General features: G+C 45.0%; 5 protein-coding genes and 2 non-coding genes across 23 annotated transcripts in view; 6 read left to right on the top strand and 1 right to left on the bottom strand.

Annotated features, from left to right (window-relative positions):
* Positions 1-8132, top strand: part of Klhl33 (kelch-like family member 33) — a 10294-nt gene extending 2162 nt beyond the window's left edge. Inside the window, exons 1-4 of the mRNA XM_002728195.7 lie at positions 1-717; positions 4053-4977; positions 5067-5234; positions 5413-8132. The exon at positions 1-717 is cut by the window's left edge and continues 2162 nt beyond it. Of these exons, the coding sequence (XP_002728241.3) occupies positions 1-717; positions 4053-4977; positions 5067-5234; positions 5413-5965 (2363 nt within the window). The 3' untranslated portion in view covers positions 5966-8132. The remainder of the gene's footprint in view (positions 718-4052; positions 4978-5066; positions 5235-5412) is intronic.
* A 12399-nt stretch (positions 8133-20531) lies between these two features.
* Tep1 (telomerase associated protein 1) lies at positions 20532-68176 on the top strand. 4 transcript variants are annotated; one of them, NM_022591.2, is given in 55 exon segments: positions 20532-20705; positions 22572-23162; positions 24490-24681; positions 25325-25459; positions 27313-27474; positions 28540-28701; positions 28982-29059; positions 30325-30449; positions 30642-30799; positions 34241-34350; positions 35340-35430; positions 35616-35802; positions 37693-37861; positions 38317-38475; positions 39402-39479; positions 40723-40853; positions 41329-41388; positions 43328-43486; positions 44429-44605; positions 44881-45001; positions 45788-45912; positions 46153-46266; positions 46360-46477; positions 46606-46800; positions 46897-47072; positions 47151-47307; positions 47437-47616; positions 48043-48135; positions 49677-49809; positions 49963-50113; positions 50341-50474; positions 50617-50705; positions 50976-51090; positions 52082-52322; positions 52496-52613; positions 53421-53545; positions 53653-53752; positions 53939-54094; positions 54217-54429; positions 54621-54774; positions 54879-55091; positions 56586-56746; positions 57509-57622; positions 59322-59429; positions 60758-60890; positions 61072-61148; positions 61229-61358; positions 61782-61918; positions 62059-62183; positions 64834-64977; positions 65128-65224; positions 67108-67213; positions 67320-67528; positions 67633-67737; positions 67948-68176. In NM_022591.2, coding segments are annotated over 54 exon segments (7890 nt in total). In that variant the 5' UTR covers positions 20532-20705; positions 22572-22595; the 3' UTR covers positions 68071-68176.
* Positions 68177-69711: 1535 nt separating this feature from the next.
* Positions 69712-92883, bottom strand: Parp2 (poly (ADP-ribose) polymerase 2). 8 transcript variants are annotated; one of them, XM_063274097.1, is made up of 18 exons: positions 92830-92883; positions 84983-85130; positions 79873-79983; positions 78396-78533; positions 78038-78108; positions 76910-76960; positions 75029-75125; positions 74588-74663; positions 73916-74018; positions 73116-73266; positions 72770-72908; positions 71910-71973; positions 71695-71829; positions 71342-71469; positions 71092-71191; positions 70448-70546; positions 70099-70223; positions 69712-69979 (listed from the first exon to the last, which is right to left on the bottom strand). In XM_063274097.1, exons 3-18 carry the CDS (start codon positions 79910-79912, stop codon positions 69820-69822), a joined length of 1677 nt encoding a protein of 558 aa, XP_063130167.1. In that variant the 5' UTR covers positions 79913-79983; positions 84983-85130; positions 92830-92883; the 3' UTR covers positions 69712-69819. The 8 variants fall into 8 exon arrangements, 7 of the variants coding, with proteins under 7 accessions (XP_063130167.1, XP_063130168.1, XP_006251918.1 ...); XM_063274098.1 differs by lacking the exons at positions 84983-85130; positions 92830-92883 and having other exon boundaries at positions 78405-78533; positions 79873-80023; XM_006251856.5 differs by lacking the exons at positions 79873-79983; positions 84983-85130; positions 92830-92883 and adding an exon at positions 77172-77330 and having other exon boundaries at positions 78396-78443.
* On the top strand, positions 80117-80373 carry Rpph1 (ribonuclease P RNA component H1). Its single transcript, NR_002703.1, is given in 1 exon segment — positions 80117-80373.
* Positions 83438-99143, top strand: Ccnb1ip1 (cyclin B1 interacting protein 1). Of its 4 annotated transcripts, none has more exons than XM_039093585.2 (7): positions 83438-83473; positions 85582-85755; positions 88428-88500; positions 89567-89702; positions 94547-94681; positions 96570-96903; positions 98396-99143. In XM_039093585.2, exons 4-7 carry the CDS (start codon positions 89700-89702, stop codon positions 98593-98595), a joined length of 672 nt encoding a protein of 223 aa, XP_038949513.1. In that variant the 5' UTR covers positions 83438-83473; positions 85582-85755; positions 88428-88500; positions 89567-89699; the 3' UTR covers positions 98596-99143. The 4 variants fall into 4 exon arrangements, with proteins under 4 accessions (XP_038949513.1, XP_038949511.1, NP_001020312.1 ...); XM_039093583.2 differs by having other exon boundaries at positions 89567-92977; positions 94547-94863; NM_001025141.1 differs by having other exon boundaries at positions 83465-83473; positions 94547-94863.
* LOC120097276 (small nucleolar RNA SNORD126) lies at positions 88637-88713 on the top strand. The gene has a single exon (XR_005494496.1). It is a non-coding gene; the product is annotated as a small nucleolar RNA SNORD126 (small nucleolar RNA).
* Positions 99144-103335: 4192 nt separating the features above from the next.
* On the top strand, positions 103336-120992 carry Ttc5 (tetratricopeptide repeat domain 5). 4 transcript variants are annotated; one of them, NM_001013131.1, is made up of 10 exons: positions 103393-103459; positions 107193-107325; positions 110872-111083; positions 111369-111519; positions 113488-113579; positions 114997-115053; positions 115662-115808; positions 115969-116183; positions 118542-118686; positions 120278-120988. In NM_001013131.1, the coding sequence occupies exons 1-10, from the start codon at positions 103409-103411 to the stop codon at positions 120395-120397; spliced, it is 1323 nt and encodes a 440-aa protein (NP_001013149.1). In that variant the 5' UTR covers positions 103393-103408; the 3' UTR covers positions 120398-120988. The 4 variants fall into 4 exon arrangements, 3 of the variants coding, with proteins under 3 accessions (XP_038949199.1, NP_001013149.1, XP_063130289.1); XM_063274219.1 differs by lacking the exons at positions 103393-103459; positions 107193-107325; positions 113488-113579 and having other exon boundaries at positions 110871-111083; positions 120278-120992; XR_010057812.1 differs by lacking the exons at positions 113488-113579; positions 115969-116183; positions 118542-118686; positions 120278-120988 and having other exon boundaries at positions 103336-103459; positions 115662-115794.
* The last annotated feature ends 19432 nt before the right edge of the window (positions 120993-140424 follow it).

Genomic DNA, 140424 nt, shown 5'->3' with positions numbered 1-140424 from the left:
ACTTGGAGCATGTCTCCCTTCCTATCCAGAAAGACAATCTCGAATCGCCTGTGCCTGCCCGAAGAACCTCCTCCCGGTCTCCCTCTTCCGATGAGGATCCCGGCTTGCTTTCCTTCTCCCTGGCAGAGCGTAACCCACCCAGCCCCTTGGTTTCAGGAAACCTTCCCTTTCCAGCTTCAGCCCCAGAGAAAGGGAAGAAACAGGATGACAGCGAGGACTCAGCGGAGCCTGAGATGCTGTGCAGCGTGGAGCACCCCTGCCAGTTCTTCGCTGAAGCACAGAGACTGCGGGAACAGAAGTTGTTGCTGGATGAAGAGGTGACAGTAAGGGGACAGGTATATGGGGTACATCGGGTGATCTTGGCTGCAATTAGCAGACTCTTCCGAGGCAGGCTGCTGGAAGGCGGAGGACAGCAGCCTGGCTTCAGCCTCGATGTGACCCCGAGGGGCTGGGAGGCTGCGCTGACCTTTGCCTATGAGGGGGTGCTGGGCCCCGCCCCACAGGACGAAGTGCTGGCTGCTGCAAAGGCGCTGGGAGCTCCCCGGGTGAAGATCGCAGCCCAGCTGAGGCCAGAAGGGCTGGGCAAAGCCAGGGAAGATGAAAAGAAGCTCACCCAGGCAGAGGAGCTGAGGGAGAATCTACACAGCATTGAGCGCCTCTATCGAGAGGGCATCGGGTGCGACTTGGAGCTGGAGGCAGAGGGCTACCGCCTGCAGGGTGAGGGTCTGTGAGGCAACTACCAAGAATGCATGTCTCTGGGTTTTGTTTGTTTTGCGGTGCTAGGGATGGAACCTAAGACCTTATTTCCACTCTATCACGGAGCCACACCCCCTAGCCCTGCAAAATAGTTTTGTATCATTGCTCCAGCGAGAATGTCCTTTTTGGACACTTTCCAGCGCCACCAAGAAATGCACATGCGCAGTTGAATTGTTTTCCTAAAGCCTGGACAGATTTGAACTGATGGTTCAGGCACTTTTTTTTGTCCCCTGCCCAGTAGCTAGAATTTCCAGCCAGATGGCTAGGGCTTAGAGTACAGTCCGTGGCAGCAAAACAAGGAGAAAGAGACTGACTCAAACAAATTAGCTAGAGCCTCTTGGCATCTACTCAGCAAAGGGCAGCAGAGGCAAGCAGTACCAGTCTCCCAGTGTGTCCTTTCTCCTAGGTGTGTTTGACTCTGGCAGCAGACTCCAGTCTACTTCCTCTGTATAGTTGTTCCCCATTCAGTTATACCAAGATATGTCTCACCTGGGAGATGGGGTCTGTCTGAGACACAACAAAGCTCAAAGTTGCAGCATATGTGCTTAGAGATTACCTAGTTCGGGGCTAATAATTTTCAAGTGAAGAAACCAAGCAATGTGCAGTGGCTCCTGTCTGTAATTCCAGCACTAAGGAGACTGAACAAGAGGACTGCCACGAGTTCGAGGCCAGCCTGTGCTACATAGACCAGCCTGTGCTACATAGACCAGCCTGTGCTACATAGACCAGCCTGTGCTACATAGGCCAGTGTGGACTACATTGTGAGTTTCCTATCTCACAAACCAAAGTGAAAAAGGAAAGAAAAAAGAAATCTAGTAGTGCCTGGTGGCCTATGCCTGTAACACTTAGGAGGCTGAGAAAGGAGGGTTGGCACGAGTTCAAGGCCAGCCTAGGCTGACTCCAAAGCTTGCCCAGCAGTCACACTAATTAGTGCTTAGTGAGGGTATGCTAAAGGAACGCCATCCCTAAAGATTTTCTACTTTTCCTGTAGCACTAGCAAGAAGGTGATGTTTAACACTTCAGAATAGCTACGACATTCTCACTGAGGAATGAATTTAAACATATTCATTCATATCGCTGTGTGGGAGCCCATCACTTTAATCTTAGGCTCCAGTGATGAGTCAGGGGGAGATCCCAAGTGGCTGTGAGCTTTTTACAATCGAGTCTCAGATTAAAAATGTTGGTTGGTGATAGGAAAGCTGAGCTGGTTTTCCCAGAATGCAGGTTTTTCCCAGACAACATAGAAGCGGAAGCTGTAACTGACATTGGCTATTTGAGAAGCACCAGACCACAACGACTGCTTATATACAAAAAAAAAAAAAAAAAGAGGAAACATTATTAGTACCCCCTTGACAGGTACACAGTCCACAGCTGGTCCAAAGAGCATAGAATTTATACAAATCATGGGGAACATGGAGGCCTAAGGTTTTCTGAGATAGTTATTAGCAGAGGGTTCCTCTTTCTATAGTGAAACACTTCTAACACAGAGCAAAAATTACCACAAGCATTCGTCATAGGGCTTAACAATTAACGTGCTACCATGTCCATTTCCTCTCCTTATTTCTAGTTGGCATCTTATTGAGGGATACGTGTTTTAAAACAAAGGAGAGGCTAGAGAGATGACTTGTGGTTCAAAGCTCTATCCAGTCTTCCAGAGGACACACGTTCAGTTCTCATCAACCATACCGGACACATCACAACCATCCGGCCTTCTTGGGAACCCACACTCCTATCCACACATACACACACACATAAACATAATTGAAATAATAAAAATATCTTTTGAAAGAATATTTGAGGGCTGAAAGATGGCTCAGTGGTTAAGAGCACTGGCTGCTCTTCCAGAGGACCTGAATTCAAATTCAAATCCCAGCAACCACATGGTGGCTCACAACCATCTGTAGTGGGATCTGACCTGACGCCCTCGCTGGTGTGTCTGAAGACAGCATTAGTGTACTCACATATATAAAATAAATAAAATCTTTTAAAAATTTTATTTTAAGAAAGGATATTTGAGCTTTTGCATATATATATAATTTTGATGAAGAGTCTCACTGAGTTCCCCAGGTTAGTCTTGAATGCATTCTGCAGCCCAGGCAGGCTTTGACCTTACTACCCTCTTGCATTAGCCTCTAGGTAACTAGGGTTACAAAACCTTAGACACAAAGCACAACCCTATTTTTAAAAACTCACCTACACTTAAAATTTATTACATTTAATTATTCATGTGTGTGTAGAGAGTGTGTGTATGTGAACAGCAGGACATTATAGCACGCCTGTGCTTGTGTGCAGTCAAAGGACAGCTTGCTGGAAGCGGCCCTCGCCTTCCACTACGTGGGTCCCGCAGTCAGACAATTTCCCTACCCACTGAGCCATCTGCCCCGTTTGCTTCTTTTTTCTTTTCTTTTCTTTTTTGATTTATTTTATGTATACATGAGTGCCTGCATGTAAGCCATGCACCACATGTGTGCCTGGTGCCTACCGAGGCTAGAAGAGGATGTCCAATCCCCCTGGAACTGGGCCTACAGGTGATTGTAAGCTGCCAGGTGAGTGCTAGAAACCAAAATCGTGGTCTTGGCAAGAACAGCGAATATGCCACTGTGGCCGGCATGGGTAGAGCCATCTGACAGGATGGCCGATGCTCTGACTCGTGAATCTACGAGTGGAAAACCCTTACTTTGTAAACACAATGCAGCGATGCCTCTGTAAGCTGCACTTTGCTCAATTCCGTTTATTTTATGACCTCCATTAGCATATGCTCTCTGTGGGATTTTTCTCAACTTGATTCACTAAGACTGTCTTTCTAACTGACATGAACCTACAACACTAGCGTCCTCCAGACATGAACAGGAGAATAATACTGGGTACTTGAAAATGTCAAAATTAAGTCTGAGGATGGTAGCTCGTGTCAGTGAGTTCCAGGCTAGCCAACGCTACATTGTGAGATCCTGTCTCCAAAAAACAGAGAAAGGAGAAAGAGAGAAAGGTGTTAGAGCAGAGAGTCCCTAGGTCACTATTTAGAATCATAATCCAAGGAGGGCAGGGAGGGGTCTGAAAGCTGCTCTTTGCTTGTTTATCTGTTGTGGTACCAGGGGTGGAATCCGGGCTTTGCACACACTAGACAGGTGCTATACCACAAGACTACGTTCCCCGAATTCCATGCTGCGAGCGTTCTATGCTATTCCAATGTGTACCGCGGCTTGCCCTATGACGGGTGACGGGATCCAAGCTGTGAGTTAGGACTGTAGTTAGCTGTCTTGCAAGTCTTGGTTTCCTCTGCTTCCTCTCTACTGCAGTGCACCGAGTAGCCCTGGCCTGTGGCAGTGAGTTCTTTGGGGCCATGCTTCTGAGTGGGATGAGGGAATCCCAGGGCACAAAGGTGTCTCTGCGTACCATCTCTTCCCAAGACCTGAGACTCCTCGTTTCTTTCGCCTACACTGGAGTTGTGCGAGAAAGATGGCCAGGATTGCTAAGAGCTGCCCAGGCTGCTTTGCAATACCAAAGCTCTTCCTGCCTGGATTTATGTCAGAGAGCCTTGGCACAAAGCCTCTGCCCTGCCCTCTGCCTAGCGTTGTTCCCTATGATTGAAGCCCCTGGCTTGGAGAAAGTCTGGAAGAAGGCCCATCATTACCTCCTCACTCACCTCCCTGCTGTGGCTTCGTGCCCTGCCTTCCCGTCATTGCCGGTCACATGCCTGGCTGAGCTCCTGGATAGCGATGAACTCCACGTACAAGAAGAGTTTGAGGCTTTCGCAGCTGCACGGTGTTGGCTGGCTGCCAACCCTGAGACCCAGGAGTCAGAGGCCAAGGCCCTGCTGCGATGTGTCCGCTTCGGCCGCATGTCTACCAGAGAGCTGCGAAAGGTGCGGGCGGCTGGGCTCCCCGAACCCCTGCAGCCTGATCTGCTGTACCAGCTGATGGTGGAGGCCGAAGTTCCAGGTCAAGAGAGGTGGAGGGAGCCTGACCAAGCCTTGGTGGTGATTGGTGGGGATGGGCTTAGACCTGATATGGACCGAAGAAAGCCATCTTGCAAAGTGTGGTGGGCTCGGGCTTTTCACTGTGGCATGGGTCTGGTACGAACTGTGGAGTGGTGCCGGCTGCCTAATTTGCCTGCCCCAGGGCGCTTCCGGCACGGAGCTGCGAGTCTAACAGGAGGTGAACTCTATGTGTGCGGGGGACAGGATTTCTACAGCCCCACCAACACCCTGGCTTCAACTCTCAGGTATCTGTAGCAGGCAAGAGAAATTGCTAATGTAGCCAGCCACAGACTCCCAGAGTCACCCTCTTCATCTCTTGTCCCGTTGTGTCCAGGTGGAGTTCCAGTCAAGAAGACTGGGAGGAGATGGCACCTTTGTGCCAGGCTCGGAGCTTCTTCCCTTTGGTGGTATTTGATGGACAGCTTTACGTCCTGGGTGGACGAGACAACGGTGTTGCCCTTAATTCTGTCGAGACCTATAACCCTGAACTCAATGTCTGGAGGTAAGCAGGCAAAGGGACAACGAGGAGAAACTAGATTTGGAGTTGGGCGTGGTGGCACACACCTAGAGCTGCTACGTTGGGAGCCTCGGCTACCTATTCAGATTTGGCTCAAAACGAAATAGACTGAAATAAAGTTGAGCGTCCTGGTTGCCTGATCGCATGTTCTGTTCTCCCTTAGGCCAGCGCCTGCTCTGCCAGCCCCGTGCTTTGCCCACGCAGCTGCAATCCTTGAGGACCGGTTGTATGTAAGCGGTGGCTGCAGTGGGACTGGACAGTACCTGGACTCACTGATACACTACGACCCCAAACTTAAGAAGCCTGGGACACTTCTGAGCCCAATGGGAGTTGCCCGGGCTAGCCATGTGATGGCCGCACTGGGTGGAAAGTTGTATGTGGCAGGTGGAATAGGTGACACTGGGGACCTACTAAGCTTTGAGGCCTATGAGCCAAAGACTGATAGCTGGACTCACCTGGCATCCTTGCCCTCCCCGCACGTGGGGGCTGCGGGGGCTGTGCTACAGGGGGAGCTACTGGTGCTAGGGGGCTACAGCCACCGTACTTATGCCATCTCCCACCTTGTTCATGCCTACTGCCCTGGTCTGGACCGCTGGCTGTGCCTGGGAACTCTGCCAAGGCCTCGGGCCGAGATGCCTGCCTGCGTCTTGACATTGTCCAGTGTGCAGCACAGAGCTTTGGTTCCCACTCAGCACCAAAACAAACCCGCTGGGTGACCAAGGATCGGCAGGGTGCGAGGGAGTAAGGAATAAGCAACGTCACCACAAAAGGACAGGAGTTATGAGAGGATAAGGTCTGACTTGCTTGTTTACTTTCTAAAATTACTATTATTAGGAAGGTCCTTCCTATTGTAGCTCAGGCTGGCCTTGAACTTGATATGTAGCCGGGGCTGGCTTCAAACTCAAAGTCTCCTGAATGCTAGGATTGCATGCACTACCCAACCTTGATTGAAAGGCATGACGATGATGGTGATGATGATGATGGTGATGATCAACAGGGTCTCTTGTATCCCACGCTGGCTTAAAACTCCCGATGTAGTCAAGGAGGACCCTGAGCTCCTGATCCTTCTGCCTCCACCTTGAAAGAGCTGGGATCACAGGCTTATAGCATCATCCCTGATTTGTGCTGGTGATCAAACTCAGAACTGCCTGCACCCAAAGTAGGTATTCTGCCTACTTATCTCTATCCTTAACCTTAAAAGAAGGCTTTATTTTTTTTGTTTACTTGTTTTGTTTTTCATTGCTTAATATTTATTTTATGGATATGGGTGTTTTACTTGCATATATGTTATCTGGTGCCTGCAGAGGCCAGAAGAGGATCCTCTGGAACCGGAGTTACAGATGGTTGTGAGCAACAGTGTGGGTGCTTGGAACTGAACCCTAGGCCTAGGGGAGAGGAAGCCACTAAGCCATCTCTGCAGCCCCTTATTTTGTGATTTGAGGCAGTTTCATTATGTAGTGCAGGAGAGAAGGCTTTGTTCTTGACGGCATTTTACTCCACGCTGGATCTTGAAGCTCATAAACTGTTTTTGTATATGATCTCTACTAAGAAAAGGGTGCTTCTGGAACTCCTGGGAAGTGGCCTTGGAGAAAAGATTGATGGGTAAATACTTGGGTACCAGAGGCAACCAGGAAGAACTCCACAAGAATTAAAGAAGAATTTTTGGTGAAAAAAGTATAGTTAGCTGGGAGCTAAAAGTGGAGCTCATTGGTTGAGTATCTACTTGGCATGCATAAGGTTCTAGTTCTATACTCTCTGAAATACAAAAAAGTTAAAAACAAAACAAACAAACAAACAAAACCCCCAAACTTCAGTAGTCAAAATCTAGGGGCCAGGAAAACACTGGGACAATTTGGAAATTGATAGAGGAGTTTGGAGGGAACCAAATAGTCCTCCCTTCTTAGCAAACAGACCTTCCTTTCTGGGCAGACAGTCCTCCCTTTCTTGGCACTTGGCATTTTATCCTCCTGCCTTCAGGATAGCTACATTCTCCTAATGATATTCTTTCTTGGCAGTCTGTAGGCCCTGCCTTGGCTCTTGTGGAGTCTTTTGGGTCCCACTTGAGACAGAAATCCCCATTAGGTTTAGACATGGCGGGGAATCCTGGCACTTGAAGGGTGGGAGCAGGAGGGCCAGGACTTGAAACTGTTTCAAGTAAACCAAACCAAACCCAACAGAACAAACAGACACCAAATCTCCCATTTCGCACAGCTCAGGGACTGGAAGCCAGGCAGGTCTACCAGGGTGAGGTGGGAGTACTCAAGGGGTCCGGGAGGAGAAAGACCAAGGCCAAGCAGAGAGCATCTGTGGTAGAACGTGGAAAGAATGAGGTTGAGGAGGAGGAAGCATCCACTCAAATGTCGTTCCTTCCCTTTGGATGAACTCAAGAACCAGGACTAGAAAAGGGACACTGTCTGAGGTCCCATGGGATCAAGATGAAGGGAAAACATGGCAGGAGTGAAAGAAAGATAAAGGAAAGCAAGTGGGATGGAAGTTTCTTCTCGTCAACCTCTTCCCCTTCACATTAGTTTGAACCTGTTTCCCTCTATTCTTTGTTTAGGTTTTTGTTTATTTGTTGTTGTTTTACACACAAGGTCTCCTGTACCCTAGGCTGGCCTCAAACTCCTCGTGTAGCTGAGGGCGTCCTTGAACTTATGATCCTCCTGCTTCCAACACCAGAGTCCTGGGACTACAGGCATGGTCCACCATGTTGGGCTAAATGTCTTTTTTAAAGATAGGCAAGGAATACAGTTGAAAATTAGCAACAGAAAAAAAAAAAACAAGATTGAAAAAGAAAAGGAAGAAGGAAATTGGGGGGGTGTGCTTTTTGTTTGTGATTTGTTTATAAAGATGAGCTTAAATAAAGGTTTCATATGGACAAAATCATTCTTGTCTGACTGTCTCTCCTATGAACAGCATTCATAAAGTCCCTGTAATTTGGCTTCTATACGATCATTCTCTGAAACTCCTCTCCATTCATTGTTACTTCACCAAGGAGCCAAGCATGGCCATTCCCATTACCCCATCTTTCTTCAGGGTCTGACTGGGAACTGAGTCTCCTCCTAAAACTGTCTCTTCTCCTGGCTCCAGAGGCAGCCGAACCTCCTAGGTGAGCTTTCCATCCTTCTCTAGTCCAGAGAGCCGAGATCCTTCCCCAAGGGTGTGTGGTTTTGTCCCAGGTGAAGCTGTCATAAAGGTTTGAAAACCATGCTCCCAACACTGCCGGTAAGGGCATGACTTTTCTGGACAGAACACAGCTGCTGCTCAAATAAACTCACATGGCCTCTCACTGTATGCACAAGGTCAAGCCAGACAAAAACTCCAGCAAAAGGAGGGAGGGTCTCACAAGGTAACGCCCCAGGCTGGGTAGCTATCAACTGATAGATGCTGGGGATGGGAGAATGAAGCCTTTTTTCCCCACTGCATTTGTCTGTCTGTTTGTCTGTCCTTCCATCCATCCATCTTTCTATCATCTATCTATGCATATATGCATATGCATATGTATATGTATGTGTATGTACAAGTGCAATTATCGCAACACTTGTATGAAGGTCAGAGGACAACTTGCAGAATCAATTTTTTCCTTCTTTTATGTGGGTCCCAGAGATCACTCTCAGGCTTGGTGGCAAGCCCCCTTATCCACTGAGCCATCTTGCTGGCCCACTTTTTTTTAATTAAAATTTATTTATTATTATGAGGTGTGTGTGTGTGTGTGTGTGTGTGTGTGTGTGTGTGTGCACGTGCACATGCACATGTGTGTGTGTTTTGTATAAATGTGGGCACTCATGGACCATGGTGCATATTCTATATTGCATCTATTACTATAAAACACTGACCAAAATCAACTTGGGAAGGAAGTTTTACCTTAGAAGTTACAGCCCAACAGTGAAGGGCAGGAGCTTGAGGCAGGAACTGGGAGACAGGAACTGAAACAAGGACTGTGGAGGAATGCTGCCAACTGGCTTGCTCTCCAAGGCTTGCTCAGCCTGCTGTCTTGTAAAACCTAAGACCATCTGCTTAGGGGTGTCTCTGCCCATAGTGACAGGGCCCTCCCACATCAGCCATCAATCAAGAAGATACCCATACAGACATGCCCATAGGCCAGTGTAATAGAGGTAAATCCTCAACTGAGGCTCTTCTTCCCAGGTAATGCCACTTTGTGTCAAGTTGACAAAATATAGGCAGCACAGTGTATATGAGAGGTCAGAGGAGAACTCTGGGGAAATAGTTCTCTTCTTCCACAGGGGTTCCAGAGAACTTAGGCCCTCAAGCTACCACAGCGAGTGAGAGCTTGTAAGTACTAAGCTGTCTTGCCAGCCCGAAATCCATTCTTTATAAAGGGAAAAAAATAAAGGTAGGTTCAACACCTGTGGAGTTTAGGAAGCCAAGAGGAATGGTTTTCTGAGTACAGTCTTGGGGCAATATCACTGTGTAAGGACTGAAAGCCTGGCTCACAGTCTTTGAGACTGAAGACAGGACAATCCTAATTACTTTCTGGTGAGCATCGACTGTGTTCTAAGTCCTGGCTAATCTCTGGGATCAAAGGGCTGTAGATAATCAGCGTAAGTTTATTACGGTTCCCGATAACTCTTTAAGGTATGCGTTTGTAGGTTCACTTACATACACACATGGGTCCATCTCTGAAGGATGCTCATGTAATATTACTGTAGTCGACTCAGAATGGAGTGACCCGTGCTCCTCCTAGAATAATGAAGGCGATGACGTCTTGGAAGCCTGTTGAAGTAGACTCACAAAGCTGACGTGAGTCCCAATTCAGTTGCTGCTTTGGTAGCTGTGAATCAGTCATTCAGTCAGTTTCTATGCTAATGTCCTAATCCATAATACTGGCTTATACTATAATTGCCTATATATAAACACCACAGTGCTACCACAGTTCCAAATATGGAGGCATATTTGAAAAGGTGGCCTCCATGGGCCACAGATCAAGTTCTCAGGCCATGTCCTTTTAGACCAACAATGCTAAGCAGAGTGGGGAGTACGTTGTGGCAGGCCTCATATTCCAGCTTATTGGTACTCTGAGGTGAGGTAGAGCTGTAAGTTCACATGGACTCCAACTGGGTCTGAAGTACTTAGGGGGTAAGGATTCACCAACTACGCTGGTTTGAGTAGTTTGGCCCCATAGGGTCATGTATTTGAAAGTTTGGCCTATGGGGTGTGGCATAATTAGGAGGTGCAGCCTTGTTGGGGTAGGTGTGGCCTTGTTGGAGGAAGTGTGTCACTGTGGGGGTGGACTTTGAGGTCTTCTATGCTTAAGCTCCTCCCGGCATGGAATTCTGCTGTCTCCGGGTCAAATGTAGAACTCTCTGTTCCATGCCCGCCTGGTGCTGCCATGGGTCCCACTGTGATGACACCGGACTAAACCTCTGAAAGTTAGACAGCCCCAATTAAATGGTTTCCTTCATAAAAGCTGCCTTGGTCATGGTGCCTCCTCACCGCAATGAAACTCTAAGATGTAGAGAAAAGAGGAAGTAGGGTGAGGCTGTGAAATCTCAAAGCCTGGTCCCTGCGACATAGCTCTTCCTACACCTCTTAAACCTCCCTAAACAGTGACAACAGGGGACGAAGTTCAGATACCTATGAGCCTGCGGGGCTATTCCTCATCCAAGCCACCACAGTGAGGAAAAAAAAAGAATGTTGTAGAAGTAATAGAAGATACCACCCAGGCCTGACCTTTAACAGAAAGTAAATAAAAGAAAACCCAAAAACCAAACCCATGGGTCAGAATACAGAGGCTTTGAAAAATGTTGTCCCACTGTAAGAAGCCATAATAATCAGGGAGCATTCCAAATCTGAACTGCTTGAATTGGAATGTATTTATCTGTTTGTTTGTTTATTGGAGGGGGAGAGGCTATGAGACGTGGGGCCAGATTGGACCAGTTCGAGGGCTGTGAAAGTGGAAAAACTGAGGAAAACAAGTATCCATACGTTCTTCAGGTAGAGCTTGCATAACCTGAAGCATATGGCGGGCTTAATAGAGCTGAGTTCATAGGATAATTGAACAAGAACTTGAGCTGAACATGGTGATGCACAGGTGGAGACAAGATGACAACTTACAGGAGACAGTTCTCGCTTTCAACCTTATTAAAGGAGGGATGGGAGAACTTAGGCCAATCAGGAGAGCAGGAATATGCCCTATCAAGAGGGGCTGCCCCTTGCTTCTGAATTTGGTCTCTGCCATGATCCCAATTACTACAAATTATTAATAGCTAGAGAAAAAGAGCTTACCAAGGGAGAATACTGTCGGTGGGACAAATCAGGGAGAAAGAGAGGGAGTCAGGAAGGGATGGGGCAGGGAGCCTACCAAGAAACCCACCCATGGGGGCTAGAGAGATGGCTTAGCAGCTAAGAGCACTAGATGCTCTTCCAGAGGTTCTGAGTTCAATTTTTAGCAACCACATGGTGGCTCATAACTATCTGTAATGGGATCTAATGCCCTCTTCTGGTGTGTCTGAAGACAGCGACAGTGTACTCATGTATATATAAAATGAATCTTGGGCTGGAGAGATGGCTCAGTGGTTAAGAGCACTGACTGCTCTTCCAGAGGACCTGAGTTCAAATCCCAGTAACCACATGGTGGCTCACAACCATCTGTGATGGGATCTGATGCCCTCTTCTGGTGTGTCTGAAGACAGCGACAGTGCACTCATACTCATAAAACCAATAAATAATTAAAAAAAATAAAATAAAATGAATCTTTATACATATATATGTATATACATATATATAATCATATCTATGACCTTACACAAAGCTCAAGTCCAAGTGGATCAGACACCTAAACATAAAAACCAAATACACTGAATCGAATAGAAGAGAAACTGGGAAAGAGCCTTAAACTTGTTGGCACAGGGGGAAATTTCCTGAACAGAACTCCAATGGCTCAGGCTCTAAGATCAACAATTGATATATAGGACCTCATGAAACTGAAAAGCAATGTAAGGCAAATGTCACAGTTGATAGGACAAATCAGCAACCTACAGATTGGGAAAAAACCTTTACTAACCCCACATCTGATATTAATATCCAACATATATAAAGAGCTCAAGAAATTAACCTCCAAACCCTCCAAATAACCCAATTTTAAAAATGGGGTACAGAGCTAAACAGAGAATGCACAACAGAAGAATCTTGAATGGCTGAGAAGCACTTAAAGTAATGTTCAAAGTCCTTAGTCATCAGGGAAATGCAAATCAAAACGACCCTGAGATTCTACTTTACACTGATCGGAATGGCTAAGATAAGGTGACCACAGATGCTCACGAGGATGTGGAGAAAGTCCACTCCTCCATTGCTGGTGGGATTGCAAACTGGTACAACCACTCTGAAAATGAATCTCGTGTTTCCTCAGAAAATTGGAAATAGATCTACCTAAAGACCCAGCTCTACCAGTCTTGGGCATATACCCAAAAGATGCTCCACCACACCACAGGGACATGTGCTCCACTATGTTCATAGTGGCCTTATCTGTAATAGCCAGAAGTTGGAAACACCTCAAATGTCCCTCAACTAAAGAACAAATACAGAAAATGTTGTTCATTTACACAATGGGATACTTTTCAGCTATTAAGAACGAGGACATCATAAATTTTGCAGGCAAATGGATGGGACTAGAAAATATCATCCTGACTAAGGTAATCCAGGCTCAAAAGGACATGCATGTTATGTACTTACTAATAAGTGGATATTAAGCAAAAAGTACAGAATACCTAGGATACAACACACAGACCATAAGAACTTAAGCAGAAAGGCCCAAGTGAGGAGGCTCCAATCCCACTTAGAAGGGGAAATAATCACAGGAGGCAGAGGGAGGAAGGGATCTGAGTGGGAGAAGGGGATGCTGGAGGGGGAACAGGATCAGGTATGGGGTGGGAGCCAGGAGAGAAGACCAGAAGGCCAGCAGAATGGATATGCAGCCTTGAGGGGTGGGAGGTGGGGGAATCCTCTAGAGAGTACCAGAGACCTGAGAGGTGAGAGACTCTCAAGACTCAGTGGGGTGACCATAGCCAATATGACCAACAATTGGGGGAGGGAACTTGAAGATTCCACCTCTGGTAGATAGACAGGGCCTCAAGTGGAGGCGAGGGGTTACCAGCCCACAGTCAAAATTTCTGACCTAGAATTATTCCTGTCTAAAAGAACTGCAGGGGGAAAAAATGGAAAAGAGACTGAAGGAAAGGCGGTCCAATGACCAACTTAGGATCCGTCTCATGGGGTTTGGGGGGCTGCCTGACACTATTACTGATGCTATGATGTGCCTCCAGATAGCCTATCATGGCTGTCCTCTAAGAGGATCAACAAGCAGCTGACTGAGACAGAGGCAGATACTTACACCTAACCATGGGACTGAAGTTGAGGACCTGTCTAAATTAGGGTTTTACTGCTATGAAGAGACACCACGACTAAGGCAACTCTTAAAAAGAACAACATTTAACTGGGGCTGGCTTACAGGTTCAGAGGTTCAGTAAGTTATCATCAAGGCAGGAGCATGGCAGTGTCCAGGCAGGTATGATGCAGGAGCTGAGAGTTCTACATCTTCATCTGGAGGCTGATAGGAGACTAGCTTCTAGGTAGATAGGACTAGGGTTTCAAAGCCCACACCCACAGTGACACACCTACTCCAACAACACCTCCTAATAGTGTCGCTCCCTGGGCCAAGCATATAAAAACCATTATATGTCCCCTATCATTGAATTAGGGGAAGGACTGAAGAAGCTGAAGGGGAGGGTGGGTGACCCCATAGGAAGACCAGCAGTCTCAACTAATCCAGACCGCTGGGAGCTCCCAGAGACTGAGCTACCAACCAGGCAGCATACATGGGCTGATCCAAGGCCCATGTATATAGCAGAGGTCTGCCTGGTCTGGCCTCAGTGGGAGAAGCGCCTAATCCTTAAGAGACTTGAGGCCCCAGGGAGGGTGGAGGGCTGGTGGTGGGGAGCACCTTCTCTAAGACACGGGGAGGAGAAATGGGACGAGGAACTGTGGGAGAAAGGACTAGGAGGGGAGGCAAGGACTAGATTGTAATATATATATATTAGCTTTGAGGCCCTTCCCATCTCCTTGATGGGAGCTGTTTCTGTTATTTTATGTTACTTTTTTTGAGATTATAATATAATTACATCATTTCTCCCTTCCTTTCCTCCGTCCGAACCCTTTCATATACCCACCCCTCCCATTGCTCTCTTATATTTTTGGTTGTGAGCCTAGCCTTTAACGGCTGAGCCATCTCTCCAGCCCTCCCATTGCTCTCTTTCAGATTCATGGCCTCTTTAAAATAAAACTTGGTTGTTATTACACACACACATATATGTATGTATGCGTATCTATGTATGCATATATATGTATAATAAATGCAGAAATATATTCCTAAATGTGTAAATGCAACTGGCTCAGTCTGTATTTTATATATATATATATATATATATATATATATATATATATATATATATATATGTTTTCAATGCTGACCATTTGCTGTGTTCTTCCTGGGGAAGACTGTTTGTCCCAATCCCAGCATCGTAGTTGTTGGTGTAGGGGAAAGCCTCCTTGGCTTTCCCCAATCCATGTTAACATGGCTATTGGTGGCATCTTTGTTCAGGTCATGCTTGGGCAGCCATAGTGGCGACACTTCATGGGTATAGCCTCTGACATTTCTAGGAGACACAATCTCATAGCAAATTCCTCGATCCCCTGGGTCTTACAATTTTCCCATTCTCTCTTCCACTATGACCCCTGAGCCTTAGTTGCAGGAGGCGTTTGTAAATGTATCTGTTGGGGCTGGGGTCCACAACTGCAATTGATTTGATTGGTTGCAGTCTTCTGCTATTGGTCTGTGTCTGTTGCCAAGAGACGTTTCCTTGACGAGGGGTGAAGTCTACACTTGCCTGTGGGTGTAAGAGAAAATACTTAGAGTGTCCTGAGGGACTGTGCTGGATAGTTTATGTCAACTTGACACAAGCTAAAGTATCCGAGAGGCAGATCCTCGATGGAGAAAATACCTCCATAATATCGGGCTGTAGGCAAGGATGTAGGGTATTTTTTAAAATTCATAATTGATGTTTGAGGGCCCAGTCCATTGTGGGTGGTGCCTTTCCTGGGGTAGTGGTCCTGGGTTCTATAAAAAAGCAGGCTGTGCAAGCCACATGGAGCAAGCCGGTAAGCAAGCAGCATCCCTCCATGGTCTCTGCATCAGCTCCTGCCTCCAGGTTCCTGCCCTGCTTGAGTTCCTGTCCTGACTTCCGTGAACTCTGAACAGTGTTGTGGACGCTTAAGTCGAATTAAACCTTTCCTCCCTGGCTTGCTTTTGGTCGTGGTGTTTCATTGAAGTAATAGAAACCTTAATGAAGACAGGGATCATGATGACTTAGTAACAGGCAGTATGTCTGTCTGTTTTAATAGGTTAGCCTTTTTGTCTTTCCGTTTGCTGCCCAACATCTCCCACCTGTCACTTGCATTTCCATGGTGTCTGCTACTGCTCTTCCTTCCAGCGTTCTGCATACTGTCTTTTCCCAGAGGCCCAACCAATCCTTTGTTACCCACAGAACAAACTCAGCTGACTCCCTAACCTGCTCCCTCTTTCCCCCAGTCCACACTTAACAATATCGGTTCTGAGGCTCAAACTCAGGGTGTCAGTCTTGGCAGCAAGTGACTTCACCCTCTGAGCCACTCGGATTTTAATATATGCAAAGAACTTGTTACTAGAGAGAAATAGTGCAAATTAATGGAATGTCACAACACCTATGTTTCTAAAAAAAAAAAAAAAAATCTAAGCGACATCAGTAGTCCATTGGTAGAAATAGAGAAATTCTCATAAATATCAGGGGATGGCACAGGCAAGCATAGTTGGAAGAATGAAAGCTTATTGTAAGCCAAAGTGTTTAATGTCTTCTCTGTTAAAATCTGATAAAGCACAGCTTTCACATAGTCACTATATGAACAGGGTTATAATTTAGCTACTGTTTCTTCCAGGTAAAGATTTTAAGATTATATGTAAGCCTGATTTTTTTTTTATAAATATAAGTAACAGAACCATGTGCAGAGTGGGTTTTTTTTTTAAAGTAACGTTGACGGTTGTTGACCAGGGGTGTTTTCACTGGCTGATTCCCTTGTAAGCGTCTTCCCAGAGCTCTGTCCTTCCCTGTTCAAAGTCTATCTTCTCCAGGATATTGCTGGGAACTCCCTAAGCCCAGCACACTGCGTATCCTTGCAGTTTGTGTGTTGTATCACCACCCTTTGCCCTTGACAAGGTTTGTTGAATCAAAGTGGAGGAGGACATTGAGTGGGATAGCAAACTGAGGGCAGCAAGCAATTTTAATAGATGAAAGGGTCTTATCGAAAGGACTTCCGGGGCCTGCCAGATGGCTCTGCTGGTAAAAGCATGCTGCTAAGTCTGACAATGGAATTTGATCCCTGGAACCTTCCTTGTAGAAGGAGAAAGGCAACTCTCCAAGTTATCTGACCTCCGCATGTGTGCTACGAGTGTGCATGTATGTGTGCATACACGCAAAGTAAAAATGTAATAAGAATGTTTAAAAGGCTTCCAAAGATTGAAGGGATGGGGTAACTGCCAACTTAGAGGCAAGTCAGTGTAGATATTACCCTTGTCCGATGGCCACTGGAGCTCAATGTCACTCAACAACTGTTGGGGTGGGGTTAATAGAGAGAGGAAAGTGTGGTGGGGAAGAAGAGATCTTACGGGAAGGGTGGAGAAGGAAAGAAAGAAAGGCGATGGACTGACATAAAAGTAGAAGGGGAACTATTGGGGGAAAAGAGTGGAAAAAGAGGGGGACAGAGAGTCAGGCGGTGGGGGAAAGGGTAAATGAGCATAAAGTATAATGACACGTGCATACGAAAATGTCATAGGTATAAGGGGAGGAGTGGGGTGGATATAATCAATATACCCTGTATGAAATTATCTAAGAATAACAATATTTACAAAAGAAAATGTCATAACTAAGTCCATTACTTTGCACGTTAATAAAAAACAATGAATTTTAGAGGCTGGAGATATGGCTCAGTGGTTAAGAGTATGCACTGCACTTCCAGCAAACCTGTGTTCAACCCCCAGCACTTATGCCAAGTGACTCATAACCACTTGTAACTCCAGTTCCAGGGATTCAATTCTTCTACACTACCCCTCGGAGGAGGGCACTCCTGCACCTGCATGCTCGCACACGCGCGTGCACACACAAACACGCACGTACACACACACACACACACACACACAGATGTTTAAAATAAATGCGAAAAAATTAGAAATGAGTGGTTCTCTAAGCACTTGGAGATAAAAAAAATATGAGATTTTAGAACTAAACAAATTCAAGGTGGTCTCTTCAACTCTGAATAGTTACTTGATTTGACAAAAACTTCCAATGCAACCATGATTTTCAGCTAAAGAAAGAATGCTTCAATTCAAAGAAGGCGCTGCTTGAAGTAGGGCATAAGGAAGCAAGTGTGGGCAATGAGCACTTAGCACCTCCAATTAAAACGCGGGCTGAGAGGGCTGGAGGGAGGGCTCAGTGGTTAAGAGCCTTCAGAGGTCCTGAGTTCAATTCCCAGCAACCACAAAGAGCTCATAACCATCTGTAATGGGATCTGATGCCCTCATTTGGCACACAGGTGTACATACAAATAGAGAATCATATACATAAAATCAATCAATCTTAAAAGGAAAGACAAGCTGAGTTTGGACTTACTAACCATCTTTTTAAAAAAAAAAAAACTTACTTATTCTATATAAGTACACTGTCACTGCCTTCAGACACACCAGAAGAAGGCATCAGATCCCATTACAGATGGTTGTGAGCCACCATGTGGTCACTGGGAATTGAACTCTGGACCTCTGGAAGAGCAGTCAGTGCTCTTAACCACTGCGCCATCTCTCCAGCCTTCTGGCTTTTTATTTTTTGAAATAAGATCTCATCATGTAGCCCCAGGTGGCCTGGAGTTTGGTCTCAAACACACAGGGATTCTCTTGCTGCCTAACTGCTTGGACTATGGGCATATAATTATGCCTGTCAAGTTTTTAATGTATATGCTTATAATTCAGGCTGGACAGTGTACTCCTTATTACACTCGTTAAACAAAAATCACGGGAAGCCATTGTTTTGGATTAGGTTTCTACACTGTGGCTCAACCGGAGGTGGGGGCGGGGACTAAAACTGAGAGCTGGCATGGTAGAGCAGGCCTCTAATCCCATGGCATTGGGAATACAGAGGCAGGACTATATTCCCACTTCAAGTTCAAGGCCAGCCTAGTCTACATATTGAGTTCCAGGCCAACTTTGGGACTTTGTAGTAAGACTTTATCTCAAATGCCAAACCAACTGACCAACCAAACAAATAAGGAAAAAAAAAAAAAACAGACACATTAAAGTTTCACAGCACTGAGCTGCTCGCCTGAACTGAGAAATCGGATCCCAGGGATGGTGGACACAGGTCACACAACCCAGTTTCAGTTGCGGTGGCAGGGAAGATTCCTTTGCTTTAACCTTATATAAAAGTCACTAAAATCACTTGGTGTTAACTAATTGTCTTTCTATTGTTAACTCTCCCTGCTCAGCAGCTGTAAGGAAAGTCACTGAAATGCCCAACCTGCCTTCTGTTCTCTTCTCTCCGCCTCCTTCAGCCTTCCTGTCTATAAAACTATTGTTTCCTGCTTAGCCTATGGGAATGCGTATTTTCTGAAGTGTTGCTCAATTCGAGAATGACCTATCACTAAGATTGCAGAGCACTTCCACAGTGAGGAGCATTTTTGTACTTACAACTTTGAATGATTCTGCCCAGTCATTCATGCATATTAAAAATCCACCGGGCTGCGTGACAGTGGAATGAAGTTTAATCCCAGCACGCGGGAGGCAGAGTCAGACGGATCTCTAAATTCAAGGCCAGCCTCCAGTGAGTGGCTACAGAGTGAGTTCCAGGATAGCCAGGGCTACACAGAGAAATCCTGTCTCAGAACAACAACAATAACCCACTAAAATTACTGTTTATCTTTAGGGGGTTTTCATAATTAATTAATTAATTTTTATTTTATTTTATGGAGGCAAATGCTCCCTAAGGAATCTCGTTGGAACTTGAGGCCATTCTGCTTCAGTTTGTAAAATCCCTGGAATTATAAGGTTATACTTACTATCTGGCTAGTAGTACTTTACATATAAAACAGACCTCTACCCCCCTCCACTTCGTGTTTATGAGTATTTTGCCTTTATGTTCATACCAGTTGCTCTTGGAGGTTAGAAGAAAGCATCATGAGTAATTAGAATTACCAATGGTCATGAGGCATGGTGTGGGTGCTGGGTGCCGAAACTCTGTCTTCTGCAAAAACAAGTTCTCTTCATTTCTGAGCCATTAGAGGTCAGCCTGGTCTACATAGTGAGCTGTAGGCCAGCTGGGGTTATAGAGATAGACCTTGTCTAAAAATGAGAGAGCCCAAACCCCCAAAATCAAAATTTAAAAAATGTTATTGCTGGGCATGGTAGTGGTGGTACATGCCTTTAATCCCAGAACTCGGGAGGCAGAGGCAGGAGTATCTCTGTGAGTCAGAAGCCAGCCTGGTCTACACAGTGAGTTCCAGGACATCTAGGACTACTTAGAGAGTCCCTGTCTGAAAAAGAAAGAAAATTTTAAGGAAAGGTATGGTTTAGTATCTCAGATAGTTTGTCGCAGTAAAATAACGTAATGATGACTCAAATACCATGGGCAGAGTTAACTCTATGAACTCCCTACCGGAGTCTTCTAAGTGCTGGGATTATGTTGTGCCACCATTCCAAATGGTATTTTCAGAGGTTACAGTCAACAATCTCTTGTCCCTTTTGCTTTAGCGTGTGGCAAAGCACTTCATGGATGGGGTGAGGTGGGATTGAGTTGGGTGGCGAACACTGTCAGAGGAAAGTGTTCACTTCCATGGTGGATGATAGGGAGCAAAAGGGAGAGAGGGGACCTGACTTTCAAAGTCCTGTCAAGGGCACACTCTCAGCAATCTCTCTTTCTAAAGGTTACCACCTCTCAACAGCTGCCCCAGGCTGGCATGATTTTTAGCACGTAAGACTCTGGGTTATTTTCAAGATACATATACCATCAGAAATGACTGTATTGGGTGGAAATACAGCTCAGTTAGTAAAGTTGGCCTAGCCCGGAGTATGAATCCCTAAATCGTTCAAATCAAACCGGGTGTGGTCAGCACAACCCTGCAATCCTGGCGTTCGCGATTACTCTGCCCTTGGCAGTCGCTCCCTCAGCTCCGCCCAGGTCTACCCCGCCCCCCAGCTCCGCCCCTCCCCTTGCCCAGCCTCGCCCCTTCGCCTCTCTAGGGTGTTGGTTTCCTTTCAGTTCTCTTTCTTCAACCTATCCACTGGCTGACCTAGGCCGGTTTCTGCTCCTTGTTGCGGAGAACCAACGCGCCCCTCACTGTGCACAGCTTTTCCAGTCCCGAGCGCAGGTAGAGCCCTGGCCGAGACCTGTGTGACTGGACTCCGGGAAGGGCCTCAGGGCGAGCGCGGTGCCACTGCCTAGTCCTTCCGGGCGGCTGGCAGGGAGGTGGGGTGGCCTTGGTGGGGCGGAGGGATAGAGGCTCAGAGAGAATGGGTTCCTTTTGCCTTAAGTGCTCCTAGAGGGAGGGAGTGACCGTAGCAAATGTGGGGTGTTGTGATCACTTTTAGCAACAGAAACTCACTTGACTGTCACGTTTAACAGTGATGGACACTAAGTTGCCAACATGGCAGGCCCTCACGACTTCCTAAGGAAAGAATAGCGTCTGAAATGTGGCCCCAGGTGAGAGGTCAAAGAAAAGGGACAGGAGGTAGAAGTGGTGGCTGATATACATACTAGTATATGCACAGAATGCCAGTATAAAACTACCAATACCAGTTATCTCCGGAACTTGGGGAAAGAACTTCTAAGCTTTCAGAAGTTCATCAGAATCTCCATAAACTCCAAAGCGTGGGGGAGGGGCCGGGGGGGAATTACAAGTCTTTATTTTTTTGTTAACTTAAAATTTTATTTGAGAACTTGTTTTTCACTCTTGGATTATGCCAGATGTGGCCGTATATGCCTTACCCCTGTAGAGGCGGTGCAGGTGTTTTCTCTGTGAATCTGTTCTAGGTCAGCAGGTCAGCCAGACTTTTTTAGTGAGATCTTGCTAAATAAATAAATAAATAAATAAATAAATAAATAAATAAATAAATAAATGAATAAATAAATAAGATAGATAAATAAATAAGATAAATAAATAAGATAAATAAATAAGATAAATAAATAAGATAAATAAATAAGATAAATAAATAAAATATTGGATTAATCCTGATATTCCTTATTACTCACTGTGTGTACATGTGTGTACATCTTTGTGTGTGCAAGAATATGTGCATATGGGGATACATATACAGGTATGTGGAGGCTAGAGGGCGACATCAGGTACCTTTATTCTCTTGCTTCCCATGTTACTTTTGGCAGGCTGGTTGGCCAGCTTGCTGTAAGAACCGCTGCCTCCCAGTGTTGGGATTCTAGTCATAGGCTACTGAGCCTTACTTTCGTCTCAATGCTTTCTTTATCAACGGACCTATCTTTCTAGCTCCCCACCCTTTTTTGGGCAAAGTCTCCAATATTCCAGGGTGACTTTGATCTTTGAATTTGCTATGTAACCAAGGATGACCTTGAACTCCTAACCCTCCTGCCTCCTCAAGCGCTGGGAGTGCTGCCCTCTCTGCTTTTTTTTTTTTTTTTTTTTTTCCTTCTTATAGTTCAGGAACAGGAACAGGAGGGGAATAGCAAGATACATTCTCTTTTGAGAAAGAGAGTGTCAATGTAGCTCAGATGGACCTGGAATTTGCTATGTAGCCCAGGCTGGCCTCCATGTTCTTACGGTTTCCTCTTCGACTGTGATTCCAGACAGGTCACCGCTATGCCATGCCAGGCTTTCTTTCCCTCTAAACTTTTGCCTTCCCTTTTCCACCTGTTCCCTTAGAATTATGCCTGGGTAAATCAAAAAAGGGGGGCAGCAAGACGGTTAAGAGTGATTGCTGCACAATCCCGACCACCCAAGTTCAATCCCCAGATCCCACTGTCAGGGGAAGAGCGCCAACTCCCAAGGGTTGTCCTCCAGCCTCACACATGCTGTGACACAAATGCCCAAACTTACAGACACACTTCTCTCTCCCTCTCTCAACACACACACACACACACACACACTAATAATAGTAATAACAATAACAATTTTAAAACCGTTCTTTGCGTAATACTGGCACAAACAGAAGAATATGGAGTTGATATGTTTCTAATGCATCTCATTACCTGTTTTCTCTTCTAGGCACATAGAGATTGTGCTGCCGCTATGGAGAAACTCTGTGGTTATGTGCCTGTCCACCCAGACATCCTCTCCTTGAAGAATCGGTGCCTGACCATGCTCTCTGACATCCAACCCCTGGAGAAAATACATGGACAGAGATCTGTCAACCCAGACATCCTGTCCTTGGAGAACCGGTGCCTGACCTTGCTCCCTGATCTCCAGCCCATGGAGAAAATACATGGACAGAGATCTGTCCACCCAGACATCCTCTCCTCAGAGAACCGGTGTCTGACCTTGCTCCCTGACCTCCAGTCCCTGGAGAAGCTATGTGGACATATGTCTAGTCACCCAGACGTCCTCTCTTTGGAGAACCGATGTCTTGCTACCCTCCCGACTGTAAAGAGAACTGTTTCGAGTGGCCCCTTGCTCCAGTGTCTTCACAGATCTCATACGGCACAAGCTGATCTGCGTGACCCGAACTTTCGCAACTGCCTGTTCCCTGAGCCTCCTACCATAGAGGCTCCATGTTTCTTGAAGGAACTAGACCTTCCAACTGGACCCAGGGCCCTGAAATCCATGTCTGCTACAGCTCGAGTTCAGGAAGTAGCTTTGGTATTTGCTTTTGGATACTTGACACTAGCTTTTTGCTATATGTTCTTTTTTTTCTTTTAATTAATTAATTTATTTTATGTTGTGAGTACACCATCGCTGTCTTCAGACACACCAGAAAGGGGCATCAGATCCCATTACAGATGACTGTGAGCCACCATGTGGTTGCCAGGAATCGAACTCAGGACCTCTGGAAGAGCAGTCAGTGCTCTTAACCACTGAGCCATCTCTCCAACCTTTGCTATATGTTCTTAGTAGATTTATTTCAGTACCTTAGTTTCCACCTCTGATGATCTGTGTCTAGGGACCTTCTGTTCTTGGCATTTTTGGTATCGGCCCTTTGGTTCGTTTTGGATAGTTCTAGGAATTGAACCCAGAGGAATGCACGTGGTAGGTAGGCACTCTATCGCTGAGCCTCTCACGACCCTTTCTGAGGTACTCTTTACCTTAGGGCTGTTTCCATGCTCATCTTTATTCTTATCAATATCTAGAGATTCTGGGTAATAGATCTCAAAAGTAGTCCTTGCCTCCAGAAAGCCTCTGATCGAGAGGAAATCCAGAATGGCTATTACAACAGAGTTAGCTGGGCGCCTTCGAGGTCAGACATGCAGAATATCTAGTGTATCTGAGCTCACTTCCTTGCAAGCTCATGCACTTACACATGTCCATGTAAGCACATTTAGTACATAGATCAGAATTAGCGACAGGACCACATTTCCTCGGTGGATACTTGGGGAGAAGTTAACCCAGACCTTATCGTATCTCTGCTAACTATAAAGCATGTAGCCTTAGGCAAAGCTAGTTTCTCTCTGGAGCTTTAATTTCCTCATCTTTCAAATCAAGCCAGTGAAAAACGTGCTTCACAAGGTTCTGGTCCACTGCTGTTACCCTGCTGTAGTTAGCAGTTTGTAGATTCACACATACATTATTCCATCGAATCTTTCAACAGTCCTATCAGGTAGGTAATAGTGAATGAAGAAGCTTGGGGCTTCTGGGGAGTCGATCTGGGGCTTGGCATTCTTCTGACTCAGAAAGCATCATAATGCGTGAGACGCCTTGGACTCCCAGACTTGCACTCATGAGATGGTCAGGGGTTGGGGATTACAGAGCATCTGGGCAAAAACTCAGAAGCCCGGATAGAGCAAGGCCATTCGAGAAAGAGTACCAAGCTAGAGACAGGATGGACTGAAGGCGATTAGTGTAGGGGTGAAGGGAGAGGGTTTATTACTTCAGAGATGTGGACCTTTCATATCTCTAGGACATACTTTCCAACCCCGCTGTTGGAGGCCGTGTGTACATGGTGCGGGTTTATAACTGTCACTGTTTGTAGGGTCAGCGGTGCGTCTCAGAAGGAAAGGAATTGCAGGAAGAAAAAGAAAGCGCAGAAGTCCCGATGCCTTTGTACAGTCTAAGCTTGGGGGGAGAAGAAGAAGAAGTGGTGGGGGCACCGGTCCTAAAACTCACATCTGGAGACTCTGACTCTCACCCTGAAACCACTGACCAGATCCTGCAGGAGAAGAAGGTAGGACTTACAGAGTTGGGAGGTTGATGGTGGAAGGAAGGGGAAGCATGGAGACCAGAATCAGGGCTTCTCCCCAGGTGGAAGGTGGCAGAGGGACATGATCCTGTTCTTGTTTCTTACTTCCTAATTGACTTGTTCAACTTCTCAGTTAGATAGACATCTTCCTGAACCTGGGTCCATGCTTTCTATGCCTTTTTATTTATTTATTTATGCCCATGAATATCTGCCTACATTTGTAGATAAGCGCTGTCTGTGTGTGTGTTGTGCTTGTGGAGGTCAGGAAGGATGTCAGACCCTTCTGGGCATGGTGGCACATGACTTGTAGTTCAGGTACTTGGTAGGCAGAGGCAGGTGGATCTCTGGGAGTTCGAAGCCAACCTGCTCTATAATAGTGAGTTCTAGGTAGGGCTACAAACTGAGATTTTTCCTGCCCCGCCCCCTGCAAATGTTCTGTCCTCTGGAGCTGGACTTAAAGGAGATCATGAAGCAATGTGGGCACTAGGAACTAAACTTGGGTCCTCTGCAAGAGCAGCAAGTGCTCTTAACCACTGAGGCATCTCCCCAGCAACTCTGTCCTTGGCTGTACAAGTTGGTCTGTGTAGATCCGCATTTACTCCTTCCTTCTACGTTTCCCAATTCGTAGATGGCTCTCTTGACCTTGCTGTGCTCAGCTATGGCCTCAAGTGTGAATGTGAAAGATGCCTCCGATCCTACCCGGGCATCTATCCATGAAGTCTGCAGTGCGCTGGCCCCCTTGGAACCTGAGTTCATCCTTAAGGTAGAAAGAAGTGGGGAGAAGAGGGAGATATTAATGTAGTTATGGTATGAGGAGCTGGTTATTGGCGCCCTGTGGGGTGGAAGGAACACTTGCTCAAGAAGGGAGAAAGACATCTGGGTGAGTCTGGGGCCTAGTCCCTGGGGTTGTGTGGAGTGGAGAAAGGGGAGATGGGGAAGGTATACTAGGGTTGGTTTGCACAAGCTAAAAGCACAACACTAGGCTGTGGGAGTCTTGTTAACATGATTAAACTTGGATCTGGTCCCATGGGTAAGTAAAACTCTTCCCCAGATACCATGTATGGCGTAGATAAATAATGCCTGCTTCAGAAGCAGACAAGAAACATGTTCTAGTTTCATTCTGTGTCTTCGATAACCAGAGGCAACTTAGGAGAGGAAAGAGGACTTTTTTGTTGTTGCTTACACTTCCAGGTCACAATCCCTCGCTGAGAGAGGTTAGTGCAGGAACTTGAGGTAGTAAGCATGGCAGAACCACCGCTTGCTAACTCACACAGCCTCATGTTTAGCTTTCTTCTTTCCTTGCTTATTTTTCTTTTTTAATTTTTACTTCTATTTAACCTAATGAAACTATGTATGGCATATATATACAGATCAAAGGATTGTCACAAAATTGACACAGTTGTTTAATCTGGCTAGTGAGTTCCAGAATCAGAACATTGCTACAGTCTCTCCCAGAACCTACTTTAGGCCCCGTCCCTGTCACTTCCTCCTTCAGCAAAACAGCCACCACCCTCTGAGAAGTTGACCGGGAAGGAAAAAAAGCAGCCCTCATTAGGTCCTCCTTGTTCAGAGGGAGGAAGGGGTGGGGACAATTAGGCTACTGACTTCAAACACCAATTCTCAATGTCATATATATATATTTTTTTTTCTCTATGACATTTATTATATATGTAACATTATAACATTCATTCACAATGTTACACACAGCTGAAGTTCACTGTTGTGCTAAGTCTGTATGCCACAGCCTATGTATGCTACAGTTTAACATTGAATTGTTTGTACCTCTAGGCCATCACAAATAATGTTGTCATGAACATATATGCTATTTCAGCGCACTCATACAGGCAGCTTTATTATATTTCTTTTGTACCAGGATTGAAAATTTCAGATACCGATCAACCATTATTGAAAAGTATTTGTACCAGTTCCAACTCTTTAACCAGCTTCATTATTCAGTACAGGATGACCTGCCTAGAGATGTGCCACCCTCGATGGGTCAAATAATGAAGACGGTCTCCTCCCAGACATGCCCACTGGCCAATCTGATCTAGCGAGTCGCTTCCTTGTGGTTTCCCTCTCAGATGACTCTAGGCTGTCAAGTTGACTTAACTAACTTCACAAGGGGAAAATGTTTTCTGTGAAGCTTTGGAAGGTGACAGGTTTAATCAGCAATTGAACCCTTGATAAACTTAAAAAAAAAAAAAGCTAATAGTACTTAATGTTACCAAGTAATAATCTGGATACCGAGTATCTTTTTCTTAATATAATTTAGTGTAATTTTAAGGCTCAGAGTTACTAAAAGGATTTCACAAACTGCCTTCAAGAAGATCATAACTAGTTACCAGCTTGTTATTTCTCTCCCTTTTACAACATGGCCAGGTTGCAATCAGTAAGTTTTTGGTAGATGCCGGTATGAGGGCTCTTCCAAAGAAGGCCAGGCCTGGCGGATGTAGATGGTCAGGAGATTAAGTGATGCTGCCTGCACCTTATCTTTGCAGGTATTGGGTCATTCTCAGAAATTATTTTATCAGGCAGATTCAATAAGCAAGATAGTTTAGGGCGTGAAGCTATGGGATCAGTGACCAACATGCCAATCTCTTCTACCCTCTCTCCTAGGCATCTTTGTATGCTAGGCAGCAGCTTAACCTCCGGGACATAGCCAATATAGTGTTGGCCGTGGCTGCCCTCTTGCCAGCCTGCCGCCCCCATGTACGACGGTATTACTCTGCCATTGTTCACCTGCCTTCAGACTGGATCCAGGTAGCCGAGTTCTACCAGGTATGGTACTTAGCACCCTGCACTGAGAACTTTCCCTTTTCTCCTTTTGTTCATAGAGGACATTTCAGACCTGTTAGCCTTCCTTCAGTGTTCCTGCATCGTTCCCTTGCACTCCTGCAAGTGCCCAGAGAGGAAACATTTTCTCTGTAAGAGCTGAGCGGACTAATGAGATGAGGGCTGGATCAAAGTCTGAGAAAAAGTTGGCTTATTCTAAACCTTATTTTTAATTAATTATTTTATTTATTGTCATCCCAACTGTTGTTGCCCTCCCCTTGACTTTATTTTTTTTATTTTTTTATATATTTCTTTTTTTTAAATTTTTTCTTGGATATTTGATGTATTTGCATTTCAAATGTTATTCCCTTTCCCCCTCTCCCATACCTGTTCCCCCTGCTTCTATGAGGATGCTCCCACTCCCACACACTCCCACCTCAACACCCTGGCATTCCCCTACATTGGGGAAATGAGCCTTCAGAGAACCAAGGACTTCTCCTATTGATGCCAGACAATGTCATCCTCTGCCACATATGTGGCTGGAGCCATGGGTCCCCCTATGTGTACTCTTTGGTTGGTGGTTTAGTCCCTGGGAGCTCTGGTGGGGTCTGGTTGGTTGATATTGTTGTTCTTCCTATGGGGTTGCAAACCCCTCAGACTTTCTTTAGTAATAATGATGTGCTTAGAGAAGACTGCTGACTGCCTTGTATACAGAAATGTCATTTTGGACATGGGATTAGGAAATCGTTCCCTGTTCTTGTTCCCATGTAACTCTAGGATCTCTGTGTGTATGCGTGCACATGCGTGTGTGTGCATGTATGTGTGTCTCTGTGTGTGTGTGTCTGTGTGTGTGTCTGTGTGTGTGTGTCTGTGTGTGTGTCTGTGTGTGTGTCTGTGTGTATGTCTGTGTGTGTCTGTGTGTGTATGTGTATGTGTCTCTGTGTGTGTGTGTTGTGTATGAGAGAGAGAGAGAGAGAGAGAGAGAGAGAGAGAGAGAGAGAGAGAGTGTGTGTGTATTGGGGGTGGTAGTTGAGTCTCACTTCTTCTGATCTCTTTTTTTTTTCTCAACAGAGCCTGGCAGAAGGGGATGAGAAGAAGTTGGTGCCCCTGCCTGCCTGCCTCCGTGCTGCCATGACTGACAAATTTGCCCAGTTTGATGAGTACCAGCTAGCGAAGTACAACCCACGGAAACACCGATCCAAGACACGCTCCCGCCAGCCACCCCGCCCTCAAGTCAGTCTTTGCCTCAGCCCTGGGAGTTCATGCCCCCTTTTCTCTGGGGAGGGAGGGAGAGGAACATGCTGAGCATGGGAGCCCCTACACAAGAGTAACTGACATGTTCATAAACCAGAGAGCAAAGGAGCCGGAGAGGCCCAGATAACTTGTGTGGAGCTCAGGGCCAGAAAGAACAGGGCCACCTCTCTTCCTGTTCACGGCAGAGATAGTCTTGCAGGGTTACCTGAATGGGCAACTTCCGTTTCCCTGTTTGAAATGTTTTCTCCTATCTCTGTAGAGGACAAAACCTCCATTTTCAGAGAGTGGGAAATGTTTTCCAAAGAGCGTTTGGCCCCTTAAAAACGAACAGATTTCGGTGAGTTCCTTGATTGGGAGGTGTTTGTATGTATGTATGTATGTATGTATGTATGTATGTATGTATGTATGTATGTATGCATTATCTCTTCTAAACGTGAATTTAGAAATAGAACCCCATCAACTTTAAAAACTCCAACAGCCAGTGTAGTAAACACTTTCTTGTCTCAGTTGTGATTGTGTGGTTTGGTTCAGAGAATAAAGGGAACTTTTTCTCCTCTGGTGTTCTTGGCTTTATAGTTTTTATACAGGTAACATATACAGTTAGATATGTGATTTTAAAAATGTCAAAAAAACATTTCCACTTCATACAAAGTTTTTAAATTTTTATTTATCTGTTCTGTGTGTATGAGCGTGTCATCTCTGGGTGTGTCTGTGTACATGTATGCTCTCTCGGAGCCCAGAAGATTGCATCAGATCCTCTGGGATTAGAGTTACAAGACATTGTGAGTCACCAGGAGGATGCTTGGAGTTGAAATGGGACCTCTGGAAGAGCAGCCAGTGTTCTTGACCACTGAGCCATCTCTCCAGCCCCTTGTAGAACGTTTTCGAAACAGATGCCACCACAGTGGAGGCTTATGATATAGATAATACTTGCCTCCTTTTCCCTCTCTGAGAGACTAAGGATGTTCTCTGTTGTCATTGCCGCCTTGTTCTTCATAAGCCAGTCACTCACTCTGTAGTTACTCTGAAAGGTCAGTTTTGTATGAGTGAAGCACAAGAGCTCTCAGAAAGCGCTTGTTGGGGCTGGGGATTTAGCTCAGTGGTAGAGCGCTTGCCTAGGAAGCACAAGGCCCTGGGTTCGGTCCCCAGCTCCGAAAAAAAGAACAACAAAAAAAAAAGAACACTGCTCGATACTGTAAAAGAAAGCGCTTGTCGTCTTCCTCCCTTCTTTTTTTCTTTTGGAGCTGTAAAAGCTACAATTGTTTGTTCCTTTTTCTGTTTTGAGATGGTCTACAATGTAGCCCGTGCTGCCTTGCACTCTCTGGATCTGTTGAGGAGTTCTTAGCCTCTCAAATTGCTGCGACTGTAGGAGTGTTGTTACTGCAGCCTTTAGCTCCATCTGTGTCCGGAGCTTCCACAGGGTTTTCCTGGATGTTTCTATTCTTTGTCGGCATCTGTTTTAGAGAATGAAATTACCTCAGGGGTATATGGTCATTTTATGCTTTACTTCCTGATACAGGATGGTAGGGTTATGTCTTTATTTCTCATACCTGGTGATCGTGGCTGAAATGAACCCTGTGGTACTTGGGGCTGTTTCCACAGTTCGAAGCAGCTTATAATGCAGTGTCAGAGAAGAAAAGGCTACCAAGGTTCACTCTGAAGAAGTTGGTAGAGCAACTGCATATCCATGAGCCTGCGCAGCATGTCCAGGCCCTGCTGGGCTACAGGTGAGACACAGTATCTCAAATGTATCCCATTGACTAGATCATTCTGGTTCATTCATGGCTCCAGTCCTGGTCGTTCTCAATCCCAGCAGTCTGAGGTTAGTCAGACAGTGATGTGGACATGACAGGCTGACTTTGGCTCTTTCCAAATTTGTGTAAGCTTTGAACTGATAGGTACTTTCTTCCCTCTCTCAGGTACCCATCCACCCTAGAGCTCTTTTCTCGGAGTCATCTCCCTGGGCCATGGGACTCTAGCAGGGCTGGGCAACGGATGAAGCTCCAAAGGCCAGAGACCTGGGAGCGGGAGCTGAGCTTACGTGGAAACAGAGCTTCTGTGTGGGAGGAACTCATAGGTAGGTGGCCTCGACCGTCACGTTCCTTTCCTGCCTTTCCCCTTCCCGCGCCTGTATTTTAGATCCCACCTTAAAGATTTCCACAAAAATGGTGCAGTTGTTTTGCAATTTAATTTATATAACCAAAGAAGATTGCATTTTTGAGGTTTGCCATTTACCATACTGCTGTGGACCGTGGGATTTGCTTAAATAGTGTTGATATCATAGGTTGATTATGATTCCAGATCTGTGTAGGAGAGACACAAATCTTCAGAAACACAGGGTAGAAAAGTGCTCTCTTTCCTGTTTGTGCCTGTGTCAGCACAGCTGTAATATATTGCAATAGAGTGGGATTAGATCTTGAGATGGCAGGACCTCTACAAAAATTCTGAAAATTTTAATCATTTCCCTCTACTGGTAAAGGAAGAAATTCACTCTGGGGACGACCAAATTACCTTCAGTGTTTTCTTCCTCCCTTGGTTGTTGTGGGTTGTTTTTTTGTTTTTTTGTTTTTTGTTTGTTTTGTTTTTTTTAACTATGGAAAGCTCTTTCATGCTTTTTTTCTTTAAATATTTAAATTTTATTTTTAATTGTGTATGTGAGTCCAGGTGCCCTCAGAGACCAGAGGTGGGCATTGAATACCCTGGAGCTTGGGTTATAGGCTAACTGTAGGTGTTGGGAATCGAACTTAGTAACACTGTAAAAGCTGTACTCTTTCTTGATTGTTAATTTATTCTCATCAGCCCGTTTTGAAAGGTGGAGAGATGACGTAGCAGTTAAGACACTTGTTCTTCAAGAGAACCTGGGTTTGAGTCCCAGCACGCATGTGGTCAATCACAGCCATTTGTAATTCCAGTCTTAGAATAATTCATGCTCTCTCCTGATCTCCACAGAACCAGGCATGCGTATGATTCACAGACACACATGCAGGCAAAGCACTCAAACACATTAAAAAAAACTAATGAATAATCTTAAAAAAAAATGGAAAGCGTTGTTCTCTCTTTTATACCCCTTTCCTTTTGCCTCATCTTTTGTCTTTGGAAATTCAAACTTATTTCTTTCTTTGTTGAAATTTATGTAACATTAGACCTTGGTGAATGTGGTGGTTTGAATATGCTTGGCCCAGGGAGTGGCACTACTAGGAGGTGTGGCCTTGTTGAAGTAGGTGGGCCTTGTTGAAGTAGGTGTGGCCTTGTTGGAGGAAGCAAGTGTGTTACTATGGGCTTTGAGACCCTCCTCCTAGCTGCCTGGAATACAATCTGTTCCTGGCTTCCTTTGCATGAAGACATAGAACTCTCAGCTCCTCCAGCACCATGCCTGCCTGCACGCTGCCATGCTTCCTGCCTTGATGATAATGGACTGAACCTCTGAACCTGTAAGCCAGCCCCAATTAAATGTTGTCCTTTTGTAAGAGTTGCCTTATAGAAGAAAGCATTTAATTGTGGACATGGACTTGCTTATAGTTTCAGAGGTTTAGTCCATTATTACCGTAGAGGGAAGCATGGTGCTGGAGCAATAGCTGAGAATTATATCCTGAGAGAGAGAAAGAGAGGGAGAGGGAGAGGAGAGACTGGGCCTGACATGGGCTTTTGAAAACCTCAAAGCCCACCCCCCAGTGACACACTGCCTCCAACAAGGCCACACCTACTCCAACAAGGCCACACCCCCAATCTTTATAATCTTTTCAAACACTGTGCAAATATATGAGCCTACAGGGCCATTCTTATTCAAACCACCTCAAAGGGAGTTTTGCTTATGTATATGTCTGTGTACCAAATTTGTGCTTGTTGCCTGAAAATGCCAGAAGAGGGTATTGGATCCCCTAGGACTGGAGTTACAGAGGGTTGTGAGCACCATGTGGTTTGGGGGAATTGAACCCAAGTTCTCTGGAAGAGCATCCAGTGCTGTTAACTGCTGAAGCATCTCTCTAGCCCCTCCCCACTTTAGTTTCGAGATGGAGTTTCTTTATACTGCCCAAGCTGTTCTTAAACTTAACTATTCTCCTTCTTCTGAGGCTGGAGGCATGCACCTAGCCCAAAAGGTACTTACCTTCTTTTTCTTCCTCTCTCTTTACCTCCCCTTTTGAGAATGCCTACCTGTGTAATCCAGGGTCCTCTCAACTCCTAGTCCTTCTGCTTCAGGCTCCCTAGTGCTAAAATTATGCTTCTGTGTGTGGTCACCTAGAGTGCACAGGACACTGACGGAGCTGGGTGTGCTGTCACCCACCTACAATCCCACTGACTTAGCTCCACAGCCAAACACCTGATTCCCCGTTTTGTTTCTGAATCTTTTAAAATATTTTTTTTATTTTTTTGAGAGTAAAATATAATTACACAGTTTTCCCTTTTCCCTTTCCTCCCTCCAACTTTTCCCATGTTGTTTGCTGTCTCTCGGGTTCATGGACCTCTGTTATAGTCCTAAATATATAAATACAATCTGCTCAGTCTGTATAAAAAAGTTACTTGTATGCACAGGATTTCAAGGCTGAGCACTTGGTATTGAGTAACCAATCTGGGGATTCAGAGGAGAAGCTACAACCTCCACTTTACTAAACCAGATTAAGTATTTATCACTATATACCCACTGAAAAGTATAGAGCTCACTGCTCTTTCTTTTAAAAAAAAATGTTACACTTGAGGCTAGAGAGGCAAGTCAGCAGTCAAGAGCACATGTACTGCTCTTGTAGAGGACCCGAGTTCAAATCCAAGCACGCACACCAGGCGACTCATAACCACCTATAACTCTAGCTCCAGGCATACGTCTTCTAGACTCTGTGAGCACTTGCAAACAGGTGGTGTGTATTCTCTCTCTCTCTCTCTCTCTCTCTCTCTCTCTCTCTCTCTCTCACACACACACACACACACACACACACACACATATACACGCAGATGAATACAAATAATTTTCAAAAGAAGAACATCTGGGCAGTGGTGCAGCACACATGCCTTTAATCCCAGCACTTAAGAGGCAGAGGCCAGTGTGGCCTGCAGAGTGAGTTCTAGGACAGCCAGAACTACACAGAGAAGCCCTTTCTCAAAAAAAATCTAAAAGTTATACTTATTTATTTGTGTGTGTGTGGGTTGTGTGTGTGAAGGGTCAAAGGGCAACTTGCAGTAGTCAGTTCTCTCCTTCCATCAAGTGGGTGGGAAAGAAGAGTACATTGTGCCAGTTGAACCAGCAATTAGAGCCAACAGATATGACATAAGTTGTTACTGAAACAGCTATCGGTATACATTGTTATATGTTATAAGTTGTTATTGAAACAGCTCTGGTACACATTATTATATGTTTTTACTCTCTGGTTCAGGCCAATCCTTGCTTCATTTTTCTGGATCTTTAACACATTTTGACTAGAGCAGATTGCATTCTCCCATTTGAGCTTCTGTGTGGCTCTGTGCTTTCTGCTGTGGGGTGCAACTTTGTATCACTCACTTGATTTATCCTGTTCCCCCTTGACCGAAGACAATGGGAAACTCCCCTTCATGGCCATGCTCCGGAACCTGTGTAACCTGCTGCGGACTGGGATCAGTGCCCACCACCATGAACTCGTTCTCCAGAGACTCCAGCATGAGGTAAGTGTGATCACTGGGGGATGTTTGGCTTGACTGGAGAATGCATACCCAGAGGCCAAGCTTTCCCACATGGCTGAGGCGGTCATGGCTACCAGTGGGATGTAAGAGGTATGGAAACTTACATATGTTGGGAAGGACAGCTCTCCAGGCTTAGTCGATCCTCCAGAGATTACAACAAAGAGTAATAATTTTAATGTTTACTTTGTGAGCTCAAAAACACACAGAGAGATCCCCATCTATGAATTAACTCACTTCAGGAGCAGTGTAAGAAAAAAGAAACAGGGCTCGGTGGCTGGAGAGATGGCTTCTTTTTTTTTTTTTTTTTTTTTCTTTTCTTCGGAGCTGGGGACCAAACCCAGGGCATTGTGCTTGCTAGGCAAGCGCTCTACCACTGAGCTAAATCCCCAACCCGAGAGATGGCTTCTGAAGTTGGTAAGGGCACCGGCTACTCTTCCAGAAGACTTGGATTGATTCCCAGCACCAACATGGCTGCTCACGTCCATCTAAAACTCAGTTTCCAGAGGATCTGGCGCCCTCTTCTGTCCTCCATAGTACCAGGCATACATGTGGTGCACATGCATACCTGCAGGCAAAACGCTCACAACACATAAAATATCTTTCATTTAAAAAAATAAATAGGGGTTGGGGATTTAGCTCAGTGGTAGAGCGCTTGCCTAGGAAGCGCAAGGCCCTGGTTCGGTCCCCAGCTCCGAAAAAAAAAGAACCAAAAAATAAATAAATAAATAAATAAAATAAAATAAAATAATAAAAAATAAATAAAAAGAGAAATGGGGCTCGTGTGAATTCCTCTTTTACGACCTCTTTCATACCTTTCTTCCCCTCCCTCTTCCTCTTCTTCTTGAGATCTGTTTTTCTCTCCTCACCTTCCTGCAAGCCTGGTAGAGTTACTGCATCATTGTCCTGGTTCTGTAGCCCCCTGGCTCCTCCTCTCCCCTCCTCCTCTGTTCACCATCCTTCTTGTTTTTCAGAAATCTGTGATTCACAGTCGGCAGTTTCCATTCAGATTCCTTAATGCTCACGACTCTCTCGATAGACTCGAGGCTCAGCTCAGAAGTAAAGGTATTCTTTCTCCTCTGCTTCCCGTTTGCCCCTCGTGTGTAAATGAGATATTCTCAGCCTCTCGCCCTGCAGGCTTAGGGTGTGGTGTAATCAGTAGCCAGACACTTACTAGTCCTAAGGGTAGGGGTTTAACGTACTAAGTGAATACACGTCGTCCGACTTGCTATTTTCCTATCACCACGCAGCATCGCCCTTCCCTTCCAATACAACATTGATGAAGCGGATAATGATTAGAAACTCAAAAAAAATCAAGAGACCTGCCAACCCGAGGTACCTGTGCACCCTGACGCAGCGGCAGCTTCGGGCGGCAATGGCTATCCCGGTGATGTATGAGCATCTCAAGCGGGAGAAACTGAGGCTGCACAAGGCCAGGTATGTGCTTGCTAGCTGGGGAAGAAATAGGACAAAGGAACTGAAGGCTGACGCTAAGGAGCCGTCTGGGAACCAGCCATTCATTATCCTCTCAGATACACTTGTCAGTCACTCAGTGCTGCAGACTTTTGGTTTCCTGTCACTTTTACACCAAAACCCAGTCGTTAGCACTTATACTTACCATTGTCCTATGGAAACTATGAAACCTAAACTTCTCCAGCTTCCACTTTGTTGCTTGAGATTGTTCCGTTGGTCCCGATGGAGTCAGGAAATGTATGTAGCCTCCCTTGTTGCATGCCAAGTTATAAGTGGGCGTGAAGCACCTAATGTGGGTTGTGGGGAGTGGGAGGCTTGAACTTGGTTCCTCTGCAAGAGCACATTCTTACTCACTGAGCCATCTCTGTAGCCTGAACTGGAGTCTCTTGCTGTCACCTAAGTTGGCCTTGTATAGCCCAGGCTGGTTTCCCATGTGAGATCATCTAGCCTCAGATACCTCAGTACCAAGATTATAGCTATGTGCCACCATGCTCAACCTAATCTCGTTAGTGTAGTTGATGGCTTATGCCTCGATGGTTTTTGGCTTGGTTTGCATTGTTGGCATTCAGAGAACGAATTTCCTGTCATTCTGTTGTATTTATTAGCTGGAAATCTAAAAAGTGTTTCCTTCATCAGCTACAATTATTGGGAGGTGGAGGTCCGAGGATCAGGAATGTGAAGGCAACCAGGTCTATGTGAGACCTTATCTCAAAAATAAGTCCCCTCACCCCCATCCTGTGGCTGGAGTTCAGGGTTAAGAACACTGGATGCAAATCCCAGCCCTCAGAGCTCAGGGAACCCTACAGAAGAGGAGACAGGAAGACAACAAAAGCCACAGGGGATGGAGGACGCCGAGAAAACGAGGCCTCTAATTCAGTGTGGTCAAAGTTCATACGAACTCGCAGAGGCTGAGGTCACGTGCCCAGTGCCCCCATGGGTGTGTCCCAGGTCCTCTGTGTATCTATTATGGCTTCCAGCTTAGCGTCTGTGCGACTCCTGCGTTTGTGAACAAGTGGGTCATTGATTCTTGAACCTTCTCTCGGGCTCTTTCCCTTCTCTTCGCTTGTCTTCTTCAACTTTGGTGTGACCATCCATGTATTATCTTATATTTTGATTTGTTATATTTTATTATCTCTCAGAGGCTTGCTCTTTTTTAATAGACAGAGAGAGAGTAGTGGATCTGGATCGGAGAGAAGGTGGAGAGGAACTGGGAAGAATAGAGGGAACGAATCTGTAATCAGGATGTATTTTGTGAGAAAACAACCTGTATCTAATAACAGGAAAACAGCAAAACCGCCACCTATAACAACAACAAACCCATCAAAAAAAGTTAAAAAACAAACACTGGCTGCTTTTCAGAAAATCTGGGTTTGAATCCCACTCACCATGCGGTAGCTCACAGCTGTCTTTAACCCCGGTCTCAGGGGATCCAACACCATCTTCTGGCCTCTGCAGGCACTGCACGTGGGTGGCACACCGCTACACACGTAGGCAAAACGCACACCCATACAAAATAATAAAATGATTTTGAAAAGTGAATACCCCCTAATGAACTTGTGTCCGCTAAGCCATGCCTCTTAGAGCAAATCTAGATGAGCATGGCAGGCGCTCTCAGCGCTGGCTTTGCTAGGGACACCCGCTTGCCTGCCATGGTCTGTGTAAGAGTCCTTCGGTGTGGAGAAAAGTAAAATTTCTCTCCCAGCAGTGGAGGTGGGCTGTGGGAGGATGGGATAGTGCGTAGGGAGGGAGAGAGAGGGTTTAGTATTGAAGCGGCATGTTTTGTCTTCCCGTCTGGTTCAGAGTCACAGACGGACGAGCTTCTGAGTCCCGTGTCTCTGTCTTCTCTTGCTGCAGACAGTGGACCTGTGACCTTGAGTTGCTGGAGCGGTATCGCCAGGCCCTGGAAACGGCCGTGAACATCTCTGTAAAGCACAACCTACCCCCGCTGCCAGGCCGAACCCTCTTGGTCTATCTCACAGATGCAAATGCCAACAGACTTTGTCCCAAGAGTCACTTGCAAGGGGTAAAGGAAAAAAAATACATCTTCCAAGGGGCTGGCAGGATGTTGGGTCTTGAGAGGGTGTTGTTACCCTCTGGATCTCTGGGAACCGCACAAACAGAAAAAAATGGTGTGGGCTTGCTTCTAAATGCTATCCTGGAACAGTTTTAGTCAGTCTCGCTTATGGATCGTAATACAAGCATTTCAAGCTTGACTAGCTAATTATGATCTCTGAATTTCTGTCACAAGTATGTCTCGCACCCACCTTACTGCGCACCAGTATTGACTTGGGCAGGGATTCTGCCGTCTTCCTGCCCCCCACCTCCACCCAAGTCACTTCTTCCAGAGAACGGCTGAAGACGACCCCTCCTGAGAGACCCAGAGTCTTTATTTCCCCAAACCAGGCATTTGGCCTCTAGAACTGGAGAGGCGGAGGTGGGTTCTAAAGTCTTTTTCCCGACCATGCTCTGCTCTGTCAGCCTCCCCTGAACTATGTGCTGCTGTTGATCGGGATGATGATGGCTCGGGCGGAGCAGACGACAGTTTGGCTGTGTGGGACAGGAACTGTGAAGACACCAGTACTTACAGCCGACGAAGGTATCCTGAAGACTGCCATCAAACTTCAGGCTCAAGTCCAGGTCAGAAACACGTCCCTGCTATCCAGAAATATATAAATGACAGAAGGCTGGGCTCATCTCGCTGAATAATAGTAATAGTAAGAGTGCACACCTTCAATTCCAGCACAGGGGAGCAGAAGAAATGCAAGTTTGAGGTTAACCTGGGGTACATAGTGCTCCCTCCCTCCCTCTCTCATTAAGCCAGGTGGCACATAACTTTAATCCCAGCACTTGAGTAGCAGAGGCAGGCAGATCCCTTTGAGTTCAGTGTCAGCCTTATGTACATAGTGAGTTCCAGACCAGTCAGGACTATGTAGGGAAACACTCTCTCAAGAAAGGAAAAGGGGGGGGGGGGGAGGCACAGATGTATTTAACTTTGAAGATTTCTCAAACAAATGGACACTTGCTTTCTTTATTGGTTATATTAGTCCTTTGTTGCCGTAGTGAAATACTGGAGGCCAGTTAACGTCGTAAAGGAAAGATGTTTCTCTTGCTCACAGTTCTTGAGGCTAGAGGGTACGGCTGACTCTGGTAACACACATGGAAGACAACAATTACTATTAAGTCCTGGGGTTGGGGATTTAGCTCAGTGGTAGAGCGCTTGCCTAGCAAGCGCAAGGTCCTGGGTTCGGTCCCCAGCTCCGGAAAAAAGAAAAAAAAAAAAAAGATTACGTCCTGAACCAAGGGAGAAAGTGATGGTTCAGGTTCAGGTTTTTACAACTTACGTTTGCAGGGACGCAGAGACACCTTAGAGTCTTCCCAGAGTGCTTCTAGAATACCCTAAAGTCATCTCGATGGGTCTCACCTATCAATACCATGGACCAGCTAAGCCCCCTCTCTTTACCTCACAGTGGGATCAAATTTCAACCCAGGAGCCAATGCTCTGCATCCAGAGCCGGGCACTGACACCTCAGAACAACCTTGTAATCCAAGTTTCTTTCCTTCAGGAGTTAGAAGAAAATGATGAGTGGCCCCTGGAAACTTTTGAGAAGTACCTGCTATCTCTGGCTGTGCGAAGGACCCCTGTGAGTCCTACTCCGTTCCTAGGAAACCCCTCCTAGCATTTCCCGGACAACCTGCTCTTGTCTGTTGTCTCCTGTAGCTGAGGCTAGCCTTCCATATCTGGTTCTCCTGCCTTCCACCTCCCAAGTGCTGACTCACAGATGTGGGATATGTGCCTCGTTGCCTCTTATTTCTTGACCTTTCTAAACAATCCGTCATACTTTGCGGGGTTCTGTCAGTTCACTGCTTAGTGTAGTCCCTCGGACAGGGCGCTCCGAAATCTTTAATGATGAATGGAAAATGGGAGTGTTGTTTCATAATGGTTGCTAGTGCCCGGGGTATAAATTGTTCCGCCGTGGCAGCCTTCAAGCTACCGGCATTGTGCCATTGACTATAGAGCTGTGCAGAGATACTCAGAAGCTTGTCCATTGCATTGTATTTCCACAGTACTGGGGTGGAAAGATTCTCAGGGTTAGATCATAGTGCAACGAAGTAAGATAATTAGAAGACGATATACTTGGAGAACGTATTACCAGTGTCTTAAATATGGTAGAAATACTGTAGCATTGAGAACTGAAGTCAGGACAAGTGCTCCACCCTGAACTACACCCATAAGCCCTTTATTTATCAAACCGAATGTTTAAAATGGCCAGGGAGAGAATTTACTTAACTGAGCATGCCCAAGGTCCACACCAATAAATATAAAATAGCCACCCTTAAGAACTAGCCCACAGCCAGGCATGGTGACACACTCCTTTAATCCCAGCAGAAATAGGAGGTAAGGTGATCTCTGTGAGTTCAAGGCCAGTCTGGTTTACATAATGAGGTCCAGAACAACCAGAACTACACAGAGAACCTGTCTCCAAAAACAAACAACAAACAAACAAACAAACAAACACCAACAAAGTCACAAAACGAGCTTTCTTCTCTCACGAGCATGAATGAGCTGTACAACACTTCCCCTCACTTCCCCAACACTTCCCCCGGAGCTGAGGACTGAACCCAGGGCCTTGTGCTTGCTAGGCAAGTGCTCTACCACTGAGCTAAATCCCCAACCCTTCTTTTCTTCCCATCCTGCTGTCCCTGATTCTTTGATGCCACCCTAAGTTGGGGTGTAGGGGCATCCCTTCTAACCATTCTTCGAGCTGCACTTTCCTTTCCCCTCAGAGTTCTAACCCCGCAATCCTTAGACACATCGATGCTCTGGGCCCATCCGTGTCTATTTTAGCCTCGATCCCTGGTCTCAGCCTTCTCTTCATCTTACAGATTGACAGGGTCATCCTGTTCGGCCAAAGGATGGATACGGAGCTGCTGAATGTAGCCAAACAGATTATCTGGCAGCATGTGAATTCCAAGTGCCTCTTCGTCAGTGTCCTCCTACGGAAAATGCAGTACATGTGAGAATGCTGATTGTTCTTGTCCAGGGTCTGAAGTCAGTGACCCATATTTCCTGTCTGCTCCTGCCAAAGTCTCCATTGGTTCATGCTCTTGTCTCTTGCCTTCTTGCTTTATTAATTCTACTGAATTTAAGTTTCCAGGACCTCCTTTGAAGTCTTTTTGCCCCTGTGTGCTGTTAGATAATGGACCTAGAGTTTTGCTCCTTCTAGACAAGCATCCTATCACAATAATTCTATTCAGACAAGATTGGGTGCACTCAGGGTAATACGGCTATTGATCACAAAACCATTATACAGAGGTGAGGTGTATATCTTAAAGTGTTGGGGAGAAGAGTCTATGTATGTAGCCTTGGCTGGCTTTGAACTTGCTATCTTCCTGTCTTCCAGGGCAGGTGCTGGGATTGCAGGTGTAAGCCACCACACCTGTCTCCAGGCATGGATTTTGGTGCTTAGTGACTGCTTCTTCCTTTGCCAGGTCACCAAATTTGAATCCCAATGATGTGACGCTCTCGGGCTGCACTGACGGGATCCTGAAGTGAGTACACAGTGGGCATCAGAGGGGGATGGAAGCTACATTAGGATGAGCTTAAGGGGTTCTCTATGCCTGTTAGTTTATTTATTTTTCAAAATACGATGGTTTATTTTCTTGCACAGACATCTAGGCTTATCGGCAACCCAGTGTGATAGTCGTAATGTTTGATCCCTCTCAATGGCCTCTACCTGCTGGCTAAAGATGGTGCCTCAGCTCTGTGTTATATCCATCCAAGTTTATGCTCTATCCAATAAGTAAGAGGAAAAGTGGGCTGGAGCAGTGGATCATCACTTAAGAGTACATACTGCTCTTGCAGAGGTCATGGATCTGGTGCCCAGTGCCCATGCCAGGTGGCTCCCAACTACCTGTAATTCCATCCAGCTCCTACGGGATCCAGCAACCTTGTGCAACTCCAGGAGATTTGATGCAAGTGCAGACACTGCACTTGGGCACACAAACCCACAGACATACACGCAGGCACATAATTAATTTTTGAAAAGGAGATCTTTCCAATCTTTCATTGAGTTATTATTTGCAATGATTACATATAATTTTTCCTCGGGATCTTTTTTTTTTTTTTTTTTTCCGGAGCTGGGGACTGAACCCAGGGCCTTGCGCTTGCTAGGCAAGTGCTCTACCACTGAGCTAAATCCCTAACCCCTTACATATAATTTTTAATTCACCGCCTTATTTATTTCCTTATATTTTCTAGCTTTTGAAATTAAGTTATAATTACATCATTTCCCCCTTCTTTTCCTCTCTCCAACCCCTCCTGTGGTTTCTTCCTCTTGCTTCCTCTCATATATATAGTCTCCTTTTCTCTGTTACTATTATACACACACACACACACACACACACACACACACACATACACACACACACACAAGACTATAACTGGCTCAGTTCATTTGGTGTTACTTGAATGTGAATGATTTCAGGGCTGAGCACTGGTATTGGATAACAAAGTTAGGGCCCTCATCCCTGGGGAAGACTTTCTTCCACCTTCAGCATCCCTTAGCTGCCTATGGTTCTTTGTTTAGAGTGGGACCCAGTGAGCCTCCCAGTGGTGTACTTGTTCAGGTTTTGCTTAGGCAGCCACACGGAGACATAGCAGATCTCTCTGAGTTTGAGGTCAGCTTGGCCTACATAGTGAGCTCCAGGCTAGCCAAGAGACTTTGTTTCGAGAGAGAGGGAGAGGGGAGAGATATAAAGAAATGATATTACTTTTATTTTATGTGTAGGGGTGTTTTGCCTGCATGTGTGTATATGCCTGATGGACAAGGCCAGAAGGGGGCGTTAGATTCCATAGAACTGGCATTACAAACAGATGTGAGCATCTATGTGGGCATGTGATGTGGGTGGTGGGAACCTTCCTCTGGAAGAGCTGCCCGTGCTTTCTAACCTCCGTGTTTGTTTCCTCTCCTCGTTTTCTTTGGATGTCACTCACACTCTTTAACTTGTATTAGGAAGCCTCAAGCAATAGGGAGTCACTGTAGCTGATCACCCAGGACAGGGATGGTCTTGACCTGTAACTTTGGCTCAGCCCAGTTTTCTAACAGGGATCTAAGCTCACCGTGCACAGTGAGTGGGAGGGGCTGGGGCTGGTGACATCATTCATCCCTAGTGTTCTGTAGTCTTATTTTCCAGTATACTTTCCTGGCTTATGGTTATCTTTTTAGTTTGGCTTAGTTTTTTTTGTTTGTTTGTTTGTTTGTTTTTTTTTTGAAATGGGGTCTCAGTATATAGCCTGGGCTCACCTCGACTTGTGATTCCCCCAGCTCAGGTTGAGAATGTGAACATGACGTGCCAGGTCTGCTCTATGGCTGTCTTCCTAAGGGGAGCCACTGGACCTGGCAGGCATGTCTTTGCTGTCTGCTTCTCTTGGGACACCTTCCTGCCTCTGATCGCTAATATTCTGTTTTCATCACGCTTTTTTTGTCAGGTTCATTGCGGAGCATGGAGCCTCTCGTCTTCTGGAACATGTGGGCCAACTAGATAAGATATTCAAGATCCCTCCACCCCCAGGAAAGACAAAGGTCTCACCTCTCCGGCCGCTGGAGGAGAACAACCCTGGTCCCTTCGTTCCTATTTCCCAGCATGGGTCAGTCTAGGCTGTGTGACTTTGTGAACTGGGAGGGTTGCCATGAGAACCTGGAGAAATCCCGTGACTGCCATTCCGGCTGCTACGGGGGCGTTTGCGTTTGTTCTCTTTACTGAGGTTTTCTTTTTTTTTTTTTTTTATTTGGAGCTGGGGACTGAACCCAGGGCCTTGCGCTTGCTAGGCAAGCGCCCTACCACTGAGCTAAATCCCCAACCCCCATACTGAGGTTTTCTTTCCCCAGGCAGGGGCTTCCTGGAAACTGTCAGACTGTGTACCTACCCCTTGCTTTACCAGAGGAAAAAATGTTTGAATGTAGGGAGGGCAACAGGTTCCATGTCGATATAGCCAGGGCTTAGGCAAAAGGTTTAGAGCACAGGCTCTGGCTTTTCACACGGGGTTTGCCAAATGATAGCTTGGTTGTTTTAATGTCTTTTTTTTTTTTAAAGATGTATTTATTTTATTTATGTGAGTACTCTGTCACTGTCTTCAGACACACCAGAAGAGGGCATCAGATCCCATTACAGATGGTTGTGAGCCACCATGTGGTTGCTGGGAATTGAACTCAGGACCTCTGGAAGAGCAGTCAGTGCTCTTAACCATTGAGCCATCTCTCTAGCCCCTGTTTTAATGCCTTAAAGATAGAGCTAAGAATAAGGTTAAAGTTTGCCTCAAAGTATCAATCTCACTGATCGAATCATAACTTTTTAATAGTGATTTTTCTGAAGAAAGAGGCACATAAGAAATGGCAAGTGGGGCTCAAGCTTCAGGTTTCTGCAATTGGTCCCACAGCTAGAATACAATCCAGAGGCCTGTAGGACACCCTTCTGCTGTCTGCCATAGGGTTTACACCCAGTGAGTGCAGAAGGGTCATTGCACCTGTAACTGTGCGCTTGAAGCTGACCCTGACCGCTAGCCTGAGCTCGACCCTCCACTTACCCCCAGATGGCGCAACATCCGGCTTTTCATTTCGTCCACTTTCCGAGACATGCATGGGGAACGAGACTTGCTGATGCGATCTGTTCTGCCAGCGCTGCAGGCCCGAGCGTTCCCCCACCGCATCAGCCTTCACGCCATTGACCTGCGCTGGGGAATCACGGAGGAAGAGACCCGCAGGAACAGGTGCAGGGCCAAGGGGCAGAGGGGCTGGTCGGGGGCGGGGGTGGTGGTGGTGGTGGTGGTGGAGCGGACTGAGTGGAGGAACTCAAGGGACCAGGATTGGGACTGCAGGAACAAATGAGAGTGAGGGCGGGCTTTACTTTTCAGATACCTACAGGAACTTTATCTTCATTTTGCCCAGCGTGGTTCAGGGGCCCGCCCCCTCTGTATTTGTGCTTGTGTTGTTTGAAACTGCCCCCACCCAGTGACTCCTTCCCATTCCCTAATCATACCTACAGACAACTGGAAGTGTGCCTTGGGGAGGTGGAGAACTCTCAGCTGTTCGTGGGGATCCTGGGCTCCCGCTATGGCTATACTCCCCCCAGCTATGATCTGCCTGACCACCCCCACTTTCACTGGGTAAGGCAGACGAAGTTGGAGGGGCTGGGGAAGAAACAGGGGCGGGGAAAAAAAAACCCTGACAGGAGTCCAGGGATGATGCGCCAGCATGTCCTTGAGTCTTGATGTCAAACACTGGCCAGACCACAGCCTAGATGAAGCAGTTCCTGTGAGAAGGATTTCTGCCCTGGGTTCTCAGAGGGTTGAAGGTTGATCACTTAGTCTTTGCCATCAGATAGATGGTTTAGGTAAAAGAATCAGGAGTTCCAGGCTAGCCGGGGCAACTAAGTGACATTGTTTCAGAATATAATGAAAAAGGTCAGGGTAGCCAGGCATGGTGGCTCATGCTTTTAATGACAGCACTGGGATGTGAGAGGCAGAAGGCTCTCTGAATTAGAGGCTAGCCTGGTTTATGTTAGTAAGTCCCAGGCCAGACAGGGCCACATAGTGAGACTCCCCGCTCCCTACGTCCCTCTCTCTCTCTCAGTCTCTCTCTCTGTCTGTCACACACACACACACACACACACACACACACACACACACACACACACACACACACGGGTCTGGGAATATAACTTTGTGGTAGAATACTTGCCTACCACATGTATGGTTCTGAATCCAATCTTCAACACTGAGGAAAAAAGTATATTTTAAAATACTAATCGTTAGCTGGTAACTATATTTTACTGCCTGTCTCTGGGGTAGGACACAAGCTCACTGAGATAAGGGTGATCTCAGGCATTCGAAGGCTTCCAGAGATGGGTTGATGCTTGGGGCTGACAGCCTGTGTCTTCCCTCTTTGTGTAGACCCAGCGATACCCTTCGGGGCGCTCTGTAACAGAGATGGAGGTGATGCAGTTCCTGAACCGTGGCCAACGCTCGGAACCCTCTGACCAAGCTCTCATCTACTTCCGAGATCCTGGTTTCCTTAGGTACCCTCTGTTGCTACCAGGTTAAATTTTCCTCCACAGAAAGTCAGACAGGTCCAGTTCTCAATCCCCACCATTCAGTGCTGAAAGAGACACAGGCCTCAGAAAGCATGCTTTTGGCAGCTCAAGTCAGATCTCAATCTGAATGCAAAGTTTCAGGGGGCCAGAGCCTTACCTCCTGGCTGAGGACAGGAGATGAGGGTCTGAGTCTGGCCCCACCCCTGGGCTATCTTTTGTGGTCAGCTCTGTGCCAGATGTCTGGAAACCTGACTTTATTTCCGAGTCAGAAGAGGCTGCACATCGGGTCTCAGAACTGAAGAGATTCCTACAGGAACAGAAAGAGGTTACCTGCCGCAGGTACGCTGACAGAGGTGGAGGCACCTACCCATTGGAGGTGTGGTGCAGGGAGCCAGGCTTACTCTGACTGCTTGGGTTCTGTTTTCCCTACAGGTACTCCTGTGAATGGGGAGGCGTAGCAGCCGGCCGGCCCTATACTGGGGGCCTGGAGGAGTTTGGACAGTTGGTTCTCCAAGATGTGTGGAGCGTGATCCAGAAGCGTTACCTGCAGGTCAGCAGGGATGCTAGTGACAGACGGGGAGCGAGCTTGGTAGTTCTGCGTGGGAAGCAAGTTGCTGGGTTTTAGGACAAGAGGGCCCAAGAAACACGGAAACATAATCAGTGCTCTTTGACCCTCAGCCTGGGGCCCAGTTGGAGCAGCCAGGATCCATCTCAGAAGAGGATTTGATCCAGGCCAGCTTTCAGCAGCTGAAGAGCCCACCGAGTCCCGCACGGCCACGCCTTCTTCAGGATACCGTGCAACAGCTGATGCTGCCCCACGGGAGGCTGAGCCTAGTGATTGGGCAGGCAGGACAGGGAAAGACTGCCTTCCTGGTATGAGCCTCAGTCAGGAGGAAGCGCTTTGGGGCTAAGGGCGGGAGATCGCGCACATACCGAAATGTAAACGTGGTTCTGTTTCACCCCATCCAGGCATCCCTTGTGTCGGCCCTGAAGGTTCCCGACCAGCCCAATGTGGCCCCGTTCGTTTTCTTCCACTTTTCAGCAGCCCGCCCTGACCAGTGTCTTGCTTTCAACCTCCTCAGACGCCTCTGTACCCATCTGCATCAAAAACTGGGAGAGCCGAGCGCTCTCCCCAGCACTTACAGGTGTGTACCTCAAGATTAGCCAGTTGTGTCGCTGTTCCTGCTTCCCTACCTCTCTGACCCTGGCGTCTCCACACACAGAGGCCTGGTGTGGGAACTGCAGCAGAAGCTGCTCCTCAAATCTGCCCAGTGGCTGCAACCAGGCCAGACTTTGGTCCTTATTATCGACGGGGCAGATAAGTTGGTGGACCATAATGGACAGCTGATTTCAGACTGGATCCCCAAGTCTCTTCCGCGGGTGAGTGTGAGGCCAAGCTGAGACAGGAGGAAGGTTGGAAAGGTGCGGTGGGCGATCAGGATGGGGACCTCTCTAATGCTGTTCTTTTTTCCCCCTCTACCTTTCTGTTCCTTTGTGCAAATGTCACAGCGAGTACACCTGGTGCTGAGTGTGTCTAGTGACTCAGGCCTGGGAGAGACCCTTCAGCAAAGTCAGAGTGCTTATGTGGTGGCCTTGGGGTCTTTGGTCCCGTCTTCAAGGGCTCAGCTTGTGAGAGAAGAGCTAGCACTGTATGGGAAACGGCTGGAGGAGTCACCTTTTAACAACCAGGTTGGACCCAGACCAGGGTTTGTGGGGATGTGGGGTGCATCAGGGAGTCATGAGGGTGCAGCTGCAGAGGCCATTAGCTGCCTTTTGGATTTCTCCAGACCTCTCTGCTAGGGGAAGTTGTTCATAAGATACCTCTGATGTGTCATAAGCCCACCCAGACTTTTCCACGGTGAACAGCCTCTCCCTGGGAAGGATGAGTGGAATTATGGTTAAGGGGTGTTAGGCTGAGGAGTGGAAGTTTTCCTGACAGGATCTAGCTGGGATGTGGGAGTTGGGTATGTTTTTGAGGTGGTGTTATATGCCCACCCTTCCATTAGACTCTCAGAGGAGGAGACCCTCGACAGTAAGCTTGGTGCTGTAGCAGAGGCAGCTGTGGTAGGCTTCCTCAATCTCCTCAGTAATGCTGAGCCCTCCACATCTGACCAGATGCGGCTGCTGCTGGCAAAGCAGGGGTCAAGCCTGCCACTGTACCTGCACCTCGTCACTGACTACCTGAGGCTTTTCACACTGTACGAACAGGTTAGTTGTTCCTTAGCCACAAAGTCTTAATGCATTTCCCATTGCTGTCTGCCATTTTGGGCTCCATTTCCCCATCTCTGACTGTCTTAGTTGCCTTTCTGTTGTTATGATAAAATATCCTGACACAAGCAATTTAGGAAGGAAGGCTTTCTTTGGCTCACAGTTGGTGTTTATAGTCTGTCTGTTGTTGCAGGGTTATAGTGGCAGGAGCTTGGAGTAGCTGGTCACATTTGTTGAGAAAGAAAGAGCTATAAATGTTGTGCTCAACACATTTTTAATGTGCAGGATATCAGCCAAGGGAATGATGCCACCCACAGTGGATAGGTCTTTCATGCTCAAGTTCCCAGGACATGAGCAGAATGAAAGCTGATTCTTGACTAAAATATTACACAAGTATTCCCTATCCAAGTTCTTGATGAAGTGCTCTTGCTCTCTGAAGCTTCTGGTATAATTTTTTTCTTAGGTTTATTTTCCATTGCCATGATAAAACACTGCCAAAGGCTACTTAAGGGTGTAAGCAGTTCTTTGCTTACAGTTCACAGGTTGAGTTCATCATGTTGGGAAGCCAAGAGGAGCTTGAGTCAGGAAGCAGAGGACGAATGCATGTTGCTCCTCAGCTTCCTTACTTTAAAAATATTATTAAATCTATTCATTTTATTTTATGTGTGAGTGTTCAACCTATATGTACACTGTGCATATGCTTGGTGCCCAGGGAGGTCAGAAGAGGGCATCAGATCCCCAGGAACTGGAGGCACAAATGGTTGTGAACCATCACGTGGGTCTGGGCATTAAACCTGAGTCCTCTTCGAGAGCAACAAGTGCTCTTCACTGCCGAGTCGACTCTCCCACTCTTAGCGTTCCTTCTAGGCCAAGATTCATCCAGGGAATGATGCTGCCTGTAGTGAGTAGGTCTTCCTCATGATACTTCCTTATGGGCGTGGCTAGACACCCATCTTTCAAGTGGTTCTAGACTCTGTCAGATTGAAAAAAAATGTTTTATATTTATTTATTATATATAAGTACACTGTCGCTGTCCTCAGACACACCAGGAAGAGGGCATCAGATCCCATTACAAATGGTTGTGAGCCACCATGTGGTTGCTGGGAATTGAACTCAGGACCTCTGGAAGAGCAGTCAGTGCTCTTAACCGCTGAGCCATCTCCCCACCACCCCCACTTTTTTTTCTTTCTTTTTTTTTGTTCCCCCGGAGCTGGTGACCGAACCCAGGGCCTTGCGCTTGCTAGGCAAGCGCTCTACCACTGAGCTAAATCCCCAACCCCACCACCCCCACTTTTTAAAGCAGGTTGAAAATTAACACTATCTATCATATCATCTTTCATCTTTTGCTGTCTTTGGCCACCCGTTCCCTATCTTTGTCTGATTCTGACTTCTCTCTCAACTGTTTTTCTTTACCTTTTCATTCCTTCCCGCTGTAGTTCTTGCTACTCTGCCCTCTCTTGTACTGTCGGAGTCACCTGTCTGCCTCCCGCACACCCCCTCCCCCCACACACACACAAAGCCTCCTCTTCCTTCACTCCCAGGTGTCTGAGAGACTTCGAACCCTGCCCGCCACTCTCCCACTGCTGCTGCAGCACATCCTGAGCACCTTGGAGCAAGAGCATGGCCATAACGTCCTTCCTCAAGCTTTGACTGCCCTTGAGGTCACGCACAGTGGTCAGTGATTGGCGAAGGATGGGAGGCTGAGGGTCACCTATTGGCTAACCTTAGTTCTGCTGGGATATTAGCTAGAGATGCCAGGAGGGGGTCATGTATAATGGAGAAGGGCTCCCTGTGTGGTTTGGGCTGTCAGAGAGTTTGCATTTTCAGGTCTGACTGTGGACCAGCTGCATGCAGTCCTGAGCACGTGGTTGACTTTGCCCAAGGAGACTAAGAGCTGGGAAGAGGCAGTGGCTGCCAGTCACAGTGGAAACCTCTACCCCTTGGCTCCATTTGCCTACCTTGTCCAGAGTCTACGCAGGTAATGCTGCCCCAGCTGAGCTCTCAGCAGCCTCACCGCCTCTCCAGTCAGGACATCGTTAGAGTCTTTCCTCATCCCACCCTTTCTTTGGTATAGCCCCACGCTTGCCTCCCAGATCCTGAACGCTGATCTACAGTGGGAATGCCAGCACATCGCTGTGCCAGCATGTCCACTGAACGGCTCTGTTTCTCCTCCCTCATTCTTCTCCCCTCTTCTCTTGAGGACAGTTTACTAGGCGAGGGCCCCGTGGAGCGCCCTGGCGCCCGTCTCTGCCTCTCTGATGGGCCTCTGAGGACAGCAGTTAAACGTCGCTATGGGAAAAGGCTGGGGCTAGAGAAGACTGCGCATGTCCTCATTGCAGGTGATTACAGCCTGGCCAGGAGTACGGGGCTTGGGCCTGGAGGTCAGGACCACACACTGGCCACTGGGTAGATAACTCTGTAGCAGCCTAAGAACTCGCATGTGCTGCAGCGGAACGCCCTTCTCAATGTCTGCTCTTGCAGCTCACCTCTGGAAGATGTGTGACCCTGATGCCTCAGGCACCTTCCGAAGTTGCCCTCCCGAGGCTCTGAAAGATTTACCTTACCACCTGGTTAGTCCCCGGACCTCTTAGATTCCTTAGTCCACACATCGGCTTGGGCTATTCTTAGATTGCTCTCCGCTCTCTCACCAACCCCACCCGGTGCCAGGTAGCCTCTTACACACTCCCTCTACCTTCTTTGGGTTTTTCTGCTGTCCTTCTTCTGGTTCTTTCCCCAGGTCCTGGGTGTAAGTCCTAGGTGCACAGGCATGATCTAACACTAGCCTACTCTTCCTCACCAGCCATTTTACATTCCTCATGAGTCCAATCTGCTCTCCCCAGCTCCAGAGCGGGAACCATGGTCTCCTTGCAAAGTTCCTTACCAACCTCCATGTGGTGGCTGCATATCTGGAAGTGGGTCTAGTCCCGGACCTCTTGGAGGCTTACGAGCTCTATGGTGAGATGTCATTACATTCTGTCTTTTGAGAATGGGACACCCTGCTCAAGGGGAGGCGTGAACAGCAGCTGGCCAAATTTCCATCCCAACCTAAAAATGCCCTAAATGTAAGCAAATGATTCTGAGGAAAACCCTTTGCTTCTTCAGTAGCATTTCTCAGTTTGCACTGTACAGTAAATTATTTAGGACGTTTGTCAACATTTCAGATTCTGAGGACACAAGATTTCACCTTCCTAGGTCTTTAGTGGAAGCCAAAGCTCTGTGTTTTGAGTAGGTGCTCCTGGTGTGATAGTCCCTTAGAGACTTAAAAACTTAAACACACCTTATAATTATCCTTGGTGCTGAGGTTAATGGAGTCTAGGCTGACTTCCTAATGACACTGTGTTTTCTGACCTCCACTCCCTTAGTGTGTGTGTGTGTGTGTGTGTGTGTGTGTGTGTGTGTTTGTGTGTTTGTGTGTATGTGTGAGCGTGTGCATGCGGATGCTTGTGTGGTTTTGTATGGGTGTGTATATGTTTGTGTGTGCGTGTGTATGTGTGTGTATGTATGTGTGTTTTTGTATGAGTGTGTATGCATTTGTGTGCATGTGTATATGTGTGCTTTTGTATGTGTGTGTGTATGTACATGTGTTTGTGTGAGTGTGTCTATGTGTGTTTTTATAGGTGACTGTGTCTATTTCTGTATGAGTTTGAGTGTGTTTGTGTGTTTGTGTGTATGTGTGTTTTGTGAGTGAGTGTGTGTGTGTGTGTGTGTGTGTGTGTGTGTGTGTGTGTGTGAATATGCACACAGTAGTAGCTGTTAGTTGTCTGTTGCTCTCCACCTTATTCTGCTGAGGCAGGGTCTCTCACTGAATCTAGAGCTCACTGTTTCTTGGTTAGACCAGCAAGCTCCAGCACTGGGGTTACGGGCACATATGGCTGCTGGGATCTGAAAATCTCCCTCTCTCTCTCTCTCTCTCTCTCTCTCTCTCTCTCTCTCTCTCCAAAAATAGCTTCTTCAAAGCCTGAAGTGAACCAGAAGCTCCCGGAGGCAGATGTTGCTGTATTCCACAACTTCCTGAAACAACAGGCTTCACTCCTTACCCAGTATCCTTTGCTCCTGCTCCAGCAGGCAGCTAGCCAGCCTGAAGAGTCACCTGTTTGCTGCCAGGCCCCCCTGCTCACCCAGCGGTGGCACAACCAGTGCATACTGAAATGGATTAATAAACCCCAGACCTTGAAGGGTCAGCAAAGGTAAGACCCTTGAGCCTAGCTCTGGTAAGCCTTTCAGAGCAGCGGGTGGCCCTTTCAGAGAAAAAGGCAGGACAGACTAGAACTATTGTGGAGAGAGGGAAATGCAGAACTTGATTCCCATTGGCTTTCTTTTCCTCACTTCTTCTTTCTCCCTATTTTTTCTCCCTCTCTAGCTTGTCTCTGCCAATTTCCTCATCCCCAACTGCTGTGGCCTTCTCTCCTAATGGGCAAAGAGCAGCTGTGGGGACTGCTGGTGGGACAATTTACCTGTTGAACTTGAGAACCTGGCAGGTATGACAACGGAAGGCAAGACAGAGTGACTGTCAGAAAACCCTCAAGTAGTGCCCTGAAGGTCTAGGCAAGCCAAACACATCCCTAATACTCTGGCTGATTCAGCAACTTCATTCAACTTATATCAAATTAGACATCTCAGTGGAAGGCTCATTCAACAACAGCTGGGTATGAGGGTTCACACTTGTAATCCCAGGATCAGGGAGACTGGGACAGGAGGATTGTGCGTTCAAAGCCAGCCTTGGACTGTGTAGAGCAAAAACGGAACCCAAACAACGGATCTGACCGTGCAGCGTTGCCACGCAGCTTCCACGTGACTTAGTGTTTTGAGGAACACAGGGCTCAGAACCGGGACCCAGCTGTTGACGTCAGACATTCTCTGAGAGTTGTGTAGGTAGAGGAGGACTTTGAATGGAGAAAGGCAGGCCTTCTGGCTTGCACAGGGAGCCTTAGCAAAGACACAGGAGAGAGTGGTTCTGTAAATGGCTGTGCATGATCACAGCAGTGGGTAACACCAGACAGGAGAGGGGAGACAGCTGCAACTTACTCTCCTTCCTCAAACCACCCCCTCACCCCTGTGCACTTGCAGTCATGTAACGCCTTTTCCCTAGAACCCTGAAGGTCACCCCACTTTGATTATGAGGTACACTTGAGCCTCACTGAAATGTGTTTGGGCTGGGAATGTAGATAGCCAAGGACTTAAACTCCCTTTGCCTTGGCCTCCTTTTTATGGCCGGGGCCTGCAATGGGTTGAATTTGGAGGACTAGGGGGTCACCTGAGCCCCACTTCCCAACTGGCCGTTTCAGGAGGAGAAGGCTCTGGTGAGTGGCTGTGATGGGATTTCCTCTTTCGCGTTCCTGTCAGACACTGCTCTTTTCCTTACCACCTTCGATGGGCTCCTGGAGCTTTGGGACCTGCAACATGGTTGTTGGTAAGACTTCCCCGCGACTCTGAGTAAGAAACCCTGAGAGAAATGAGTGAAGAGGGAGCCTAATTGTCAGATGACCCCAGGACCCTGACTTAGTCTTCCTGGGGCAGGGTGTTCCAGACCAAGGCCCACCAGTACCAAATCACTGGCTGCTGCCTGAGCCCAGACCGCCGCCTGCTGGCCACCGTGTGTTTGGGAGGATACGTAAAGGTAACAAAGAGTGGCCCTCAGCCATGAACCAAGTCTGATTTTGTTGCTCACCGTGGCATGACTGCTTGTCCTAGGGAAACCTAGCTGAGGCAGGGGACGAGATAAGGTAACCCCCAGGAGCTCCAGGGCTGAGAGGCTCTGCCATTTGTGTCCAGTACCCTGGTTTCTCCTCTCTCTCTTCTCCAGCTGTGGGACACAGTCCAGGGCCAGCTGGCTTTCCAGTACACCCATCCCAAGTCTCTAAACTGCATCACCTTCCACCCAGAGGGGCAGGTGGTAGCCACAGGCAACTGGTCTGGCATCGTGACCTTCTTCCAGGCAGATGGACTCAAAGTCACCAAGGTAGGGAGGTCCAGGAGAACACGCGGGACCACTCAGTGAAAGTGGAGAATGACAGCTGCATGTCATTTTGAGCCCATATTGAGAAAAGGCTCTGTTGTTTCTATCTTTACACCCACGTCTAGGAACTAGGGGGCCCAGGACCCTCTGTTCGTACGCTGGCATTCAGTGCACCCGGGAAGGTTGTGGCTCTAGGCCGGATAGATGGGACAGTGGAGCTGTGGGCCTGGCAAGAGGGCACACGGCTGGCAGCCTTCCCTGCACAGTGTGGCGGTGTCTCCACCGTTCTTTTCTTGCATGCTGGAGGCCGGTTCCTGACGGCTGGGGAAGATGGCAAGGTGAGTTTCCAGAGGGTCTGTGGGCTCAGGGACAGAGGAGCGAAAGTAGGGATGTATTCACGTAATGCTGAGGGCCTTTGTTGAGGATCCTGGGGGAGTTTGGATGGTGTGAGAGAGAAGTCTTTTGAGGGAAGATGTCACGGGGCAGGGGCAGTGGAGGTAAGTACCTTTAAACTTTTCTTGCATCCTAGGCTCAGTTATGGTCAGGATTTCTTGGCCGGCCCAGGGGTTGCCTGGGCTCTCTTTATCTTTCTCCTGCGCTCTCTGTGGCTCTCAACCCAGACGGTGACCAGGTGGCTGTTGGGTACCGAGGAGATGGCATTAAAATCTACAGAATTTCTTCAGGTATCAGAGGGGGAGTAGATGGGCTTACACCCTTGGAAAGGAGGTTCCTACGGCCTTGTTTCTTTCCCCAAAGTCTTCCTTTCATGTACTCTTCCATTTTCTAGGTCCCCAGGAGGCTCAATGCCAAGAGCTAAATGTGGCGGTGTCTGCACTGGTCTGGCTGAGTCCCAGCGTCTTGGTGAGTGGTGCAGAAGATGGCTCCCTGCATGGCTGGATGCTCAGGAGAAACTCCCTTCAGTCCCTGTGGCTGTCATCCGTGTGCCAGAAGCCTGTGCTGGGGCTGGCTGCCTCCCAGGAGTTCTTGGCTTCTGCCTCAGGTACTACTGGACAGTGCTATTGAATCATTTCTTTGAAATATGCTGGTGTCAGCCTTCGATTTATAACTAATTGTGCACGCTTATCAAAATCCATGCACATACAGTGTTTATTTACAGCTTTTGAATCCGTTCTGTCAAAGAGTCATTTTTTTTTACGCAGCTGGGGCTTCTTAAAAGCCTTGCCTCTGCTTTGTCCCTCTGGGGATTTAATGTCGGGTAGGGGTCTATTCAAGAAGCCCTGAGCGTTTGACTCCTTTGCTTTCTTGCTCTTTTGCTGGGAAATTGCCTTTGGTACCAGGGAGTGCTTGTTCTCACTTTCTCTAGGAAATTTTAAGGCTTTAAGCCTTTTTTTTTTTTTTTAAGTTTAGATTTCTGTCCCAAGTTTGGAGTCTATGCAAGTGCTTGCCCCACAGGGCATCGGTTATTAATGTAATTTTAAAAGGGTGACAGTTTCTCTCTCACCCCCAACTAACTCCCAAGTAATTGAGACAGAGACTATGTTTTTATATGATATGCTTACAACACATAGCTGAGTTATTAATGTACTCTAAATCTCTAATCTCGTCTGGCTACCTCCCAGCCAAAGTGCCCATGATACTTGCATTTTAATATTGTTCTAGGTCTCTCTGCTTCAGATGTTTTCTTCCTATGCTGCTTCTCACACTCTCTCCTCACTACTCTGTCCCCCTCTTCTCTTCTCTTCTCTTCTCTTCTCTTCTCTTCTCTTCTCTTCTCTCCTCTCCTCTCCTCTCCTCTCCTCTCCTCTCCTCTCCTCTCCTCTCCTCTCCCCTCCCCTCTCCTCCCCCCCTCCTCTCCCCTCCTCCTCCTCCTCCTCCTCCTCCTCCTCCTCTCTCTCTCTCTCTCTCTCTCTCTCTGCTCAGCTATTGACTAATCAGCTTTATTGACAAGTCAGAGAATAAATGAGGAGGAAGAATGTTTACACAGACTTGAAACAGGAGATACTTGGAATAAACATTATAATGCCATGTTAGATATGGGGGGCAGGGAAATCAGCATTTGAATAATACAAGGATAATCTTTACACGCTACACAAAACCATTATGGCTACGGTGTTCATCGCCCATGATTATTCTAGACTGTTTCTAGAGGGAGGAGGAGGAAAGGCACCGCAGAACCATACTGGTCCTCTGGAAGCAGAGGCTTGATCCTCACAGATGGTGAGGTGAATGTGAGTTGAGGCCTTGAGAAAAAGCTTCTGCTGCAGCTGCTGTGAGAAGTGTGGTGGGCAGTTACAGACACACGGAGCCAGACTCTTGACTTGAGTTCTGCCATGCAGAAGCTGGGGTACATGCTGTGAGCTTATGTAGTGACTGCCCCTTGCCCGGGACCTCTGCACATTCTGGTGACTCACCATCCCACTTCCTGGGAGTTGAACTCAGACACTGAGCTCTGCTTCCACAGTTTCCTCTGGCTCCTAGGCCAGTCTAGCTTCTGCTTTCAGAAAGCACTTCCCTTTCTGTTTCATCAACGCAGAGGACTTCACGGTGCGACTGTGGCCAAGACAGCTGCTGACACAGCCACATGCAGTAGAAGAGTTGCCCTGTGCGGCTGAACTCCGGGGACACGAGGGGCCGGTGTGCTGCTGTAGCTTCAGCCCGGATGGACGCATCTTGGCCACAGCGGGCAGGGATCGGGTGAGCTACAGAAGGATGTAATCCCAGGGCCCCACAGCCCCTCTGTTCCCAGATTCCTGAATGGTCTATTTCCCATTGCCCTCTTGAACTTTTTGATCTGTCAGATGTGCAGATGGGTCTACCTGCATGCCTTACGCTTTCTCTCCTTTAAAACTCCCTGCTTGAGGGCTGGAGAGATGGCTCAGCGGTTAAGAGCACCCGACTGCTCTTCCAGAGGTCATGAGTTCAATTCCCAGCAATCACATGGTGGCTCACAACCATCTGTAAAGAAATCCAGTGCCCTCTTCTGGTGTGTCTGAAGACAGTTACAGTGTACTTATATATAATAAATGAATAAATCTTAAAAAAACCTCCCCTTGGGCTGGAGAGATGGCTCAGCGGTTAAGAGCACCCGACTGCTCTTCCAGAGGTCATGAGTTCAATTCCCAGCAACCACATGGTGGCTCACAACCATCTGTAAAGAGATCAGATGCCCTCTTCTGGTGTGTCTGAAGACAGCTACAGTGTACTTATATATAATAAATAAATAAATCTTAAAAAAAAAAAAAAAAACCTCCCTGCTTGAAACCAGGTGTGGTGGCACTTACCTTGGTCTCAGTACTTAGGAGATGAAGGCTCGAGGATCAGATCATTAGCTTGGGAGGTAGTCCCGGGCAAGCTTAGGCCTCATGAGACATTGTCAGATATAAACAACCCCTCTCTGAAATGGCTTCAGCACTCCATGGTCTGTGTCCTGAAGAGTCCCCGTCCTTACCTTCCCAGAATCTCCTCTGCTGGGACGTCAAGGTAGCCCAAGCCCCTCTCCTGATTCACACGTTCTCGTCCTGTCATCGAGACTGGATCACTGGCTGTACGTGGACCAAAGACAACATCCTGGTGAGTGAAGGAACGGGAAGGAGTAAGCAGGGCCCAGCAAGTATCCTGAGGGAAAACCATAATCTGCGTCTCAAACTTTTCCTAGCATCTGTTAATGATAGCCATGCTAACCTTCGCTGGCTACGTACATAGTTTATTACCACAATTAATCTTTACAGTACCCTGGAAAGTAGACCCTACCTTTATGTCTCCTTCCCAGAGAAGAAAATTGACCCCAGAAAAGCATTTTTAAGGTCATGCCAGAGATAAAGCTGAGCTGGGAGGCACTCTTTTTATTTACATTCCTTGCCCTTTTGTGTGCGTCTGTGAGCGTGTGCAGAGGGATGTGCCATTGTGCCATGCTATGCACATGGAGGTCAAAAGACAACTTGTAGTAAGTAGTCAGTGTTCTCTTTTTGCATATGGTTTCTAGGGATTGAACTTAGGTTGTTAGGCTTGGTGGTAAGCAGCTTTACCCACTGAGCCATTCTACCATCTCAGAGCCAATAAATGTTCTGATAAGAAAGCCCTCTGCCTTATTTCAGTGTTGGATAGTGAACCCAAGGCCTTGCACATACTAGGCAGGTGCTCTTTTTTATTTTTATTTTTATTTTTTAAAGATTTATTTATTATGTATACAGCATTCTGCCTGCAAGTACACCTATACACCAGAAGAGGGCACCAGATCTCGTTACAGATGGTTGTGAGCCACCATGTGGTTGCTGGGAATTGAACTCAGGACCTCTGGAAGAGCAGTCGGTGCTCTTAACCACTGAGCCATCTCTCCAGCCCCCAGGTGTTTTTGGGTTTTTTTTTTTTTTGTTTTGTTTTTTGTTTTTGTTTTTTTTTTTTTTTTTGGTTCTTTTTTTCAGAGCTGGGGACCAAACCCAGGGCCTTGCGCTTCCTAGGCAAGTGCTCTACCACTGAGCTAAATCCCCAACCCCCTCCAGGTGCTCTTTTTTAAAGACTTACATTTTTTAAAAAAATATTTGTGGGCTGGAGAGATGGCTCAGCAAATGGTTAAGAGCACTGACTGCTCTTCCGGAGGTCCTGAGTTCACAGGATGATCCAGCAACCACATGGTGGCTCACAACCATCTGTCATGGGATCCGATGCCCTCTTCTGGTGTGTCTGAAAGTAACTACAGTGTACTCATACATTAAATAAATAAATCTTTAAAAATAACTCTTTAAAAGTGTGTCTTTGTGGGTCTGTGCATGTGAGTACTGTGCCTGAGGCCAGGAGAGAATGATGGATCCCCTAAAACCGGAGTTCCGGGTCATTATAAGCTACCTGGTCTGGGGGGCTGAGGAGCAAATTCATATCTTCTAGAACAGGGTAGTTTTGCAACCATAGGCATTTCTAGCCCCAAAGCCCATGTTCCTAACAAGATACAGTACTGTCTCTAAAGTTTTGGAATGCTTGAGAGTGAAAGATTTATTTGAGAGTGAGAAGCTATGATTTATTTGCTCCTAAGGCGTAGAATTAATCTCAGATTATTTTCTTGGGGTTTGTGATGTTCATTTTCCCTATGTAGAAGTCTTGTGTTGTTTGTAAAAAAGATATAAGAAAGGACCCAGGCATGGTGCTGTATGCCTTTAATCCTAGCATAGTGAGTTCCAGGCCAACCAGAGCTACCTAGTGAGACCCTGTCTCAAAGTCACACAAAAAAATGCCAGAGGAATGTTGATGTTCTTGTTCCTTTCACTTGTGACTGCAGATCTCCTGCTCTAGTGATGGCTCTGTGGGACTCTGGAACCCAGAGGCAGGACAGCAACTTGGCCAGTTCCCAGGTCACCAGAGTGCCGTGAGCGCTGTGGTTGCTGTGGTAAGGCGATGGACTGCACCAGCATTCTCTGGGAGGGCCGGGAGGATCTGGGAGATGGGATGCACTAGGTGTCTAATCTCAGTGGCAAATAGTAAAACTGTGATACTTGGACTGGGTTCCAGTGTTGGGCCTGATGGTCGGTGTGCTGGGTGGCACGTGAAAACACATCCTCCTAGTGTTATGGATTTCTGGCAAGACTTTCCAAACCACTCAACGCCACAGTTCTGCATCCCTCAGCCTTTTACATCTTACAAGTTTCTGATGTTTACCTTTCCCTCTCTGGAGGGGCCAGAGGTCTTAACCAGGTATTTTCTAAGTTCTTGGTGTCTTAATCAGGAATTAAATAAAAGCACATGCAGAATGGGCTGGAGAGATGGTTCAGCAGTAAGAACGCTTCCAGAAGACCTGCATTCAATTCCCAACACCCATGTATCTCCAGGGAGACCTTGAAGCCTCTGTTCTCCTTGGGCACCTCCACTCATGTGCACACAACGCCTCCCCTACCAATTAAAATAAAAAAAAAAAAGCACATACACATAGACTATGAAAGCAGAGAGATCATTTTATGCAAAGCAAGTTAATACATAGGTAAGATATGCTGCCTCTGGGCAGTGTCGTGCATGCCTTTAATCCCAGCACTCAGAGACAGGTGGATATCTATGAATTCAAGGTCAGCCTGATCTATAGAGTAAATTCCCGAACAATCAGGACTAAACAGAGAAACCCTGACTCAAAAAACAAACAAGCAAAAAGACATGCTGTCCTGAGTGAAGGGTAAGGTCTGAAAGAGGGAGGAGCTGGATTCCTAGGGGTATAGGGTATAGTCTGAGTGGTTCTCTATTGTTATCGAGAGACTTGGATTAAATACGCTTTCACTTGATGCATATGTCATTTGCCACGGTGTATCTGCTTTTAATCACATGCACACCAGATAGTGACAGATTGCTTTATTACGCATGCATCCAAAACCAGTTCGGGCCAGATCAGTCCTACTGCCTTCATACCCAGACAGAAGAGAGTAGGATGGGATGGAACCTGTCTATGTTTGACGGATGTTATCGGGAAGAGAAATGTCTTCCATTGTTCACAGAGAGGAGCGTGGGCAGCTCTGGGCACGTGGGGGACTTGGGCTGGTGACAGGGTTGTTTGGTGTGTGGTTTGGAGAGGGGAGTATGCTTAGTACATGCAGGTCAGGGTCTCAGGCTGCCAGGAGAATTATTACAAGACAGTGGTATGCATACTTCAGGCTAGTGCGGTCCCAGGCTGCTAAACTACTTCCCATGTCCTGCCCACCATGACTGTCCTCTGACTCTGTGATCTGCGGACAGGAGGAACACATTGTATCTGTGAGTCGGGATGGGACCTTGAAAGTGTGGGACCGTCAGGGTGTGGAGCTGACCAGCATCCCTGCCCATTCCGGACCCATTAGCCAGTGTGCGGCTGCTCTGGAACCCCGTCCAGGTATCGACCTGCTAGCCTTTCCCCTTTTCCCCCTTTATTTCCTCCTCTTCCATTTCCTGTTCCTCTTTTTCAGTACTAGAGTTTAAACCTAGGACTGGTGCTTGCTAGGCCAGCCCTCCGTTATAGGCCTTTGACACTGGGCCTAGCCATTCCCTCTGAGTTGGTTTCCCTGTCTTTTCAGCTGGACAGCCTGGATCAGAGCTTCTGGTGGTGACTGTTGGACTGGATGGGGCCACAAAGCTGTGGCATCCCCTGTTGGTGAGTTCTCTGCAAGAACTGGAGTAGGGACGTGACAGAGAAGGTGTACGGGATGACCTTTGCAACCCTCTTCTTCCTAGGTGTGCCAAATACATACCCTGCAGGGACACAGTGGTCCAGTCACAGCTGCTGCTGCTTCAGAGGCCTCAGGCCTCCTGCTGACCTCAGACAATAGCTCTGTACGACTCTGGCAGATCCCTAAGGAAGCAGGTGAGGGAGGGGGAGAGGGAGGTCATATAAAGGAAGGTGAGTGGAACAAGGGATACCAGGGTAGCCTAATAACTCTTTATCCCATCCACCCATCCAGTTGCCCAATTTTGTTCTCCCCCTCCCTTTCCCTCTCCCCTCCCCCTTCCCCTCCCTTTCCCTCTCCCCTCCCTCTCCCCCTCCCCCTTCCCCTCCCTTTCCCTCTCCATTCCTTCTCCCCTCCCCCTTCCCCTCCCTTTCCCTCTTCCTCTCCCTCTCTCTATGTGTCCAGTGTCTCACTCTGTAGGCTTAGCCAGCCTAGAACTTGCTATATAGACCAGGCTGGCCTTAGACTCAGAGAGGTCCCTGGTGCTAGGATTAAAGGAGTGCACCGCTCCTGAGAGCCCAGTGCAGAGTTCTTAGTGCGTTCTCTCCTTTCTTCTCCAGATGATACCTGCAAACCTAGGAGTTCTGCGGTCATCACCGCTGTGGCGTGGGCACCAGATGGTTCTCTGGTGGTGTCTGGAAATGAAGCTGGGGAACTAACGCTGTGGCAGAAAGCGCAGGCTGTGGCTACGGCACGGGTATCTTGGTCTATATGAATTCTGTCCACCCGTGTGTTTAATGGAACCTCTGTGGGTTGGAGTTTTGCCTGCATGCCTGGGAGGTGAAAGGTTTATGCTCGTCCTTCAAAAGTACTGAACTAAACCTGCTTCGTACACAGGCTCCAGGCCGCGTCAGTGACCTGATCTGGTGCTCCGCAAATGCATTCTTTGTTCTCAGTGCTAATGAAAATGTCAGTGAGTGGCAAGTGGAACTGAGGAAAGGTTCAACATGCACCAATTTCAGGTGAAGCAAGGCAGCCGCTGATGGGAATGGCTACGTATACCAGGATTTTGTTATATGATCTTTCTATGCCTGCCTTCGGGTGGGACTGTGATAGGATGTCAGCTGCCCCTGGCTTTATTGGTTGTTTTATTGATCTCTGTGTGTATATGTGGCAAGGAATTGGGGCAGCAAAGTCATTTTGCTTCCTACTACTTTATTTGTGAGTAGCCCCTGTGGAGTTGAGTAGCCTGAGGGAGGTTAGCCAAAGTAGTGCCTTTCTCGTTTGTTCTGTCTTTATAGTCTTCATCTGTGTGCTCAGGGGTCAGAGAACAATCTGAGGGAATTGGCTCACCTACCAACATGTGGGTTCAGGCGATCAAAGTCAGGTAGTCAGGCTTGTTGGCAAGTGCCCTTACCCACTAAGCCCTCTCGCCTGCCTCGGTCTTGTAAGTTTAAATGAATAATTCTTTTTTTTTTTTAAGATTTATTTATTTTATTTATATGAGTACACTGTAGGTGTGTCTGACACACCAGAAGAGGGCATCTGATCCCATGACAGATGGTTGTGAGCCACCATGTATTTGCTGGGATTTGAACTCAGGACCTCTGGAAGAGCAGTCAGTGCTCTTAACCCACTGAGTCATCTCTCCATGAATGATTCTTAAATACCTACTTGATGACAAGTTCTGGGCCAGACAGTGTGCTACCAGTGAATTGTTTTTATTTATTTGTTTGTTTTGCTTTTGCTTTTCAAAGCAGAGTTTCTGTGTGCTCCTAGATATCTTGGAAATTGCTGTGTAGATCAGGTTGGCATCAAACTCAGAGATCCACCTGCTTCTGCCTCCTGAATGCTGGGATTAAAGACATGTGCCAGCCACGGTCTGGCTTTATTGACCAAGCCAGCTCAGTCAGTCAACAGGGTCTCAGTGAGGATTAAAGAGAGAAAAGACAATTAGACAACATTATAACATGACTCCAGCCAGTGCTGAAGCTGAAGCAGGTTTCTTTTTTTTCCTGTCTGCTTTTATATCATTCTGGGTACATACAAAGAATAGGGTCAGTTCTTAGATCAAAGGCAAAGTAGTCAGACAAAGCAATAAACAAAGTCCCATGGTGACTGTGTAAAGGCTTGTTAGGATGACCAAGATAAAAAGAATATCATACGTTCCTCAGCTGTATTTACCTTGAGCCTACTTCCTTGTCCTAGCCCAATGTCAAATTCCTGCTAAATTCCTAGAAGGCAGCACCAAGAGCCCACACTTTATTCTTTGGGGGTTTGATACTGGAATCAAGCAGTGCCCACACATGCCCAACACAGACTCCAGCGTTGGTCAATGCCCTGCTCTGTGATCTGAGTTTTAGAGCAGGGACATGATGGTAGGGAAGAGGATAGAGTGGTAAAGAGATGGTGAAGGTAGGGAGACCTTGTACAGCTCTGCTCTGCCTTGTAGAAAGACTTAATAGGGGCCCTGGCCTGGGCGGTAGACAGGAGAAGATGCAAAACTGAGCGTGTGCTGAAGGTGTTGTGGGGTATCCACCAGAGAACACTACTTGGGCACAGGTCTAAGCCAATAGAAAGTCTTTATTGGGGCTGGGGGTTTAGCTCAGTGGTAGAGCGCTTACCTAGGAAGCGCAAGGCCCTGGGTTCGGTCCCCAGCTCCGAAAAAAAGAACCAAAAAAAAAAAAAAAAAAAAGAAAGTCTTTATTGCTGGTCAGAGACTACACTGGGTATTTGGGATCCCGAGCCTCTCTCAGGGTGAGCTTTTTTTTTTTTTTTTTTTTTTTTAATTCTTTTTTTTTTTTTTTTTTTCGGAGCTGGGGACCGAACCCAGGGCCTTGCGCTTGCTAGGCAAGTGCTCTGCCACTGAGCTAAATCCCCAACCCCTCAGGGTGAGCTTTTAAGCACAAAAAAATCCCTTGGGTTGACATATTTCAGTTAACAAGAACAGTTAGCCAGAAGCGGAACTGCAGAAGCCAAAAGGCAAAGTTAGTACACATAGATACTTTTCCAGAACTAAAGGATTAGGCCTTTCTGCTGAGTTTCCCAGCCTAAAGGGCACTGCCATTATGGAGTCAATTGTGCTGAGGTTGGAGGCCTCTGTGTTACAGAGGAAGCATCCACAGAACTCATTTTTTTTTAAATATTTATTTATTTATTATGCATACAGTGTTCTGCCTGCATGCATGCCTGCAGGCCAGAAGAGGGCATCAGATCTCATTACAGATGGTTGTGAGCCACCATGTGGTTGCTGGGAATTGAACTCAGGTCCTCTGGAAGAGCAGTCAGTGCTCTTAACCACTGAGCCAGCTCTCCAGCCCCACAGAACTTATAGATGGAAGTAAAAGACAGCAATGTTAGAGCATCTTCTCTCGAGCAAGTAAGGGAGAATGATGGTGGATGTTGACATAAGGAGGACAGGTGTTGGGAATAGAGCTCAGTGCTCGAGTGCTTGTCTGAATCCTGCCAGAGGCTCTGGGTCTGATCCCAGTACAGGAGCAGGCAAGCATGCACACAAATGGTTAGGAGCGGATATCCAGGGCAGGTCAGCATGTTTTATACTTCATTCGTGAGGAGAGTATAGGAAAGTACATTCATGAGGAATACTTGAGCATCTGAAAGGTTAGCTTAGGGATTGCCCTTCTCGGTTTGTTTGTGTCTTCTGCACTACAGACTTTATCTGAAGAGAGTTCTGCAGGAGGACTTGGGAGTCTTGACAGGTATGGCCCTGGCGCCTGACGGCCAGTCTCTCATTTTGATGAAAGAGGATGTAGAATTGCTACAGATGAAGCCCGGGTCTACTCCATCTTCGATCTGGTAAGATCTAAAAATGCCTTTTCCTCTTGGGTTGAAAAGAAGGAGAAGAAGTGGGTTAGTGGTTACCCTGAGACTGAGTCGGACTCAGGGTAAAGCACTGGGGCCTGGAGAGGCAGTCCTGGGCTCAGTCTCTTCCTTTCTTATAAACAGCAGGAGGTATGCAGTGCATTCTTCTATACTGTGCACCAGCAAAGACTATGGCCTGTTTTACCTGCAGCAGGGAAACTCTGGATCTCTTTCTATCTTGGTGAGCCCTGTTTGGGTGTGTTAAAACGAACATTTGCATAGAACCAATGCATTTAAACACTGGATCCCATCGTGGAGGATATGGGGAGGGAAAGGCAGGTGGCTCCAGTGCTCTCAGTGCTCTTCCCCTGGAGCAATCTTTGGATGCGAGTTTCCATGTAAGACTTCACTATGCGAAACAGAGTTGTAAAATTTTTTGCAAGTCAGAAACCTAGGAGGTCTTTCTTTCCTTCATTCTTCCTTTCTCTTGTTCTTCTCTCTTTTTCTTTGCCTTTCTTGTTTTCTTTTTCTTCCCTCTCCCTTCCTTCCTTTTTCCTTCCTTCCTTTTTCCTTTTTTCCTTCCTTCCTTCCTCCCTTTTCCTTCCTTCCTTCCTTCCTTTTTCCTTCCTTCCTTTTTCCTTCCTTCCTTCCTTTTTTCCTTCCTTCCTTCCTTCCCTTCTTTCTATTCCTTTCTCCTTCCCCTCCCTTCATCCCTCCCTCCCTCCCTCCTTTCCTTCTTCCCTTCCTTCCAGTCATTTTGAGGCAAGGGCTCATTATGTAGCCATGACTGACCTGGAGCTCACTGATACCTGCTTGCCTCTGCTTCCTGAGTGCTAGGAGATGTGTGACACTGTGCTCAGTTCTTTTTTTCATCTTTAAATTATTTGTGTGTGTGTGTGTGTGTGTGTGTGTGTGTGTGTGTGTGTGTGTGTGTGTTTGGGGGCACTTGTAAGCCATAGTATGTTTGTGGAAGTTAGAAGACAACTTGTTGAGGTTAGTTCTCTCCTACTGTGTGGGTTCTAGAGAGCAAACTCAGAGTTACTCAGTTGTTCAGCTTGCTGGCAATTACTCCTACCTGCCGAGCCATCTCTCTAATCCTCTATTCCCCCCACCCCCCAGGCTTTCTGTGCAGCCCTGGCTGTCCTGTCTGGGGACTCACTCCATATAGCAGGCAGGCTGGTTTAGAACTCAGAGATACTCCTCCCTAATTCTGGGATTAAAGGCTTGTGCCAGCCACCATTTCAGGCCTGTGTCCTAGTTTTCTTAATTGTGATTTTTTTTTTTTGACCTCTGTCAGTGTTAGCATTTTGAGGTCAAGGGCTACATTATGTTTCTGTCATGGCGCATGGTGCAGTTACCTCAGAGATGCTTTACACTTAACTGATTGGGGTTCTGTCAGAGCTAGATTTCATTTCCGAGATTCCTGAGGTCTCTTGTTTCTGGAAAGTTTAAGAAATCCCAATCTGATACCTACTAAGTCACCTACAAAGTCTGTCTAAGTAGCAGTGATTCTGTTCCTAAATACGTACTTAAGTGAAGTAAGTGGACATAGTCCCCAAATGCCAGGCACAGGCACAGGCACATCCGTGTCAGCTTAATTCAACATAGCCATACCTGGACATGTAACTCAGCATATAGCTGTGTGATGGAAAAGGCAGAACATGACACTGAGTGTTGACACATGGGAAAACACAGACATATTGGTCTGCAAAGGAAGCCAGACACAAAACATGTCCACACTACCGAGATCTCACTTAAGTGGAGTTTGTAATAATTGGAGTACATCATGACACTAAAATCTGCTGCCAGCTTTGGGGTCTCTCCTACCAATTGGGATGGGGCATGAGAACAACATCAGATGTTAGAAATGTTCCCCAGCTCCACCTCAGGGGACTTCATGAGTGGATTCTGCATGCGTCCATTTGATGCACATACTTTATTCGCAGGTGTGGTGGGTTTTTGGTTTTTGTCTTTTGTTTGTGGTTTTTTAAAAAAAATATATAAAATATGTATATATATATATATATATATATATAATATATATATCCTGACTATCTTAGAGCTTTGGTAGTGGAATTGTGTCATGAACTAAACAAAGTTACCTATCCACCTATCCCTTCACAGGAGCAGGAGGAGTCAGGGAAGTTTGAAAAGACCCTGGACTTCAATCTGAACTTAAATAATCCTAATGGGTCCCCAGTATCAATCACTCAGGCTGAACCTGAGTCTGGTTAGTGGCAGTAGAAGGACCAGAGTGGTCTTTCTGGGCTGGCTTAGGGGAGGCTGGTGGGTCCTAAAGGCCTGAGCCCTGGCTAACTCTGCTCTTAAAATGGCAGGGTCCTCGCTTTTGTGTGCTACCTCTGATGGGATGCTGTGGAACTTATCTGAGTGTACCCCAGAAGGAGAGTGGGTCGTAGATAACATCTGGCAGAAAAAATCAAGAAACCCTAAAAGTCGAACTCCGGGGACAGATTCGTCCCCAGGCTTATTCTGCATGGATAGCTGGGTAGAACCCACACATTTAAAGGCACGGCAGTGTAAAAAGGTGAGCTTGGAGGGAGGCAGTTCCAAATCTGACGCAGCAGCCCTTGCTGCTTCTGTCATTGAAAGGCCTCCCTGAGAACTCATGCTGTTCTCCTCCTCTCCGAGATTCACTTGGGCTCTGTCACGGCCCTCCATGTGCTGCCCGGATTGCTGGTGACTGCTTCAGAGGACAGAGATGTTAAGCTGTGGGAGAGACCCAGTATGCAGCTGGTAAGTGTGGGTCTGTGTGTGTGTACGTGTGTGCACAAGCTAAGAAGGGACTAGTGCAAGAAAACGAATGTAGGATAAGGTGTGAAAAAGAGATGAAAGTTGTTTTCTTCACTCTCTCTTGGGGTGGCCTAAGGTATTTATTTGAGAGAAAGGTAATAAGGAGACCGCAGGCTGATAGCCTCACCTCCCCCATTTCTGTTCCTGCCTCAGCTCGGCTTGTTCCGATGTGAAGGGCCGGTGAGCTGTCTGGAACCTTGGATGGAGCCCAGCTCTCCCCTGCAGCTTGCTGTGGGAGATGCACAAGGAAACTTGTATTTTCTATCTTGGGAATGAAGATGAAGAATCAGGACAAAGATGGTGTCACCGGATGATGGTCACCTGAAGACACCAGTGTCTATATTCTTAATAAGGTTATAAAATAAAGTGTTGGAAGATCTAACGTGTAAGCCTGCTTGTCTTCTCTAGTGGATTTAGATCAACAGGGAAGGATATGAATGCTCTTTCCCAATTTAACATTCATTCTTATAAGAACCGCAAGAAAATGAGCCACATCTTTAATAGGTAGGCTCTATTCCTGTGTCCCTTTCTGGCCTAAGTTCTAAGGTTCCATTCTGGTCAGAAGGGAGGAAGACTCTTGGTGACCAGTACTTAGCTTGATGAGACCTGAGGGGCTCTTGTTTGATCATGGGAGGAGGTAAGAATGAGTTAAAGTCAGTAGACTTGTGAGCATTTAGGAAGAAACAGACAGACCTAGGACGGTGCTAGGTTCCTGTCACAGACACAGTCCTCTCCCCAGAGCTAACTGGCCAGAGGGAGAAGTCGAGGCATCAAAGGCAGAGTCTTTTGACTTTACATTCAACTTGTAAGCACTCATTAATAGACTAATTGGCATTCTTGAACAAAATCACAAACCTATTTCTCCCTCAAATTGAAGTTCATGGAGCTGGAGAGATGACTCTATGGTTAAGAGCACTGGCCACTCATACAGAGGACTGGGTTTTGAGTCTCGGTCCCTACATGGTGGCTTACAGCTCGCTGTAACTCCAGTTCCAGGAAGTCCATCGCCCTCTCTGGCCTCCATAGGCACTGCACACATGTGGTACACAGGTGTACATGTAGCCAAAGCACTCATACACATAAAATAAAAATAGATCTTTTCATCAAGTGTTCTTTTAAAAGAGTCAGCTATGGTACTCATAATTTCTGTTCAGAGGCAGGGGCATTTGGGAGGTAGATTTTTAATTCGAGGCTAGCCTGGTCTATAGGAAGAGTTCCAGGACAACCAGAATTATATAGAGAAACCCTATTCTGAAGAACAAAGGAAAAATGAAACCACAATGAAGTCGATAAAGCTTACATGCTGACAAGTGGAATAATCATGTCACAGATTTACATTGATACTTACTTATGACGTTCTGTCCTTGAACTCAGAGTTCTGTCAAACTCCTTCCTCACCTCCCAAGTGCTGGGATTAAAGGTGTGTGATACCATGTCTGACTCTGTAAACATTACTGTAAAGCATAGCATGTGACTGTGTTAGGAGGCCAAGGAAGGAGGCTTTCTCTTGAAATCTAGGCCATCCTGGCCTACGTAGCCAGTTCTAAGACAGCTGGGTATCTACAGTGAGATCCTGTCTTAAAAGACAAAATGAGGGGCCAGTGTAGTGACTTAGTTAATAAATGCACTGGCTGCACACAGATACTTCAGACACACATACACATTCTTAAAAATAAATCTTAAAAAAAGCAGAGTGTGGCTGCACTGCCTGTAATCCAGCATTGGAGGGCAAAGGACTGAAGGGCTGGGACTTGCTAAGCATCAGCCTTTCTCCAGATTCAGAGCCCTGTATCAAGGGGAGTGTGCAGAGTGCTAGTGCACACATCCAACACCTTCCGCTAACCTCCATGTGTGCACACAGGCGTGCACAACACAAGGAATGAGTGCTTGGAGAGGTAAAACCCAAAGAAGCCATAGTTAAGATTTATACGATTTTATTAAACAAAATATCAAAAAGTTTAAGAACAAAGTATTGCTTGGTTTTTGTTTGAAGATGAGATTCTCTCTGGCTTGTTTGATCAACATTCACCACAGCTGCAGAAAATTAAATTGAATCTTTAGAAGGTATCGCATATGGACCTGGCTGGGGCTATAAACAATAAACTCATTGTAGTTGAGGGTGTACCCCTCTGGATTGAGAATTCCTGTGTCACTTGCTGGTCCTAAGGGCACTGTACTCCCATTCCTGCCAAGTAGAAGAAAATATGTCAAAATCAGCATTTTGTCCAGAGTTGAAATAGACAGTAGATTGATTCTTAACAATTAGAAGTACGTCTTCCAGCAGCCTCAGTTCAGAATACTTACAGGGTGATGAAGTGGGCAGGGCTGGGAGCCATCTTTCCCATCCCCTTGGTGCTATGCTTGCCCTGAAGCAATCCTTCTGCCTTAGGGTTGGCCTCCAGCAGTTCATTACACTGACCCAGAGCTACCTGCAAAGCAAGAGATCCCAGAATGCCTGCTGTACCCGGGCAAGAATAGGTGCTTCTGGAGCCACCCAGAACGTTCTGATTGGCATTTTATTCCTTTACTTTAGCAGAAGAGTCTAATGCAATGGGAATGCCATTCCACGTGAATTTCTTGAACCCAAAGTCAAATTTTCTCAATGAAAAATCTGACAATAAATTAGAGATCGTAGCTGTGCCCTTTGCCTTACCTCTGACAGAAGAAGCAATCCTGTATTCTTCAGGCGAGAAGCAAAGCAGTAATTGGCACTCTTGGACGACATGTCAGCAAAGTAGATTCCTTTCCCAAACTGAAATAAATCAACAGAACTGGAGATCAGCTGCCTAATCCACTCCATGAGAAGGCCCTGGCATGGTGGACACCTTTTAGTCCTGCACTCAGAAGGCAGAAGCAGGCAGATCTCTGAGTCTGAGTGCAACCTGGTCTACACAGCACGTTGCAGACTACACAGCGAAACCCTGTCTCAAACCAAAACCAAAACCAAAAAAACCAACCAACCAACCCCAACCAATCAACCAAACAAAACTCTATGAGGAGGAAGACAGCATTGAATATGAGGCTCTGTTCTCATAAACACAACATACTCCCTCCCCCACTGTCCTTTCCCTATCAGTTCAAGAGACAACAAAAACAGCTAGACTTTTGCCTTTGGGGAGAAAAGACATATCTTTTTAGAATTTAAAGAAAGAGGGACACAGCAAAACAGCAATGTGGTTTTTAGTGAGAGATTTTAACTCTTTCCAAGAAGTACCACCTAATCCTGGGTGGGAGACCAAAGTTATTATTGTCCGTTTTCTTCTCCCTTTGGGCTCCTAGCCTTCAATCTCTACTTACCATATAACCTGTGATGGGAGCCTCAGGTGGGGCGACTCTAAGTCCGTGGCTCAGGATCCCCACCCAGTTACTCAGCCTGGAACCATGCCAGAGCAGCATCCTAAGAAAGAGCCATTAGTTTTCTTTTCTCTTGCAAACATCAATCGCAAATACAAGACAAACCAACACAGAACTGCCTCTGCCACCCTCCAAGTTCCTTCACTGCCTTTCAGCCAAGGAAATGCCTACTCAGCCCAGAGCTGACTCAGACCTGTTAGGAAGGTCCTTTCTGAAGGCCTCTTTCTCCCCTTCCTTCTCTACTTCGAAAACTTCCAGCAAGGTCATAGTATAGTCCTTATGTGTAGGAGCATGGGTAGACTGTAAGTACTGGGAAATCACCTATGGAAAAGAATTACGAATAGCAAATGTGCACTCCGTAAGAGACTGGACTGAGCTGAAGGACGCAGGGCTTCTGAAGCTGGCAGAACTTTCTGTCCCCAACCAAACAAGCCTCACAATGAGTTAGAAAGAGCTCTACATTCCCAAGTTGCTGGTAAATACAGGGATGGGAAGGACAGGTTTGACTGGAGTAAGACTGTGAAGATAAATGACTGTTTTTATTACTTTGAACTCATGACTTTCATGGTCCAGAGGACGCAAAGCACAACGTAGGTTTCTATAGTGTTGGTCCAGTGGGTGTTCTAGGCCTTGGCGCTCTGACTTCACCAGCTTAAGGGCAATTTCAATGTCTCCCAATGCCTAAGAAAATGAAATAAAGAATCAGTGCGAAGGAACTCAGGAGAAGAGACTGGAAACTTACAAAAGCATTCACACCTCACCTCCAGCAGTTTTACTTTGTCTGACAGTTCTTTCTCTGTCCGGATTACAGGAGGGATGGAGAGTCTAAGGACAGATACCATCACAATGAGCAGTCTGATTTGTGGATACAAGATGCATGACTGAAAAACAGGTCCTTGGAAAACTGATATTTGTCTTCTTACTAAAGAGAAAAGAGCTGGCCCTGGTGGTGTATACCTTTAATCCCAGACTCAGGAGGAGGGGTAGGAAGATGTGAGTTGAGTTCAAGGCCAGCCTGGTCTGCAGAGTGAGTTCCAGGACAGCTAGAACTACATAGAGACACTTTTGTCTCAAAACAAACAAGTAAACAAATAAAGAAACAAAGGGTTTCCTATTTGAAAGAGAGAGACCTGTGAAGACTTCAAAGCCCAAGTATATAAACCAGTCATTTGGATTCAGAAAGGTGGTATTTGTGAGATTATAGCCTTCTTAAAGAACAGAAGGGGTAGGATTTGCAAGGTGTTTTCTCAGTGGCTAGATATAGGCTTTTCATGTTTTTGCATTTTAAGCGTTTCATTTTTTATTTTGTGGGGTCGGGGTCCATTCTCTCTTGAGTTGGTAGCATTCACTTGGTCAGGAATACAGTTCTAATAAGTTGGGAAATTATGCCCCATATTTCTTTTGTTTTGTCCTTGAGGTAAGAGTCAAGGCTGACCTCAAACTCACTAAGTAGCTTTTCCCTGCCTCCTGAGTGCTAGCGTCCCTTATTCTAAGCTAGCTATAAATCATACTGGATCCAGTTCTATTTAAGATGACAAATAAAAAATTAAGAGAACCATAGCCTCTGTGGCCGCTTACGGCACGAGTAGAAGAGCAAAGTAAAGAGATAGCACGACCTTACCCAAAGTCATGAGGGATCCTGGTGTAGAATTCATTACATGCCTCAACAAGCGCTCGCCCATGCTGGCCAGCACGGATACAATCCTCAATCTTCTTGAGAGACTGGTAGCCTGCCTTGATCTGCGCCACTGTCAGTTTTCCTGGAGGCCCAGCCAGAGATCAGACTCCAGAGTAGGGTCCCATCCTTGTATAGTGTATATCCCTGCCCAATAACAAGTCAATTCCTCGCAACCCCCTTCTCGATCCCGTTTCCCTCACTCAGGACTTTCAGTAAACTGCAACTAGAGATGAGATTGCTCACTGCAGAGACAGGACAATGAGGGGCTGGGGCAGAGTCTGAGTCCTACCGAGTGGGGCCCTCTTGGTGTCATACTTCATCTCAATCATCATCTCTTCCATGGTCTGCACGTTACAGATCAACTTTAGCAGCTCCTGGACTCGAAGATCCAGCTGTGACTCTGGCTTCGAAGTTTCCTCTTGTTTTGTTTTATTTTCATCCTGTAGCAAAATAAACACCACTTCTAACAACTGTAGGGAGCAGTTCCACTGTGATCCTCTGTGCTCGAATGCTGCTACGTTTCTATTAGGAATCTAGTTAGAGTAGCCAATGTGATTTCCACCCTGATTTGTTAGTGCTCCCTCACAGTGAAGCACTCAAAGGGAGAACAAAAGGCCCTTTCAACAATGTCTTTAAGTTACGTAAACACAGCTCTTACACCCCAGACCTTCTGATCATATTAACCCATTTGTGCAAATTATTTTTCTTCCTTTTTGTGGTTCTTAGTTTTGAACCCAGGGCCTTGTGCATGCTGGGCAAACATTCTACTTCAGATCTTGCACTTCAAGTCCTTCACAGTGATAAAGCTAGTTTAAATAGCTTCTCAGTTTGGTCCTTTATTCATCTTCTCTGGGTCTATAACACTGAACTTCTAGAAGCAGGCGTTGGATTTCAGAAGAATTCTAGTACATAACAGAGAAGACCAGAAAGGCATATTCTGGTCCTTTGTGATGAGATGAGAGAGAGTTATCTCAGAGGTGGGAAGCAGCAGTGACTCCTACCATCCCAGCCTCTTTTGGTCTTGGCCTGATCTCCAGTGCCTGGCTAGACCTCCCCGACTCAGACACTCCTTCTGCAGAGCCAGCGTACCTCAGTGCTGGCAGCATAGTCCATCTGCAACATGTCGTATTTTCCAGGTACTTTCTCAAAGTTCTCACGATCCTCCCAATTGTTTTTAGTTTTGTCAAGGAATCTGTGGAGCCCAAGGTAGTGGGAAAATCATATGAATCAAGGTTCATTGTCAGAGGGAAGCATACAGAAATTCCCCAACGTAGTTTCTCAATAATTTGTGTCTCCTCACAGCTCAGGCCCACCTCGGTGTTTGGTGGTGTGAACTGTAAATCAGGACACTGAATGCACAGAAATCCCAGAACAAAGGAGTCATGCAGAACTGGGAGAAAAGAAAAGTTTCCCAGGCTTCCCAAAAGCCCGGAGACAGAATGTATAGAAGAACAGGTAGATAAGCAATACTTCTAGACAGGAGACATGCTTCTAGATTCGAGAAAGTCTGTTCTCAAAATCAACCCCACAAGTTTAATGCTGGTGTCTCTAATTTCTTAGATTTGCTTGCTTTGTTTAAAAAATATTCTTCTGGTCAACTTCCAGGTTGATTTAATAACTGGCTGAAGGTACAACTGCATGCTTTAATCACAGGGAGTCAGAATAGCGATGAATGAGATCTATGCCAAATCATCCTTGCAGGAAACATTGCAACAGGAGAGAGCCAAGAAGGGCATGTTTTTAAACTCAATTAGCACTTACTTTTTCTGAAATATTTCTTTTGCTTTGTTGAGGTCACCAGAACAAGCCACCAAGCTGTGCTGCCCTGTTTTCCCAACTGCAAAGTAAATGCCATACATAGGATGGTTCCTTGCCCTAGACCCCGAGTGTAGCTCTCCAGTAGTAACAAGCCATCTCTCTACAGTCTCTGCTTACTGTCTGACTAATAGGCAGGGAAGAGAGGAGAGAAAGGTGAAGGGGCTTAGGCAAGCCATCACACTGAAGCAGTGTCATAGCCTATAAGCAGCTGTCAGTCCAGTACAGGGGTCTTCTCAATCTCACCAAGCTTCCCAATGTAGACGCCTGCCACTCCCCAACCTCAAAAGCCCATCTGGATTCCTGAGCCATTTGGAGACCTAAACCTGCTCACTGCATTGCCTCTGGGGTTCTGAATGACAACTCAATCCATCATAAAGCCTTTACCTCGGCCCCACCTCATCCACACACTGAAGTTCTGCTGGGCATCATCTTCTAACAGCTGGATAAGGTAGTACTTGTTGTTGTTGAACTGGAGATTGGTCTGTGGAAGAACAGTAACATAAAAGGAGTTAGTTCTACAACTGGAGGCCACAGTACCCGCAGTATTTCTTTTGTTATAGCTGTCCAGTAATTGCCACAGTGAAAAGCACAGCATGATGAAACAAATGGATCTTGAGAGAATAAGGATATAAATGGGAACCTAACATTTCACTCTTGGAAATTAAAAGTCAGTCTTGGAAGCTTCCTGAAACCCACTATCCAACCTACTACATTAATGGAATCCCTTCGATGGCTCCCTCCATAGACATTTTTCGCTCTACATTGTTAAGACAGGGTCTCTCCTGAACCTGGAGCTCACAGGCAAGCCCATGTGTCCTCTTGTCTCTGTCTCCTTGTTGCTAGGACTCAAATATAAGCCACTGTATTCAGCTTGTTATTTAGGTGCTGGGGATCCAAACTCAGGTCCTCAGGTGTATACTGCAGGAGTCAGTGACTCAGGCAGCTCTGGCCCGGCTTATGATAGTTTAGGTATAAGTAACACAAAGGAATACTAGTGAGCTGTAAAATGACATATATTAGATTGAAGTGAGTGGCTGGGAGAAAACCCAGTCAGAAAAGTACATGCTAAACAACCATTAGACCTTGAGTTCAATCCCCAAAACCCACGTGAAAACTTGAGCATGGCAATGCACATTTGGAGTCCAAGCTCTGAGTTGGCAGAGACACGGGTAAGCATACATTTGTACTCACAAGCACAAAAGTAGATACATTCAAATATGAGTCATATCCAGGAAATAACAAAGAAAATATCTATTCAAAACAATGAGCGTGTGCGAGAGAAAGATGAAGACATACACAGACAGAGAAGACTAGGGGCTGGAGAGATGGTTCAGTGGTTTAAAATACTGACTGTTCTTCCAGAGGACCTGGGTCTAATTCCCCGCACCCACATGGCGGCTCACAAATGTCTGTAACTCCAGTTCTAGGGGATCTGACACCCTCACACAGACACACTTGTAGGCAAAACACCAACACATAAAATAAAAATGAATCACTGATAAAAGATTGGTTAGGGATCTAGCTCTGTGTAGAACCTTGTTTGACAAGCACAAGGCACTGGGTTTGGTCTCTCGAACTGGGAGAAAAAAAAGAAAGAAACAGAAAATTGTGGTGCACACACTTATAACTCTAACTCTTAGGAGGCTGAGGCCAGCCTGGTCTACAGTGACTGCCAGGCTGGTAAGGGCAGCATGGCAACACAAACACGCAAAGATAAGGGTCGGCGGGCTCCACACATGAGCTGGGGTGTGTGTGCCTCCTCCCACCAGGCACACACAACAATAATAGCTTTTAAAATTAAAAAAACAGTAACTATACATGTTTAAAAATGTCAGTATGAACTGGGTTAGATAGCTGTGTCCCTACAGGATCCTAGTCCTATAGATATGGAAGCAGGAGGACTGCAAGTTCAAGGCCTATCTGTGCTACACAGACAGAACCCCACAAAACAAACCAACCAACAAATAAAATCTTTACCATGGGCAAAAAGTAAATCATAATATAATCAAAAGTCAATGTCAATTTTGGGAAAATGGGAGCCATTTATATTATGAGGAACCTCTAATAACCTGGGCAAGCCAAGGGCTCAGTGGGTAAAGGCACTCCCTGCCAAGCCCACCAATGCTGGGAGTAAGGGCGTGTATCACTATACCCGGCTGAGAACTAACTCAAATTGTCCTTTGTTCTCCACACAAATAAACTAAATAAATGTAATTTTTAAAATGAAAAAGAAATTCCCACAATTCGAATGACCCGTCCTCTTACTTGATTTAACATGACGTCATAGACATCATCTCCTTCACAATACACATGAGCCTGGGAAGAGAGAAGACAGGTAGCATCAATGCACTCAATCTTAGGGAAACAGTGAGAGCTGCCCCCCCACCCCCCATGCTTTAAGGTTTATTTTCCAGCACATCCTATGTGTTTTCCATGAAGGAAAATGGAAATGGATGTTCTATACAGACTATCATTGTTATAGTTAAAACATAGTAACTTCTAATTACAGAGACCTAAAAGAGTCTACCTCAGAGTAAACCTGCTTTCTAAGTAGGCTTGTTTCGAGATCCTTCTAACCGTTTCCCCTCCATCAGTAACTCATGCCATTCCATGGTAGTTTATCATCAAAATCACACTGTCAACTGGACGATGGTGGCTCACACTTTCAGTCCTAGCTCGCAGGGATCTGCAAAGGCAGGTAGAGCTCTGAGTTTGAGACCAGCCTGATCTCAAACTGAGATCCAGGACAGGTAGGGTTACACAGATAAACCCTGTCTCAAAACCAAACCAAACCAAACCAAACCCAAACAAAAGGACCACACTGTCATCTCTTAACAATGATAACATTTTCTGGGTGAAAAAGGAAACACACAGTGGAAAGCTGATGGCAGCCCCAGTAGTGATTAAGTTACTTTTTTCTGTGAATTTCTTCACATTTTTAAAAACTAAATCTATCCATTCTTTATTTTATGTGTGAGTGTTTTGCCTGAGTGTGTCTATGTATGTATGTATGTATGTATGTATGTATGTATACCATGCATGCATGTATGTATGTATACCATGTATGTATGTATGCAAGCACTTGCATGACTGGTCAGAAGAGTGCATCATATCTCCTAGAAATGGAGTCACAAATGGTTGTAAGTTGCCATGTGGGTGCTGAGAATCAAACCCAGGTCCTCTTGAAGAACAATAAATGCTCTTAACTACTGGGCCATTTCTCCAGGCTCAATATTCTGCTAAATTGAAACTCATCACCCCTACTTCTCAACTCTGGAGGAAAGTAATCACTGGCAATATTTTAGGAAGCATTTTTAGATGAGCGCCAATGATAGTCAGAGGGGAATCGAAATAAAACAAAAGAACTCTGCTTTCCGTTCCCGATGCTTTTACCTTTCCGACCTTGGATGTGCACTCTGGGTCCACAGGAGCTCGGCCCTTTACGAGCAGGGTCTTCACAGAGTCTGTGGGAACACAAACATGCACTGCCATTACCGATGTGGGGATCAAGAGAGCGGTTCCAGCTAGAAAGCGGTCATAATTAACTTCGCCCTTCTCCAGCAGTACAGGCTGCCTGCCTATCCTAATCCATTCAAACCTGAGAAAATAAAGATTCAGCAAAGTAGATTGGTACTGCAGAATGCCCAAGGGATAGAGAAATTAATTATGTCCTCAAAGAGGGAAGGAACAAACATCATCCCAATTCTTCCGGAGACTCGAGAGTTGTCCCACGTCCTCCCTGGTCCATTACCTTGCTTGCCTTTTGTCCTGTCTGTGTCCTCCCCTCCAGCCGCAGGCCCCTTTTTCTGGCACGTGCGCACTTTCTTGCCAGGAGGAGAGTCATCTGTTGCTCTGTTGCCATTATCAACTCTCTTGGCTTCATTTAGCACTGATGGCAGGAACAGTATAAAAGAATTACTACACTATGAATATGATGTAACTTGAACAACACTGAGGTGAAATAAAAGCACAGGAAAACTAGAGGGATGTGAAAAGGAAAGGCAGTCCCTCCTATCCCAGAGTCTGGTTGAAGCCTCTCTGCAGCGGAGAAGCAAGAATTCCAGCCCAACTAATGTGCTAGGAAGGCTGCTAACACAGATCTTCCGATATTTTCATGTTAAAATGACAATAAATTGGCTGACAGCCTGAATGACTATGACAATGGGTTTGGGTTCATTTCTCTCCCATTTTATGGGAGTCTTATACAGAGCACAAACATAGTTTATAGTGCTGATAACTTAACTTCCTGCATCCCTTATCATGTGGACTTGGACGCTGGAATTCTGTCAGATCCACCTCAGGAACTATGATCTCATTTAAATTATTTAACAACTCTCTGAAGAGCCAAAGATCGCAAATCTTACATACATGTCTACTATAAAGACAGTGAAGGGTGATGCTTCTCTGAGAAGCCACCCTCATGTTCTGTGGCGTCTCTCTTCCCAGGCATTTTTCTTTTAACCCTTGTGCTTAAAACGTATGTCGATATCTCCTTTAATAAACAAACTCCCAACTCTGGTCCATCTTGCGTACTCCTGAAAGTTCTTTCTACTTTAAAGCCAAGAATACTAGGTTTGCCTGAGTAGAGGTCTCTGGAAAACTTAAGTTTCTGTCAGAGACAGCAGAGTTGTCTCCTCCCTTGACTTCTAACAAACTTAAAAAACCAAAACAAGCGCAAAAAAACTCAAAAGGTTATTATTTCATTTTATGTGTATGGGTGTTTTGTCTGTATATATGTATGTGCACCATGTGCATGCTTGGTATATCTGGAGGTCTGGTAGGGTGGTCATGACCTGCCATGTAGATTTTTGGACTCAAACCTAGGCCCCCTGCAAGGGCAACAAGTGGCTTTTAGCACTGAGCTAACTCTCCAGCACCCCACTCCCCCCAAGAAAAAATGTCAGGGTCTCTCTATACAGCCCTGGCTGTCCTGGAACTCACACAGCTCCTCCTGCCTCTGCTTCACCTGTGCTAGCATTAAAGGTGTTAAGCCAACACGTCCACCAGGCTCTCATAAGTTCCTTTAAAGAAAGAATTTAAAGTGGCTAGAGAGGTGGGTCAGTGATGAAGAAGCTCCCCAGAGCTTCCAGAGGATCTGGATTTAAGTTCCATCTCTCACATGATAGATCACAACTGTGATCTATCTTTGTACTGAACTGTAATAAGAAAAAGCGAGGGGCTCCCTGTGACTGTAGGCCGAGCATTCTGCCTGCGAACTGAGTTCTCACCTCGTCTTCCACAGCCAGATCTCCGCCGCCGCGGCGCCATAGCGCTTGAAGGACGACGTCATCACCCTTTGCCGGGATGCGCGGGCTTCTGGTCCGGAGCTGGAGCCTGGGCTAGAGCGCATGCAAATTACACGCTGTGCTTTGTGGGAAGTCACCGTAAGTGTTAAATTCACTGTCTTTTGGAGTCTTATTATGGCGGCAGGTCTTCACACTCCTAGTGGGCGGGGGAAGCTCATCAGCGGGGCCACGCGCTGAGTGCTCGTCACTCTCTCGGCCCCTGGGAAGGTCTGAGACTGGGGCCTCCCGCGGCCCTAACCGGGCTCTCCCCGAGTGGGGAGGTGAGTTCCCAGAGAGCAGGGCTCCACGCGTGGGCAGACTGGGCAGGAGAAGCCCCCGGGTGGGCGGATGCCTCCCTCGCCGGGGCTTGGAACAGACTCACGGCCAGCAATTCGAGTTCAATGGCTGAGGTGAGGCACCTCGCGGGCCTCATAACCCAATTCAGACTACTCTCCCCCGCCTTTTTGGTTCCGGACGCTTTGTAACCCTTGCTCCTTGCTATGCACCCTCCCCCATTGCTGGATTACTGAGCTGTACTTTAACCATTTGTCTAGCAAAAATAAACGTAGCTCATACCTTCGTGTAGCTTGTTATTGGAAAATATACTTATCACAAAAGCAAAACGAACCTGTAGCTGTAAGAAGTACAATAGAAGGAAAATAGCATGTAATATCATAGGAAATCATAACAAAGGAGCAGTCTAGGAATTCTTCACGAAGTAAATGAGCAGAGTTGAGCTACATCTAAGGACACGGAGCAAAGAGAAGCAATTAAGATAGGGGTGGAATAGAGCTCATACCAAGCTCGGCTTTCCTTACAAAGGCCAGGAGCTGTGACTTAACTGGTGTGTAGACGCCTCAGATTGATGAATGACCAAACTCAAAAATAAAAACATTGTTTACAATTTCCTGTCCTAGTCTCCTCCAGATCTCCATCCAATTAACTCCGTGCCTGACGCCTCAGATTGATGAATGACCAAACTCAAAAATAAAAACATTGTTTACAATTTCCTGTCCTAGTCTCCTCCAGATCTCCATCCAATTAATTCCGTGCCTTCTTGAAAAGAGGCAAATAAATAAATAAGAAAAAATAAAAAGCACAAATGTACATACACAGAAACACAAACTCAGTAGAAAAAAAAGTCAGGTGTGGTGGCACACACCTTTAATCCCAGTGCTTGGGAGTCGGACCTCTGAGCTCAAGGCTAGCCTGGTCTGTAGGGTGAATTTGGGACATCCAGGGCTAGAGAAAAAGCCTTGTGAAAAAAACCAAAAGAATAAAAATTAAAGAAAAAAACACAAGAGACGTATATGCTCACTCGAGTGTGGAGGGGGGTGCACACGGTGTACACACACATACGCACACACCCCATATCAGTAGTGTGCAGAGTACCTTCCAGTACCATGAGAATTAGTTAGTTAGCAGGGATGAAAGCTCTAGATAGGTACTAGCTCAACCCCTCCATATTCAACGAGGTCTGTCAGTATCAGTTTTTTAGCAATACAACCTTACCATCAGTTTGCAAACAATGCTTTGGCAGTGGCCTGGGGGTTTCCATGGAGCCTCTTTGGCCAACAACTCACAAAGATGTAACCAGTTCCTGGCACTGCAGGCTTCTCTTGGGGGTGACAGATGTCTACTTGAGGCTTTCCTTTCATACATGTATGTGTGCTTTAAGAAGCTTCTACAGTAGTAGGTTTCCATGTGACCTGTACTTATTTGTCCCTTCCTGTGTCCCACCCCATCACCTCTCTTCTCCACCCCCTCCCCATTTAATCCTCCAGCTCCAGCCTCCCCTTGTTTCTCCATAGTTATATATTCTATTTCCCTTCACTTGGAGATCCTCCCTCCTTCCCTCCTCTCTCCTCCCTCCTTCTTCCTCCCTCCTCCCTCCTCCCTCCTCCTCCCTGACTCTATACCTAGCCTCTGTGGTTACATTGGATTGCAGCAGGCCTATGGAAGGATTAAAAGCTAACATCTACATATCAGAGAAGACATATTTGCCTTCTTAGGTCAGGGTTACCTTACTCAGGATGAATTTTCTCCCTAATTCCATCCATTTATCTGTGATTTTCAGAATTTCTTTGTCCTCTTCTTGTTCTTTCTTTCCTCCTTCTGTTCTTCCTCCTCTTCCTCCTTCTCTTCTTGTCTCCTCCTCCTCTTGTCCTCTCTTCTTCTTCACAGGGTTTCTCTGTGTAGCCCTGGTTTTTCCTGGGACTCACTCTGTAAACACGGCTTTGAATGCAGGGATTAATCCACCTCCCTCTTCCTCCCCAGTGCCAGGATTAAAGGTGTGTACCACCATTCCTGATCCCTAATTTCTTTTTATTTATATCTTTTTAACAGATAAGAAGTATTCCATTGTATGGAATACCATTGTATGGTACCATACTTTTTCCCCTGATCCATTATCTCTTGATGGACTTCTAAGGCTATTTCTAATTCCTGGCTATTATTAACAGCGACAATGAACATGGATGAACAAGTGTCTTTGTAATAGGATGAAGCTCTTGGATATGCCCAAGAGCGGTACATAACTGGAACTTGGGGTGGATCTGTTCTTGGTTTCCTGAAGAAATGCCACACTGATTTCCACAGTGGCTGTGCAAATCTTCACTTTCCCAGTAATAGATTTGTGCTTTCCCTTTCCTACATCTTTGCAGCATGAGCTGGCATTTGTTCTGTTGATCTTGGTCCTCTCATGTGGGTAAGATGGAGTAGTTGTGATTGGCATTTCCCTGATGCTGACCCTTGCTTTGGTGATCTTTAACTGTTCATGCCTGTGCTCCATCCTCTGAGATTTCTTTGTTTAGATCTGTACCCCATTTTTAAAATGGGTTATTCATTTTCTTGATGTGTACTTTAAATTTTTAAATGTATTTTAGATATTAACCCTCTATTGGATATGTACTTGGTAAAGATCTTTTCTTGTTCTGTTGAGTGCTTCTTTGAATGAATGAGGTGTCCAGTTGTTATACAGATAGCATAAAGTTTACATACATCAAGAGAAAGCCTAACTTCAAGGGCAACCTGTTAATCCTACCCTTGTCGTGCTGCAATAATTTTAAATTGGGGGGGGATGGAGGCTTAGATGTATACAGTATTCTCATTCTATTTTGAAGGATAAGCATTAAACCACCAATTAATAAATGTATTGTTAGCTTGAAGATTGCCCTGGATACGATTTCTGTCTTGGATTCTTATGGACTGTTTATAATTGGCCCTATTACCTTGCATAAGTTAGCCATGCTGAGGTTGCAAAAGGGCGAGAGGTTCCTCAGGATGGAAATTGTTTGGAATAGGACAAGGGCATGCCCAAACCGCTTCAGTTATCTGTGTTTGCTTGTGCCGTGATCCAGAAAGAGATTTCATGTAGGAATCAGTCTTAAAATAAAAGCTGGGTCTCGAGCAGTCCCGCAGCACAGTTTAAGATCGGGAGGAGGAGGAGGAGAGTCCTTGAACTCAGCCAATCAGGTTCGGAGGCCCATTACTTAGGTAGCTTCCCGTCATTCAACGTTCTCTATCTCTTGCTTCTGGTGGTCTGGTAAGTGCGCAGTTAATTTCGATCTCTGGTTTTAAAGTTCGTATCTCTGGTTTTTAATTTCTCGTTCTTTTGAGGAGTCTAGCCAGGGGGAAAGGCTTTTACTTCAGGTTAGCGCTGGAGTTGAGTTGAGAAGAGATACATTTCTGCTTTGGGAGGTTAGGGGAGTGCAGGCAGGTGGACTACCTGGTTTGTTTCCACGTGGGCCTCGGCAGTCCTGGGTTTGTCAGTTTTTCCGAGGCCAGGTGACCCAGAAACAGTACGTTCTACCTCATGCACAGAGTTCCTGAATCTGGGGAAAACCTCCGCATCGTTTTTTTTTTCTAATTGGGAAAGGCACCGTTACTACCCGGCGCTAATCTGGGGCGATCCTGGGAGCGTTGAGTTCAGCCTGTTTTTAGTTCTCTGGTAGATGTTGTGGGAACACGATCTTGGCGCATTTGTGAACCTTTTGTGAATAGTGTTGTAGTATTCTGCTCAGACCGTGTGTTGAGACTAGATAGTAAACTCTGAGGACAGGTGAGTTAACAAACCCTAGGAGGGCTAACGGTGGCATCTATGTCCTAAAATACTTAAGACACTTTGAGAAAGACCAGTTATCTTAGCTTTGTGCAAGCCAATATTCAAATTGTGGCGCCTGGGTCTGTTCTGGTGTTCCGCTCGGAGGATAGTGTGAGCCATTCCGGGCTTCCTTTGTGAACAGCGAACAAAATACACCCTAGTTGGTATATAGTAAATGCTAAGTACTTTGTAAAAGCAAGCTGTAAATTTATAATGTCTCACGTTGTGGATTTTTTTTCCTAATAAAAAGTTTTCTTCTAATGACCTTATGTGTGGCGCTCACAAGACTCCTGGGTTTTTTTTTTGTTTGTTTGTTTTTTTTATCCTTGATACTAGTCTGAATGTAAAGTTTGTTTGTTTTGTTTTTGTTGAGACATGGTTTCTCTGTAGCTATGGCTGTCCTGGAACTCTTCGTAGACCAGGTTGGGTTGGAACTCAGATCTGCTCTCCTCTGCCTCCTGCATGCTGGGATTAAAGGCATGGGTCCCCACTGCTAGGCTAGATATTCTTTTCTAACTATTTTTAACTAAGTCTGTACATGTTGGTGGTATATGCATACAGTATGCAGGTGTCTTAACCATCAGTAGCTTTAGCTCCAGGAGATCCAATGTCACACTGGCACACATACATGCAGGCAAAACCGTTCGTTAACAAATAGATATAAGTAGCATAGTGTAAGTTCTACAAAACAGTAGATAAGTGCATTCACCACGTCTTCCTCCACATAAAGACATAAAGAGGTAATGGTTACTTACCAAAGACTATGCAGTTTGTATTTGTCAACTAGATCTTTTTTCAAAGGTTTATTTTTTTTTTCTTTTTTTTGGGGCTGGGGATTAAACCCAGGACCTTGTGCTTCCTAGGCAAGCGCTCTACCACTGAGCCAAATCCCCAACCCCCTCAAAGATTTATTTATTGTGTATTCAGCATTCAGCCTGAATATATGTCTACCTGCCAGAAGAGGGCATCGGATCCCATTACAGACGGTTGTGAGCCACCATGTGGTTGCTGGGAATTGAACTCAGGACCTCTGGAAGGGCAGGCAGTGCTCTTAACCTCTGAGCCATCTCTCCAGCCTCTCAGTTAAGTCTTAATAAAGCTGGGGAAAGAATAATAAGTTTATTTTTCTTAACCACTAAGCAGTTACCTTGCCATTCTCTAAGCCTTGCTTGCATATTTTTAAAGCAAAAACCATGTACTTAAAAAACGGATGTGATGGGTAGGAAGCAGACGATGAGCCCTAAGGAGGGAAACGTTGAAACGGGAAATAGCAAGTGAAAAGCAGGCAAAGTTTTACTGCTGCTGCGTCCTAATTGCAAGGTATGTTTTCCTGCTGTCTTGAGCCACAGCTTTCAAGCACTCCTCATTCATCGTAGCCAGTCAAGGGCCTGGATGGGTGAGCCAGTGCGAGCCGCGTGGTTGGTCAACTAGCTCCCACTGCATTCTGTGCCTGGTAAAACAGCTGATAGTGAGTTCGAAATAGAATTTGGTGTTTGTACCACTTGGTGACAGCTGTACCTCATCACCTCCATGTTTCTTTTCTCCTCTAGTTTCAGGTTGAAGATGAAACGTATCCAGGAAAGAGCTGGGACTGTAGCACTCAGCCCAGTGGCTGAGTCCAGCCCAGCACAGGCCCAGAGGCCCTGCACAACCCCCAGAATATCTCTAAAGTGGGCTTGGATATTCTCAAGAAGGTTTAAAGGCTGATGGCACTGTAAATGCAGGTACTCATTTTGACCTAGGTTTTCTGCATTACACACATGCTGGGCCCTATGACTTCCCCATGGTACTGAGGGGTGGGACGCTGGCTGAGCTGTGACTCTGTTTTAGCTTTGTAAAAAAATTTTGAGATAGAATCTAAGTCATCTAAGCTTTTAATTTGCTTTTGCTTTTTTTTTTTTTTTGTTTTTGTTTTTGTTTTGTGAATCCCCTGGCTAGTTTCAAGTTTGTTGTGTAGACCATGCTGGCCTACAGCTTGATCTGTCTGCCCCTGCCTCCTGACTGCTGGGATTAAAGGCATGGCCACCACACCCAGCAGTCTTTGATGATGGCATATTTACAAAATTCTTTGTGTGTGTGTGTGTGGCGGGGGGGGGGGGGGGGCAGGGACAGACATTGTGGAAATGAAGTATTTAGGTTTTATGAGTGCTTGTCCCTTTCAAACAAGGTAAAAAGCACTTGGATCAAAGCTTTGAGGCAGTCAAACTGTAGACATTTGTGCTGTGTGTTCTCCAGTGTTCACGTGTTTCCTATCTATGTGATGAGAGGCGTGAAATAGCCTTTTGCGCATGTTGCATGTCTCTAGATTCTGACTTACAGAACCAGTGTCCTCGTTTTTACTTAGCTTAAAGCAAACCATCTTCCATAGCTATTTCACACTGATGTGAACAGGATGACGTTTAGGTAGAATTGTTATATCTTAGAGAACTGATCAGAGGCAGAGGTTCCTATGTAAATATGAAATTTTTACTTATTGCCCCCTTTCACCCTGGGTTATATATATAAAACCCAGCTTGGCGTTTTTCCTGATCCTCCCACTTTTACCTCCCATGTACCATGGGATCATAGGCATTTGCTACCACCCCTGGCTACATTGTAGTATTAATTTTAAAGGTAGCATTCCTTTTATTTTTCTATCAACTTAGTCACATTAGTCTTGGTCCTGATTTCCAGTGGAGTTTTCTGCCGTGATTTAAGTATTCTCAATGCATAGGTAGCAATGAATAGCCTTTTAAGAGCACCAGTGGAAGGGGAAGCCTTGGGTCCTGCTAAGACTGAACCCCCAGTGAACGTGATTGTTGGGGGGAGGGAGGCAATGGGGGGAGGATGGGGAGGGGAACACCCATATAGAAGGGGAGGAGGTAGGGTTAGGGGGATGTTGGCCCAGAAACCGGGAAAGGGAATAACAGTTGAAATGTAAATAAGAAATACCCAAGTTAATAAAGATGAAGAAAAAAAAAAGTGTTCTCAAGTGTTGGCATTACAGAATTGACAGGGAATTTAGTCCTAATTAAATAGTCTTAATCTAATTATCTAGTTTTAATTCCCTAAGGACCAGCATGGAAGCTCTCACAAACAACCTTCTGTAGTTGGCTCTAGTTCCAGTGCATTTGCTGCCCCCATCTGGTTCATGTATGCATTGCAGACATGGTGTGCAGACATAGGCAAAAACGCCTATGCAGATAAAGTTAAGTAAGTTCTGTGTCTGCCGAGTGGCCTACTCATCAGTGCCATTACCATTGGCTCCCAGAGCTCACTTTAGTTCTAAAATTAGGCACGGTATGGAATGAGAATATATGTATATCCCTACGTAACTGAGTATAATATTTTTCTCAGCAGACTAATCTTGGTTTGGCATGTGTTTGGTCCCTATCATCAGAGTGTCTTCTCTCCTAAGCGCTTCTTTCTGTGGCTGGAGTGAGTGCTTTCTACCATCCCACTCCCCCTTCAGAAAAGGGCAGGTCTCCCAGGGATGTCAACCCATCATGGTATATAAAGTTACAATAAGACTGGGTACCTCTCATTAAGGTAGACAGGAGGAGAGGGGTCCCAAAAGCAGGCAAAGCTCAGAGACACCCCTCCCCCCGCCCCCGCTCCCATCCCACAAGAATACCAAGCTACACAAGATATGTGCAAAGGGTCTAGGTCAGTCCTGTGTGGTCTGCCTGATGCTGCTTTAGTCCGTGAGCCCCTATGAGCTCAAATTAGCTGATTCTATGGGTTTTCTTGTCACAAGAAAGCTCTTAGGACAGAGGAAGTAAAAGTCTCCTTACACTGCCATCTTGTGGCCTACAGGGGCTCCAAGTGATTTTCCTGTGTCTGGAGAAGGTTTTCTTATGACAGATAAATTTAATTAGTATTCGCTCAAGAGAAATTAAAATATATTTGAAAACTATTTTGGATTACTGTTCTACTTACTAAAACAAGCTTATGACTTGTTTTTTCCCCCATACTGTTTTTGCTTTGCCACAGCAGAGTATTGGACTCCCTGGCCTTCTCTGAGTTGCCTTAGGGCAGAGCGTAGGTCCTCCAGAAGAACAAGTTGCTCCTGTGAGCTCTCTAGTCCCATCTTAATTCCCAAAATTCTGAGTTTGTGTAGAGGTCCTCCACCAATTTGATGTTGGCTTGGGATTTTGTTTATTAATGTTTTGCCAGGCCTTTTGCAGCCCAAGTTAAGTGACCTTAAACTTGATGTGTGACCAAAGTTTGATTTCAATTTTCCATTCTCCTGCCTCAGCCTGCTGGGAGGACTGGTATATACCACAGCTGGCTTTAAATTTATATTGAATAGCAACTCAACTTGAAATCACTCTAATTTTCCTTATGACTGTATAGAGAGCATGTTCACCGTGGTTTATGTAATAATATATAACCTTTGTGTGTTCTTCTGTAACAGATGAGATGGCAGCCCGTTTGCTCTGGTATTTCCACTTGGATTCCTAGGTTAAGCTGGATGCATTTGTTAACAGGTAAATTTAAGTCATCTTTACCATGAAAGATGGGGGATGTGATAGGACGTACTGTTACCAGAGGCTGACTTCACAGTTGCAAAGTCCTTTGAAAATCCCCCGGCTGAAGCATGTGTCGTGTGCCCTTCCTGCCTTGAGTTTGCTATGATGAGATGCATGTGAAGTCCGTGTTTCAGCTGATCACACTGATTACACACATGTGCTGAGCAGACTAGGGTTAGGGCAAACACGAAATTGAATTTGGCGTGCTAAAAGTTCCTGATTTGGCTTTAGCCCTTCCCTCCCAAGGACTTCATTATTTAAAGAATTTGATAGAATCAACATTTTGTGTTTTGATCTTTGTGCTAATAGGAGATGAATCTAGTTGGCCTTTAATAGCTTGAGCACGACAGAAAATGTACCTGATAGTTGATACAATTCTAAGTTAATTAGTTTGACAGTTTAAATTTTCTAGTCTATGTACATTGGTAGGTATTCTGCCACCTTGCATGCCTGTGTACCAAGTACATACAGTGCCCACTGAGGTTAGAAGAGGATATTGGATTCCCTCTGACTGGAGCCAGAGTCAGTGGCTCAACTGTGAGCCACTATGTCAGTGCTGAGAATTGAACGTGGGTATTTTGGAGGGACAGCCAGTGCTCCCCCATTTTTAAGTTTGACAGTTTTTTTTTTAAAGATTTTATTTATTCATTTTATATATGACAAGTACACTGTCACTGTCTTCAGACACACCACAAGAGGGCATTGGATCTCGTTACAGATGGTTGTGAGCCACCATGTGGTTGCTGGGATTTGAACTCATGACCTCTGGAAGAGCAGTCAGTGCTCTTAATCGCTGAGCCATCTCTCCAGCCCAAGTTTTGACAGTTTTAAACTCATCACTTTTCAGTCTTTATGACTACTTGGCTTACCATTATTCTGTTCTATGAGTTTTTATTTATTAAATGGGTTTGCTTGCCAAACAGGTTATGAACCATACATAATTCCTTCACACTTTTTATACATGTTTGTAGAAGGAATCTGGAAGCACACACAGCTTATGAACAGCTTCCTCTCTTCCTTCCAGAAATGAGGGGTAAAACCCAAGAAGTACAAATGTTCAACAGTCAGGAGAGAACACCAGGTTGACAGCATCACATTTCCTGTCTGGACCTTCATGCTATAAACCAGTTGTATGAAAAAAATGATCGCATGGTTTAATGGTAAGTCTTGAGATTCAGAGGTGTTTGACATATACAAGAATCACGGAGAATTATGTTTTGTAGTTTGTGGCCAGGTGCTTGAATTTTAGTGTTTAAAAAGCCAGCGATCTTGGAAGGTGGTATAGTATAGTGGTTATATGCAGTATACATAGTAGGCTTCTAGTTAGAGTGGCTTGTGTATCACTTCACAAGTTTTAACCTTGGCACGTTTTCTAATCATTTTATCTTAGATGGGAATGACAGTATAAGACTTGAAGGGTAATTATTCTATACTACCTAGAAACTCTGATCTCAGGGCTAGAGAGGTGGTGGTGTGTAAGAGTGGTTGGCTTTTCCATGGAGACTCACAACCTTCTGTAGTCAGCTCTAGTGTCAGGGGATTTGCTCCCGTCATCTGGCTTAATGTATACACTGCAGACATGGTGTGCAGACATAGGCAAAACACCTCTATGTATGTTAAGTTCTGTGTCTGCCAAGTGGCCTACTCATCAGGGCCATTACCATTGGCTCCCAGAGTTTAGTTCTAAAATTAGGCACGGTATGGAATGAGAATATACTGTAGATGCCCATATAACTGAGCATATATCATTTTTTCAGCAGACTAATCTTGGTTTGGCACTAACCAAGATTTCATAAGGCAATGGTCTTTTCTGTTTCATGGGCTTGATCCCCGTCAGTCTTAGCTTCTAAAAGCTTCCCTATGTTGGAAGTAGACTGTTACTGTTGAGCCTAGCTAAGATTTTATCTGTCATAAAAAAACTGGCTTGTCTCCTCAGGAAGTGTGCATAGATATAGAGAATTTTTTCATTATACTAGTATTTCACAGTGGTTGACCTTGGGAGTTATTGGAACATTCATGTTTCTGTTTTAAATGATTTGTTGATTAATAAAATTTTAAAAATTTAATGTGTTTTGAGTGTTTTTGCTCGAGTCTTAACCATTTATTCATTTGGTGCTTGAGAGCAGAAGGGGGTGTCAGAGTCCCTAGAACTGGAGTGACAGGCAGTTTTGAGATGCTGTGTGGGTGTTGGAAATCAAACCCAGGTCTTCTGAAAAAAAAAAAAAAAAAGTCAATAGCCCTAACCATTGAGCCATCCCAAGTAATGAATTTCTTTTCTATTCCCCCCCTCCCCCCAGAGGCATGGTTATCCTTAACAGTCCCAGTTATCCTTGAACTCACTGTATACCAGGCTGGCCTGGAACTCCCAGATCTGCCTGCTTCTGCTTCCTGAGTGTTGGGATTAGAGGGGTGTGCTCACTGGGCTCAATTAATAATAAATTTCAATGTGTGGGTGGGGTGTACTCGAAGGTGAGAGCCGACTCCCCAGAATAGTGTCACAGAATCAACTTGCAAGTCGGGTGATCAGGAACACAGTAAACCCTGACAGTTCCACATGTTGCTGTCCATTGTTTATGCTCTTTGACACTTAATGAGGTTGTACTGTGTTTGTATTCTTTATGTGTCTGGGACAGTTAACCAGAAAAAACTCAAGTTATGGTTTACTCATGAACCTACTTAAAGAAACACTGCTGTCCTAAGTTAAGGTAGAAGTAAAGCACCTGACCTCAAGCCCATATTAAATATGATATATATTAAATATCCTGTACCCTGCTGTTTCAAAACCAGCCTGCCTAAGGAAAACAACTTCTCCAGTCCCTATCCTTAGCTAAAGAATCCCACCATGAAGCATGTAGTCTGCATTTTCTTGAGGGCTGGCTGCTGAGTGACTGTCCTGTGTCATCATTATGATGGCCTGTTTAGAACTAGAGATGCTAAATCTCTCTTTGAATAAAGCCAGCTATAGTTGTTGGTGGTTTAAATTCTCATCTGTTATTTTCTTCCTATAAACTACTGACATAACTGGTACCAGTAGGATTTAAGTTGCTAGGGGCATACAAATGTTAGAACCAATTGAGTGGACTGAAGGAATATGGTTTCCAATGGCTGTAGCTTTGTTTAAAATGCATGAAAAACAGGTTCTATCTCCAGCAAACACTCCCTTGATCCCAGCATTTAGTAAGTTCAGAAGTTCAAGGTCATTGTTACACACCAGTGTAGGAGACATGAAGCCTGGGAGAAAAGGGAAAGAGGTTTAATATTGGGAAACATGGTGACCTTTGTGTGGCTGTTAATTCATTCACAACAAGTTCATGTCCTTTGAAGGTGGCTGCAAGAAAGTGGCATTAGTTTGCATCCTAGCTACCTTCTTCTAATCCTCTTCTCAGCTTAATTTTAACAGTGGAAAAAACCACTGTTGCTACAGGTAAGCTCAGAAGGGCAGAGTTACAGCAGTGTTTAGGAGCTGGAGAGGTGGCTCAGCAGTTAAGAGCACTGACTGCTGCTCTTCCAGAGGTCCTGAGTTCAATTCCCAGCACCCACTTGGTGGTTCATAACAGTTTATAATAGTTTCATGGATCCTATGCCCTCTTCTGATGTGCAGATTTACACACAGACATAAATATATATATTTTATATATTTACACATATACATAAATCTTAAGTTTGTCACTTTACTAGCAAAGATGCCTCAAAGTTAAGACTCCTGGAATTGGAGGGCTTACCTCAACAGTGGGACATCCATGTGGAAACACAAACATGTAACTTTGGGAAAGGGTCTCACTGTATTTCCTGGCCTAGCCTGGAACTCGATCAGCTTTTTTTTTTTTTTTTTTTAATGTTTTATTGTATATGAGTACACTTGCTGTCTTCAGACACACCAGAAGAGGGCATTGGATCCCATTACAGATAGTTGTGAGTCACCATGTGGTAGCTGGGAATTGAACTCAGGATCTCTGGAAGAGCAGAACCCAGGGCTGGGGTTAAAGAAATCGCGCCATTATGTGCCTGGCTAAAGATAAGTCTTAATTTTCTTTTCTTTTCTTTTCTTTTCTTTTCTTTTCTTTTCTTTTTTTTTTTTTTTATACCAGGTCTCTATTAACCTTAGCTGTCCTAGAACTCTGTAGCTCTCGACTCACGGAAATCGCTTGCCTAAGCAGGGATTGAAGGTGCTGCCACCACCACCTATAACTTCCTATCAAGCGCCTTGTTAATAACCAGTGCAGACAGACTTAAAATAAGTTATTTCATTAACTGTAGATTGACCAGTAAAAACAGGCATCCGATTACCTCAGCAGTGAGTGCCTGGTGCTGCCCAGCAGCTCGCCTCGTGCTACCCATCAGGCCTTGCGGGCACCACGCATGCGCTCTGACAGCTCAGCCACGCGAATCCTGTCTTCAGTGGAAGGCCGACACCTTTTAGCTTGTCTTGCTACAGGTATTTGCTTTTCTGTGTGTGAGGTGGGGGAAGTCAGGAGATTAAGAGAAAACTGTGGGGTCATGTTCTGAAAATCTTGGCCTGCCGTCATCTTGTGTGACCTCCCCGGCTGCCTTGTGGCAATGTGGAGGCTGCACTTTGACCTCAGCTAGGAAGTGCGCTTTACCCTACTGGAGGTAAAGTAAAATTGGCCTCTTCTCATGTGAATTGTTTCAGGAAACGCAGCAAGGGTGTCGGTAAATCTGAGGACAGGGTCTCATTGTAGCCCATAGTTGCCGCAGGTTCGAGAGACTTCTCAGGCTGGCAGGTTCGAGAGACTTCTCAGGCTGTCGGTCTGTCAGTCGGTCCGCAGTACAGGTGTGACATTTGAGATGAAGGTGTCAGCGTATCCATTGCCCCTGTTACTCAGGTAACATTGGTTTGCTTTTGAGACAGCATCTTGGTGTGTAGCTGAGGCTGGCCTCGAAGCCTAGGGTGACCTGGAACAAAGTCTGTCTTCTGAGTGTTGGGATTAGAGGTGTGGCCCATTAATCACACTACTAAGGAGACCTTAGTACTAAGTATGTTGAATGTGCTTGCTTTGTCTTTGTATATAATTGATACACCACTTATACAATATATGACTTGTTAAAGCTGCTGCTTTCTATGGTGAACATTATTGAAAAATAACTTTAGACTAAGAGAATTTGTGGAAACATTTTAAATCAAACCATAGCAATGTTAATAGGTGTATTATTTAACTAAAAATATAAACAGGCATTTCAATGTAGACTTTCCAAGCTTCATAACAGGTAAATTAGCCTCATATCTAATTTTATCAGGCAGCTAGTCTTTTAAAGTCAAGGCAGTTTGGTTAAGGGATATGAGAAATCAAGATGTATAAAATAACCTAAAAATACCACTTAGATTTTTTTTTTTACTGAGAAGTTCCTGCAGCTATGTGCAGTCCCATGTTTACCAAGTAGGAGGTGTACTAGCCCTAACTGGCCTGAACTCACTGTGTAGAATGGCTTGACCTCGAGCTTTAAAAACTCTGTCTGTTTCTGCCTCTCAGGTACTCTATGACCTGGTACCACCATTCCTGGTCATTAGTAGAATGCTGTATGTTTTGGTGTTCGAAAAATGCCACAAGGGACAGATTTTATTTTTGTTTCTTTTTGCTGTGTGATGTTTCTAAACATTTGCATGTGCATAATGTTTTTGACATTGGTAAGAGTTGGAGGGCTGGAGAGATGGCTCAGTGGTTAAGAGCACTGACTGCTCTTCCAGAGGTCCTGAGTTCAAATCCCAGCAACTACATGGCGGCTCACAACCATCTGTAATGGGATCAGATGCCCTCTTCTGGTCTCCTGAAGACAGCTACAGTGTACTCATATATAATAAATCTTTTTTTTTTTAAAGGAGTTGTAATTATCTATATATATGACTTTCTTCATGACCTTGGAATGAGAAGGCATTGAGGCTGTATATACGTTCATTAAAACAATGTCCAGTTTTTTAAAAATAGCACTTTAGTAAAGTTTCATATTCACTATAATTTGGCTCACTAACCTTCTTGTTCCTTGTTAGGATTCTTTGGGACACTCGTCATGTCTTTGTGTGAAGACATGTTGCTGTGCAATTATCGGAAGTGTCGTATCAAGCTCTCTGGCTATGCTTGGGTCACGGCCTGCTCTCACATCTTCTGTGATCAGCATGGCAGTGGTGAGTTCAGTCATTCACCAGCAATCTGCCCTGCTTGCAACAGCACCCTTTCTGGAAAGCTAGACATTGTCCGGACAGAGCTCAGTCCGTCAGAGGAGTACAAAGCTATGGTATTGGCAGGGCTTCGACCCGAGGTTGTTTTGGACATTAGCTCCCGAGCATTGGCCTTCTGGACGTACCAGGTTAGTGCCCAGGGGATGGGGGGGTGCCTCAGTTCGTAAAGTGCTTGTGTAAGTGTGAGGGCGAGAGCTAGGCTCTCCTGTGAGGAAGACCTGATAGGCAACATCACCCTGCACAAGCACAAGCACACATGCACACAGACAAACATACACTGAAGTGTCATTTGAAGCTTACCGAGGATCTGCGTTTCTCTTGGTGTGAGGTATCAAACCCGGGGGCTTGTGCTTAAAAGGTAGTGCTTTCCCACCGACCTCAATCCCTAACTACCCTCTGAGGGATTTCCTAGGAAAAAAGCCCCTTCATTATACTTATATTTCATATAAATACGTGAATGCATAGAAAACTTTGTTTATATTAAGTATTTGTCATGTGCTAAGTAGATACTTGTTTTTATATTTTGTGAATAAACTCTGAAAAGTGATTATTAATATTACTAATGCTGGGGCTGGAGAGATGGCTCAGTGGTTAAGAGCACTGACTGCTCTTCCAGAGGTCCTGAGTTCAATTCCCAGTAACCACATGGTGGCTCACAACCATCTGTAATGGAGATCTGATGCCCTCTTCTGGTGTGTCTGAAGACAGCTACAGTATACTGACATACATGAAATAAATCTAAAAAAAAAAAAAATTACTAATGCTGGAAATTAATACGGCAGCAGTTATTCCTTATCCAGCTAGTTCTCCAAGTAACCACACAGAGACCTTTTAATATTTCAAAGCTTAGGCCTTAGCTGAGTAGATTTAATTAACCACCTAATCCCACCCAGTCATGTGGCAAGCTGCACCGTCCAGGCTCTTAGTCACATGTCTCCTCTCCCGTCTCCTGGTGAAAAGTTTCCTTTTCTTTTCTTCCCAAAGTTCCTGTCTCCCTCCTAGGAAGTCCTGCCTATCTCTCTCTACTGCCCAGTCACAGGCCTTTTATTGACCTTTTATTGACTTGGGGAGCAAGGTTTTCACAACAAAGGCTGGCGTATGAGAGATTTCATTCGTCTTAGGGCAGCCAGACGAATATCTATATCGAGGGGTATAGAATTTAGCGTTTTCTTACATAGCGGCACCAGACTAATCTCCAACAACTGAGCTTGTGCTTCTGTTTTATTGTTTATGCTGTATTCCAGCTACTTTAGCTAGAGGGTTTTTTTTTTGTGGTGCTAAGAATCAGGCCCAGGGTTGTATATATGTTAGCCATGCCAAACTGTTTTCCAAAGTGGTTGTACTACTTGGTTTGCTATGTTCTAGTTACACGTTCTGCCCAACATGGGGTCACACATGTGTAAATTTTAGGAAGCAACAATATCTTGAGGTCTTATTTTACTCTGGGTCGTTGGGAAAATTGGACATCATCCATGTATCCTGTAAATATGAATTTTTTTCCTTGGTTTTTGTGCCACGTGGCCCAGGTGGCCTTGAGTTTGATCCTCCTGCCTGTATTTCTTGTCTGCTGAGAATCATACATAAACTTTCACAGCTAACTTTTCTGCTCTCTTTAAAGCTTAACTTTCAGGCTGTGTGTCCCTTGTGGATAAGACATGCTTGCTTTGGTGGCCTAGTTTTCTGAGCAGCCCTTTTTCTGTAGCCCACTCATTGTATGTTGTGACCGTTATAAATATTGTAACAGTGATGCCCCTGTGTAAGCGTTCTTTCCACTTCTGCGTGGATGAGCATTCGGAGTCTATAATGTTGTGCTGATTCTTATCTACTTGGACAGGTGCACCAGGAACGTCTCTATCAAGAATACAATTTCAGCAAGGCTGAGAACCACTTAAAACAGATGGAGAAGATATACACGCAGCAAATACAGAGCAAGGACGTAGAATTGACCTCTATGAAAGGGGAGGTTACCTCCATGAAGAAAGTTCTGGAGGAATACAAGAAGAAGTTTAGTGATATCTCTGAGAAACTGATGGAGCGCAACCGCCAATACCAAAAGCTCCAAGGCCTTTATGATAGCCTCAGGCTAAGGAATATCACTATCGCTAGCCAGGAGGGCTCCCTGGAACCAGCTATGATCCCACAGTCTGGAGTCTTTGGCTTCCCATCAGGTAAGAGGGAATCTCACGTTGTGCTGTGTCATTCCCCACATTCAGAAGACTGAGAGTGATGGACAGGAGTAAGGTGAGCTGTGGGGTCCTTGTCTTACTCCGTACACTGTTGCTCTCAGGTGGAGTGCATACGTTTAAGTTATTTTTATTTTTATTTATTTATTTTTTTTGAGACAGGATCTCTGCATAATCCTGCCTGTCCTAGAATTCACTATGTTGATCAGGCTGGCCTCAAACTCACAGATCTGCCTGCCTCTTGAATTCTTGGACTTAAGGAGTGCACCACCATGCCTAGCTGGAATTATTTTCAGTTTGAACAGAGTTAATCTCTGCATAGTAACACGCTGAGCCACCTTGCTGTCTTGGACTGAGCAGTTCTTATTTCTGCCTTTTGATCCATTTGCTTGTTTAATCTGTTATCACGTAATTATCAAATATATTTTATATGCTAGGCTCTTGGTCATGATTCCAAGTAAGAAGGATGTAATAATTATTGTTGTCTATGCACTTCAACATCTAGGATGACTCAGGGTCTTTGCTGATTGTTGGCTGATTGTTGGCTCATTCCCGGTGGCACCAGTGCAATAGTGTCCAGCAGTTTTTTTCCTCAGTATTAGCACAGTGTATAAGTTGGCATACACACTTAAAGTCTCGTGGTGGACTTTTCCAAGTACTTAAATTTTGGTGTTAGAGGCTAGAGAGAAAGATTCAGAGGGACAAAAATGTCCTGGAATGGGACTGAGAGGTGAGAAGAGTGTGCAGACAGAATGTCCCATGACTGGGACAGGGAATGTCTCACGGCTAGGTGGAGTGGGAGGCAGAGGCAGGTAGATCTCTGCCCACTGCTCTACAAAGCAGCTTCAGGACTGGAGTGAGACCCAGTCTAAAACACAACCTTTTCCTAACGTCATTATTTATAAATGGCAATTCTGTCATTTAAAATGGCCATTGAATATATCTTTTTTTAATCCTTGTACATGTTTTTTACTCTCTTGGACATTTTTAAGAATATTTTTAATGTGTGTGTGTGTGTGTGTGTGTGTGTACACATGTGCATTTCCTATGGAGTACAGAAGAAGGTGTTGGATCCTGAAACTGGATAATCGTGAGCCACTGTGTGTGTGCTAGGAACAAAACCTCAATCTGTTAGAAGGGCACACTTCACCACTTAGCCTCTCCTTTTCTTAGCCTGCTGTCTTTAGACAGATAGAGTCAGCTATTCTTCTTCCTGAAGTCTGTTAAAGCCAAGGAAGGTGTGGGAGAAATGGTCAGATGTTTACTCTGCTTTGATTTTTCACAGAGGGAATAGTATATTCTGTGGTAGGGAAGGGTTGAGTGACATGGCCTTTGTCTAGGAGATGAGTTTAAGATAATTATGTTATCCATCTTATAGGAGTTGAATTTTGTTAATTTTTGTTCAGTGGTTGTTAGTTTTGTCCCTAAAGATCTTTTAGGAATTATTCTTACTTTCTTCCCTAATTTTCTCCCCCAGGGAATAGCTCAAAGTTTTCTTTGGACCATACACCAGCTGGAAATCAAGGTGGTGGAGATGAAGATGTTCAGTTCAGACCATTTTTTGTGTGTTCTCCCACAGCACCTGAACCTGTTAACAACTTCTTTAGTTTTGCGTCTCAAAGCCATGAAGCAGAGCAGCAAGTCTGCAGCAGGGCCTTTAAAGCAAAAAGAATTTAGCTCATTTTTTATTTCAAGACTGTTTTCCTGCATCCCTGGGTTCTCTTCACATGTCGGCCTTAGAAGAAGTTGGCTTGCAGTCGGTATGTGGCTTCCTGTTTGGTTTTTTCACTGTTTGCTTAGGGCACGGGCATTTCATGAATGTCAGTCTCTAGTTTGCCATTGCTCACACAGTCACACTGCTGCACAGATCGTGTTTCAGACCAAGCTGTGTTTATGTTTATGTAGCCACCAATGTTGTATTTACATGGCGCTTTGGATTCCAGTGTGTGTATGTTGAGTGTGTGCATTGATTCTTCTGCCAGTATATTTCTGTAAAAATTATGGTCTTGGAAAATGATGGCCAAAATAATGGTCTTAGAAAATGGTGGCTTGCAATTAACATGTACTTTACAGTCATGTATTTTGGAGGTGTGCTTATGCCAGTGGCTGGAAGTGCAATTTGATGCATATGTGTTCTGTTTATCTTTAAAAAAATTTATACTGATAAAATTATTTGTTGATTTCATTGGTATTTGTTTTAAAATAAAACTGCTTTACCTTTTAAACAGTTGTTGATGTGTTTATTTGGGAATGGATATATTTTTATTTTTAATTATGTGTATCCCTGGATATGTGCACAGAAAATTGAAGACTTAAGTCTCTACTGTTCTAATCACTTAATTAAAATGCTGAATAAAGGCCGTCTTTATTTAACTGCACAGCAATACAGTAATGACCCAAGTAGTGGCGATGCACTCAGGAGGCCAAGGCTCGAAGCCCTCTGAGTTCGAGGCCAGCCTGGTCTACAGAGTGAGTTCCAGGACAGCCAGGGCTACACAGAGAAACACTCTCTCAATAAACTAAACAAACCAAAAAGGACCAAGGAGCTTCTTTCTTAATCTTTTATGCAAATCTTGTAGGGGAGAAAATTGTTTTTTTCTGGCCTTGCTAACAGAACATTGTTAAGGCTGTGAATTCAGGTGAGCCTGGAGTTGCCCTGGAAGTCCAAAGTGTAGTCAGACTGATTACAGGGTTTTCTTGGGTCAGTCAATTCTGAGTAGGTTGAATATGAAGTAAAAGTAGAGTGGTTCCTAGTTACAAATGACCTCAAAGTACATTAACTTGGTTACAGATAAGGTGAACATTAGATTTGTGAAGAGCAACTTTAAACATAAACAGAACTTCTCAAGCCATTCCTATTCTTGTGTTACTGACTCTAAGAATGATTTCAAACAGTTTTTATTTTAAATTAGGTTCTATTTCTAACTTATAAAGTAATTGTGCCTAATTAGTGCATTCAATTACTGTCTCATTAGAGGACAAACTATCTGGATTCCCCTCCACATACACTAGCGTGAGACTGAGTTAACTTTTCTAGGCTTCGTCTTTGTGGAGACTTACTGTTTTTGGTTTTTATTTTTTCTTTCTTTTTTCTTTTTTTTTCGGAGCTGGGGACCGAACCCAGGGCCTTGAGCTTGCTAGGCAAGTGCTCTACCACTGAGCTAAATCCCCAACCCTGAGACTTACTGTTTTTGACTGGCTTGAGCTTACTACATAGATGGTCAGTGAATTTCACCAGATAAGGAAACTTGGTGACAGTCTGTTTCCAGAGGTTGGGAGATGGGGCAAGTAGCTGTAGGTCTTAAAGGTGGCATCAAAGGTGGCCTTGGCAAAGCTGCCCATGGTGGCAAGTGCAGCCCTGTCTGATGGGTAGCAGTCATCAATACTGACAAGTCAGCAGCAGCAGCAGCTTCTTGGGCACAGGATCAGAAAAAATGCCATTGGTTCTGGGGGCAAGGATAAGATGCAGCGACACAGTGTGGGGCTTACCAACAGTTTCCCTAGTAGCTGTTCTGCATAGGGATACTAATAGTTTGGTCGAGATGATTGCCCCTCGATGGCAGTGCCTGCCTCCTTGAAGCACCTAACACCAAGACCAATAAGTGAAAATACATATTTTATAGCTAATAAAATACAGTTTACAGATTGTAGTATAAAATATGAATTTTTTTCTATGAGATTTTTCGGTTTTGTTGGAAAAACACGAGGAAATAGGTACCTTGAACAGTTTGAAATGTAATCAGGGTAAAATGGAAACAATCTAATTTATAAACTGTCAGGAACATTATGCTTCTTCAAAAAGTTGCTCAAGTTTTTAATTTGCATGGCAGGCTTTTCATTTCCTGTGATTTCTTTTTATCTTATGTGCATTAGTGTTTTGCTTGCATGCATGTATGTCTGTGTGAGTGTGCCAGATACCTTAGAACTAGAGTTATACACAGTTGTGGCCTGCCATGTGGGTGCTGGGAACTGAATCTGGATCCTTTGTAAGGGTAGCTAGTGCTCTTAACTACTGCGTCATCTCGACTGCCCAATTGTGGGCTCTTTTAAAGGTAAGAAAAAAAGCACAGAGGGAAATTGTAGGCTTAGATTTTTAAAAAACTACTTTAATGAGGGTTCTTAAATGCTTTAACCTCCCTTCTAGCCTTCTACTCGCCAGAGGTTATGTAAAAGAAAGGTTATAAGAACTGGGGGGGAAGTGGACCTGTTTAGAAATAGTTCTTTGGGCCATTCTAATCTCTTGTTAACTTGTCAGCAGTCTCCTAGCAAACCACCACACACCAATCAGCAGATACAGTTCAGTCCACCGGGCGGACATCACACATGAGTTAGCGGCAGTAGCTGGATCCAGAATAAACTGCGAGGCTCCCCAGGTCGGTGCAAGAAGCCACCAGAATATCATAAGTTCTCATGGCGAGTCACTCTAATGAGATCAGTGACAAGCAAAGATCAGCAATGAGGTGCAAGGCCAACCAGAGCCAATGTCATCAACGGAGACTCTTGAGGGGCAAGGGGACAAACACAAGCCTCTTCCCACTGTCTGTGGAGTCAGATTTAATATTCTTTCTAGACATCACACACCCTCTCATGTGTCTGTTTCAGCGAAGCGTCCTCTCACCTGTCTGCTTCAGCAAAACCTCCTTTCATGTGTCTGCCCCAGCAAAGCATTATGACCTGAGTCTCCAGAAATTTCCACTTCAGGAAATGGTCCCCCCTCCCCCCTTTTTTTCCTCTGCTGCTCAGTCTGTTAGCATTTCTTCTAGTTACCCGACAACATCCAGGCATGCCTGACTCACTGTAAAAGGGGCTGCATGTCCCCTCTTCCCTCTCTGTCCCTTCTCTCCCCACTCCCCTCCCCACCTCTCTCTCCAGGTGCTCATTGTCGGCCTCTATTATCCCCTCAGCTCCCCTCCCCATGCCCTAAATAAACCCTATTCTCTATTGTACCTGTCCTGTGGCTGGTACCTCAGGGAGAAGGGAAGCCTGGGCCTGAGGAGGCACCCCCTTCCCCTGCACCATGCTGTGCTTCTACTAAACATATTCCTGGCTTCTTTCTTTTTTATAGAACGCAGCACAGTCTTCGGAAGCAGTAGGAGGTGTCTAATATCTCTTTGCAGAGATTGATTTTTTAGCAAATGATTTTTTAAAAGGTTTAAGGTTGTGTTTGGATGTGGCGATGCATGTCTGTAATCTCAGTGTGTACAGGGCAGAGGCGGGAGGAACTCCTTGGGTTCAAGGTCACCCTGATCTACAGAGTTCCAGACAATCGAGGTTACATAGGGAGACCCTGTCTTAGAAATTAAAAAACATCAGGTGTGATAATGAATGTCTATAATCCAAGCATTTGGAAGTGGTTGCAGGAAGATTGGAAATTCAAGGTCACTTTCGGCTACATAATAAGTTCCAGGCCAGCTTGGGATACACGAGAGTCCGTCTCAAACAGAAGATTTAAAATTTTTATTTTTGAATAAGCAATTCATGCTCAAGGTAAAAAATGGAAAAACACACTGAAAATAATTTTCTAAGGTCGCCTGCCATTCTCAATCCTCCTTGTTTCTCTCTTCAGAGACTTTCTTATGGACACAATAAACATGAGAACATTATTAAAAATGCTAAAAACTACACGTGCAGAAATCTTCAGTTATATATTCAGTCAAGTTTCATTGTACATTCCCCTCCAAATTCCGTCCAACACCGATACTTTCATAGTCGGTCTTCCTGTTTAAAAGTGGTATTAACGGGGTTGGGGATTTAGCTCAGTGGTAGAGCGCTTGCCTAGCAAGCGCAAGGCCCTGGGTTCGGTCCCCAGCTCCAAAAAGAAAAAAGAAAAAAGAAAAAAAAAAGTGGTATTAACAAGGCCAGGAATATATAAAACAAAAAATAAATGTAATTAATCTAAGAACATTTTGATTCCGGAATTTGGGAAGGGAATTATGAATAAAACTAAGAAAATTATTTATGAAACCCAAAGTGGGGCTGGAGAGATGGCTCAGCGGTTTAAGAGCACTGACTGCTCTTCCAGAGGCCCTGAGTTCAATTCCCAGCAACCACATGGTGACTCACAACCATCTGTAATGGGATCTGATGTCCTCTTCTGGTGTGTTTATAGACAGCGTATTCACATACATTAAATAAATAGATCTTTTTTTAAAAAAAAGAAAAGAAACCAAAAGTGACCACAAACTCAGCAGGTGTTTGTTATCCCAGTTGAGAGGCTGAGACAAAATTCAAACCTGGACTACATAACCCCGTTGAGGCCAATCTGATATACGTGGTGAGATTCTGTCTCAATAAATAGAAGCAAAAGAAAACCCAAAAGCAGCCCTAGGGCACCTTTGAGACACCAAGTTTTGGATTAAGTTGGTTGTATCCATGTCTCTGAGGCGCAGGTGGGCCTCCGGCGCCCTAGAGGTCGCTGTGGTTTCATCGTAGCCATGGCTGAGTCTCTGTGGTTGGAAAGTTGGGGGAGGAGAAGCTGAGAGCGGCTGGAATGATGGCTGATGAAGAGGAGGAAGCGAAGCAGGTCTTGCAGAAATTGCAGGTGAGGGTGTGAGTTAAAATCTTTGGCTCGTTGCTCCGAGAGGAGGGAGTGCAGTGGTCAGGGCCGGGGCGGCGCGGGGCGGCGGTTCAGCCGATGCTGCGAACTGCTCGGCGGGCGCCCGGAGGGTTTTCTGCCCACCGGGTTCCTCCGTAACAAGTAGCTTTGTACATGGTGTGGCAGGTGGCTCCTTAGCGGAGTTGTTTGTTCTCCACAGCAGCAGCCATTTCTTTAGCATCTTTCTGCTTTGAATTTGGCAACAGTCAGTAATAGACTGCAGAGCAGATGCCCTGGGTGTTGGTTTTAGGATTTAGCGTGTTAATCTCTTAACCCCACCCACTCCCCAGGTGACTGTTGTAGAAAGGCAGAAAGGAGTTTCCTGCAAGTGTATGTTTTGTCTTCATTTTGTTTTAATGATTCTTTAAGTCTCAGAAAGTCAGTTTGTGGTCCTGGAATTTAAACTAGAACTATGCTCATATACTTCTTTCAATTTTGTTTGTTGTTTTGAGACAGGGTCTCCTGGAACTGACTTTACTGGCCACGCTGGCCTCGAACTCACACAGATCCACTTGCCTCTGCATTCCAAGTGGTGAGATTTAAAGGTCTGAGCCACCACCCTGGACCATTTCTTTTCTTTTTTCTTTCTTTTTTTTTTTTTTTTTCTTTTTTTCGGAGCTGGGGACCGAACCCAGGGCCTTGCGCTTGCTAGGCAAGTGCTCTACCACTGAGCTAAATCCCCAACCCCCTGGACCATTTCTTAACAAAACTTAAAGCATTAATCAGGTTTCTCTGTTCCTTGTGGGAGTTAAAAGAACACTCAGAATATGGACTTTGATTAATTTTATTCCTTTTGTGATTGGCAGAAACCAGATTTTTAAATCCTATTGGCAGCGAGACTTAGGTACACTATATACATTTGTATGTATGTGTGGGGGAAAAACACAAAACGTTACACAGAATAATGTTTGTCCTTGGGGCTATTTGGAGGGGTTACGAATCACTTCCTGTTCTCACATTCTATTCATTTATATTGCTGTTACCGCCAAGAAAACTGTTCAGCAAAATCAAAACGACTAAAACACCGAAAATAAAACTTTCTTTTAAATTTGCCGCCATGCTCCTTGCCTGACAAAAAGAAACTGGCTGTGACTTTTGCTTAGAACTATCTCTTTTTTTAAAAGCATAAGTCCTAAGTAGTATGCCTACTTAGATTTTATTACTTGTCTGTAACACTTTTGATGTTTTCCATTATGGGTTTTTTTGTGTACTTTTTAAAAAAAATTACGGTTCTATAGACTGTGTTGACTTTTTTTTAAATTCTAGAACAGAGTTGGACATGCTGACTTTGTGTTTGTGCTCAAATCAGTCTCTACAGGGCCTGTTTTTCCTGGGAAACATACACATAAAGTTAAAAAACACTTCTAAGTAAGGTGTCCGTTTATTATTTCTATCAGGGTAGAGATTTAATTATGCATATGAATTTGTCGATAACAGGCACTACCATTAGTTAATGTAGCTACTTTATTCAATGTGAGTCTGTCATGACCCAGCCCCTGTTCTAATGCTCAAGGATAGCCCTAATCAACTCGCAGTTCTTTTCATCGTGGAACTTACATTGGTGATTCAAGAAAGTAATGAGAATACACCATATAATTTAAAATGATAGGCATTTAAAAAAAAAAATAAGAACGACTAACTATAGAGGAGGGGAAGGTGTTAATTAGGTTTAGGCCCGTGGTCCTCAACCTTCCTAATGCTAGGACTTTTAATACAGTTCCTCATATTGTGGTGACCTCCAACCATAAAATTATTGTTGTTGGTACTTCATAACTGTAATTTGCTTGTTATGAATCATAATGCAAATATTTGATATGCAGGATCTCTGATATGTGACCCTTGTGAAAGGGGTCAATCCCCAGAGGGGTCCCTACGCACAGGTTGGGAATTGCTGCTCCATATAGTGTGCTGGTTAGTTTTTTAAATCATCTTGACACAAACTGGAACCTCATTTGACCTGTAGGCCAGTCTGTGGGCATTTTTAAAATTTTTTATTAATGATTGATGTGTGAGGGCTCAGCCCACTTTGGGCAGATGGTCCTGGGATGTTTAAGAAAGCAGGCTGATGGGGGCTGGAGAGATGGCTAATTGGTAAAGAGCACTGGCTGCTCTTCTAGAGGACCCGGGTTCAATTCCCAGCACTGCATGGCAGTACGCTAGCTCCAGGTGATCCAACACCCTTACACAGACATACATACAGGGAAAACATAGAGGCTGACCATTAGCCTGGAGAGCTGATCAGTAAGCATCTCTCCTCCATGGGTCTGTTTCATTTCCTGCCTCCAGCCTCCTGCCTTGCAAGCTGTGACTCCCGCTGACTGACTGATAAGCTGGAGGCTTTCCTTTCCTTCCCAATTTCTTTCTTTTTTTTTTTTTTCTCATCCATCACAGAAGTGAAAGCAAAATAGGATAATAGGGCGAGTCTTTCTGAGAAGTTAAGCCTCTGTGGATTTGATCATGAGGATGTAGAAGCATTTAACATTTACTTGATGAAAAAAATGCAAGAGGATCAGAGGATACCTCAAGCAAACAACAAAAACCTCTAAAATTCTCCCAAAATACCAAGGTCACCAAGTTCAAGTTGGTTGGTTTGTTGTGGAAAACAAGGCCTTCCTTACAGGTTTGTCTGAGAGACTTAATGTGTATGATATCTGCGAGATAACGGAGCTTAAAAGTCTTATTTTTCTTTAATCAGTTCTCTGCATCTTAGTTACTGTTCTGTTGCTGTGAAGAGACATCATGACCACAGTAACTCTTAAAAAAAGAAAGCATTTAATTTACGGTTTCATAGGTTTAGTCCATTATCATCATGGTGGGCAGCATGGTGGCACTCAGGCAGACATGGTTTTGGAGAAGTATTTGAGAGCTCTACATCCACTTCTGCAGGCAGCAGGAAGAGGCAGACTCAGAGTCTGAAACCTCAAAGCCCGCTCACAGTGACACACTTCCTCCAACCAGGCCACACCTCCTAATCCTTTCAAGTAACGCCACTCCTAGGTGACCAAGTATTCAAATCTGTGAGCCTATGGGGGCCATCCTTTTTCAAACCACACCCCCTTTGTTGTTTTGAGATGAGTCTCTCCATGTAACCCCGACTGTAAAGGAGTGCATCCCCATGACTGCTCATGTGCGTGCGTGTGTGCGTGTATGTGTGTATTGGGTAAGTGCCAGGTCAGAGGACGACTTGGAGGAGTAACCTTTCTCCTTCGTGTGGCTTACAGAGCTCAAGATCATCAGGCTTGGCAGTAGGCCAGCACTTAGAGGGCTATCTCCCCTACCCAGAAGTCCAGCTTTAAGGCCAAACTGCAAAGTTTAATTCTTTGGTGGCCAGAATAAGATAGTCTTGTTGACTTTGGCTTATTTCAGGACTCAAGGTGTCTCTCTCCCATCTGTGGTGTGAGCAGTGCTTGGTCCTATGGGAGCCCTGCCTGAGCTGGAGAGGTCCGTTTATGTGTGGCGCTGAGGGACCTTTGTGGGACAGCTTGGGACCCTGAGATCCTGTGATCCTGGCCCTTCCTCCTCTCATCTGCAGCATTTGATAGGACTGGGGACCCTCATGTTGCTCTGTGCCTCACGTGAAAGAGAACCAGTGTGGTGAGGCCAGGGCTTGGCAGTTAATGGAAAACCTCCTTGTCAGGTGCCCTCCATTTAAGGATATTGCTCTTGTCTTGTTCTCTAGGAACTGGTGGATCAGCTCTACTGTTTTCGAGACAGTTACTTTGAGACACACAGTGTGGAAGATGCAGGACAGAAGCAGCAGGATGTTCAGGAAGAGATGGAGAAGACCCTGCGGCAGATGGAGGAAGTACTTGGTATGAGTACCTCTCTGCCCTTCACTGAAGTGTGGTCGTGCTGTACTCTTTCTCTGAGGGCTGTATGGTATCCCGTATGTGTCTGCTGTAGGTTAGAACAGTATTGCTATGCCCCTGGGTGGGATAGCAGCACTCTCTCACTCTGGAAGTTTTCTGTAAGTACATTGTACACTGTCGCTGTCTTCAGTCACAACAGGAGAGGGCATCACATCCCATTACAGATGGTTGTGAGCCAGCATGTGGGTGCTGGGAATTGAACTCAGAACCTCCCAGAGAGCAGTCAGTGCGCTTAACCACTGAGCCATCTTTCCAACCCCAGCAACTATTCTTAATTTCTAACTGATTTTTCTGCTTCTTTCTTTCTTTCTTTCTTTCTTTCTTTCTTTCTTTCTTTCTTTCTTTCTCTCTCTCTCTCCCTCTCTCTTTCTCTCTTTCTCTTTCTCTTTCTTTCCTCCTCCTCCTCCTCCTCTTCTTCCTCCTCCCTTCCCTCCCTCCCCCCTCCCCCCTCCCTCCCTCCCTCTCTCTCTCTCTCTCTCTCTCTCTCTCTCTCTCTCTTTCTTTCTTTGTGACAGGGTCAAGCTATATTGCCCTGGTTGTCCTAGGATTTGAATGTAGATCAAGCTGGCCTTGAAATGAATGTACACCAGGCTGCCCATGAAATCACCTTGAAATCTAGTGCCTCTGCCTCCCAGTGTTAGGATTACAGGTTTCTTCCGCCACACCTGGATGGTCAGGTGTTCTTGAAGATTCTAATTATGGAGTTCAAAGAATTACTGAAATCTAATTCTTTGACCTGATACACAGTCGCCACCATCTCTTTCCTAAGCCCTGCTCTAAAGTCTTGTTTGCTGAGGGCTTTGCATCATTGCTTCTGTTTCTCTAGGAAATTTTCTACCTTTGTTTAAATTGCTATCTGATCTTCATCTAACTTTGTTAGGCCCTGAGTATAAATTTTTAAAGTATGTCCTTACGATTCTCTGGATTTCCTTGGTATCTGTTGTGATGTCTCCCTCTTTATCTATAATTTTATTAATGAATCCTCTCTTCCTATCTTTTAGTTAACTTGGCTACTGGTTTATCAATCTTACTGATCTTTTCCCCCAAAGACCTAGCTCATTGTTTCATTGATTCTTTAAAGTGATTTGTTGTTTGTTTCTGTCAGCCCTGAGTTTGAGTATATTTCTGGCTTTCATGTTTTTTTTGGTGTTGTTTCTTCTTTTTGTTCTAGAGCTTTCAAGTGTGCTGTTAAGTTTCATTTCTTTCTTTTTCTTTTCTTTCTTTCTTTCTTCCTTTTTTTTTTTTTTTTTTTTTTTTTTTTTTTTTGAGGCAGGGTTTCCTTGGAACTCACTTTGTAGACCAGGTTGGTCTTGAACTCCCAGAGATCTGCCTGGCTTTACTCCTGAGTGCTGGGAGTAATGACTGTTAAGTTTCTAATACTAATCTTCCAATTTTTTTTTTTTTTTAATGTCTATAGGCATTTAGTACTGTGAACTGCCTTCACTGTGTCTTCTAAGTTTTAGTATGTTGGGTTTTCATTTTCACTCAGTTGTTAAAAGTTTTAAATTTTCTTCTTATTTTCTCTCTTGACCCACTTTTCATTCAAAGTAAGCTTTCCGGTATCCATGAGTTTGCATATTTTCTGTTGTGTTTATTGTGGTAGCAGGTGTTATGTCAGTTTTCTTATGTCTATGAGACTTGCTTTGTGTCCAAGTACATGATCAGTTTTGGAGAAGTAAGGTATATTCATGCTTTTGTGTTTGGGTGGAATGTTCTGTAGTTATCTGCTAGGTCCATTTGACTTATGACATTATTTAACTCCAGCCTTTCCCTGTTTATAGTTTTTGTCTGGATGTTGGCAAGAGTAGGGTATTGAATTTACCCATTATCACTGTGTGTGGGTCACATGTAATTTTAGCTGTAGTAATCTTTCTTTTATGAACTCGGGTACCCTTATGTCTGGTACGTACATTTTTAGGATTGCAATATCCTCTTAGTGGAGTTTTCTTTCAAAGGGTTTATAGTATATTCCCCTGTCTCTTCTGATTAGTTTGGTTTGAAGTCTACTTTTTGTCACATATTAAAATGGTTGCGCCTGCTTGTTTTTGGGATCCATTTGCTTGGAATATCCTTTTCCTTTTATCCTGAGGGGATGTCTGTCCTTGATGGTAAGGTGTATTTCTGGAATACAAGAGAAAGATGCATCCGGTTTTCTGATCTAATCTGTTAGTTTGTGTCTTTTTTATTAGGGGTTTGAGGCCGTCGCTATTGAGAGTCATCAGTTAGCAATATTTTTGATTTCTGTCATTTTGTTGTTATGATATGGGTTTTTCCCCATCTTTTGATTTGTTTTCTGGGATTATTTATTCCTTGTGTGTTCTTGGGTGTTATAATCCTGCAGACTGAAGTTTTTCTTCTAGTACTTTCAGTAGAACTGGATTGGTAGATAGATACATCCTATATTTGGTCTTATTGTGGAGTGTCTGTCACTCTATCTGTTGTGATTGATAGTTTTCCTGGGTATAGTAGTCTAGACTGGCATCTCTGGTCTTTTAAAGTTAATAGAACATCATTCTAGGTCCTTCAGGCTTTTAGAGACTCTAATGCGAAGTCAGTTTCTTTCTACTGGGCCTGCCTTTGTATTTTGTATTTGGTCTTTTTCCCTTGTGGCTTTTGCTATTCTCTTTTTATTCTGTACATTTAGTGTTTTGATTAATATGTGATGTGGGGAATTTCTTTTCTGGTTCAGTTTATTCGGTGTTTCTGCATATTTCTTGTACATTGATAGATACTTCCTTTAGGTTGGGGAAATTTTCTTGTGTAATTTTGATGAAAATATTTTTTTGTGCCTTTGATATGGTTTTCTTCTTCCTCTGTTCCTATTTTTTATAGATTTGTTCTTTTCATGATGTTTCAGATTTGTGCCTGGGTCTTTTTTTATATTTAATATTTTCTCTGATTGAAGTATCCATTTCTTCTACCTTGGCTTTAATGCTTGAGATTCTATGTCTTGATTTCTGTTGGTGAGACTTACCTCTGAGATTTTTTTTTTTAAGATTTATTCATTTATTATATATAAGTACACTGTAGCTGTCTTCAGATACACCAGAAGAGGGCATCGGATCTCTTTACAGATGATTGTGAGCCATCAGGTGGTTGCTGGGAATTGAACTCAGGACCTCTGGAAGAGCAGTCGGGTGCTCTTAACCACTGAGCCATCTCTCCAGCCCTACCTCTGAGATTTTTTGTTTGACTTCCTAAATTTTTTATTTCAGTGGGAGTTGTTTTTGGTGATTTTGTTGTTGCTGTTGTTGTTGTTATTTAATTCCATTATGCTTGGCAGAGGTTTATCATCATCTCCTACCTAAGGGCCTTGGACATATTCATAATTGCTGTTTTGAAGTCCTTACCTTGTGTTTCAGCTGTTTGGCAGAGGATACTGTTACATTGTTACTGGGTTTTGCTGAGGACATAGTGTCTCGCCTGTTAACGTTTATGTTTTTAAAGTATCTGGTCTTTCACTGCCTGATCTTTGCCCCTTTTCCCTAGGTTCTGTCCAGGTTGAGGCACAGGCTCTAATGCTCAAGGGGAAGGCACTGAATGTGACTCCTGATTACAGCCCGGAGGCCGAGGTGCTGCTCTCAAAGGCCGTGAAGCTGGAGCCTGAACTGGTGGAAGCCTGGAACCAGTTGGGTGAGGTGTACTGGAAGAAAGGAGATGTTGCGGCTGCCCACACCTGCTTCTCAGGAGCCCTCACCCACGTGAGCTGCCCATTCCCTCATGGAGTTGGGAAGTCATGGATTCCGTTGCTTCTTTGAATTTATGCCAGATCTGAATTGAGTCTGAATGAGGAGGAGTCAGAAGGGAGGAAGGGTGGGGAGCAGGCCTGCGTGGGGGCTGGATGGCCTCAGGTTTGGCCTAGGTGAGAAGAAAATAGCATTCGGGGTTATCCACAGCGTTGAGGAGGCCGTTGGTGCAAGCATGAGAACACTGAGATCTGCAAAGTAGAATCATGAAGGTTGAGTGCGTGTCCTTTCCGTTGGCAGTGCAAGAACAAGGTCTCTCTGCAGAACTTGTCCATGGTGCTCCGCCAGTTGCAGACCGACTCCGGAGATGAACATTCTCGCCACGTCATGGATAGTGTCCGACAGGCCAAGTTGGCTGTGCAGATGGACGTCCTTGATGGCCGCTCCTGGTGTGAGTGTTATGAGAAGACGTCCCGGTTTGTACACTAGTGGTTCTCAGCTGTGACGACCTACTAGAGTCGTCTGGAGTCCAGCTGTGGTGTCTGACTCTGAGGCCATCTTTGTTTAAATCAAGCCCTAAGCTTGTTTTGAAAAAGTAAGAATCGTGTATGGTGGATGCATTTGTGATTGCCCATGTACACATGGATGCCAGAAGCCATTGTTAAATCCCTAGGCGGATGTTGGCTTATTACATGGTTGCTGAGACACAGAACCCGGTCCGTGTGATTCTGTAGCACTCTTAACCACTGAGGTGTCTCTTCTGCACCTCTAAACTTATTTTGATGAACTGCTATTTTTGGAACTCTTGGATCTCTTGATTTGAGAGAGCAAACTTTTGTTTCCCTGTAATCAACGCAGAGTGCCCTCCTTTGCCTTCTGCTGCCGTGATAAACATCACGTCCAGAAGCAACTTGGGAGGAAAAAGGATTTATTTCAGCTTACCATCCTGTGAAGGGAAGTCGGGGCAGGAACTCAGGGCAGGAACCTGGAGACAGGACGTGAAGCAAAGGCTATGGAGAAATATTGCTTACTAGTTTGCTTTCCATGCTCATGGTTAGCCTGCTTTCCCTGCTTTCTTATAAAACTCAGGAGCACCTGTCCAGGTGTGGCACTGTCCACAGGAGGTTGGATCCTCCCACATCAGCCATCAATCAGGAAAATGCCCCTCAGACATGCCTGTAATTCTAGTTGGTGAGGCGTCTTTTTTAAGATTTATTTTATTTATGAGTACACTGTAGCTGTCTTCAGACACACCAGAAGAGGCCATCAGATCCATTACAATCGTTGTGAGCCACCATGTGGTTGCTGGGAATTGAACTCAGGACCTCTGGAAGAGCAGTCAGTGCTCTTAACCACTGAGCCATCTCTCCAACCCTGGTGAAGGCATCTTATCAATTCAATTTTTTTCTATTCTCAGACAACTCCAGCTTGTGTTAAGACCTCTCCCCAAAACAAAACAAAACAAAACAAAACCAAAAGGACCCCTGCCCAAACTAAATCTGACAGGTTTTTAGCATATCTGTTCATCTTTCTTCTTGGGCATCCATGGATATCTCTTTATCTCAGTAGAATGTTAACTGATCAATACAGAGTGATACCTGCTTTGAATAAGAAGTGGGGTCTTTCAGAAGTAGACTTCTGAAACCCAGCACCCGGGAGGTAGAAGCAGGTGGATCTTCGTTAGTTTGAGGCCAACCAGGGCTACATTGGTGAGACCCCGTCACAGGAAAAAGTAAAAAGGCTGGAGAGATGGCTCAGTGGTTAAGAGCACTGGTTGCTCTTCCAAAATCCAGGTTCAATCTCCAGCACCCACATCGCAACTCACAACTGTCTGTAGCCCAGTTACAGGGATCTGATGCCAGCTTCTGATCTTTACAGGCACTGCATAGTGTAGTGCCTTGGTGTACATGCAGATAATACACTCATACACGTAAAATAAAAATAAATCCTTTTTTTTAATATATAAAGAAACTTGGAAATACAAGACTTGCATAATCCTGGGCCCATTTGTTTTTTGTTTTTGTTTTTCCAGTATCAGAGCTTATAAGATCCCCACGTCTCCCTGAGGATGTTTAGGCCGTTAATGGTTGTTGGGGGTGGGAGAGTCATCTTGTCCAGTGTTGTGACCACTGGTAAGGTGTCCATCTGTGCCCTTCTCAGCAACCCTAATGGATTCAAATGAACGCAGCTCATTGGGAAGAGGGGATCAGTGGACATGGACGGGGGACAAGAAGGGGACAATGGAGGCTATAAATATCACCAAAATGCAGTTTGTGTGTGTACGGAAATGTCATAGTGAAACTCATGACTATCTACAATAATGTATGTTAATAAAAACTTTAAACATACAGACTTCCGAGAGCTGCTGGTCGTATCTTGGACTGGGCTCTGAGATGGCCCACTGCTGTTGCTCTTGCAGATATCCTGGGGAATGCATATCTTTCTCTTTATTTCAATACTGGCCAGAACCCTAAGATCTCCCAGCAAGCCCTCAGTGCCTATGCTCAAGCAGTAAGTACTGGTGATCACCCAGGGTGGAAGTAGAGGCAGCAGCAGAGTCAGGAGCCTTTGTCCTTCCTGCGTTCCTTTAGTGAACAGTGCTGGCAGACATACATGGCGTCTCACATGTCGACGGAGCTGACTTGTAGGATATTAGGGACGGTTTCTTACAGGCGTGCGTCATGAGGCCACGGAGCCAATCTTAACACGATCTCTTTATATCGCGGCAAAAAAATACTTAGTAAAATGATACTTGTATAACTAAAGAAAACGAAAGCTCTGGCAATTAAGTAGTTACACCAAATTATGTATTTATTTATTTATTTTATGAGCAGGGTCTTACTATGAAGCCCATTACATGACACGGCCCTGGTTGTCCCATGGTTAGGTGTCAGTGCACTGTTTCCAGGAACTCACGTGTTCTAAGCCATGTTAATGACATTTGCTTGGGCTCCTCGAGGCTCCGAGCGCCTGTCTGTCTGTTGTGGGAGAGCACTCAGTGGCTTTCTGGGTGATGTTTATATAGCCTTCCCTTTCATCTCTCTGCTTTCAGATTTCTTCGACATAGCGGCCTGCTTTTAAACTTACCGCTGCTCACTGTGCCTGCTGGCAGAACAAGGAAGCAGTTATTGTATATTTACTCTTGTGGTTCATTCCCAGAGGGCAGAGGAAGATTAATTTATTATGCATACAGCTTTCCACCTGCATGTACACGTGCAGGCCAGAAGAGGGCATCCGATCTCATTACAAATGGTTGTGAGCCACCATGTGGTTGCTGGGACTTGAACTGAGGACCTCTGGAAGAGCAGACAGTGCTCTTAACCTCTGAGCCATCTCTCCAGCCCAGTTTGTTAACTCTTAACTTCCTCTTCTGCATGTAGAAAAATAGTCTTTGAGCCAGCTGGTTAAACTGTTGCTTCTGCTTCTGTGGTGCCCAGGCAACGAACGTAGTTAAAACTCATCAGACTGCAGTTTCTACCTACACGTTTCTCTGCGGTGTCTTCTAGCTTCCGCCCGTCTGTTTTAGAGTCAGAATGTGACTTGATACAGAACTTTGCCTATACCCAGAGCAATGCTTATGGTAGAGGAGCTCTGCCAAATTGTCCTTTCTGCCTCGGGCTTTCCTTGTCTGTACCATTCACAACTGAAGTAAAAGGAAGCCATCAGAGTGTTTTCATCTGGTTTTGTAATACTGTGTGGGGTTAGTTACAACTCTGTTCTACAGTTCAACCCCTGTAATTGGGTTTATATCTCCAAGGCTTCTGAGGCAGAGCTGTGTACACTTAGTAACCGACCAGCGCTTGAGTGCAGATAACATTTCTGACAAGGAAGAACCTTAGGTTTTCCTAGGGAGATGAAATTGGGGGCCATGTCGGGCTTAGGCATCCTTAAAGTTGATATTATTGGTGATCTTTTTACCCCATTACAGGAGAAGGTCGACAGGAAAGCATCCAGCAACCCTGACCTTCATCTCAACAGGGCGACGGTAAGACCCACAGGTTGCGGTCCTCTGACAGTAAAATGAAAAAGACATAGAGGGGCTGGAGAGATGGCTTAGGGGTTGGAAGCTGCTCTGGCAGAGAACCTGTGTTTGGTTCCTGGCACCCAAGTGGCTGTCACTGCAGCCCTGGGGGACCTGGCGCCCTCTTCTGACCTCTGAGGGCACTGCACGCACCTGGTGCCCATACATGCACACAGGCATAGCACTTGTGAAACAAAAATGTCTTCTAAAGAAAAATAACATATCAGCCTCTGAGGGTAGCTGAGCTGTGTAGGGGCAGAGTTGGACAACAACCACGGAAGGAAAGCCTGGGCGTTCTTAGGAAGAGCGAGTTTAGTTTGAGCCCATGCTAGAGGAGTCACGTGAGGGGGTGCAGAGGACATAGAGAGTGGGGACATGGCTTTGACAACTTCTGAAATGTGAAGCATAAATAGAATAACATGTAGCTTTACTGCGTTCGTCTCTCCATGATGCATTGTCTTTACCTTGACCCAGGAGGAAGCAACAGTTTCCTTTAGACTCGTAGTCCACTGTAGGTAGCATTTCCTCTGTGTAGTTCGTCTGTGCTTATAATCTGGGTTACTTTTCTACAGTTACATAAATATGAAGAGAGTTATGGGGAGGCCCTAGAGGGCTTCTCTCAGGCTGCCACGCTGGACCCTGCATGGCCAGAGCCCCAACAACGAGAACAGCAGCTCCTGGAATTCCTCAGTAGGCTGACCAACCTCCTGGCGAGCAAGGTAAAGACGTAAGGGCTGGGCTGTCAGTCAGATACAGGGCTGTCAATCAGATACAGGGCTGTCAGTCAGATATAGAAGTAATAGGTTTAGGTGGTACTGGGCATTGGGTGGAAAGAGAGTATCCCAGTTTCCAGCTGATCTATTTCTCCTTCCTTTGCAGGGGAAGACAAAACCCAAGAAGCTTCAGAGCATGCTGGGAAACTTGCGCCCGGCCCATCTGGGCCCTTGTGGCGACGGGCGCTACCAGTCAGCCACCGGGCAGAAGGTGACCCTGCAGCTCAAGCCACTGAGTACGCTGCAGCCTGGTGTGAACAGCGGCACCGTGGTCCTGGGAAAGGTGGTGTTCAGCCTGACCACAGAGGAGAAGGTCCCCTTGTAAGTCTCACTTTCCCTTCCCCCCTGAACGAACCACTCTCACCTCCTGGCCGTTTCCTGGCCTTCTTGTAATTTATGGACTTTTACTATATGGGATCCGCTCCCCGTGCAAGCCTTGTCTAGGAGAGACCTAACAATCCTTTTCCGTTTTGTCCTATTCGTTATTTTATATACGTGTATGACAGTACGCAGTCACAGTCTTCATCTGGGGGTCCCAGAACGACCAGTGGGCTTCGTCTCTTCTAGCATGTGTGCCCCAGGATCAAACTTAGGTTTGTGGGCTCGGCAGCAAGTGCTGGACCCCACGAGCCATTTTGCTGGCCTCTAACAGTCTTCTGAGAGAGCCACTTAGAGGTTCTGTCATTGTCTATTGTTTTCCCGAGTTTGGTGCTTTGTGAATTCTGTTTTTCTTTAAAAGATTTATTTATTTATTTATTTACTTACTTATTTAGAGTTTATGAGGTCACTGTTGCTGTCTTCAGACACAGCAGAAGAGGGCATCAGATCCCATTACAGATGGTTGTGGGCCACCATGTGGTTGCTGGGATTTGAACTCAGGACCTCTGGAAGAGCAGTCAGTGCGCTTAACCACTGAGCCACCTCTCCAGCCCCACTTTGTGAATTCTTAAATAATATCTGAAGTTGACAGGACAGTTAAGAGATGTGTATGAGTGTCTGTCTGTATGGCTGTATGTGTGCTGCGTGTGAAGTTAAGAACCGGAGTTACGGGTGGTTATGAGCCACCATGCTGGGAACTGAACCTGCGTCCTCAGCAGGATCAGTAAGCGCTCTTAGTTGATGAGTCATCTCTACGGCCCCCTGACAGGTCATTTTTAAAGTAAGGCAGAGAAGCTTTGAAGTTCTTTATCTTTGAGTGGTCAGGATCACAGAGTTGAAGACAAATTTAGATTCTGTTTCTAGGTAGTTCTGGAAGGTGAACTTTGGGTTAGAGTAGTAGAGGCTTGGTTGGGACCTAATCTGGGTGACTTGCTTTTGTTCTCTGCCCGCCTGCCCGCCTGCTGCCTTCTTCCCTCCCTCCTTCCTTCCTTCCTTCTGTACAGACAACTTCCTTTTTGACTTATTCCTTAGTTTGGTCTGTGTGGCAGAATCAAACCAGTTCTGTATTCTCACACCTGTCTTTTCTAGACAGGGCACTTTTTGAGCAGAGGGGTTATATTTTGCCATTCATTTATTTGGGTTTTGGCCTATGCGTTAGAGCGAGGAAAAACATGTAAAGGACCCACAGAAAGCATGCCCGCAGTCCAGCAAAGGATGGAGTTAGTCTGTACACCTAAAGAAAAATGTGAAGACATTTGTAACTCATTTTCTGTGTAAGCATGGGCATACACATGCCACGGAGCATGCGTGCAAGTCCAAGACAAATTGGTAGAGTTGGTTCTCCCTTCCACAGTGTGAATCCTGGGGTCGAACTCATGCTGTCAGCCTTAGTGGCAAGGGCTTTTACCCACTAAACCACCTCCCCAGCCCAGAATGTGTTTAAATCTTGAAAATCAGGCTTTAGTGAGTACTATACCTGCTTTGTCCTTCGCTCACTAGTTGGTCCTGGTTTTTTTGAACTAGCCTGCACCCTGCTGTGACCCCTGCTGCCTGCTGTGTCTGTAATCTGTGTCAAGTGGACCACCACCGTCTCCACACTCTGGCCACATAACTGTACAGCACCCTTACTTACCTTTCTTCTTCCTTTTGAAGACTGTATAGCCCTGGCTAGCCCGGAACTTGCTATGTAGAGCAGGCTGGCCTTGAACTTACGTATCCACCTGCCTCTGCCTTTCAAGTGCTGGCTATGCAATACCTTGCTGGGACTCTTTTCTTTCATGATTAAAAGAAAACAAAAAACAAAGCATTTTTCACTGCGTGGACCCAAAATCATGCATGTACACATGCCACGGCATGCTTGTGGAGGTTCGAGGACCACTTTTTGGAGTTGGTATTTGGGTGATAGATTTTTCCCTTATGACACAACGTGCATGTCTACTTATACTGGAAAGAGGAGCTCAGGACAGACTAAAATAACCAATGTCCAATTTGTTGAACTGAAAACTGCAACCCTGGCCCTCTATGAAGCTGTATGCATTCAGAACATCTCCTTCTTTTTGATGTCTGATAGTCCAGGGATAAGGGCCCAGCTGATGATAGTCTGGGGATTGGGGCCCAGCTGTAATATTTTGTATATACAGTATAGTGGATACAGTATATGGATAATGGTACTTGTAGATTGCTACGTAAGTGACCAAGAATGCATGTTATTTTGCTATATGTTCAAACCACCGTAATTTTTCCCTGCTCACAAACCTCTAATTTTTTTCTCTCCTTCTTTAACCGACTTTAACCTGGAAGCACATTTGGCTTGGTAGATTCAGACGGTCCTTGCTATGCCGTGATGGTGTATAATGTGGTGCAGAGCTGGGGAGTTCTCATTGGGGACTCTGTAGCCATTCCTGAGCCCAACCTGAGGCATCACCAAATTCAGCACAAGGGAAAGGTGAGTAAGGACTAGGAGCCTTTGTGACTCAGTCTCTGAGGGTGGCACCAATCCTCGCTCTAAAACACAAGTAAAAGTGATGATTGTGTGCATGATATGTGTGTGCTTTTGTGTGTGTGCACTGTATGTACATTTGTGTGATATGTGTGTACTCTGTATATATGCTGTATATACATTTGTGTGATATGTGTGACTTGTGTGTGCTCTTGTGTGTATGCACTGTGTGCACATTTGTGTGATATGTGTATACTCTGTGTCATACAAGTGTATATACTGTACATACATTTGTGCGATATGTGTGATATGTGCATGCCCTTGTGTGTGCACTGTATATGTATTTGTGTGATATGTGTGTACTCTGTATATACTGTATATACATTTGTGTGATATGTGTGTGCTCTTGTGTGTGTGCACTGTATGTACATTTGTGTGATATGTGTGTACTCTGTATATACTGTATATACATTTGTGTGACTTGTGTGTATGCACTGTGTGCACATTTATGTGTATACTCTGTGTCATACAAATGTATATATTGTACATACATTTGTGCGATATGTGTGATATGTGTGTGCTCTTGTGTGTGTGCACTGTATATGTATTTGTGTGACATGTGTGTACTCTCATGTGTATGTACTTGTCTTAGGGACAGTAGAAATATTGCTATATTAAAATGCCATGACCAAAAGCAACTCGAGGAAGAAAAGATTTCTTTCGTCTTACATCTGCACACACTCCTTCAGCAAAGGAAATCAGGCTAGGAATGGAGTTAGGACTGGATTTTCAGGCATAGGCAGCTGTGCTGGGTTTTTACATGGATGCTAGCGATTGGTCCTCATGTTGGAGAGCAGGCACCCTGAGCCCCTAAACTGTCGTTGGCACTGCTTAGCAGTTAAGACTTAGGTTCGATTCCCATCACCCACGTGTTACCTCACCACCATCCACAATTCCACTTTCAGGGGATCTGACCTCTGTGGGTACTGGCATGCACATATACATACATGTACGTACACAAAACACTGTATACATAAGAATAAAATAAGTAAATCTATAAAACCAAAGCATTATGAGAGGAGGTACTTAGCTGTATTCATACGTTTAGGTTGGGGCAGCAACCTATTCTGCACTGAACGGATCTGGTTACCTATCTGTTGTGTACCTAAGGATTGGTATATTTAAAACAAAAAAATATTGTGTGATTTTGTGTGTGTGTGTGTGTGTGTGTGTGTGTGTGTGTGTGTGTGTGTGTTTGTGTGTAATTTTATTTGTATTTGGTGGTTAATTTCAGGCTTTACAAACAGACTGTTTCTAAAACCTCTGGAGGAGGGCAGATGCTCTGAGAGCCAGTGGCGCCCTTTTCTCAGGAGCACAAAGAATTTGCTTTCTTGAATGAGAGAACAGTCTTATTCTTGTACTTGTTTTGGTGGTGCCCTGTCTGTCTCAGAAACTCTTTGTTTGTTTAGTTGTATCCATACATATGTGCGTGTAAGATGTAAGGCGGGGAGGGTAGGTGGAATGAGTAAGTTTATTCGTTGGAGTTTCTGTCTGACCTAGATCTGGAATAAATTGGTCTCTCTGTCTTCTTTTCTAGGACTATTCCTTCTCCAGCGTTCGCGTGGAAACGCCTCTTCTGCTGGTGGTGAATGGAAAGCCACAGAACTCCAGCAGCCAAGCCTCTGCCACAGTGGCTTCAAGGCCACAGTGTGAATGACCTTGAGGAGGCAGTGACGGCACAGCATAGATAAGCTACCATGGGTGTTGTAAATGGGGATTTCTCTTCCCCGGCCCTGTAACATAGTTGAGTCTCTTTCCTTTGCCCTGCTGTATTCCAGCCATCTTCAGAGCCATTGGGACCCTTGTTTATTTCCCCCACCTCTTCAAGTGCTGACTTGAGGGAAGAACAAAGCACTAGAGAACTGTTGGGAGGGACCATGCCATGGGAGACTCAGGACCCGAAGTCCTGAGATGTTTAACAGTCCACGAGATCCCTGATCACCCTTCCTGAGTCTAATATGTATATACATATCGCTTTACTATTTATTGTTGACGGAGCTCAACTTTCTAATGGCTTCATTTTTGAGCAGTTTTTAAATTTTTTTTATTTTTAAATTTTTAGGTTTAAGTTCCGATGGGTGTGGTGGCACACCTTTAAAAGGTAGATCTCTATGAGTTCGAGGCCAGCCTGATCCTCTACAGTGAGTTCCAGGCGACCCGGAACTACATAGCAAGATTGTCTTTTAAAAAAAAAAGTTCTTTCTCTTTTTTTAGGGCTGGAACAAAATTAAATTTGTTTGGAGAAGAATTTACCCTATAGTTCTGTCTTTTTATTGTCTCCTGTTACAGGAATTCTTGGTATTAAGTTCTGTAAAGTCTGTTGGAGTAGCACTGCCTTTTTGGGTATTATATGAAATAGTTTATCTGGAATTACAGGTAGTTGAGAGTTGTTGGTGTTGGGAACTGAACTCAGATCTTCCGCATGAGCAGTATGTAGGTGTACATGCATGTACATATGTACATATGTATGTATGTGTGTATGTATGTATGTGTGTGTGTGTAGTATGTATGTATGTGTGTGTATGTATGTATGTATGTGTGTACACATGCATGTATGTGGTGTATATACAATTAACATGAGTAGTTTGTATGCTGAACCAGCTATCCAGGCCTAGAATGTTTGTTTCTCATGTTGTGTGTGTACTTTGTATGCAAATGCAGGTGTGCGTTCCCAGATGTCTGAGTGAGGAGGCCAGAGCAGGGCTTGGGGTGTCTTTGTCCTCCACCTTGCTGCCCTGAGGCAGGTCTCTCACTGAGCCTGAAGCTTGCTGTTCTGGGTAGGCCGTCTGGCCAGCAAGCTCCCTAGGGCCACCTCTTCCCACCCTTTCGTGCTGCAGCTTCAGGCACGTGCCGGGTTTCTCCCGTGGAGGCTGGAGATTTAAATCAGGTCCTCATGCTTGAGAGCAGCACCCTGAGCCACCTAGCCGTCTCCTTGGTACTGCTGTGGTTTTATTTTTCATATTTTTAAGTTAAAAGAAAAACATTTTTTGAGACAGGTTCTCATTATATAGCCTTTCACGGCCTAGAACTCATTATGTAGACCAGGTTGGCCTTTGAACTTCGCCTTTGCCTTCTGGGCCACATCACCGCTGTTAAAGGTGTGGATCACTATGCCTGGTATTGCTGGGGCTTTAAAACAAGAAATTCTATGATAATGTTGGTGTTGGTAGCATGGACCATTTCTTTTCTATTAAATATGGTCTTAATATAGGACCATTTTAGTATTTTTGTTTGTATGTATGTATGTATGTATGTATGTATGTATGTATGTGTGTCTGTGTGTATGCATATGGATGTGATTGTGCATGTATGTATGTATGCATGCATGTGAATATGCATTATGTATGTAAGTGTGCCTCCATGTATGTATGTGTGTGGTCGGGCTGGGGGCTCTCCATGGCGATCTCTGGCCTGGCTAGTTGTGTGGGTTCCGGTGAAGGGAGACAACTCTGGCAGGGAGGAGGGACTGCCTCTGGCTGCTGTTCCTTTCAGCTGCTCCTTTGCGCCCTGCTGCTTCAGTTGCTCAGGAGACTGACTAGCCAGTGAGGGGTGAGGGGAGCTTCTGGCAGTGATTTCAGGAGAGCAGATCTCTTCCCCAAGTGGCGGTGTTACAGCTCTTATGACAGAAGCTCTCAGACAATGGGATAATTCCTGTACACCTTTAATCCTTCTGAACATGATTTTTTTTAAAAGATTTTATTTATTCATTTATTATATATAAGTACACTGTAGCTGTCTTCAGATACACCAGAAGAGGGCATCAGATCCCATTACAGATGGTTGTGAGCCACCATGTGGTTGCTGGGATTTGAACTCAGGACCTCTGGAAGAGCAGTCGGTGCTCTTAACACTGAGCCATCTCTCCAGCCCCTGAACAGGATTCTTAAATACAGTGTCTGGATGGGTCAGTGTCTGACAGCAGGTACTTCCTACTGGTTTGGCCTGAGAGCTTGGGAAAACCTCATCTACATATTCGGGGGCGTGGTCCTGCTTCTATGACTGATCTGTCTTGAGCCTACATGAGGTTTCATCCTCTTCTGTGGAGGAGAGGCTTGGGGTGTTGCCCTACTTGACTGATCTGTCTACAGGGGGCTGTGAGGGGCTGTAGCTACGTGAGAGGGCCCTGATCACCTGGGAGACTGGGAATACACCTCCTGTTCCCAGGGATTCTACCTGTCTCGGCTAGGAATCTCAGGGTACCATTCACATCCCGCCACCCTACATGTATGTGAATGTGCATGTATGGCATATGCATGTGAGTGTGCGTGCATGCATGCATGTACGTTAGTGTGCATCTATGTATGTATAAATATGTTTGTATGTGAATGTGCAAGTGTGCATGCATATATGTGAATGTGCATGTTTGATGTATGTGAGTGTGCATGCATGTGAATGTGCATATATGTATGTTTGTATGTGAGTATGTTTGTATGTGGTATATGTGCACATGTATGCAGAAGCTACGGGAAGATGTCAACTGTCCTGTTGGTGTATCACCCTTCACCTTATTTCTTCACTACACCTGGATGGAGCCTGGTGGCCTTGAGGAAGCACAAATGAGACTTGTCTCTAACCTCACAACACGAGAGTCACCTGAGCATGTGGCCATGCTGGCTTTTTATGTGGGTGCTGGGGATTTGAACACAGGTTTTCATGCTTAAGATGCAAGCACTTTTAGCCCACTGAGCCATCCTATCCCTCTAGCCTGTAGCCCTCTTCTGGGACAGCAGAAGAGTGGTTAGGCCTAGTCTCAGCTCCAGAATCAGAGTGCCTGGGGTCAAATTCAGCTCACATGCCAGGGTAACATTACCATCCCAGGTAATGTCTCTTTTCTGTGTGTCTTGGATAATGTGTTGAGCATGTGAGGGCTAATTTAATGTCACAGTAGACCTACAAGGTAAGTAGCATTCTACTTTATGAATGTGGACATGAAGTCAAAGATTCTCCTTCATCAGGCGGTGGCCCGGCTTCTCTTTGTCTTGTAAAGACTTGAATAAAAGACTAAGATCTTATCTAGTTTATTTGTATTCTTTTCTTAAATTAGCATACAAATAGTGTGTCTCCATCATGACAATTTTATTCTTTCCACTGGGCCTTCCCTTCCAGGCCACTCCGTCCCCTTCCCCTCTGGTCCTTCCTGTCCTCCTTTGGGTCCCCTTCTTCATAACACCATTTCTACTTTTATGTCACATTGTTGTTTTTTGAAATTTACTTCACGTAATTATGTGTTTATGTGTGCATCTGAGTGTGGGCATGTGTCTGTGAGTGCAGGTGCCTGTGAAGGCCAGTGGTGGTGGATGCCCTGGGGACCGGTGTTACAAGTGGCTGTAATCTGTCTGGTGTGGATATTGGGAGCCAAACTGGTGTTTTCTACAATTGCACTCTCGCCCTCTGCAAGAGCAGCACGTGCTTCTGTCCACCACACCATCTCTCCAGCTCCCATATCACGTGTGTTCTAGGTCTCTCTTACTCATTCGTATGCCTCTCTTTTTCTCACAGTTCTTTTCTAGTATTGATACCTACACTCATACCGCCCCGTCTATATACACAGCATAGAATACAGAGTCTGCATGGGAAGAATGGCAGTCTCCTTGAAAGTCCTGAGAAAACAAGACTGCTGTAAGAATGGACTGCTTGGCTGTCTCCCCACCCCTGGAGATAGGACTCCCTGTCTCCCAGCCTCTGGGATGGGGAGGGCCTAATTTGATAAGTGCCGGTTAAACCCCAGTGAGTTTTATGTGGACCAGCTGTCTTCCTGCTTTCTTCTTGACTCCTGAGAATCCTTTTCTCTTGTGCTCCCTCATTTCCGTGAGGCTCCACACTGCTGGGCAAGCTGGGGGCTCACAATGCTCGAGTCATGCTGCAATAGCACATGACTTACCCGACGTATATCTTTGCTACTTTTAACTGTGTACTGTCTCTTTAATACAAGAAGACCCCAGAGGCTGGGTCTGTAGCAGTGGCTGGGCACTCAAGTGAATGTAAAGGCCTGGGTTCAACCCCTCATCAACTGCAAAAATCCCGAAAGCGTTTGAAACAGTTAAGGGTTCAGAACCTGGCCTTGCTGCTTATGATGTGTACAAGCAGACAGCATGCATTATCTTCACCATTGTTAAAAAATGAACAGGACTGGAGAGGCAATGCACTGGTGAAGAGCATGCACTGCTCTCGCAGAAGACCTGAGTTTGGGTCTTAACGTCAGTTCACAACTGCCTGCAACCGCAGCTCCAGGGCATCGGACTCCCTCTTCTGGCTGCTACAATGGGCATGCACATACTCACACATCAATAAAATCTTTTTAAAAATTGGAGGACGTTTCAGCTATAGGGGAAAGGCTTTTGGTACTTGTCAGACAAGGAATGCAGAGTCACCGAGCTAAGCTAAACCTGTACTAAGAACGGAAAGGAAGCACATGAGGTGTTCAGGGAAAACATCGGTGTATCCGATGGCAGACTTGGTATTGAGGTGACTTCCCAGTTTCTGTCTTAGGTGACAATATGTGACGAGAGCTGTTAACATGACAGATGCCCACAGTGGTCACTGGAGATTTTGATGTCTCCACTTTCTTGGAGTTCCAATGATTTATTTTGATGGCTCCTTTGGGTTGCTAGTCATTGGAGGGATTCATGTTTGATTTCATAGTTCCCGGGTGACAGAAGTCCTCAAGAAACTTCCATGGATCTAGTAACACCTCTCATTACACTCTTGGGTTTTCTTTATGGCTGTCCTAGCTGGTTTTTGTCAGTTTGACATGAACTTAGATGTATCAGTGGAGAAAATGACTCCATAGATTGATTGCCTACAGGCAAGTCAGTGGGACACTTTTTTTTTTCCTTTTCTTTTCTCCATCTTTATTAAATTGGGTATTTCTTATTTACATTTCAGTTGTTATTCCCTTTCGTGGTTTCCAGGCCAACATCCCCCCAACCCCTCCCCCTCCCCATCCTCCCCCCATTACTGCTCTCCCCGAAAGAATCCTGTTGACTGGGGGTCCAGCCTTGGCAGGACCCAGGGCTTCCCCTTCCACTGGTGCTCTTACTAGGATATTCATTGCTACCTATGAGGTCAGAGTCTAGGGTCAGTCCATGTATAGACTTTGGGTAGTGGCTTAGTCCCTGGAAGCTCTGGTTGCTTGGCATTGTTGTACATATGGGGTCTCGAGCCCCTTCAAGCTCTTCCAGTTCTTTCTCTGATTCCTTCAACGGGGGTCCCATTCTCAGTTCAGTGGTTTGCTGCTGGCATTCGCCTCTGTGTTTGCCATATTCTGGCTGGGGACACTTTCTTGATTTATCATTGATGTGAGAGGGCCCAGCTCACTTGTGGTCCACAGTGGTATAAGAAAGCAGAATGAGCAAGTTAGGATCCATGTCTTCTGCCTCAGTTCCTGCCTCCAGGAACCCTGAGTTTCTACCCTGACTTCCTTCAATGATGGAGTTGACCTGAGTGTAAACTGAAGTAAACCCTTGTCTCTGCACATTGCTTTTGGTTATGATGTTTATCACAGCAATAGAGAACTAAGAGCATGGCTAATCGGGAGGTAACCATTTCCATCTTAATTGTCATACATGCATTAATTTGGAACAGGAGGTGGAAACTTGCCAAAAATATGGGCTACTTCTGGGCCCCCAGTCCCCATTGCCTTTTCTTTCTGCTCAGGGAGTTGATCCTGATGCAACTGTGTGAGTCACTGTCCCTTAGTGCTGCAGGATCTGGTGCACTTTTAATTGGTAATCACGTTCCTCTCGTCACCCTCACAGCCTTCTCTAATTAGTTCTCAGGGGTCTCCCACTCCCGTGCCAAGCGAGCGCGGTTGCTGCAGGGAGCTCTGGACTGGTGCCTGGGGAACCCCGCATAATTCTGATACAACTCGGCTTCTTTAAGTTTCTTTTCTAATTTGTTAAAACAATGTTGTCTTTGGATTGAGCCCGAGAGAAGAGGATTCCTTTGGGCATTGTTTCAAAGCTGGTTTGGATGCTGCCAAGTGCTTCTAGGCATTGCCAACTACTGTGTTCTGAATAAATAGTTTTGTTCCTGTTAGCAGAGAGGGGAGAAAGTGTCCGGTCGAGGTGCTTAGAGTGAGCCTGTTGGGTGATGGGAGAAAGGAACAGGTGAAAAGGGAAACACTGAGCCTTGGCATTGTGGTTCATAGACTGCTCCTGCTTTCACAGACTTTGTGAGAAACTTGTCTTAGAGTGAATATGAGTTTTGCAGCTTTGGCCAATAATTGGGTTATAGCAAAATATGTTTAAAGTAAACTTTATGTTTTAGAGCAGGTTTAGAGTCACAGCAACATTGACTCAAAGTATAGCATTCCGTGTGTCTACTTTTCTGCTGAATTCCCAGCCTCTCCTATGGGCACCTCATACCAGAGTCTAATAATACTGACGTCTCTTGATCGCTTCAAGTCTGCGATTTATACTCTGAATATTTTACGGGTTTTGTAAATGTATACTGAAAGATGCTTATGATGTATTGTCATGTGACGGTTTCACTGTTTAAAGTCTTTTGGGTTCCACCTACTTAGCTGTTTTTTTGATCATTTTATATTCTCATAGAATATAAAGTTGCAGTTATAGAGTATGCGATGTTTGCAGGTTGACTTCTTGAATTATATTTAAAGGAACCCACAAATTTCTATTACGATTTTAAAACCACAGTAGAAAACACATATCTCATTGGCATATCTAGCCACACCTTACCTCTTTTTTTGATAACTGATTATACTACGTGAAATTAATTGCCTGGGTACCAAGCTCACCTTTGAGAAAGAAATGATAGAAGCTTGATTTTCAGTATCTTTTAAAAATTGTTGTTCATTTCATGTGTATTGGTATTTTGCCTGCATGTATGTCTGTGTACTATGTGTGTGCCTGGGGCCCATCTCAGTCAGAAGAGGATGTCAGATCTCCTGGAACTGGAGTTGCAATCAACCTGTGGGCTGCTCTGTGGGTGCTGGGATGTGAACCAAGATCCCTGCAAGCACAGCCAGAGCGCTTTCAGCTGCTGAGCTATCTTTCCAACCCAGTCTTTAGTAACAGAAGAGAAAGCATATTGGGGACCAAGTTGGCCTCAGACCTGCTTTGTAGCAGATGACCTTGAACTTCCGATCCCCCTCCTCTTGATTCCTGAGTGTTGAACACAGGCACATACCACCACACCCAGTTTTAATGGTTGTAGAGACTGCACCTGGGGCTCTGTGTATGGTAGGCAAGCACTCCATCCCAGCTCCTTTCAGTGCTGTTGACTACCATTCTTTACCGTGATTCCAGTCAAAGTCCAGAATGAAAAGCACTTACTTGGAGGTTGGATTGCAGTGTGCTTACTGGATATCAGGGTAGATGTTAGAGTGTACATACTTACAAGTTTTGGTCTTGTAAGACAAGAAAGATGTAGAAATCTCAGTCAACATACAGTTTCATTAATGTTCACTAAGAACTACATTCAACATATGGGTCATGATCCCTTTGAGGGTCGAACAACCCGTTCACATGGGTTATTTAAGACCATCAGAAAACATAGATATTTGTCTTACAATTTATAATAAGTAGCAAAATCACAGTTATAAAGCAGCAACAAAAAATAATTTTACGGTTGGGGGTCACCACAACATGAGGGACTGTATTAAAAGTCCCGGCATTAGGAAGGTTGAGAAGCGTTGTTTTAGATGAAGCAATCATATATATATATTTTCATTACTTATATTATAATTGTGATTTGTGAATTGTTTTAAGTACCTCAAGAGACTTTAGTCTCTTTTAAATAGGAAATGTGTTCCTTTTAAAGATGTGTTTCTAATCGTAGCATGATACTACCTTGTAATACATAACAGTAAATAAATAAACATAATTTGTGGATAATTTATGGGTTTTGTAAATGTATACTGAAAGGTGTTTATGATTGTAGTGTCATGTGACATAATTTCGCTGTCACTATAATCACCATAATCATTAATGGCTATTCTTTGTTTTCTACCTTGCTGACTTTAAATTTAGAAGATCATGTTTTTACATTTTATGCTTGTATTTCTAGAAACTTACTAGAGAAGGTAAAGAAAAACTACTTCGGGGTTGGGGATTTAGCTCAGTGGTAGAGCACTTGCCTAGCAAGTGCAAGACCCTGGGTTCGGTTCCCAGCTCCGAAAAAAAGAAAAAAAAAACAAACTACTTCATGACCATGTGTATCCTTGCTCAGATCAAAATGGTTGTAGATGGGGTCCTACCAGAATTCCATCAAATAGTTGTAGATTTGGGGTGTTAGAATTTTAGAGCGTGTTCCCATTGGATGAAGAGTGCATGGCTGACCAGTGGTACAAGAATAGGTTCTCTCCTGAGAGACACAGCCAGAATACAGCAAATACATAGGCGAATGCCAACAGCAAACCACTGAACTGAGAACGGGACCCCCGTTGAAGGAATCAGAGAAAGAACTGGAAGAGCTTGAAGGGGCTTGAGACCCCATATGTACAACAATGCCAACCAACCAGAGCTTCCAGGGACTAAGCCTCTACCCAAAGACTATACATGGACTGACCCTGGACTCTGACCTCATAGGTAGCAATGAATATCCTAGTAAGAGCACCAGTGGAAGGGGAAGCCCTGGGTCCTGCTAAGACTGAACCCCCAGTGAACTAGACTGTTGGGGGGAGGGCGGCAATGGGGGGAGGATGGGGAGGGGAACACCCATAAGGAAGGGGACGCTGGCCCGGAAACCTGGAAGGGGAATAACAATTGAAATGTAAATAAGAAATACTCAAGTTAATAAAGATGAAAAAAAAAAAAAGACTAGGTTCTTCAGGTCATGTGGAATCCCAGGGAGGATATTAAGCTGCCAAGATTCTAGTACTACCTAATTTTGCTTCTCTTTATACAATTTTTTTGGAGGTGGCAGGGCACAGGTCATTTCCTTTTGCCATTCCAGATGGTAGGGAAAGATTGTTTTACTTTTTTGTCTCCTTGGCTGACACATAGCTGGCATGTTGCCAAGCAAAAAAGAGTCCTTGTTTTTCTGAGACTCAGTTGTGTGTGTGTGTGTGTGTGTGTGTGTGTGTGTGTGTGTGTGTGCGCGCATGTATATGTATTTATGTATGTGTATATGTATGTGTGCATGTGTATGTGCTAGTGTGTGTGTGTGTGCATATGTATAAATGTGTATATATGTAACTCTCTCTGTAGTATGAGAATTTTAAGACCAGTTAAATACCTATCCATCTTAATATCTTAATATTAGGATATTAGGATTCTATTCTGAGAGAATAGAATTTGGGTAGTTCAATTTTTTTGGATAGCACCCGAGTACATGAACATTTTTAAAAAATCTTACATGTAGCTCTTAGTTTTGTTATTGACAGAGAAAATGTTACATTTGATCTTATGAAGAAATTTTAATATTACATTAATATTCAGTCAAAATTTGAAATACAAAACATTTCAAACGTGGTTAGGAGTTTATTCAAGCATACACTAGTGTGGCTGTGCCAGTCTTAGCAATTATTTATCAGGATTCAAATAATAAGTTTGTTAATTATTTGAATATTAGCTCATGGTTAAACATTAGCAAGTAGTTTTCAATCTTGCGTTTTAGAAACTGTTTTTGATTTTGAGGTCTAGGCATATTTTTAGCACATTAATGTGATTAATGTGAATCTTCTATTTTTAAATGAGATTATGTAGTAAGAAATATGCTATTTTAAATAGTTTTTTTATTTTGCAATACTTTTATATTTATATTAAATCATCAAAGACAATTCAGAGAATTCTCAAATGCTCCTGAGTGTCTTCCATTGTTAAAAGTTGATGCTGTAAGGATACATCCACTAAGAAACGAACACATAAAATACAGGTAACCAAATTGCACACATTCTTTGGACTTCACCAGTACTAAAGGACTATTAGTGTCCTTTCTTTTCTGCAGGAGCAACACATTCATGTAGTTCCCACTTTTCTCTGGTTTCCTTGATTTGTAACAGTGGCCAGGCCTTTCCTTCTTTGTCATGAGCTTAACAATTTTTTTTTCTTTTCTTTTTTTCGGAGCTGGGAACCGAACCCAGGGCCTTGCGCTTGCTAGGCAAGCGCTCTACCATTGAGCTAAATCCCCAACCCCTTAACAATTTTTTTACAACAGTATTGTATTGTTTCCATTGCTACCATGACCCAGTACCATGACCAGAAACAAGTTATGGAAGGGAGAGTTTATTTTGGCTTATGGTTTCAGACAGAGAAGAGTCTTTGGTGGTTGGGGAGATATTGTGGCAAGTGGCAGGCATGGTGGCAGGAATAGGAAACTGGGAGACCACATTTCCACCCATGTGTAGGAAGCAGAGGGCAAACCTCTGAACTCTTAAAGCCTGCCTTTGGTGATCTATTTCCTCCAGAAGGCTGTACCTCCTAAAGTGTCTATCACCTCTCCAAACCACTGAGGACCAGATGTACAAATCTGTGATCCTATTGGGACAGTTTTCACCAAACTGCCACAGGGATCCTGTAATAGTCCCCATCTGGGTTTGCTCTTTTTCCATGACGAACTGTAGTTGTGGATCTTGGGAAGATACTGAGTAAGTTGGTTCCCCTTCTCATCACATCATTAAGGGTACATGCATATCTGTTTGTTAACACTTGTGATATTAATCTTCACCTGTTAGCCGCCAGGTTCTCCTTTGTGAAGTTATGATTTGATTTTCATTTTTATTTCTTTTTACTATGTTTTGGAAGGGAGACCCCAAGCCTTGGACATCTTTCATGGAAGAAGCCTGAGCTTTATCTCCTGTGGGGATCTGCACAGGAAATGCCCCTTGCTGCTGACCAGCTGAGCATTGGTTTTAGCAATGGGGACTCATGCATATTTATTTCAGACTTCAGTTAATCTAATACGTTATTTTCTTGGAAGATTGTTTCAGCTTTGATCCGCTCTTTTAGGTTAGTTCCTGTATATTTATTTGACATCATTTGATTTTTGAGCATTTTCTTTCTGGAACTACAAGATGCTCTAAGCTCATCTAGAATTTTCATTGTGTAAGCTCATTCATTCATTAGAGTAAGTAATTTCTCTAATCATTATAAGTATCTTTTATTGAAAAATTCTTATCTAGAAACTAAGATGTGAATGTTAGGTTTGTGTGTGGTTTCTGTCATGTCATGACATGTCCAACTGAGACCTGAGGCCTGGGACTGCATGTACCTTGGATAGCTATGAATGTTACCCAACACATGATGCAGAGATTTTTCTCAGGTCATCAAGCCTACATGGCACTGTTACCCACTGAGCCATTTTATCAGCTCCACCTTTTCAAAATAAGTATGTAATGGTATAATGGTGACACGTTAGTTTTACTGCTCCCTCCCTCCCTCCCTCCCTCCCTCCCTCCCTCCCTCTTTTCCTTCCTTCTTTCCTTCCTTCCTTCCTTCCTTCCTTCCTTCCTTCCTTCCTTCCTTTCTTGATTTCTTTCTTTCTCTCTCTCTCTCTCTCTCTCTCTTTTTTTTTTTTTGGTTCTTTTTTTTTTTTTTTTTTTTTTTTTGCGGAGCTGGGGACCGAACCCAGGGCCTTGCGCTTCCTAGGCAAGCGCTCTACCACTGAGCTAAATCCCCAACCCCTCTCTCTCTCTTTTTGCTGTTGTTGTTTTCACTATCTGACCATGGCTGGCCTAGAACTCCCCATGTAGAACAGATTGACCTCAAACTCCAGATACCTGACTGCCTCTACCTCCTGAATACTGGAATTAAAGATGTGCAACATCATGCTTGGCTTGTATTGTGGTTCTGTGGTTTTTTTTTTTAAACTTCTCTTGGGCTGTCCAGGCTTTGCTGCACACCAATGGGGGAAGGATGGAGTGGAGTTTTGCTCTGCAGTCCACAGTTGAAGTCTTGAGTGGGTGGGTCAGCATGACCCCAGTCTGGCAGTGAAAGCCAGGTAGAGGAAATCTCAGGTTTCAGAGTTACAGTTCTTCAGTGTTACAGTACTTTTAGAAAACAGCATTCTTAGATAACAGTCAGCGAAACAGCTCACGCTCTTTATTCTTGGTGAACAAGGACTATATAAGCCTTGGAGGGCTGGAGAGATGTTTCAGAAGAGCGCTGGCTGAGTTCCTGAGTTCAATTCTCAGCAACAACGTGGTGGCTTATAACCATCTGTAATGAGATCTGATGCCCTCTTCTGGTGGTGTAACTACAGTGTACTCATGTGCATAAAATGAATAAATAAATCTTTAAAAAAAAAAGCCTTGGAAAGTAGAAAGGGGTTCTTCTTAGGGTTAAGTTTCATTAGCTGAGATTTAAGGTTCTGGAGACACCTCATCTGCATGGAGAGGCATTCAGGAAGTTGAACCTGTAATCTCACCAAGGATTATATGACATTCCTCGGGTAGAGTGTGGGGGTTGGGCTCCTCAGGTAGGGTAGGGAAGAGGAAACCCTGATGGGAAAGTGTGTCCTCCATTTTGCACTGAGCTCAGGGGAGCTATCTGGTCATGGTAGACTTTGACCTTAAGTAGCTGAGTTTCCTAATACTGCATTGTATTTTTTTTCTTTTTTCTTTCTTTTCTTTTTTCTTTTTTCTTTTTTTTTTTTTTTTGCCTTTGCCAAAATAAGATTTTATTTTGGAAGACAGTAAGGATGGAGGAAATAAAAGTGTGCAGATGTAGATTCCAAACCAGCAACGGTCTTTATCAGGCCAAAAAGTTGAATTTTTGGTAACCCTGATCTGATGTTAGTTCCCTGGAGAGATCTTTTCCCATAAGCCATCTTTATTTTATTTTATTTTTTTGTAGAGGAGAGCTTTATTTCCAGGAAGCAGTATATTCTCTGGAGATGGGAATTTTTTTTTTTTTTTAAAAACATCAAGGTAGATCTAATATGTTCAACAAAGTGTGAGGAGGGGAGCTTGGCCAGAGGAGAAGTAGAAAGGTTCTCTAGGATTTGCTTGTCATCTTGCTGCAACCAGAAATTCATCTGTGGGAATGGTGTCCAGGAACATGGGCCTATTCAAAGCTGTTCTGTCTTTGCATCATAAATGCTAATCATTGGACCTCCAGCTAAAGCTCTCGTAGCTCTCAGTTGCTCCTCTGTATTTCTTTTCTTAAAGTTTGCTAATGTAAGGCTCAAAGTGAGACCCCCCAAGTGAGACACGAGGACATGAGGTTTATTTTTCTGGTGCATTGGGGTTGACTATCAATCACCCCCTCGTGGCAAGTAACTAGAAGGCGACCCTGAATGACTATAGTAAGTAGTTTTTACAGTTTTTAGGGGTACAGGTTACATCAGCAAGGTTACGGTTTAAACTTATTGGCTAAGCATATTGACTTTTGAACCTTTTGGCTAGTAAGCATGGGACATGCATTCGAATTCTATCTGGGACCAGAGGGTCAGGTGATTATCAGTACATTCTGTGGTTTTTCAAGAATGTCCCTGCTCCTCCCGAGAACTGTGGGTGGAGCATGGAACTTGGCCTAACCTTGACCTGAGGCGGTGGGTGTAAGTTTGGCGAAAGCCCCTAGGGTCCTTCACAGGAACCCCATAACCTACCTACTTTCTACCAGGCCAAGCCTCTTAATAGCTCTTACACTTCAGTAAGAACTAGGTCCTTCACTGGGTGTGGTGGCATATGCCTTCAATCCCAGCATGCAGGACTCAGGGGCAGGTGGGTCTCTGTGAGTTCAAAGTCAGCCTGCTTTACATAGCCAGTGCTAGGCTAGCCAGGGCTACAGAGTATGACTGTCGAAAACATTTTAAAAATTATTTTTAAACTTTTGCTGATTTTATATTTACAAGTGCTTTGCTTGCATGTATACAAGTGCACAAACATGTATGTCTGATACCCTGGATCATATTGGATACTCTGGAACTGATGTTATGGATGATTTTTAAATCACCATGTGGGTGCTAAGACTCAAACTTGGATCCTCTGCAAGAGAAACAAGTGTTTTAAGTGCTGACCCCTCTCCAGCCTCCCCATTTATTTTCTTTTGAACTTTGCACATTTAACAAAAGTTAGTAACTTACACATCTTCAAAGTGAGCATGATTCATATTTTCTTTTATTAGGCCATCTCATCAATTCTTTTGCTAAGTTCCCCTTGCCTGAACAGTGTGTCTCTACGCTCTTGTACCCAATGCATTTCTTTTTGGGAGCTGTAGGGACGTAGAATATGTTCTGCATTGTAGCCCGGGCTACCTTCAATGCTGCCTCAACCTCTAGAATGCTGGGATTTTAGTCAACATATCTGGCCCCAATGATATTTCTAGTCCAGCTTGGATGCAACTCTCCAATGATAGCTTATAGAATGTTCCCCAGAAAACAGCATGAGTGAAAGTGGGGGCGATTAACTTGTGGGATTCTAAAGGACTTCGGCCCAGCTTTGGTCCCCCAACATACTTTGTCCAAATGTTATAGTTATTTACATGATTCTTAATCCTTCAAGTTCTAGAAACACTTTAGGGGACTAAAGTAAATTAATCAAGTTTGCATGGATGGTAAAAGATCAGTGAGAAGAAAAGACAGACACAGGGATGAGTGACTTAGCGCAGACCTTTATTTTGGGGGAAAAACCCCCTGCAAGGAGGTCTCTGTCAGACTAACAGCCCACTATCTGCTTAAAAACTGGGATAGTCAATTAGACAAGATGGATGAAGCAAAGAAGTGCAGGCCGACAGGAGCCGGATGTAGATCGCTCCTGAGAGACACAGCCAGAATACAGCAAATACAGAGGCGAATGCCAGCAGCAAACCACTGAACTGAGAATAGGACCCCCGTTGAAGGAATCAGAGAAAGAACTGGAAGAGCTTGAAGGGGCTCGAGACCCCATATGTACAACAATGCCAAGCAACCAGAGCTTCCAGGGACTAAGCCACTACCTAAAGACTATACATGGACTGACCCTGGACTCTGACCCCATAGGTAGCAATGAATATCCTAGTAAGATCACCAGTGGAAGGGGAAGCCCTGGGTCCTGCTAAGACTGAACCCCCAGTGAACTAGACTATGGGGGGAGGGCGGCAATGGGGGAAGGATGGGGAGGGGAATACCCATAAAGAAGGGGAGGGGGAGGGATTAGGGGGATGTTTGCCCGGAAACCGGGAAAGGGAATAACACTCGAAATGTATATAAGAAATACTCAAGTTAATAAAAAACAAAACAAAACAAAACAAAACAAAACAAAAAAAGAAAAAAACTGGGATAGTTATTGGTCAGAATTGGGACAGGGAAGGGGGTCGAGTTTCCCCTTTGGTTCATAGTTGGCATTGCTGGGGTTACAGTGAGTGGACAGTTAAAGAATGTCAGGTGATCAATGATCTCTTCTGGGCATCTATTTTCAGGGGCCTGCAGGTGGCAGGGGCAGAAATCTAGGCAAATTTCTTTAGATTGGGAACAATAGAGCAAAGCAGAACCTCAACAGTGTCAGGTTGGTAAGAGAAAAGGAGCATGAGGGCGGAGCTGTAGGTGGGCAGGACCTGACCTGCTCTGACAGCATGGAGCATAACAGAAGAGTTAATGACAGGACAGGTACCAGGGGAGGGCGTGTCTGTAGACCCGAGTTTTCTTTTAGTGCATGTGGTAGGGAAACTATGACAGTACAGATCGGTTTTTTTTTTTTTTTGATAGGTTCCCCCCCCCCATCTTTATTAACTTGGGTATTTCTTATTTACATTTCAAATGTTATTCCCTTTCCCGGTTTCCAGGTCAACACCCCCCAACCCCTCCCCCTCCCCTCCCATATGGGTGTTCCCCTCCCCACCCTCCCCCCATTACCGTCCTCCCCGAAAGAATCCCGTTGACTGGGGGTCCAGCCTTGGCAGGACCAAGGGCTTCCCCTTCCACTGGTGCCCTTACTAGCTTATTCAGATAGGGTTTTAATAGGGTTGTTATCAATCTCTTTAAAGTTACTCCCATTGGTTTTTGCTTTGGTCACGGTAGGACCACTGAGGTCCATTGTTTTAATAGTCTGGCAGTCAGATTGAAAGACACAAGTGTCTCTTTAGCATATCATTCATTTCTGCCTGACCTGTCACAAAATTAGTTGTTGTTGTTAGTTTTTGTTTTTGTTTTGTTTTTATGGCTGGGTCTCACTGTGTAGCTTGGCGTGCTTCAAACAAGTTAAATAGAGATTTAACTGCTTCTTCTCTATTACAATCATTTTAGGCATACTGAAAAAGAGAATTGTATATGTAGTTAAAAATAAATTACTCTAAAATGATTCTATCTATCTATCTATCTATCATCTATCTATCTATCTATCTATCTATCTATCTATCTATCATCTCCTTTTTACACACAGGCACACATTTTAAAGTACTCTATAATTTTGATGATGGTCACAAGTATTATGACACATAAGGACAATTTACATACATGTAACATTCATGAACATGGATGACAGCTACAACACATAAACAAAAATAACAATATGTTAAAACAACATGGTCACATTTAACTATTGAGGAGGGAAAGGTAGTGTGAGATATATCTGGGCAGATGGTGGACCTTTGGGAAGAATTTTACTGTGGAAAGGAGTTGTGGGTGAATTTGGTCAGTTTAACTCACACAGGACAGAAGAGAGTGTTAGAAACCCCTGGAATGGGAATTATGGACAGTTGGGAGCTGTTATTTGGGTTCTGGAACTGGACCTAAGGCCTGTGGGAGAGCAACTTAACCACTTTAACCACTAAGCCATCTCTCTAGTCCCTAAAAATATACTTTTTTTTTGGTTTTGTTTTTTGAGACAGTGTTTTTCCGTGTAGCCTTGGCTGTCCTAAAACTCACTTTGTAGACCAGGCTGGCCTTTAATTCAGAGATCTGCCTGCTTCTGCCTTTCAAGTGCTGGGATTAAAGGCAAGGTATAATGAGAGAGAGAGAGAGAGAGAGAGAGAGAGAGAGAGAGAGAGAGAGAGAGAGAGAGAGAGAGAGAGAGAATACTTTTAAAATTTTACATTGAGAGAAAGAAAGTACTGAGGTGGTTATTCCCCATGTATTGCATTTGAATGCTGAATGTGCGGCTTCTGGGATATAATTTACTCACTGTCTCTTCTTTTGGGGAGGGGAGAGAGTGACTGAGGATCAATCCTTATAGTCACGTCCCCTGAAAAGCCGCGTACTGTTTCACCTGACCCAGGAACCCGGTGCAGTTGAGTCTAGGGATTTCCGTCTGCAGTACCAGTGGCGTTTATCAAGTACTAAGTATGTCTCTGTCAGAGAGCACAAACGAAAACGAAACCAAAGCAAAAGAACAGAGCTAAATGGTAAGCCTTCCTTAGCAAGATGGAGAGTCAAGGACAAGCAACTCACCAACAGGGCAAGATGGATCCACATGAGACCCTGAGAATGTTAGTGTTGATGTGACAGAGATGTTCTTCCGCATCATTGTCTTTGGCAACTGGAGGAGCTCCCTGAACTTTGGGAGACTTCAATTTAGGACGAGACAGAATTCGTGACTTCAATTCTATGATAAAACTACAGTAGTAGGTGCCTATCATGGCCTATGACCTTACAAGCAATAGTTTTGACAAGGATTGCAGTAGGAACGATGAGTATCATCTGGTGGAGTAGATCTCAATTAAAACGGCGGTTGGTCACATCTTTTTTTTTTTTTTTTTTTTTTTTTTTAACTTGAATGTTTTATTTCCAGAATAGTAAATTGCCCCTTAATTCTGCATAAATTTCTGCATGAATTATAATCTTCAAGAAAAATTTAATCATCCGAATTAATCATAATTAACAAACTCAGAAGGCATTCCTACTATGCAATGGCTTTGACAGTCTGGCTCCTTCTTGGGGCTGCTGCAGCCCGTGCGTCCAGCACTTTCTAGGGGCTAAAGGAAACACCAGCACTGGTGCACAACCTATGCTACGTGACTTTAAAGAAGCAGGACCTCAGGCTGTTGGCTATTTCCTCTTTTTTTAAATTTTTTTTATTTTTTTTTTATTTAATACTTAATAATTCTTTGGTTTCCGGGCAAACATCCCCCTCCCCCTCCCCTTCCTTATGGGTGTTCCCCTCCCAACCCTCCCCCCATTGCCGCCCTCCCTCCAACAGTCTAGTTCACTGGGGGTTCAGTCTTAGCAGGACCCAGGGCTTCCCCTTCCACTGGTGCTCTTACTAGGATATTCATTGCTACCTATGAGGTCAGAGTCCAGGGTCAGTCCATGCATAGTCTTTAGGTAGTGGCTTAGTCCCTGGAAGCTCTGGTTGCTTGGCATTGTTGTACATATGGGGTCTCGAGCCCCTTCAAGCTCTTCCAGTTCTTTCTCTGATTCCTTCAACGGCGGTCCTATTCTCAGTTCAGTGGTTTGCTGCTGGCATTCGCCTCTGTATTTGCTGTATTCTGGCTGTGTCTCTCAGGAGAGATCTACATCCGGCTCCTGTCGGTCTGCACTTCTTTGCTTCATCCATCTTGTCTAATTGGGTGGCTGTATATGTATGGGCCACATGTGGGGCAGGCTCTGAATGGGTGTTCCTTCAGTCTCTGTTTTAATCTTTGCCTCTCCCTTCCCTGCCAAGGGTATTCTTGTTCCCCTTTTAGAGAAGGAGTGAAGCATTCACATTTTGATAATCCGTCTTGAGTTTCATTTGTTCTAGGCATCTAGGGTAATTCAAGCATTTGGGCTAATAGCCACTTATCAGTGATTGCATACCATGTATGTCTTTCTGTGTTTGGGTTAGCTCACTCAGGATGATATTTTCCAGTTCCAACCATTTGCCTACGAAATTCATAAAGCCGTTGTTTTTGATAGCTGAGTAATATTCCATTGTGTAGATGTACCACATTTTCTGTATCCATTCCTCTGTTGAAGGGCATCTGGGTTCTTTCCATTTTCTGGCTATTATAAATAAGGCTGCGATGAACATAGTGGAGCACGTGTCTTTTTTATATGTTGGGGCATCTTTTGGGTATATGCCCAAGAGAGGTATAGCTGGATCCTCAGGCAGTTCAATGTCCAATTTTCTGAGGAATCTCCAGAATGATTTCCAGAATGGTTGTACCAGTCTGCAATCCCACCAACAATGGAGGAGTGTTCCTCTTTCTCCACATCCTCGCCAGCATCTGCTGTCACCTGAGTTTTTGATCTTAGCCATTCTCACTGGTGTGAGGTGAAATCTCAGGGTTGTTTAGATTTGCATTTCCCTTATGACTAAAGATGTTGAACATTTCTTTAGGTGTTTCTCAGCCATTCAGCATTCCTCAGCTGTGAATTCTTTGTTTAGCTCTGAACCCCATTTTTTAATAGGGTTATTTGGCTCCCTTCGGTCTAACTTCTTGAGTTCTTTGTATATTTTGGATATAAGGCCTCTATCTGTTGTAGGATTGGTAAAGATCTTTTCCCAATCTGTTGGTTGCCGATTTGTCCTAACCACAGTGTCCTTTGCCTTACAGAAGCTTTGCAGTTTTATGAGATCCCATTTGTCGATTCTTGATCTTAGAGCATAAGCCATTGGTGTTTTGTTCAGGAAATTTTTTCCAGTGCCCATGTGTTCCAGATGCTTCCCTAGTTTTTCTTCTATTAGTTTGAGTGTATCAGGTTTGATGTGGAGGTCCTTATCCACTTGGACTTAAGCTTTGTACAGGGTGATAAGCATGGATCAATCTGCATTCTTCTACATGTTGCCCTCCAGTTGAACCAGCACCATTTGCTGAAAATGCTATCTTTTTCCCATTGGATGGTTTTGGCTCCTTTGCCAAAAATCAAGTGACCATAGGTGTGTGG

Source organism: Rattus norvegicus, chromosome 15, assembly GCF_036323735.1.
Source record: "Rattus norvegicus strain BN/NHsdMcwi chromosome 15, GRCr8, whole genome shotgun sequence".
NCBI lineage: Eukaryota > Metazoa > Chordata > Mammalia > Rodentia > Muridae > Rattus > Rattus norvegicus.
Note: the sequence above shows the minus strand (reverse complement) of the source record. Positions and strands in the feature narration are given on the sequence as shown.

Bases quoted from the DNA above. Each gene is read 5' to 3' on its own strand.
- Tep1 (XM_039093640.2), top strand. The intron at 45,002-45,787 runs GTAAGGCAGACG...CTCTTTGTGTAG, and splicing joins ACCACCCCCACTTTCACTGG to ACCCAGCGATACCCTTCGGG. The intron at 65,225-67,107 runs GTGAGCCCTGTT...ATCCCTTCACAG, and splicing joins CTGGATCTCTTTCTATCTTG to GAGCAGGAGGAGTCAGGGAA.
- Parp2 (XM_063274097.1), bottom strand. From the start codon at position 79,912: ATGGCGCCGCGGCGGCGGAGATCTGGCTGTGGAAGACGAG. The intron at 73,267-73,915 runs GTACGCTGGCTC...ATTTTGCTACAG, and splicing joins ACTATGCTGCCAGCACTGAG to GATGAAAATAAAACAAAACA. The intron at 71,192-71,341 runs GTCTGAGTCAGC...GCTCTTTCTTAG, and splicing joins AGAAAGGACCTTCCTAACAG to GATGCTGCTCTGGCATGGTT.
- Ccnb1ip1 (XM_039093583.2), top strand. From the start codon at position 92,902: ATGCGCTCTGACAGCTCAGCCACGCGAATCCTGTCTTCAGTGGAAGGC. The intron at 94,864-96,569 runs GTTAGTGCCCAG...CTACTTGGACAG, and splicing joins TGGCCTTCTGGACGTACCAG to GTGCACCAGGAACGTCTCTA. The intron at 96,904-98,395 runs GTAAGAGGGAAT...TTTCTCCCCCAG, and splicing joins AGTCTTTGGCTTCCCATCAG to GGAATAGCTCAAAGTTTTCT.
- Ttc5 (NM_001013131.1), top strand. From the start codon at position 103,409: ATGATGGCTGATGAAGAGGAGGAAGCGAAGCAGGTCTTGCAGAAATTG. The intron at 107,326-110,871 runs GTATGAGTACCT...CCTTTTCCCTAG, and splicing joins GCAGATGGAGGAAGTACTTG to GTTCTGTCCAGGTTGAGGCA. The intron at 118,687-120,277 runs GTGAGTAAGGAC...CTTCTTTTCTAG, and splicing joins AAATTCAGCACAAGGGAAAG to GACTATTCCTTCTCCAGCGT.